This window comes from Patiria miniata, unplaced genomic scaffold (genome assembly GCF_015706575.1).
Source record: "Patiria miniata isolate m_02_andy unplaced genomic scaffold, ASM1570657v1 HiC_scaffold_1, whole genome shotgun sequence".
Taxonomy (NCBI): Eukaryota; Metazoa; Echinodermata; class Asteroidea; order Valvatida; family Asterinidae; genus Patiria; species Patiria miniata.
In genome coordinates this window covers 21695121-21839299 of record NW_024037047.1, presented here as the reverse complement: position 1 = coordinate 21839299, position 144179 = coordinate 21695121, and the positions used below count along the sequence as shown (strand labels likewise).

The 144179-nt window shown below is 40.8% G+C and overlaps 6 protein-coding genes, 1 long non-coding RNA gene and 1 other non-coding gene across 9 annotated transcripts; 5 read left to right on the top strand and 3 right to left on the bottom strand.

Moving 5' to 3' along the window:
- Positions 1-26112: 26112 nt before the first annotated feature.
- Positions 26113-62879, bottom strand: LOC119725511. The gene is made up of 8 exons (XM_038196928.1): positions 62805-62879; positions 52185-52342; positions 50117-50479; positions 48367-48729; positions 45433-45768; positions 43115-43474; positions 36184-36372; positions 26113-29365 (listed from the first exon to the last, which is right to left on the bottom strand). Exons 1-8 carry the CDS (start codon positions 62810-62812, stop codon positions 27717-27719), a joined length of 3426 nt encoding a protein of 1141 aa, XP_038052856.1. The 5' UTR covers positions 62813-62879; the 3' UTR covers positions 26113-27716.
- Positions 62880-65424: 2545 nt separating this feature from the next.
- Positions 65425-68900, top strand: LOC119725504. Its single transcript, XM_038196916.1, has 2 exons — positions 65425-65829; positions 66999-68900. Exons 1-2 carry the CDS (start codon positions 65616-65618, stop codon positions 68243-68245), a joined length of 1461 nt encoding a protein of 486 aa, XP_038052844.1. The 5' UTR covers positions 65425-65615; the 3' UTR covers positions 68246-68900.
- A 1313-nt stretch (positions 68901-70213) lies between these two features.
- Positions 70214-72711, bottom strand: LOC119725490. Of its 2 annotated transcripts, XM_038196904.1 has the most exons (3): positions 72337-72711; positions 71901-72056; positions 70214-71505 (listed from the first exon to the last, which is right to left on the bottom strand). In XM_038196904.1, exons 1-3 carry the CDS (start codon positions 72646-72648, stop codon positions 71359-71361), a joined length of 615 nt encoding a protein of 204 aa, XP_038052832.1. In that variant the 5' UTR covers positions 72649-72711; the 3' UTR covers positions 70214-71358. The 2 variants fall into 2 exon arrangements, with proteins under 2 accessions (XP_038052832.1, XP_038052825.1); XM_038196897.1 differs by having other exon boundaries at positions 70214-72056.
- A 26081-nt stretch (positions 72712-98792) lies between these two features.
- Positions 98793-101391, top strand: LOC119725483. Its single transcript, XR_005270709.1, has 3 exons — positions 98793-99521; positions 100223-100380; positions 100677-101391. It is a non-coding gene; the product is annotated as an uncharacterized LOC119725483 (long non-coding RNA).
- Positions 101392-102466: 1075 nt separating this feature from the next.
- LOC119731750 lies at positions 102467-118743 on the top strand. Its single transcript, XM_038204993.1, has 16 exons — positions 102467-102500; positions 102583-102888; positions 104893-105228; positions 105606-105956; positions 106136-106486; positions 106578-106925; positions 107737-107918; positions 113459-113726; positions 113978-114088; positions 114538-114704; positions 114959-115072; positions 115728-115798; positions 116494-116534; positions 116846-116942; positions 117362-117467; positions 118054-118743. Exons 1-16 carry the CDS (start codon positions 102467-102469, stop codon positions 118123-118125), a joined length of 2955 nt encoding a protein of 984 aa, XP_038060921.1. The 3' UTR covers positions 118126-118743.
- A 14257-nt stretch (positions 118744-133000) lies between these two features.
- On the bottom strand, positions 133001-134806 carry LOC119731740 (ribosome-binding protein 1-like). Its single transcript, XM_038204984.1, has one exon. It carries the CDS (start codon positions 134804-134806, stop codon positions 133001-133003), a length of 1806 nt encoding a protein of 601 aa, XP_038060912.1.
- Positions 134807-135267: 461 nt separating this feature from the next.
- Trnal-uaa lies at positions 135268-135339 on the top strand. Its single transcript has one exon. It is a non-coding gene; the product is annotated as a tRNA-Leu (tRNA).
- Positions 135340-137733: 2394 nt separating this feature from the next.
- On the top strand, positions 137734-139959 carry LOC119731734. Its single transcript, XM_038204974.1, has one exon. It carries the CDS (start codon positions 137734-137736, stop codon positions 139957-139959), a length of 2226 nt encoding a protein of 741 aa, XP_038060902.1.
- Positions 139960-144179: the final 4220 nt, after the last annotated feature.

The window sequence follows — 144179 nt, the reverse complement described above, 5'->3', positions numbered from 1 at the left end:
TAATGATGAAACTAAAACTAACATAAAAAATGTACATACAGTACAAAAGGAAAACCTTCATGCCATTCGGGTAATAGTCATATAAATACATATAACTTTCTATACAAGTTCAGGTACAGAGTCCACGCATGAACAAAATATGGTTTATTAAACCGTGTCAACGTCTCAATTGTATCGCAGAAACGCTAAAGGACCAACTTTGCAAGTCATTGTAAACACGTAAATGTTCACTAGATCCCAAGTATTGACCCAAGAATAATAGATAACTAAATATAAACGGACATACAAATTCTAAGATAACGCTTTGGGCTTGCAGGAGGGGGTTTTTGACAAAAAAACCTGGGTGGTGGTGTAAATCTCCGTGTGGGTCCACCGCAACATTTTTTGGTCTCCCGGCTCTAAGGGATAAACACGACACCGTTCATAAGTTTATCAACTAAATAAACTCACTTGTATAATAGAATTCGACTGTTACGAAAGCCCGTTAGTGCCATCGAATGTATAAATTGCTCTTTTGCAAGTATATGTTTGGTGAATCTTGTTTTTCGGATGTATATGTTTGTGGAATCTTGTTTTTCGGATGTATATGTTTAGCAAATCTTGTTTTTTGGATGTATATGTTTAGCAAGTCTTGTTTTTTGGATGTATATGTTTGGCGAATCTTGTTTTTTGCAAGTATATGTTTCCCGAGTCTTGTTTTTTTGCAAGTATATGTTTCCCGAGTCTTGTTTTTTTGCAAGTATAAATTTGGCAAATCTTGTTTTTTGCAAGTATGTTTCGCGAGTCTTGTTTTTGTGAAGTCTATTTTTAGTAACAGTCTTGTTTTTTGCAAGTATATGTTTCCTGAGTCTTGTTTTTTGCAAGTATGTTTCGCGAGTCTTGTTTTTGTGAAGTCTATTTTTAGTAACAGTCTTGTTTTTTGCAAGTATGTTTCCCAAGTCTTGTTTTTGTGAAGTCTATTTTTAGTAACAGTCTTGTTTTTTGCAAGTATATGTTTCCCGAGTCTTGTTTTTTGCAAGTATATGTTTCCAGAGTCTTGTTTTTTGCAAGTATATGTTTCCCGAGTCTTGTTTTTTGCAAGTATAAATTTGGCAAATCTTGTTTTTTGCAAGTATGTTTCGCGAGTTTTGTTTTTGTGAAGTCTATTTTTAGTAACAGTCTTGTTTTTTGCAAGTATATGTTTCCCGAGTCTTGTTTTTTGCAAGTATATATTTCCCGAGTCTTGTTTTTTGCAAGTATATGTTTCCCGAGTCTTGTTTTTTGCAAGTATATATTTCCCGAGTCTTGTTTTTTGCAAGTATATGTTTCCCGAGTCTTGTTTTTTGCAAGTATATGTTTCCCGAGTCTTGTTTTTTGCAAGTATATGTTTCCCGAGTCTTGTTTTTTGCAAGTATAAATTTGGCAAATCTTGTTTTTTGCAAGTATGTTTCGCGAGTTTTGTTTTTGTGAAGTCTATTTTTAGTAACAATCTTGTTTTTTGCAAGTATATGTTTCCCGAGTCTTGTTTTTTGCAAGTATATGTTTCCCGAGTCTTGTTTTTTGCAAGTATATGTTTCCCGAGTCTTGTTTTTTGCAAGTATATGTTTCCCGAGTCTTGTTTTTTGCAAGTATAAATTTGGCAAATCTTGTTTTTTGCAAGTATGTTTCGCGAGTTTTGTTTTTGTGAAGTCTATTTTTAGTAACAGTCTTGTTTTTTGCAAGTATATGTTTCGCGAGTCTTGTTTTTTGCAAGTATATGTTTCCCGAGTCTTGTTTTTTGCAAGTACATGTTTGGCGAGTCTTGTTTTTAGGAAGTATATATGTAGGGACCCGATCTGCTCCTCCCCACACAAAATTGTTGCACCCCTATTTTTATTTTTGGAATAGTCCTACTAGCTAGTACTCATGGCGACCGTTTTAACCGATTTTCGGCTAACTTTTTGTTAAAAAACGAGTTTGACAATATTGATAGTTTCTCTATCAATATTGATACCACTCTGAACGCATCGCAAGTGCATTCATCTATAGGGGTCCACTGTACTAATTCAAGCCCCATTGAAAACAGTGTAAAATCAACAAAGTTCAGGGCCAAGTAACATGCAAGCCAACATCACTGGGGTTTCTGAAACAAAAATTAAATTATTGTCTTGTCTTTCATCTTTTCATTTCTTTTCAATTTTACGTATATTAGCCAATTACATTTTTAAATATTCACACCCAAATAAAATCACCTCCCGAAAAGTGATAGTTCCCGAGCCTGCATGTAGCCATTTTACAAGTGGCACCCTTCCACTTTCACAGGCAAATAGGACCCATTTTTTCATCCGTGATTTTATCAAGCCTGCCCTCAGATGGAAGCCCTAAAACCAGGGAGTTGATCCTTGGGTATATTTAAACAATTCCACCGTTTTTAAAGCCAAACGGTCTCCGTTTTCAAAAGAAATTGTCGGGGGGGGGGGGCACTTTTTATGCTAATCAGCTGGCGTAGAAATTCTCGCTTGAATTAGTTCAGTGCACCCTATAGGCCCTAGCCATGCAGTTGCCCGGATGTTTGCAACTCTCCTTCAATAAAGGTGGCGACGTCTACAATATCGGTGTGACTTTTTCGCCGAAAAAGACCTAAAACTCGCAGTTTCCGGTTAAGATGCCGTTTGCTGATGATAATATTGTTGTTTGCGAGAAGTGATGCAATTATTTCGTCGCAATTAAGGCCTAAATTGAAGTAATAACGAATTAATTGGTGGCATGGCTATACTTTCATCACAAACAACAGCGCCCTCATGATGCACACCGCAGCTATAACAAACTTAAAACAAGTCAGGTGTGTTTACAAACACAAATGCCCCGCCGTGATTATTCCAATGACATAACAGCACTCTTTTAACATCAACTTACATGTACCTTGGTCACATGGAACGTTCATTGACAGCATTAGTGTCTTCTGTAGGTTTTATATGAATTAATCCCTAATCCCTATGATCTCAGAATAAATACAAGATTTTTGAAGTTCATATGTTAAGGATTTCTCAAGTTATCGCGCTGACAAGATTTGTCCGGACACACACACACACCTTCTCAAATTTGTATCCTTGTGGAGACATTCCTTTGTTCTCGTGTAGTAAAGTTTTCAATTTCACCCCCCCCCCCCCCCACACACACACCCCGGTTTACGTTACATACCTTGTGTGGACATTCCTTTGTTTTCGTGTAGTTAAGAAAACTCGGTACAAAAAATAACTTTACTTAAACTGTGAAAACTCTTTTAACCCAATTTTTTTCTATGATTCCCTATAGTGTTTCTCTTCATTCGGCTACTGATAAACCTAACCCAAAAATGCCTCTAAACCTGTTTTCCAGAAAGGGCAAAACCTTATGTGGACACGGCTTAGTCCACATAACGTTAACACAACCTGCATTATGTGGACATCTCTTGTTCACAAGTCCACATAGGGAATGTAAGACAAACTCACACACACCCACCCCCCCCCCCGACTCACCCACCCACACACACACACACACCCACACACGGAAGGACAAGGCGGAAACAGTATGCCCCTTCGGCTTCGCCGCGGGGCATACAAAACCAAGATTTGCCAAACATGTACTTGCAAAAAACAAGATTCGCCAAACATATACTTCCAAAAAACAAGACTCGGGAAACATATACTTGCAAAAAACAAGACTTGGGAAACATATACTTGCAAAAAACAAGACTCGGGAAACATATACTTGCAAAAAACAAGACTCAGGAAACATATACTTCAAAAAAACAAGACTGTTACTAAAAATAGACTTCACAAAAACAAGACTTGGGAAACATACTTGCAAAAAACAAGACTCAGGAAACATATACTTCAAAAAAACAAGACTGTTACTAAAAATAGACTTCACAAAAACAAGACTCGCGAAACATACTTGCAAAAAACAAGACTTGGGAAACGTATACTTGCAAAAAACAAGACTCGGGAAACATATACTTGCAAAAAACAAGACTCGGGAAACATATACTTGCAAAAAACAAGACTCGGGAAATATATACTTGCAAAAAACAAGACTTGGGAAACATATACTTGCAAAAAACAAGACTCGGGAAACATATACTTGCAAAAAACAAGACTCGGGAAACATATACTTGCAAAAAACAAGATTCGCCAAACATATACATCCAAAAAACAAGACTTGCTAAACATATACATCCAAAAAACAAGATTTGCTAAACATATACATCCGAAAAACAAGATTCCACAAACATATACATCCGAAAAACAAGATCCACCAAACATATACTTGCAAAAGAGCAATTTATACATTCGATGGCACTAACGGGCTTTAATAGACTGTACAACAAAAGCGCACAGTGGAAAATCCCACTCAAGATAAAAATCACAGTGCATTGCACCATCAGCAAAAATCCCCACACTCTTTGTCCTTAAAAATAGCCAAAGTGCAAGTCTGTGGGAGGTCAACCTCGTCCCCAGGGTGTCGAGCAGTACGCGCCCACCACTACCTGCTCTCTCACCCTGGTATTGGATCATTTGCATGTGCAAGATTTTTGCACACGTATGCAAATGAGGAACAGTCTGGTGCCTTGATATGCGTTACACATTAGCGTTTGTTTTTGAATGCGGTGTCTGGGGTAAAAACAGAGTCAATTCGTATAGCAGCGCGAGCACGGCGTGAGTTACGAAAACACGATTTTTGAAATCAAACTGTCGAGACAACATGCAGTATCATATTTCATATTAATATGACCAAATTGGAAAGGAAATTAGTATTTTCGAAAAGGCGTGGACGAATGATCGCGAAAACACGTACTGCACGTTGTGAATAATAGCACCAAGTACACGATACAAATCCGTTACTAGCCAATTGCGGTATCCAATCAGGATACAGGAATAATAATAATAATAATAATAAGACAGTCTTATATAGCGCAAAACATAACCGAGGGAAATCTCAATGCGCTTAACAAAGCAAACATAGGTAAGCAAAAATTACAGTGAATGAGAGTAGGCCAATTGAAACAGATGGGATTTGAGGTTAGATTTGAAGTTGTCTATGGTTGGAGCTGTTCGAAGTGGGGATGGAAGGGCATTCCACAACTTGGGAGAGACGTGTGAGAATGCCTTTGAGCCGTATGATTTGGTCCTTGGTATAGTTGTTGTGAGGAATCCCTGGGAAGATGAACGGAGAGATCTGGGAGGATGGTGTGGTTGTAGCAGCTCAGTAATGTAGCTTGGAGCAGTTCCGTTTAGGGCCTTGAAAGTAAGCAGAAGGGTTTTGTAGCGAATGCGCTGCCGGATGGGCAGCCAGTGGAGGGATTTGAGGGTTGGAGTGATGTGGTTGCATTTCTTGGAAAGGGATACCAGACGGGCAGCTGAGTTTTGGATGCGTTGGAGTTTGTCAATTTCTTTGTCTGGGAGGCCAGTAAGTAGGCAGTTGCAGTTGTCCAGGAGAGATGTAACTAAGGCGTGGACCAGGATTTCGGTGGAGCGTTTATCGAGAGATCTGCGAATTTTGCCAATTCGCTTCAAAGCAAAGGATGCCTTTCGACATACAGCGTTGACCTGTGGACGCATAGTAAGGTGGCAGTCGAAAATAACACCTAGATCGCGGACTGATTCGGAGGGTGTAGCTTGGAAGTCGCCAGCAGTCAGATGGGGGATTTTTATGGTTCCTCTGGCATGAGATGAAGACAGATGGAGGACTTCCATTTTACCATCATTTAAGACTAGGTAGTTAGTCGACATCCATGCTCTGATGTCACAGAGGCACTTCTCAATCTGTTGTGTTGCAAGATTTCTGTCTGAGGGTTTTACAGATATGTAGAGTTGTGTGTCGTCGGCATACATTGCATGGGAGAGACCGTGCAACTCGATGATGTCTTGAATTGGGGTTGTGTAACACACAAATAACAGGGGCCCGAGTGCGGATCCCTGTGGTACTCCCCATTTCAGGCTCACAGGATCGGAGCGCTCCTCTCCAATGATCACTGATTGTTGTCTTCCTGAAGGAAGAACGTTTCCTATCCAGGGTTTACTATTGGAAACGCGGTTGGAAATAAAGTAAGCACTGGGGACGAGGTTGGTGGGAGGTGGCTTACCCGGAGGAGGGACCGGGGTGGAAGGGGGTTTGGGATGCGGCCGGGGGGGGGGGGCTCTTTGCACTTGAGACTCGGTAGTGTGCACTGTAGTCTGTGGTTTCTGTAGTCTTCCACGTGTCATCTCTCCTTCACCATCTTAGATTTAAGAACGAGGCCTTCAAACCGCTGCCGTGAAATACAACACTTACTTCAACAGTAATAGAATAACTGCTCAACCACTGAATGCATAGTGGGGGCTTATTCCTTAGACACTGGGGAACAGCGAAAGTGTAGGGACTCGAAACCGGCACTTTTATCAAAATGTACTCATATCAATTAAAATGTACTAATAAATGAGAAAACTAATACATCCCAATGATGAAATTGCGGCAGAACAAATAGTCAATGGAAAAATGGACACAGTAGGAATCGAACCAGAAATCTTTTAATCCATAGCTCATCTTGTTAAAGGGAATGTACATCATTTGCTTTTGCTGTAATTTTCAGAAATGGATGGAATTGGGGGGGGGTAGAAATATAAAGCAAATATAGTTACACTGACCTTTTTGAGGTTTTGGGTTCGAAAATGCTATAAAAACCAAGAAAAACAATCATTTTCCTGTAGTCTGGTTCCCAGACTCCATTTAAGAAGAAACAGAGTAGTTTACATAAATTGGGGAATTGTAAGGTCAGGGAACCAGTCTATAGCTGGCTTGTACCCGTTCATAGGTGTGTAATCGATTGCAAACAAGTGCGATGGTCAACTGGGGCCAGTATTTGGAAAAAAGCCAGTTTTTTCCAACGCTGGTCGGCCGATCAGCGTTGGAAATTGATACAAAATTACCACTTTTGAAAATGACGGTATACCAGGTGCCATCATTGACGGGCTTTTAAAAAGAACTTTTGCAAATGGGAAAGAAACTTTGGAAACATCCAATCAGTTTGAATATGCTTCATGAATTTCTGAATAAACCAGCACATTTTTAACAGTATTTAATTTCTATTATTTTGCGGTGTTGTGGTGGTTGTGGTGGTGGGGGGGGGGGGGGGGGGGGTGCCCTGTGGGGAGGGGGTGTTGGCTAGGCAGAAGATATATCTGAATGGCGCAATAAGACCAACAGCAGGCGCAAACATTTTGATTAGGGTTTCAAAATGTCTACGCGTCCGAGTCGTTAATTTGCATGAAAAGTGCCCCCACATTTTTTTGTAAAAAACGAGACCGTCTAGTTTAAAAATCGATGGAATCGTGCGAATATAGCCGAGGATCATCTCCCTGGCTTTTGGGCTATTATCTAAGAGCAGATTTGATAAAATTAGGGTCCAAAAATGGGACCTATTTGCACGAGAAAATGTAGGCATGCCACTGGTAACTTTGGCAGTTTGCAGGCTCAGCATTACCGGCAGGCTTCAAGCATTACAGACACACTCTCGCAAAATGTGGTCCGGCAGCTTTCTATACAAAAACCTCTTTGGCTTGAGGTTTTGTACGTAAACCTTATCAGTCAGCCGATCACGCTCAATTGACTTCGGCGAAACCGCAGTCCCATTAAAGAAATAAGTTAACAATGTTAACCGGACCATTTTTTCCAAGAGTGTGTCTCTAATGATGATTTTACAGGATGCTTTACACTGTCATTCACTAACAGTCCAGCAAGGTATTTCAAAATGATTTGGTAGTTTTATTTTTTGATGTTTGCAAATGTTGTATTTTCCCTTTAACCCGACGCAACGGTAGGAGCTCGACTATTGTTTTAAACATAACTTACTGACTTAAACGAAGAAACATAATTTTCCGTTTTAACTATTAAAAACAGCAAATAAACGATAACTAAGTTGACATGGATTGATTTTTTTCCACAGAATTTAGTTCATAATCTTTCATCCAATGTATGAGTACACCGAGTTGCACTAGTCGGCATGTAGTTTACATTTTTGGAAGTGAGAGGTCTAATTTTGGCACGATAGTTTTTTTCAGAATAAAGCATTTTTTGTCCATTACCATGAAGATACAAATAGAAAACACTGACCAATCACAAATGCATTTTGTACATATGAAGCACTTCGCTAGGAAATTTATTTCGAAATAAAAGAAGCAGAATCTACATAGTAATTAAACTATTTAACTAAAATCAAAAGCGTACTAAGCAATCAGGAAAAATATTCTGTCGTATACTCATAAAGTAGGGAATTAATCTTTATTCGTTTTTTGATACATTATTGAGGTAGAGATATGAATCTTTCTACATGCACCAAAATTCAGGTTCTGATTCCGTTTAGCTGCACAAACAGGTACAAAGTCAAAAAGAAGTCTTTGTATTCAAATCGACAAGGTTAAGAAATTATCAATTAACTAAACCGACCAAGATAATCTAATTTATTGAGGAACCGTCAACAAAAGGCTAGATAGCTCAGTTGGTAAGAGCACCGGAACGGTTATCAGGAGATCCCAGGGTCAAACCCGCTCCATTCAATTTCTTTGTTCAACTTTTCAATTTTTATATTTAGTTATACATCATGCACGACTGTATCAGAGACACAATACATAGTGGGGCTGTGTAGCGAAAAAGTCTCTTGTATATTTTTCTTTCTATTTTATTCTTGTGTAAAGTTTGTTTTTGTCCATGTGTTGGCTTCTGAAAATGCCCCATATTTGCGTACTCCAAATTCATGTCGTTGTTTTGTTTTTGTGTTGAATTAGTTCTTGATTATCTTTGATTTAAATACTTGTTCTGTAATTGTTTACTTTCCCTTGATTTTTACCAATATGGAAATTAATGTCAAATTGAATTGATTGAATTGAATGTGTGCATTTCCCCCAACATCAAGTTCCACCCTCAAAATGGGCAAGATCCAAGGTGGGTCCACCTCGTACAATGATTTTCAGCCCATTTAAAATGGAAATGCCAATTTTCAGGGATTTAACAACCAAACTGCACGATTCTATTCACAATTGCTTCACACTGCATATATTAGCTACATATTAAAGCTACGCCCATAATAATGGGTCGAAAATAACAGGTATGCAAATGATAACATCTTTTCTGAAGTTTTACTCTGCAACCCCGTTTTAAGAAATAAATACAAATGTAAAAAAAAAAAAAAAAAAGCCGCCTCCAAACTTGGCAAATTCAAGGCGGCTCCATCCAAAAAAATATGCCAATTACAACCCTGCCTGGTTGGGGGTACCTAAGCAGCTTCACTGGGAAAATATCCTTATTAAAATACAAAATATAACCAAATGCATTGGCCCACCAGCAGAATTTTTACAATTAATCATATACAAATGCTCTCTACATTTTAAATTGCATTCAATTTCAATACAAACTACAGAGTGACATTAATCTGAAAGTATAGGCCGAAATGTAAATGATATCCAGTGCCATTTTATAGATCATGTTTAGACTCAGGCAAATGGGTTCTAAATTGATTTGTTTTTTTGTTGTCTGAAACACAGCGATTTTTAAGAGGTATTTCTTTTTGGTAGATGAGAAGCACATTCTGACAGCTATAAAATTAAAACTCCGTCCTATCAATCAATCAACAAAACAAACATTGGAACGTTCCACTTTTGAAATAGATAAAACAAAATCTGTTTTGCTGGTACTTGAAATAAATGTCAGCTGAGCAAAGACATCTGCTTCCAACCACAGATGGAGAATATATTTGAATGTAGGAATGCATTGTTTGACTTTACTTCCAAGTACTCCTTTCAGTTCACAATATTAATTCAACGTTGAAAACCTGTTCATGATGAAATACATGTATAGCACTTATGACGATCATCGTTTGTATCATTTAATTCATGCATACAAGAAGAATTCTCAGTTATCAGAGCCAATCCCATTAAAAAAAATATGCACAAAATATGGAAATAACAATTAAATTGGGCAATTTTAAACAGCTGAGTGGTGTCTGTTTTTCTATTCATGGCCATTGCTGTGCAAATACAACTCGAAAAGACTGACCAATCGAAATTGCTTATCAGAGTATAGCAGCATGCATTGAGTACATGCGCATAAAGCACTGTGGCAGAGAAGTTATATTTTTGAAAGACACAATATCTATGTAACAATGAAACTGAAACTAAAATCAGAAGTGTAAAAAAAATCAAACAACCAAGTTTGATTGCTAACTTAACGAAACTAATAAATCTATACGAAGTGATAAAACTAAAGTCAAAACAAAAACTCTACAAGCATTGCAAAAAGAGAAATCCTGATGTCCTTGTTTTTGTAGACGACACGTATACTCTGACAGTGAGAAAATTAAATCTCAGTCATTTCGACAAAAAAGGTGCAAACATTTCAATTGTTTTAAATTGATAAAAATGGACTTGTTTTTTTTTTAAAAATCCACACTGAAACTCTTACAAGCAAGACCCACAAATCTGAGCTGATTATGCATTCCCAGGACAATGGTTGTGTTCTTTTAAATTGTCTCATTGTTATCCAGCCCTGACCAGTTGGCGCAAGTCAGATTTCACCCGATCCCTTTAATTGTCTCCTGTGCAGTCATGCATGAAAACTAATCCAGTGAAAATGTCACCAAAAGCAGTAGAAAGAGTTACTCTAAAAGTAAATATGAAAATATCTTATCTGTTGCTATAGAATTTAACTACGGCAAATTTTGACTCACACTGTATAAATAAAAGTACGGAGTCCAAATAGAAGCCATTGCAATTCAAAAACCAGTCAATAATATCAATTTAAAGCCCACAAAAAAACAACGAAGGAAAGCAGGCAATTGATCATTACTCTTTAAGTATTTACACACAAATATTCGTTACAGCATATGACCTCTTGTGTTTAATCAACAATTTTCCACAAATTTTGCATAGACATGTTTTACCGAGTAAAATGCCATCTTAAAGTAAATACAATTAAAACGATCCAAGTAACGTTTACACCCGAGCCCGCAAAATACTATTCCATTGGTCCAGAATGGTTATTCAATGGAATTTGTTTCATGCATTATAATGTTCATAACATTGATATGGATTTAAACCCATTAAATAAATAATTAAGCAGCTTTACTTAGTTATCCCATTGCACACATTTGGGACAAAGTAAGATTTAAGGAAGTCAATGTCCTTAGTGGTAGTCAGTGGGTCGGTCAATCAGCCAACCGGGTGCAAGGAAGTAGGCTGATGAGTTTTCTGTAAATCTTTCTCAAAACGCCTTTCGACTTCCCAGATGGCTCTGAAACATAAACACACATAAAACAACACTGATTTAACATAAAATACGAAATCTGCCTGCCATTCAACGGAATCGATGTGTGTTTCAAGCCTCCCATTCGTCACTGACCTTTTAAAAGCTGTTTTGTTCGAAAAGAGTATGTCGTATCGAAAAATATCACAATTTCTAAATAGCAGCCAATGAACAAATCCAACTTTCAAATGAGACAAGGCATGTTGATAACAGAGAGCAATTTCCCCCCATTTGATTCCGAATGGTTTTTTAATGGAGGTTTTTCATGCTTAATGGTCTGCACAATTAACCGGATTTAGCCCATTTTGTTTGCGTAAAGCCCGATTCATACTCTGCGCGAAAGCGAACGCGAATTTGTGACGCCACGGTGAGTGTTCGCGCTGCAAAACTGTAAAAGTTGTAGGCCTACACATTTCAACTCGGGCGAATTTCGCAGCGAATGTTTCATGAAGTCAAATTCGCTTCGCATTCGCATTCGCATGAAGTATGAACCGGGCTTTATATCGTTGTTGTGCGCAGGATCTGTTCAGCAGTTCGATAGCTCAGTTGGATAGAATTGTGATTTTTGTGCCGCGAGGGATCCTTGCAATATGGGTTCAAGTCCCCAAATTTACCCAGTTTTTTTTCCTTTTTCTAATCTGAGGCTTGGGAGGATTTTTGAAGGAAAATATAGTCCGAATTTTACGCTCGAATACATTATTTTTTTTTTTTTACTAATTTAGTTCAAGTAAAATTGAAGTAAAGTCCAAAAGATCATAGCGTACAACCCATGCGGTTGTCACATGGGGGCAAAAAAAATCGCTGCCTGTACGCTCAGTACCAAGTCGGTGTGAACGTTTTTGCCGGCACAGCCCGTGATTCAGCCTGCGGTCCAGTCCGCTGTGATTCTGGAGCACACAGTCAATTATCATTTCACGTCACCCGTGCGGAACGGAGCTCTGCTGATTTGTTGGACCTCATGCGCATGGGAATAAACAAATTATTTCGGGGCTTTTCTTAAGAAAAAAAAGAGAGAAAACTCCTGGAGAAATAAAAAGCAAATGTAACGAACGTTTGTAGTCCTGTACATTTGCAATGGACCGCTTTCGCTTTTTGCCGCTGGGCCCATGGAGAATTAATTAACGAGCATAAAGTACAAAATGTGCACTTATTTTGGATGAATTGATTTCTGACTTAAATCACCCTCGGAAAAGGCCTTTGTAAATTGCTACTACAGCATCCTAATTTATGGAAACTGAAAAATCGCCTGACGTGAAAGAGAAATATCTTGCCAAAAAACTTACCTCTCACGCGTGGAAAGTGGAACTCGTTGTATGCAAAGATTAGCTTATTTTTTTTTATCAAATAATTTTATGGCGGTCATTAGATGGACAATAAACCGTTTTCACGAACAGCCACATACTATATATATAATGTTGATTTTGAAGTAAAGTGTTTTCGAGATAATCACAAAAGAAGTTTCTCATATTTTAAAACTGCAAGAAATACCACTTTGCAACAACTTTGTGCAGCAAGGAAACCATCACACGATTCTACGTGAGCTGAAGTTTTACATAAACCCGGTAATAAGACTTAATAAAGCAGTTAATTAGTAGAAATTAATTAGTAAAGATATGTGGCTCTTCGTGAAAACGCAAATTCACGTTTCCGACATATTGGCCCTTTCTGTTCAACGTGTATTTCCATAGGCGCGCGTGAATACGCGCGCGCGCCTGAAAATGTAACAAAGATATGTGGCTCTTCGTGAAAACGCAAATCTCATTTGACCTACTTTTACGTATTTCCGTGCAATGGGTTTTGTACGCGTTCAAAGGGCCAAAATGTATGTGGCTCTTCGTGAAAACGCAAAATGCAGTTATCGAGATTTCTGCCCCTTGCAACATTAATGTAACTTAGAAATTAATGATGTTTTGCTTACAGAAACATGTCAAAATGGTTAAGTACATTGTTTTAATGCGAAATATTGAAAAAAATCAAAATCGAAAAAAATTGTAATTTTGGACATATGTGGCTCTTCGTGAATAGGATATTAAAGTGTTTTTACAAAAAATAATGACCGCTGATAAGGACTGCATTCAAGTCAGGCTGAAAAAAATCTAGAGCCTTTGAAAACCTGTCCTCTCAAGTACGCGATGTGAAAACAAACGTGAACGCACTTAAATGGATCTAGGAACGAACACGCCGGGTGTGAAAGGTCGTGAGTAAAATCCGTTTTTACACATCTCCAAGTGATTTCTCATGATTTACTTCTTAAAGTATTCAAGATAAATTAAAAATGCATGTTTCTTAGGTTGTTACATTTAGAAAAAAAATGTCAAAAAGTAAAGTATAAAAAGGGCAACCCAGTGTAAAATGCCCCTAGGCGGACCGAACGATGTGGATGCGGAAGCTAGCCGTGTGAATTTCTTTTTTTAGACTCTATTAATTCAATCATGAAAAGTGAGGTCAGCCACTGTGTCAATGTTCATTCATAAATACCTCAGACAGTTTAGCCATTCCTATTGGTCGAGAGCCCGTCACGTGGCCGGTATTAAACGGATGATAAAGACATGGCTAGCTGGTCTTAAACACTTTTCCAGTGTCACAATAAAATGTGGACTCCTAAAAATCCAGTGCCTCTTATCGTTTCATTGGTTGAACGTTCACAATCCTCACGTAGGCATGCGCAACACTACCAGGGAGTTAGAATTTTATAGTTCTAAATTCAAAACGCAACGCGCCAGGTGCGTTCTGCGCGACATCGCGTAGAACATGATACGCGCGCGTCAATCTCCATAAAAGGGTTGTTTTCATCTTACTCGCCAGCTGAACACTCCATTATTTTGCAGGAGGGGTGTTTCAAAAAGCATAAAGTGAATTTGTTGAACAAAATCGGGATGTTTTGAACGAATTATATGATTTTTTTTTACCGAAAAGGTATTTATGAATGGGAATAAATATGTACTCCGTCGGTATTTATCACTCTGTTTAATACCACTTAGAGTCTGGGTGCTGATAATTACCCTCGCCTCCGGCTCGGGTAATTATCAGCACCCAGACTCTAAGTGGTATTAAACAGAGTGATAAAAACCTCCGGAGCACACATTTATTCCCTTAATAATAATTGAGCTCTGTAGCGACGTCGCAAGCGTCCGTCGGCGACTAGTTGTTGAATCTTGATAGTCTGAATTATTTTCCGCTGTATGCTTAATTTTTTGTAAACATATGATTTCACTTGAATGATAGGAATACAACTGTAATGTTTTTTATTCGACTGGCACCATCTGTTGATGAGGCGCTATTCAAAATCGACTATTATGGACACAAAGGGCCATCATATGGTGCTTTTCAGGGCGATACATGTGCGAAATTATGAAAAAGGCACCAAAAACGACAGATGCCACAAAAGGGGCACCACTTGTTCAGAAAAAGGGCACTCTTTTTTAGGGGGGGGGGGAGTTAAACCCGTTGAAAAAAAGGGCATTTAAATGAAGAAAAAAAATGCAGTCTTTACAAACTATTGGTGGGGGGGGGGGGTAAATACCCCCCCCCCCCCCCCCCTCCGCTGGCTACGCCTATGCGTCTTGATGGGATATAAGCTAGAAAAACCTATTCCGAGCCAGGTAACATATTTAGTTGTTCACGTGATATGTTTTACGCATGCGCATTATGGTCATTGACTAAACTTGGTTGCATCCAAAAATGATTGCAGTCTGCTCGCTATGCGAGCCCGCGCGTATGGCTCTCACCACTTTTCCTTTGTAAATGTTCGTCCACTTACCGCTATCATACCGGACGGTGTCGACACGATGCTTGCAGTTGTTGCGCCAGAGACTGTAGTTTGACCATGAAGAAGTAATAAGTTCGCCAAGGAGTTTATCAAGCAAGTCATCGCCTCCCGTCCAATTAATTGACGAAACGTTGTCTTTTCTGTTGTTGACCCTCACGCCAAGAAATTTAATGATCGGTTTCAAGATCGAGTCAATACGTCTGGATGGTTTATCCTTCGCCGAAGACCCGTGACAGGAGATGTGTTTCGTCGAGAAAAGACTTCCGTTTCCATCGGTGGAAAAGTGAAGAATCAGCGGTGTGTTTCCCAGATGACCGAAGCAGATGGCCCAGTGACTGTAGAACAACCTACCGTATTGCACCCTGTCGCCCATGTACAATTTAGACGCCAACTTCATGATATCTTTCTTGTGACACCACTTACCAATGTTGTACTTGTTTTCTTTGGCCTTGTCCTCCCAATCTCTCTCTGAATAACGATATAAAGTTTACGGAAGAAATCCAAATCAATTATCGTAAAGCAGGTAATATTATAGCACCCAAATTTTGCCATGATTGATGATTGATGAGTCGTTGGAATGTTTACGTTTCACATGAATTTTTATTCATACTTTTTTTTTACCAAGAATTCAGGTTTGTCAGTATGCGGCCGTTCTTTCACGAAAGAGTTGATAAAAAGCTGTAGGCCTAATGATCTGTAGCCAAAAAGGGTTGAGAAATATTTCATTACTGATTCTTACCCTGCTGTCGCCAATAATTTTCTCAAGCATGTCAGTGGAAAGCATGCTGTTTTCTCGACTATTGTCAGGAGTGATGTAAGCAAATTGCCAATCGTGTTTGGATCGACCGACGATACGAATAATTTGTACGTGGAGCTTGTTAATTAGCTCTATGTCCCACAGCTTTACGTTCCTGCTCAATTAATCGATATTGTTCACGCTTTAACATTGTTTTTGTAGGCCTATGTTCCGTTTTCTTTTTTATTGCCCATAAAAAGACAATGGCTTCCAGGCTGTATGTGCATTTGCAGGGCATATGCAGAAAACTGCCTCTATTTTCATGAAATTTATACATTTTCGTCAGGAACTAATACAGGTTGTTCCAAAATTAATGATTGGTAAGTGTGGCAAGTTTCAAAATCATACGATTAATAATTATGCTTGGGAGAACACTGGATTCATAATACGCGTGGGGGAACAATAAAACCTTTCAATGCAATTTTCTGGAATATGATTTTTGCGTCGTTACGCTCATATGCCCTTCTGCTAGGCACCCGACGAGATAAACCCTGTAATTACTAATTTATCCGTTAACTAATAAAAGAGAACGTATGATCCAGCCTCTACATATACTTTATACTTACTCATCAGAAGCTTTAAAACCCCTTTTGTCAGGTTTTCCACTGCCGATTTAATATTCTGTGTATTTTTTTCGTCAGGGTTAAGTTCCTGGATTTCTTTCACGAGAGAGTCGAATAGAGTCGTAAATGATTTGTTGCTGACCAAGCGGGCAATGATATGAAGCTTGATATTGCTGATTGCATCAGTATCGTGATCGTCTCCTCTGAGGATGTTTGGGCAACTGACTCTTTTATTATTAATTTGAACTTTGTGGCCAACAATTGCTTCCTCGAGGGGATCTGAACAGTCAAGCACCAAGCTGTTTTGATCAGTCTTGAAGCGAGCGATTTTCCAGGCCGGTTTAGGTATTCCTTCCTCCGTGGGTCCACTGACGACGAGTGCCCATTCTTTACTTGGCGGCTCATTCTGCTCTTCCACTATCTGTACAATGTTCCACAACTCCACGTCACTAATCAAACACTCGATATCCTCCTCGCTGTACCAAAATTCTGCAGGCCTTTTAGAAACTTTGTTTTTTTCATTGTCCTTAAATATAAAGCCTCTCAGTGTCTTGAGCGTCTTGAGCAGACCCATGTCCTGAACGTTTTTTTAAGTCATTCCTAACTTGTCCGATAACAAAAAGAACGAATAATCTACACACATCAAGCTGACGTTGTGCAGTAATGTCGTCGGACGTCGCCAGGCACGCGAGGGATATGATGTGACTGTTATACACTTTACCCGGACGATCCTAATACAACTTCGCAAAAAATCTGCAGTGCACAAAACCATCGGCGCAAATGGTTGTTTGCACAAATAAATGAACCAATCAGAGTACAGTGTGTCAGCAAAGTACCGCCCCTCTGGAAACAGCCTGCGTAATCACGTGCGCATAGTCTGAGTATCACATGTTATCCACGGAGCCATGCACGTCTCCTGTACGTATCAGGTAGCAGACCAGTAAATAAACTTCCATAGACCCCAATGGTAATAGCCTTGACCAAGGCGTTGCGGGCTTATCGATTCGCCGATAAAAAAAAATCGCCGATAACAAAATCCCTAATCAACTTGGCAAGGCATAATTGCGTGCACATATCGATGCCCGAACGCTGCTAGTGAGAAAGTAACTTGTACCATACAGCAAGGCTATGCTTGTACATGTACATGTACGTACGCACGTACATCACACACGTACTCGTACAACAGCCATGCACACGCAGTACATGTACATGTACAAGTACAATGTACATGTACATGCATGAGCTAGTCCGCGTAACCCAACGATCGACAGGCCACGCGGCGCGTATATCCCCCTCACGTACGTACGTACACCCACACGCAGAACATAGTAGGTCTACATTTACTGCCTTATTACACCATGCGTACAGTCCGTACTCACGTGTGTGTGCTTGCTGGTTGTGTTAGTACCGAACCGTTCGTACGGACAAGGGTCGGTGGTACACGCACGGACAAGGGTCGGTGGTACACGCACGTAACCGCGTTGATTGTGGGTGCTAGGGCCCGATTATCTCCCTTCGACAAAAAGCCGAGAGACCGCATTGAACAAGGCTACAATGGTAAATGCTCCCACTTCAAAAATTCGGGAAAAATACTTACAACTCTCCAAGGTGTTCGAGACGCACATCAAATTAAAGCTTATTTCATCATCTTTCATTTTCTTTTCAATTTTCGGGGGGTCAACTGATGACTTTTAGGGGAAATTTCCATCTGAAGATGATCACCCCTAAAAATAGTCCTGAAGCCCATCGCCATTTTGAAAAACGATGCCTACACTCCATTGCAAAATAGAGCGCTTTTAGGGTCCAAATTACATCAAAATTACACAGAACTGCAAGCTCCCAGTCCTGTGCACGGCTTCCACCCATATTTTTTACAAACCCTCAAGTTCATGGCCCAAAGCATGCCCAAACACCGAAGATTTTGAGGGCATGCAAATCGTGATTTGGCCGGCGCAGGCAATTTCGGACCGATTTACTGGTCTGCACCCATCACGCTAGTCCAGATTCTGGACTTTTTGTTTTGGTCGCAGGCCCATTAGGGCGCCCTCACCAACAAACACTCGCCTAGTGAACTGCCGTGCGATCAATCGAGTGCGCGCCACCATCATGCACCCGGCCCGAGCCACTGTGCGCACAACCTCGTCCCCAGTGCTTACTCTATTTCCAACCGCGTTTCCAATAGTAAACCCTGGATAGGAAACTTTCTTACTGTATCCTGATTGGATACCGCAATTGGCTAGTAATGAATTTTTATCGTGTACTTGGTGCTATATTATTCACAACGTGCAGTACGTGTTTTCGCGATCATTCATCCACGCCTTCTCGAAAATACTAATTTCCTTTCCAGTTTGTTCATATTAAAATGAAATGTGATACTGCATGTTGTCTCGATAAGATCGTAACAGTGCTCGAGAGGTTTTAATCACTCTGTTTAAGACCGCTTAGAGTCTTGGTGCAGATAATTACCCAAGCCGGAGGCGAGGGTTAGGGTTAAAAGTAATATCAAGCTTTGGTAACAATCATTTTTGGATTCAGCACCCCCAAGTCAGGTAAAATAGCTGGGTTATAATTACCAACTTTTACTAAAAAATGCCTCTCCTTGCCCTAAATGAGCCTTTTTTTTTTTTAAATACATGTATCGCCCATAATACAAATCAAACGCATTGCACCGTCAGCAAAAAGAAAAAAGCGACAAAATGTCTTCTATAGTAGCATGTACGTCATTATTACACTGACAAATTACCTGGGTTAATTTCACCCAAGCAATGGTGAAAACTACCACTATCCAAACTTGGGTTGTCCTTAATTACCCAATTATTTGAGTTAGAATTTCTGTTAAATTCAACCAAAACTTGTGGTCATACAAGAACAAATTAAATTTAGTCAATTTTGGGTAGTTGTAGTTTTCACCCTTGCTTGAGCTGAGTAAAATTAACCCAGACAATTTTTCAGTGTAGTCTGTGGGTTCAACTTCTCATTTTCCAAAACGCAGAAAGGCACCAAGTTCAACTTTAAGCAATTGTATTAAAACAGGACTTGGTTCACACGTTTATCACTTAAACAAATTTGTTTTGATATATTTATTTATAGAACGCCACTGTACCACGAAACACACAGTGGAAATTCCCACTCAAGATACACATCATACCGCATTGCACCATCAGCAAAAATCCCCACACTCTTATAAAAATAGACAATACGCGTCATTACTGCAAGTCTGTGGGTTTGGATACAGTGGCGCAACTGGAGGAGGGAGGGGGGGGGTTCAGCTTTAGACCGATCCACCCCTCCCTCGCAGAGATAATATTGTTTCCAATCAGTTTAGTGTTACAAAAATAAGGCATGCTCCCCCCTCGGAATGTCCTTCTTTTCTAAAATCTATTATTATAAGTTGTATAATAGCCACCTTGTGGCAATAGACCATGCTTTTACACACAGACCAAGTATTTACACACACAGTTGTGCTTCTGTTTAATCAACAAATGTCCACAATTTCAAAATACCAGCCGATTAAAATTGAAAGCTTCCGAGAGTAAAACAAACAAGACAAGGCGAGCCAAATAAAGCTGATGCCAGAGCGTACACAATTATATTCACTTGATTCAGAATGACACGTAATGCGACCAAAGGTTTATAAACCAGACGTCCCTGTGGTAACAATAATTATTGTAAAACACCCCCTTGAAATCTTAAATAATAGTCCAATAATATTTATATAGTTATACATAGTTTGGGGCGAAAACGAAATGAACAGGATCAATAATAAAACGGCGAACGGCCTACAAACCGCACGCCGGCAAAAACGACGTCACCGTGCACAGAGACCACTTCGGGGCCGTCAATTGTAGGCACCGACCGGGCTTGCGCTATGCGGTATAAGACACACTGCGCTTTCTCCGTCAGCGGGAAAAAAAGCGCTCACACTATTGAGTATCTACCGCTGACTTTTTTTTGGGGGGGGGGGGGGGGGGGGGGGGGAGGGGGGTATTTCTACTAGGCTCTCTCCTTCTGCTAACTTAAGACTGATTTTAACTTGTATTGTGAACGACTTATAAGTTATATGTCGTATCATGGAGGAATAAGAACAGTACGACGAATATATCGACAGGGTACGACATAATGTTGACAGAGTATGACTAATATACCGACATGGTACGACATAATATGTCGACAGGGTATGACATATCAAACATATGACATAATGTCGACAGGTGCCGGTATGACATATATGTCGTGCGTAGGATCTTATATGTCGAGTCGACAGGGTACGATATGTCGCATACGACTTTGTCGTACTTATTTAATATCTCGTGTGTACAACATATGAATTTTTACTCGTACGTTCGACTTGTGTGTTGAATATGTCATACATACGACATATCTTGTGAGTACGACTTGTATCTCGTATATGTACGACATATGTATTGTAACTCGTATGTATGACTTGTATGTCATACGACATATTGGTACGATTTATATGTTATACCTACGACTTACGTGTCGTACGTATGTCATAAGTGACATACAATTCGTACGTACGCGTTAAAATACATGTGTCGTATGTATGAAATATATGTTGCACATGGTACGAATTCAGGGAGCGATTTTATTCACCAAGTCCCTATGACAGTTTCGTATATTTCCATCCCAAAGTCAATAGCTCGTTTCTTGCAGTTAATTCATACGGTTGCGACATGAATAGATACGAGTTAACCTGCATTCGATAAAATGTGTACGATTTGACCTGGGTCCGAGCTGACCTGTTCCCTACATTCGAATCGATTATTCGCTGTCAGAATGTCACGGGCAGGTACGGGTAGAGCGGCGTGATAATGTACGCTGTTGCACCGACAATAAACGTCGGCGGTACGTCTAATTGACCTGTCCAATTCGCAATACGTTGGAAATAATATCATCATTTTGATAAAGTGTTCATTCACATAGCGGCATATTTCATTTGTTTTGGGAATAGGCCTAATAATGGAGAAATGGTTTAAAATGGATTTGACATACCTGGACATTTGTTTTTGAGTGAACATACGTGTGTTTACGGTTGCGGGCTTCATGAATATGTATGTCGCGGGTCAAAGTTTACGGGCTTTGATTGGATATCGTGTAATATATGCGCATTAGAAATTCTCGGCCGAGTTTGGCCGAAAATATAAAGAAACACATAAGGAATTCGCCACGGTTGCGTCAAGGCTATCCTCCGCCTCGACTTACTGTACGGCTGTTTTCGGAAGTGTGTGTGGGGTGTGCGTACATGCACACAAGGGTCGTTGAAGCTAACGGTATAGTAATTTAGTGTTGCGGCGCGCGCTGTGTGCGGTAGCGGGAACAAGCTCGTATGGGAACAAGCTGATAGCCTTGGTCAAGGCTATATCGACGGAGGCATCTCCTGTCTAACGTCTGATATGTCAAAGCATGCAGATTTATACAAGCCGCGCGCCAGCCAATCGGAGTCGACTTTACTAAATCGTGACGTCAATTTCATTCCCAAATCAGGACTAACGCTGTGATTGGTCAATTCGAATGCAGTGTTTTGTAATACAACAACAGCCGGGAGCGCATTCGCGTAACAAGATACCGAGCCGCGCGACGGGACTGCTTTTTGTTGTCCATGTCTATATGACGCGCAACGGGTGAATGACCGAAGACCCGATAGGCCTATGAAAAGTACCCGCTGATTGGTTAAAATCTAGGAAGTTAAGAGGCGGAGTCTTGCCTAATTAATCAGCAAATCTGTTCGCGCATAATAGACATATGTAAGTCCGTGCATAACAAAAATATAATTTTTAGCGAAGAATCATACCAAAAAGCTTTACACGGTAAAGCCTTGGATAATAAAATTGCGGGTAGACAATATGGGGCATAATCATCACTAATCATCAGAACCGGGGCGGATCCAGTAAATTCCTGGCAGGAATTTTTGCAGGGTGGGGTTTTCATCGGAATTTTAACAGTAAAAACATTTTAGTTGTCACGATCGGGGGGGGGGGGGTTTGCATTTGTTTTCATGAATCAAAAGTGACTAAACTTGAACTAGAAAGACAACGGTCAATTTTGGGTTGGAACTTAAAAATAGCGCAGTCGTTACTTTGTCAAGTAAGATTCCAAATATTTCAGGGGGCTCTATATAATCTTGCATTATTGAACCATAATAGCGCGCTGACTTGCTACTTGTCTTGAATCGGTGTAGTGTACAATTGGGACTTTATAAAATACGGACGCGATGGTTGTATCATGCATGCCTCAGTACAGGAAATAAGAACAGGGATAAGTCACGTGAGAGTCAGAACCATTACAGTTCATCAAGGCACCAGATTTCATAGGAGTCCAAATTCCATGTGAGATAGGCATCAGTCTATAACGCACGTGCGATTGGACATGTACATGGAGACGAGCGAAGAGCGGCGACATGCAACGGATACACCTCATATCACTCGCACATGACACCAACACTTGATATTAACTTTCTTTTTCAAAACAAGATTACTTTAATCCGACAGAACTATAAGGGAATTCGACATGAAATATTGCAGTTGATACAGAAACTACACCTTGTAAAAAAAGTTCTCTTAACAATTTTGTCATACCATTGAAAAACATTTTATAATGAATTTGAAAGTATTGACATTTTTTTAATGAATAGCTTCAAGTCCACTCTATCTCTGAGAGGCACGCAATGTGAGAGACATACAATGTATACGCTATTCAAGAAGGATTATTTATGAAATAGCAGTTTTTAACAAGTGGAAATTCCGCGTAAAAATTTACAGTGGTATTTTTGTTCAATAGTTCAAAAATACGCACAGCTTATTTGAGGCTGTATTCACAGGTTCATATGGCATTATACAAAAAAACACAGTTCTACAGTCAGTTTAGCTGATTATTCTTTTGAAAAGTTTAGGAATGTCAGAACGCCCAATTAGAAATACACATTTCAATTATCTTTGGTCAATGCAAAAGTACACACTATACTACATCTCCACATCATATGTCCACTAGGCAAGTGAAGTTAAGTACAACATAATTCTATTTAAAAATGCGCAAGTATGAACACATCTGACAATTTCAGGCAATAAAATCTGACAATATTTAATCTTATAATTCAATTTGATACTCTTCTGATAATTACAAAAATAAAATTGTCATTAACTATTTATTGACAAATGTATTACTCTTTTCGTGATAACAAAACTTCAGGACAAAAAAAACCCAGGGGTTGCATTTTTAAGCCTATTCATGTATTATCCTATCTCTTTAAGGCACTGACAGTTTTTCCTGATATATTTACAATACATGCACAACCCAATTTACTCAATTTTGAATCTATACAATACGTACATGTCTGACGTCTCATCTGAGGGCATGTCTTTGTTCCTCAATGATACGCATGAGTAGGCGCATTGTACTTTCACTATTCACCGATTGTCAATGGCAAAGCCTGTCCTCAGTGCGGGCGCAATGTGCAAAGGTCTACAGCAAAACATGTACATTACTTGAATATAAATGCAATGTATTAAATCAAGCAACATCCAATGGCCCAACCTACAAAGAGATACACAAAGTCAGTCAATGCTTGCAGAGAAATGACAACCGCATCTATCATGTCTATGCACGGACAGCTCCTACTTGCTAAAATTACAGACCTATAATGCATTACATTGTAATTATCAGGAATACAAGCCTCATAACTGAATATTTGCTTAATAATTTCCATAAAGATCTTACATGTAGTAGATTGTCGTAAAAAATCCAGACCCTTCATTACAGTTGAATGAATAGTGAATACAAGTCTAAAAAACTATAGAAATGAATGCATGCTTAATAATATCCATAAACATCTTGCAATTAAGTCAACTTATGCACAAATCAATTTTATGTTTTAATTCATGAAAATACACTTAACTACTTAAGTGCACTTTTCTTAATTCTCTGGAAGAAAGGCACGCAACGTGACATTTAGAACTTGAAGGTCACCCAGTGATAACATTATATGCGTTGTACGGAAATTGTTATTTTTGAAAGAACATTAATGGAAAGGAAAACAGCTGCTAATAAACCTATTTTTTAAGTAGAAAGTCCAGCGTAAACCAGAGAAGTGTCTATTTTGTTCACTTGTTCAAAAATATACATAACGTATGAGGTTTTTTCAAAATTTATACAAACAGGTCGTGGCCTCATTATACAACAAATTACTTTTCTATAAAGCCAGTTAAGCTTCATTGTTTTCAAAGGTTTGGAAACGTTATAATGTCCAATTAGATTTACAGAAAGTTTTATCTTTGGTCAATGTGAACATGAACGTCCATGGGCGTCGCAAGGGGGGGGGGGCAAGGGGCGCTCCCCCCTTCCCCTGGAAAACGAGAAAAAAAAGGGAAAATGAGGTGCAAAGCCATATTGCTGTTAATTTGAGGGGGGGGGGGGGTAGGGCAAATGCTCCCCTGCTCACGCTCGGAAAAATGATAAACTGAGAATATAATGAAAAAGTAAAAAAAAGTTGGGAAAAATTTTGCTTTGCCCCCCCCCCCGGAAAAAATCCTGGCGTCGCCCATGTGAACGTCATGTTTTACATAAATCTCCACATCATTTGTTCATACTTTGATCACTAATCAAGTACTTCACAGGAAGTCAGGAACAATAAGCCTTTTCGGAGTTCCAACTGCGCGCATTCTTAACCTGTGACAACGCACATTGTTTGTCTCAAATGCCCTGTGACAGTACCCACAATGCACAAACAGCCTTTTTGTAAAGTCAGTGGCGCGATGATGTCAAAGGCCATTTGAGACAAACAATGCGCGTTGTCACGGGTTACGAATGCGCAGTTTGAACTCCGATAAGGCTTATTTTGTTTACATGTATTCAAAAATGCGATACTAAGGACACACTGGAACTATACATTACATTGTATGTACAAAATATTCATTTCAGGCAATACATTTTGACAATAATTTAATCTCATCAATATTTCTTTTTATAATTAAATATATATATCATTTTGATGAAATATATATTACAAAATATAATTCTCTTTGATGTATAAATTACTTCATCAATTTAGGAAAAAACAAGTATTGCATGGTTTTTTTTTAGCCTTTCATCTTCTCTTTAAGGCACAGATTATATTTTCTGATACGTACCTGTATACCATGTACAATCCAATTTACTTTTTGAAATCCAGTAATTTGTACATGTCTGACGTCTCATCTGAGGGCATGTCTTTGTTCCTCAGTGATACGCATGAGTAGGCGCATTGTACTTTCATAGACACCGATTTTAAATGGCAAAGCCTGTCCTCAGTGAGGGCGCAATGTGCAAAGGTCTACAGGAAAACATGTACATGACTTGAATATAAATGCAATGTATTAAATCAAGCAACATCCAATGGCCCAACCTACAAAGAGATACACAAAGTCAGTCAATGCTTGCAGAGAAATGACAATCGCATCTATCATGTCTATGCACGGACAGCTCCTACTTGCTAAAATAACAGACCTATAATGCATTACATTGTTAATTATCAGGAATACAAACCTCATAACTGAATACTTGCTTAATAATTTCCATAAACATCTTACATGTAGTAGATTGTCGTAACAAATCCAGACCCTACACTACAGTTTGAATGAATAGCGAATACAAGTCTAAAAAAACTATAGAAATGAATGCATGCTTAATAATATCCATAAACATCTTGCAATTAAGTCAACTTATGCACAAATCAATTTTATGTTTTAATTCATGAAAATACACTAAACTACATCAAGTGCACTTTTCTTAATTCTCTGGAAGAGAGGCACGCAACGTGACATTTGAAGGTCACCCAGTGATAACATTATATACGTTGTACGGAAATTGTTATTTTTGAAAGAACATTAAAGAAGGAAAACAGCTGCTAATAAACTTATTTTTAAGTAGAAAGTCCAGCGTAAACCAGAGAAGTTTCTATTTTGTTCACTTGTTCAAAAATATACATTACTTATGAGGTTTTTTTCAAAATTTATACAAACAGGTCGTGTCCTCATTATACAACAAATTACTTTTCTATAAAGCCAGTTAAGCTTCATTGTTTTCAAAGGTTTGGAAACGTTATAATGTCCAATTAGATATACAAATCAATTTTATGTTTTAATTCATGAAAATACACTGAACTACATCAAGTGCACTTTTCTTAATTCTCTGAAAGAGAGGCACGCAACGTGACATTTAGAACTTGAAGGTCACCCAGTGATAACATTATATGCGTTGTACGGAAATTGTTATTTTTGAAATAACATTAAAGGACAGAAAACAGCTGCTGAAAAAAACTATTTTTAAGTAAAAAGTCCGCGTAAAAAAGAGGAGTTTCTATTTTTTCACTTGTTCAAAATTATGCATAGCTTATGAGGTTGTATTCAAAATTCATCAGCCTCCCTCGCTTTGCATAAGTACTCCTTGGCCCTCAACCTTTTCCACTGTTACAAGGAGACAAGGCTTTGCATCTGCCCCCAAGACATTACTATCCTCATGTCTATCAGCCTGTGGGTTCTTTTACCAATTCGCAAGACATGGTGGGGCAAGACATGGTGGGAAACGACATGGCATGGCACGATGGTATCCATGGGAACAAGATTGGGAAATACACAGGTTTGTGCACATTGAGATGAGCAAGAGTCGTGCGTACGGTACATGTACGTCACACCATACGCAACATACATTGTAGGCCTATATGCGAGAACCAGAACGTGCAAGCAATGTGTCCTGCGAATGGAGCTCTCACGAATGGAAACACAACACCTGTTGATGCACAGAGTCCGTAATCACATTGAAATAAGAATGATTGAAGACAATATGGTTCACAACTACGGTAGTGTATAATCAGGAGACACCATTAGTATCCAAGTTGCAAATAATGAGGAATTACCAAAAGGCAAATAAAACACACCTTCTCTCCTTGACACACGACCTACGTGTAATCAAATTAACAATACCAGGAATACAAATAGGACCTTCACCAACGTACAGGCAGTTGTTTGTGGCTCTCGGCTTTTGCTACATATGTACATGTAGGTATTACATTCTGTACCTCTCGGTGTTTACAGTTTGACATAAATACTGCTTCAAGAAGTGGTTGGCCAGGTGACAGAGGATTAATGGCTACCGGTACCTGAAGCGTCCAAAGCAAACATGACCGATAACACTGTCACACTATGAAACCCAAGTAATTAGCTACGGTACAACTCCTGTATTTCCATTTCTACAACATGAGAGTTTTTGCTCGATGTGGTAGATGTGGTAGCCCCTTCTGACAACCGATGCTCACCAAGTTGTGCCCTCAAACATGTTTGTTGTCCACAACAAGCTCTTTAAGTTTTGGCTTTCCACCTCGGATTTCTTCAACAATGCTGTCTATTATGCCTGGTTCTTGTCCAGATTCATCCAAGGCAGATGTATGAAAACACTGAAGATTGTCCGTGTATTTAATGGTGTCTGTAAGGAACTTGCCGAAAGACTGACTAAGACGGCCATGCAATAGATACAGCGTTTGCAATCTCCTCAGCACGGTGGCATCCTTTTCCATCTCATCCGTCACCTTTTTAAACCCCTCAGAAGTCACTTTATAAAGAGACAGCCTTAGGTCGATCAGCTCTTTGCAACCAGAAAGCCATGTCATTATCTTCTTGAATGCGCTGTCATCAGTTTGGGTATTAAGCCGAAGGTCCAACTGCTGCAAGTGTTTGAGCCTGTCAAGGTTAGAGATAAGGACAGACAGTTGTTGGGAACCAAGAATTGGTCCCAAGAGAACAATCTTTTCAAGATTTTTCTGTTTAGGAAGGTGGAAGGCAAACTCGTCTGCAACATCTGACGAGTGGCACTCATCGCCAGACTGTGTGTCTATGAGGTCCTGTAAACCCAATGACTGCAAGGCATGGAGCACATTTCTGTCTTTTGGACTCTCTTGTGACTCTTTCTGCTGGTGCACAATGGCAGCTTCTTCTGTAGCCCCCTCCTCAATCCCTCTGTTGTGAAGGGGCTCAGGATGTACAAAGTACTCTACATTATATTGTGTGAACTCAGCACAGCTCAGTTTCTCATCAATACAAAACAACTTCACTGACCTCAGATTTTGTTTGTATGCGTTATTTGATGTGTGTTCTAGTAAGTCTGTCAACAGTCTGAGGCTGTGACTAGATATCCCCAAAAAACACAGCTGTCCTTCATGAAAGAGCAAATGTATTTTTTTGTCTAACTGCTTATTCCATTTGCGATTAAAAACCACTTTGAGACACAACTCGGCCAACCTCTGCGCCTGAATCTGAGCCTTCTGACCACCTCTATTATCTGTAATTGTCTGTTTGATGATAGCTGTCAAACGACTCAGGATATGACATATAAATGAAACCCCATCATTGTCGTCATTTGAAAAATAGTTGGTAGCAAAGACCAACACATTAGCCAGCTTTTCCCAGTTGTCCACATTGATTTTCTGCATATACTGGTATCCTTCAGCATTTAGAGCCAATTGCATACCAGCACAAAACTCCTGAAATATTTTGTTGGTAAAGGTTACCTTATCTGTACATGTAGAATTGTCATCACAGAGAAGGCCCATTTCAATTCCACGGGTCAAATTTCCCTTATCACAAGACACCTCTACGAGTTTTTCACAACCGTTAATCATTCCAAATAGACCTGCTTTGCCTAAGTCAGCCCCAAACTTTTTTTCCAATTTTGTAAGCGCCTTGATATGCTTAAACAAGTTAGTACTGATCTGGTTACTAGAGATACCTATAAAGTTATCTTTCTCAAGCAACTTCATGACAATATTCTCGAAGCCTGGAAGAGCACCAATGTCTTGAGGCAAGGTATGTCCTTCCTCAACATCCACAGGTTCAATGAGGGGCTCTTCGTTTAAATCTTGGATTTCATCATGTCTTGCTTCATTTCTTGCTCCCTCCTCTAAACCAGTTGAAAAAGTTGATTCTGCTGGGAACAAATTAAATGTACATGTATAAGCAAACAAAAAGGCAAATGGGCAATAAGATGTATCTGTCGACTAATGATGTACAGATTGATAAGACACAGAAAAAAAAAGGGAAAAAAATTTTTTTTTCCAAAGGTTAATGTGGTTTTAAGAATTCTGAGGATCTCTCCTTTCTCAGAAGTTAAAAGTTCATGTCATTTCTGCGGCAACCTTTGACCTTATTCCTGGAAATGACATATACCGGTACATCGAGAATTTACCAACTGATTTATTTTGCAAACATGCAAATGTTTTCAAAAGTTTTTTTCCCCTGACCATAAAGCTCAGGGACTATAAAAAAGTTACTGGTTGGCCTTGGCAGCAAAATAATGTTAAAAACACATTCTCCTCTTGAGTCCGGATTGCCTCATCCACACTTGGCTATAATCACTGACATAATTACTCTTTGTTGATTTCTGTCTTTTCATAAAACAAATTTAGCTACTGCTAACAAGAGAAAATTGGAGTGAATGATGCATTTCATTCATACATGTAGGCCTACATGTACATGTAACTATCATTATTTTAATGCCGAACAGAACATAGGGCTTTTCTGCATTGTTTTTTTTAATGACTTTACGTTTTGTTTTGTCCATATAAAGCCAGTTAAATTATATACCGTAGTTACACGACTAATTTCCCCACATAAAGTAAATGTACTTTAAAATATACACCTTTAACATGACGTTACATGTCCCGTGATGACGTCATCGTAAAAACACTTGTCAATGCACATATTTTCATAGAAGTGTTGATGTGCACCAAGTTTGACCTCAATCCCATGAAGGGAAGTGTAATATTGTGTAAGCGGAATAAAATTGTAAATATAAAAAAAAATCATTAAAAAAATCAACTAATGACGTCTTGGTGACGTCATTTCAGATTTTGCATACATCTCCTACCCATCCACCGAGTTTCATGACGATGGGACCTTCTTTTATATGTGTTTTGAAAAATCGGATTTTTGATGACGTCATCATGACGTTACACCTTTCTTCAAAATTTTGTGCATATACATGTATGTATACGTATTACCTAAAAAAACAAATACAAATAGAATTTTGAATTTTTGCATGTTGTGTTCGTAAGATATGGCTTAAAGGTCCAAAAAGGAAGTGTACAATTTTACAGGATGAATAAAATTTTAATATTAAAAAATCATTAGAAAATCAACCGATGACATCATGGTGACGTCATTTCGGATTTTGCATACTTGCGACATTGTCTACCTATCCACCAAGTTTCATGACGATTGGATCTTCTCTTATGATTTTTGAAAAATTGCATTTTGATGACGTCAGGATTACCTATCAAACCAAATACAAAAAGAAGTTTGAATTTTGCATGTTGCGTTCGTGAGATACTTGAAGATCAACAAATTCCAAAATTCATATAGAATCGTATGATGACTTCACCATGACGTCACCTCAATTTTTACCCATTACACATATCCCGGTCTTCCTTATACATGTAGTAAGTTTCAACCCAAACAGACTTAAAGTTCTGTAGATATAGGACTTTAAAAAATGCATGTTTGTGACGACGTCACATGACCCACGATAATGTAATCATGACCTCACTCTTCGGGACAAAACTTCACCGTAAGTTCTTTACCTGAAATAAGTTTCATCGGAACAGGACTTTGTTTTAGGTCAAAAGTGCCTCATTCAAAAAACGTGTACAAAGTTTATGGGATTTGGGTTGGACCCAAAAGATGAAAAAGAAGAATAGTGCTATGTCTGTTCAATGAACAGAACATAGGGCTTTTCCGCATTCATGTAGTGTTTTTGATGAGTTTGTGTTGTTATGTCCAGGTGCATCATCATCATCATCAAGTCGACTCAAGTCATCATCAAGTCGACTGCAACAAAAGCAAGCCACACATCATGGTCTCCCATGGCCGTCCCGATCTCGACCACGGAGGTAAGCCCAGTATCACGACGCAGCTGGTCCACGTATATACGTAGGTTAGCGTCTGCCCACCTCAAGAGTCTACTCCATGAGTGGGTTCCCATGAGTTGGCTTACAGCTATCTCTGGATGTCGAACGTAGTGACCAGCCAATCGCAGACGCCTAAGTCTGATAGTTGTAAAGATCTTTGTCTCTCCAACTCACGTCTAGAGCCATCCTCAGCATGCGAGTGTAGCAGCAATCGAGATGAGCCTCTTGCTTTGTAGTAAGGGTCTATGCCTCAGAGTCGTAGAGTAGGATGGACTCTACGGATGCACAGAATAGAGCTTGTTTAAATTTATCCGGCACCATAGACCTCCAGATCTTCTTGAGGTTTTGGCATGCCTTCCAAGCCTGTGCTTTCCTTACTCGGATGTCCTTGTCTGTTGAGCTGATGTGAGAGCCCAGGTAGATGAAGTTTTCTCTTACAGCTAGGGTAGTGCCGTCCTTGGTGTCGATTTTCACATCCCCAGTGTTGATGTTTAACACGACGTGACTTCCGTCTTCTTGGCATTAATCTGCAGGCCAATCTTTTTGCACACTCTTTCCACACTGTGAAGCAGTGCTTGTGCCTTTTGCACCGAATCCGAAACCAGAGCGATGTCATCTGCAAAGTCAAAGTCGGTCTCTACAACAGCACTCACCCGTCTGCTTTGCCTTGGTGAGAGAGTGAAACCCAGCAGCTCCTCCCTCCCCACGAGTATCACCCTGCAGCACACCAGCCATGATCTCGAAGATGTCTGACTTGCCATCTGGGGTCATCAGCACCCTGGCAGAAGTGTTAGCATACACAGCGCTGATAGCCTGAACTATGCGCACTGGGATTCCGTAGGCTTGCAGAACTTCCATGAGTTTCTCTTGGTGGATCGAGTCGAACGCCTTCCTGAAGTCCATAAAGGTCATCACAGCTGGGAAATGCTTCCTGTTAACCCCTTTGATGATCCTTCTCAGAGCCAGTATCTGTGAGACTGTGGACCTCTTCTCTCTTCTCTTTGGTTTTTGTGCAGCAGAGGATCGAGAACTGGGCTGATTCTATCCCATCTTCCCCGCAACTTTTCCCAGGTTTTAGTGAGCTTTTGGCAGAATGGTACTCTATCTTTGACGGTAAATGGTCCATCGTTGATCGGCAAGTCTTGGAACACAAATTGTATTTCTTTATCCTCTTTCTCCACTAGTTGACTCGATTTTCCACAGTTTCTCCAGCGATCTGGTTTGGTTGTGAAGAGGAACCTTTCCCAGTAAGTTCTTTGACAAGGACTTAACCTTTGGAGCTTTGGTTGTCAGCAAGGCTGTTTCTGATGTTCTTGGCTAGATATTCAGCCATCACCTCATCAAAGACCTTGTTGAGCTGCTCTTTCTCTCCAACATATCCGCCTTCTTCTTGTTTTCCCTCAGCAACAAAGTTGACATATGCTGCCTCCATTTTTTGCCTGGCCTGAAGGACTCTAGGGGTCATTTGAGAAGTACTTGCATTTGACCTTCTTCCGTTTGGGTACAAGAGTTAGTACTACTTGAGCAGCCCCTTCATGAGCCTTGATGAAACGCTCGTACCTATTAGTTGCATCCTCATCCACTTCCAAAGATTCGCATCTGTTTCTCTCTCCCACTGCGTATTTCTCTTCCAACACTTGGTCGCACTCCAAAGCCTCCCACACATACATGTACTTGACCTTTCTCCTCACCTGCTTCTTGGGTACTTGCAGATGAGTTTCACCATGGCTGAGACTACACGGTGATCTGACCCCACGCTAGCGAAGGAGTTGAAAGCCTGGGCATCTCTGATGCTGTTCCGCCACCTCTTCAGTACGAGAATGAAGTCGATCTGCTGCTTGTGTTTCTCCTGGTTGTTGTCCAGTGGTGATAGCCATGTCCAGAGTTTCTTCTCGGGCTTTCGGAAGGGGGTGTTTGCAGCTACCAGTGCATGCTCTTCCATTAGGTCGACAACACGCTCTCCGTTTGCATTGGTTCCAGGTGGAATGAGTGGGGCACATTGTCTGCTCCCAACCGTCCGTTGAAGTCCGGAGAACAGCTAAAAAGTTGTGTGCAGGGACTGACTGGATCGCATTGCTGAGTGTCTCATAGAAGCTACTCGTCACCTCTCTGTCGCTTCGCTGGTGGGCGAGTAAGCAGATATGATAGTAGTGGCTGGATTGCTCTAGAATGTTGCTATGATAACTCTTTCGGAGAAAGATTTAACTCCAGTGAGCGCCTTCTTTGCTTTTCGACTCATCACTATTCCTACTTCGCCACAAGCTGCTTGCGCCCTTTTGTGCCATGCTGATGATGTCACCAGGTACTGGTCGCCGATCTTGTGATGTTCCACTGTCTTGGTTGGGTCTTTGTGTATGATTCGATGCTCCTGAATGCCCATTATCGAAATATTCTGAATTTTCATGTTGTATGCAAATTCTTGATGATTTTTTACTTCCCTGATTGTCAGGGTATTCATTGTAGACAAAATTACATCTTTCTTACATCTCAAAAGGGTTCGTTTCGAACCGCCACACACGTCAGCCTCTCCCCTCCCAGATGGGTTTAAGGGAGTGGCGTCATAATGCCCGTTAGGACGTGTACCGGGTCCCGCAGCTGTGCCCATGCTCACTCCCGGAGCTGGCAGCTGTATAGGATTTGTGTTGTTTAGTTGTGCCATCCTTGTTGTCTTTCATTAGCTGGTTAAGACGGGGGTTCGCCAAGCCTCTCCTCCTCTCTACTGGCCGTTAGGGTTTAGTCTTTTTCATTGTTGTCTTGCTTCTTGTCATCAACATATTGTTTTGCCTCCTGTTAAAATTGAGGATATTCCTATTACAGGGGTTGAATCAACTAAATTCCTGGGTGTCATCATCGACCAAAAACTTTCCTGGGTTGAGCATATCTCCTCTATTACAAAAGTAGTTTCACGCAATACCGGTGTTCTGTCTAAACTTCCTTTTTTTCTCCTAAATGCCTGGTTCTGCCTTATAACTCACTTATTTTCCCTTACAATTAACTAGTGTAATATTGTCTGGACGCACACATCCAATAACAAGCTGCACTCTTTATACATGTACATCACTCAAAAAAAGAGCTATTCGTATCTGTACTTCCTCACACAATCGGGAGCACTCTGCACCTATTTGTAAGGCTACATACCCTCACTCTTAATGACTTAAAAATAAATTTCACACCGAGATCTTTATGTATAAATTCACTCACAATCTTCTCCCCAATAGTTTCTCTTCTTTCTTCTCATCAGTCCAAAGCACACACAATTATTCAACTACATGCACATCTCGCCACTATTTATACGTCCCATTTACCCGCACCCTCTATTTTAGTTCTACTCTCCGTTTTTGTGGAACACCATTGAAAACGAAATCAGAACAATGATGTCCGTGGGCTGTTTCAAATCCTCGTATCAAAAGGCGCTCCTAGCACAATATGTAACATAGCTTTCCCTCCTCAGCCACTCTCCATAGCCACATCTCTTCTTTTCACACAATTCATTGTCACTTTTATTTGACTTAACCTCATCGCAACTATGCAATTTATCTCGGTTTTTAGTGTCCCGTCTCATGTTTTATTTTGTTTTGTCTTGTCTTTAGTTTCCCCTTGACTGTTTTCGTGTTTATTCCTATTATCTGTGTACAGTATACTGTCCTGTATTGTCCGTATATGTTTTGGCTGTTCTCTACTAGCTTCGGTTTATATATGAACAGCTCCATACTCTTCTCCTACTAAATTTAATATATTCAGTCATTGCACATGCACTACATTGTTGTATCATTATTTTTTTTTATTTAATACACACAATTAACTTCTTTTTATTTGAAAACTTAGTTTGACTTATTTGAGGAAAGTATGGAAATAAATGTTGCTTTTGAATTTGAATTTGATTTGCACCAAGTTTGAAGTCAAACGTATGAACGGAAGTGTACATTTTTGAAAGCAGAATAAACATTTTTAAAAATCTTACGATGACATCATCATGATGTCACTTCGGGATTTGCATACTTGTAACGGTACCTACCTACCCACCAAGTTTCAAGACAATCCGACTTACCCTTATACCTGTATGTGTTTTGAAAAATCACATTTTTGATGATGTTATCGTGACGTCACAAATTTTAAATTTTTTTTGTTGCATATACCTATTACCTAACAAACCTAATGCAAAAAGAATTTTGAATTTAGCATCTTGGGTTCGAAAGATATGGTGATAATCTACAAAACTTCAAAAATCTATATATAATCACACGATGACGTCATGATGACGTCATCTCAATTTTATAGATAACACATCCTGGCCTACCTACATACTGAGTTTCGACCAAATCGGACTTACAATCTTGCAGTTATAGGACTTAAAAATATGCACATTTGTGATGACGTCAAGTGACCCATGGTGACATTATGATGACATCACTCTTCCAGACACAACTTTGCTATAGGGACTATGCCTATATGCTGACTTTGAATGATGTATGACAAAGATTAGTGCCAAAAGTGGATGTCACAAAAATCATGTACAAAGTCTATGGGATTTAGGGTAGAACAAAAAGAAGAAAGGAAAAAAATCAGAACAAAGAGAAAGGCATTTTTGCAACTATGCGGAAAAGCCAAACAAAATCAGAACAGAGAGAAAAGGCCTTTTTCGCAAATTTGCAAAAAAGCCATAAAATAACATCAAACCTAAAAGAAAGTTTTTTTTCCAAATTTGCGAAAAAGCCACCACATTTATCTAGCCCTTCTGCTGGGTGATTCACAAGGTACATGTAGTTTGCAATGCACTTGACCAACAAGGCAGTGTTTGTGTTTGATTTTTTTTGTTAAACATCAAATGACAACATACCTTCAAGTATTGGGACATGCGTGTATTTTGTGTCCAAGTTGGAGCTCTTTTTGAAGGGCCGTTTTCCTTTGCACCACCGATGAACCAAAATTATTACTGCTACTACCAGTACCAGTACCAGTACAAATAATCCAATTAGAATAAAGATGTAGACAAGTGTTCCAGAGGGGTCTGGATTGAGTTCCTTATCTGTATACATAAAAAAACAAAAAAAACAAAAAACACTCTGAATCTTCTAATATATTTATGTTTCATCTATGTATTGAGGAAGATCAAGAGGGCATGACATTTCAACCTTGGCAAGATCTCAGATCCTGCCAGGGTCAAAACGTCAAGTCACACAATTTATATTATTCCTGTCAATTTAGTCAGTTACATTGTTTACAGAAGTTTCATTAAAATTTCATAAGCTATCTGTTAGTTAACCCTCCCCGGAGCCAAAACAACTGAATTGGGAGGCTTGCAAGTGGTGGGGAAACCCTTCTTCATTAACCCCAACCATGCATCCACTATCCTTCAAAATCCAACTGCATGTTTTGTTGGAATCTGTTGGAGTAAGTAATACATGAGTAAATTGATTATGCTTCACATTGGGTTAGGCATACCACCATAATCAGAGTCCAACAGTTTGGGTGAAGAGTTGACCATACCGGTACATGGTGGTAGATTTTGCAAGAGTGAGGAAGGTTCCTAGTACATCACTCAAGGGGGTAAGATTTCTTCTTCGTATAAGGCACAGCCGCAATGAACCTTGATGTCATTTTACAGTCAGTTTACAGTATAACAAAAAAAAAACTACAAGTGAGACTTGCGCAATCCCCCTGGCATGCTGGCAGTTTTATAAAGTCAGTGTCCCTATACCAAAATGGAAGATTTCTATTGTTTTAGCAAAAGTGAATTTGACCTTTGACCGTCGGCCCCCAAATCAATAGGTTTGATAAGACCACCGAGAGCAACTCACAAACCTAATTTGAAGTTCTTAAGTACCGGTAAGTATATCTCAAGCAATCGAGCTGACAAAATTTCTATTGTTTTATCAATAGTGACCTTGACCTGTCGGCCCAAAAAGCAACAGGCTTCTTAAGATTACCAAGAACAACCCACAAACCAAATTTAAAGTTCATAAGTAACGTATTTCTCAAGTTACCGCGTTGACATAAAAGATTTCTATTGTTTTAGCAATAATGACCCTGAACTTTGACCTCATTGCCCCAAAACAATTGGCTTCTTAGGACTACCAAGAACAATCCACAAACCAAATTTCAAGTTCCTGAAGTATTTCTAAAGTTACCACGTTGGCAAGATTTCTAATTGTTTTAGCAATATAGTGACCTTGACCATTGACCTATCGGCCCCAAAAGCAATGGCCTTCGTAAGACCAAGAAAAACCTAAAACCAAATTTAAAGTTCCTTATAGTAAAGAATAAATTTCTCAAGTTATTGCAGTGACAAGATTCTTTTGTTTTAGGAATATTGCCCTAAAATAAATAAACTTCTTCAGACTATCAAGAACAATCAACAAACCAAATTTCAAGTTGCTAAGTAAAGTATTCCTCAAGTTATTGTCCTGACAAGAGCTAACCTATCCAAAACATTACACACAAATGCACATACACACATACTGGAATTTGTATCCTTGTGGAGACATTCCTTTGTTCTCATGTAGTAAAGTTTTCGAGTTTGAAAGTGAAGTTTCAAAATGATCTTATTTTAACCAGAATTAATTTCCTTGGCTAAAATTTGGACTTAAATGGAATGTACAACATTTGCTGTTTGCTGCAATTTTCAGAAATAATAGATTTGGAGTAGTTGTACGTTATGGCAAATATTGTTAAAATGACTTGTTTCACGTTTTGGGCTTGTACATGTAGGTGTTGGAAAAACCAAGAAAACCAATCATGTGCTTGTAGTCTGGTTCCCCGACCCCACTTAAGATGAAACGGAGCAATTTATAGACTTTAGGGAATTGTAAGGTCAGAGAATTAGTCTAGCAGGCTTGTACGGTACCCCTTCAAATATGTGCAATCAGTTGCAAAGAAAACAATGAATAACTAATTATGAAAAAATTAGAAGGTTTTGAAAAAAGCCAGTTTTTTTCCAATGCTGGTCGGCCGACCAGCATTGGAAAATACCATTTTTCTTGAGAATTATAGCGCACCAGGAGCCACGATTTTACAAAATGCTTTAGACTGTCATTCCCTAACAATCCAGTAAGGTATTTCATGATAATTTGATCATTTTGTTTTGTGATGTTTGTAAATGTTGTATCTTCCCTTTAATATCCCTTTTCTAAAACTCTTCCATTTGCGACAGATCAACCCACCTTGGAAATTCCTAGTTTTTAAGTAAAATCCATACATGTATATCTATTTTGTGAAAACCTTGTGGAGACGTATTCATCTATAGAAATTGCCCTGTGGAGACGTGTACAATCTCTTATTCCCTATTATACACACGTCTCCAGAGGGCACAGTGTATCAGATCACACACACACCTTTGTTTATGGTGTAAATAAAGGATTTTCTTTTGTTCCTCTTCCCTTTGTTTATACTTTCAACTTTTCCGCAACAGCTTTCATTGGTTTTGTACATGTTTGCAATCGAGGAGTCCTCGATTCAGTTTCTGACCTTGATTCACTGATGATGTTGCATGTGTGTCCTTGATTTACGCCATAAAGAAACGCAAACATACACACAGACATTTATGTACACACAGAAGGAATACGCTATCACAATATTCCCCTCTGGCCAATGCTGGCTTACAACCAGGAAGATAAAAATGATAGCAGGCTCAATGCGAGCTTTTATGTTGACAGTCATAAGTACCGGTAACATGGAAGTGTCCTGCACTGACAGGGATGTACATGTACTTTGTACTAATTTTTTCGGCATCAGGAGCAAATATGTACCACACTCACAGACCTTGTATTGTCTAATGAGTGGTGTAACAGACAGAATTTGACACTTGTAGCAAGTTGATTAGGTTGCCTTATTAGCGTAATTATGCATACATCACTGTCTTATTGGTTGCCTGAGGGCGCTGTATATTGGGTGTGGTCAGTTCTTTGGACATGACCATTTGCCCCTATGCTTTATACTGTACATGTACACAACCATGCTGACATATGCCTTGACATAACTGTACTGTTCTTTGCCAATTATATGCGACATGCTTTGGAACCTCAGCAAAAGTAAGTTTACCGACATGCATGTGGGTTACTCCATGAAGTTCGGGCAAAAAGTGTGACATTGGGTCAAAGTTCCCAAATGTTGATCTGAATATTGTTTTTGATAGCTCAACTACTATATTTTTAGGAAATAGTATGCTTTTTCCCCAAAACATAAAACTGAATTTGTGGTTGATCTTTATATTCATGATGGGAAATTCAAAATACCTATGCTACATGGACACCAAATCTAAACAATTGCTCTGAACATTTTTTAATGGGTTAGGTTATTTGTCAGTTTTCTTGTTGTTTAAGATTAACTTTTAGGGTATAATCAAAGGAAAAAACAAATGGTTCAGCAGATGCTCAAAAAAAGTTGATACAACTCATTGTAAATTGAGGCTTTTTGTGTAATTTTGACAAAATTGTGCTTGTTTGGAAAAAGTAACCAAATCAGCTAGAAGAGATCTAAAATAGCATTTATGAGTAAAAGTTTGACTTAAATGACACAGTCAGTGAACCACCTTTCTAAAATGATGTTCAAAATGTATGCCTTTGCTCGTTGTGCTGAGCAATATGGCTGACAATGTGTCAATTTTAGCTATGCTACATGGACACCGTGTCCTGTAGCATAGGTAGAAAACAGCACAATTTATCCAGTAATTAACTGAAAATTAAGCAAAAAATGGCTAAATCATGTTTTATGGCAGTGGACATGCAAACCGAATACAGAAGCTGAATTTTGGATACATAATTTGGATGTATGTATGAATTATAGAGTGTGGAACAATACCTATGCTACATGGACACCGTGTCCTATTTATCAATTTTCACTTTAGAGGAGAAAACCCTTATGTAAAATAGAGTTCATCTGTATCTGATTGTTATTAATTTATTGTAATTAACCACTCTCTTGGTTCTAACATTAAAAAATAATGTGTCTACAATCATAGCTTCACAACTAAAGGAATACTCTCTTACCTATGCTACATTTTCTACCTATGCTACATCTGGACACCACGCTATATTTTGGAACATAAATCTTCATTGCTGAAGAACAATTTTGCAAAGCATGTTTTATTTTGTATATCCATCCAATTACTATTTACCAAAGGTTAAGATGTGTCAGTATGTGTGGAGGTATTTCAGCTTGAGGGGTTTCTTTAGTTTGAAAATACCGATGCTACATGGACACCATTTCAAAAAATGATACTTTTTCTTCTTGCATCTTATAAACAGCAGCAAGTTTGGAGAATTCAACTTTTTAAAAACTCAACTTGGAGTGAGTTGCACATATTAAAATCAAAATCTTTCAGATACAGTGTACTGTATGGAGATAGCAAGCCTTAGTACCTATGCTACAGGACACAAAAAGTGTGGACACCAAATGTAGCATAGGTAACAGAATTTTCACATGCATGTAATATCAACACGAGCAGCTTTTGTACAATTTTATGCATAGATATGGGTGAATATGACTTTAATCTAATAGTAAATTGCTTAAAAGGATTGATCAGTTGGCATTTTTGCAACAAAACAACAACAATAAAAACACATGTTTCTGTTAATTTAAATGTCACACTTTTTACTGACATTTTTAGTGGGTTTTGCACACATTTTGCCCAATAAAAAATATTTGAGGGCAGATACAGTCCTAGTTTGATTTTCTTTTTAAAAGTAACATCATATCCTTTGAGGAAAATGTTACTTTGAAGGATTTGAAAGAATAAATTTTTTACAAATTGATAACAAAGAGAGTAATTTCAGCATTATCAGCTATTATTCCAACTTCATGGAGTAACCCATACATACAATAAACTCCGGCTAAACCGGCACCATCAGGACCTGAGAATTTGTGACGATTTACGCGAATGCCGATATCTGCTGTAAGTTGTCATTTTGCCGATGTTTACATGAATGGTCTTGTGCACACATGATTCATTGCACTAAATGGCTTCAATTTACCCTGGATTATCTCCTTAATGCTTGAGTTGAATCCAGCAAATTAATCCTCAAATTGTATCATCACGTTTGGGGTATTGATAGTGGAGACCACGATACATATGTATGCACACAGTAATGAATTAAATGCGTGCGTGGTCCAGTATATACCACACACGCATTGACTGCAGCAATAGTCATTCATTTAGACGACCCCAAAAATGGACAGAGCGCATGCGTACAGCCTAGAGGGGGTATAGACCGCTTGCAGACGCGTTCGATAATCGACGCGCGAAGGCGCGCGACGCCATGTTGTGGGACAAGCGCATATCTACCCATGCACATTTTGTCACACAACATGGCGTCGCGCACCTTCGCGCGTCAATTATCGAACGCGTCTGCAAGCGGTCTATTGATATGCTCACGATGCATGTGATGTATGCAGTAGGACACCCTTTTTCGACACTGACGCATGCAGCACTCACAGGCCGTGTGAAACCACTTTTCACTCGACACTTTGCCAACCGCTGTATAGGAAGCCAATGCCAATGCGTGATTTGTTGAATGCCGGCTCACACAAAGGATTTTGTAATGCTTTTTATGGAAAGGGGACCGAGAGTAACACGACGAATTGAGCGAAATGGCAACTTATGAAAGCCCACTTAGAAATAAAAAATTCAATGGAAATGCATTACGGACAATCGGGACCAAGGGCAGATCCAGAACACAATTTTTTGGGGGGCCAAAATTTTTTTGGACCCCCCAAAAAGTGGGTCCAAACAATTACGGCGTGGGGTTCAGGGCCCCGAAATTTTTTGGATTTGAGGCAATTTCTGACCACTTTAACCAATTGATGTTTTTTGAGGAAAAGATAGTGGTGTACTCATTGCCTGCCTTTATTGCGATGTCACATAAAAAAAAAAAAAAAATTGGTCTCATTTTTTTTGGGGGGGGGGGGGGGGGGGGGCCCCCCCCCCCCCCCCCCCCCCCCCCCCCCCCCCCAGGATCAGCCCTTGATCGTGACTTTAGTCAGACGGCCGACTTGAGCGATTTGACGAGTTGTACGATGTCGGTTTAGCTGGAGTTTACTGTATATTAAAAATGCTTAGTTTTTTAATGATTGTGTTAAAGATTTATTATCACATTTTTAAAGGCAATTTGTGAGCATTATTTGAATTATTTGATCAGTCAATTCGAATCTCATGAGTCATTCCTTGCTTGTCTTTTGGCTCTTTTGACATTGTGCATGTTGTAAGATGAAAAGTTATTTATACTCACCACTGATAGATTTGTATTACACAAAAATCAAACTTAGTATTTTCTTTTCATTATTCTTACAGTTCAACCTTGCTACTTGCAACTTGCTTGCTTGCTTGCTTGCTTTTTGCTTGCCAGCAATATGCTGGCTGCATTTTTGTACCTGAGACACCAATGTGATGAATTGTGAATTGAATTAAATATCAAGACAATTTAAGCATGAGTTTCAAACTGAGCTTATAGTGATTTAGTATTTTTGTAACCTATGGATGTACATGTACATTGTAACAAGTGGTCAACCTCAAAACATTCATGAATAAAAAGAAAAGAATGATGAACATTATTTTAATGGATAAGTGAGGATTTCCCTCTCCCTATTATTTGTGTGATGAATGATGATTAATGGGATATTTTATATGCATTTGGCATGTTTTGGTTTTGTACATTTTAGGAATGTACGCAAATATATGACAGGATACATTCAAAGGATACAATCTTTAGGATGTTGACAATGAAGTTGGAAAGGGTGACCTATGGGGAAGTGCTTTAGTAATTGTCACATTTTACCATGTAAGATCTGAACGTCAGTGGAACAACTATGGAGTGTGCCGTTTGACTGGAACACGTGGCACCAGAATCTCTGTGTATCTTGTACGTCATTCAAGGAGTTGATTGTAAGTGATGCGTTGCTACCAATGCTGTAATTGGTGCCATGTTGGATCGGCAGAGTAGTACCATCAGAGAAACGCGCACCAATGATCTGTGTGTCTGTAGTATTGCCTTCTCCCATGGACCAATACACTGCAGGTGGTGCATCGTTCGTCTGTGATGCGCACCCACACGGTAGCATATGTCTACGTCCCCGCTCAATACTAGTAGGGGTAGATGCCTCACTGATTACCCCACTTCCAGGTGGGAAGGTGTGTCCTGTAATGATGAAACAAACCTTGTTTTGTCATTCCAGATCCAAGAGGTTTTAATCAACAATTTGTATCCCGGAATTTTAACAGTCTTACCAGTAAATAAATTTCCTGAATCCTCCAGTATCCTCCAATGAATAAAAAATGCACAATGGATATTCTGCCCCAAACATTGTGTGATTTTCATTTCTTCTCTGCATCACCTACGATATTGGTGTAACTACAATGTACATGTATGTACTGAGATTTATTGAACAGTATTTAGGGACACACAAATTCAATTTAAAGTGGTTTCTAACACTCGTTTCGGCTCACCCAAAATAGATGATACAAAAGCTCAGTGGATACAAGTGTTGTAGTCCAGTACTTTTTTTCTGAGTACCGAGTATTGCCGAGCACTTATGTTGCCGAGTACGAGTACCAGTACTTGTACTTCTGAGTACGAGTACTGGCATACAACAAGCGATATATTTCGTGATTTTCATCACGAACAAGTTACAACTTGGGCACAAAAGTGCCACAAATTCTTCACAGGCTGACAATTGTTGTCAAGCGAACGTGGACGGTACAACGTGCAATGTGGCAGATTTGTGGTAATGTACATGTACATGTACATGTACTATGCATAGTCTGCTCCCCTGACATGACAATCCTAGGCCTGTGTTTAGTCGGTGGGCATGACACCAGAACCAGACTAGGGGTCATTTTCTAAACCCTGGCTTCAGCTCCGCCTCTTTCTCCATTCATGCAGGTTGGCAATGGGGCTGGACCCGGGGAGGGAGTGGAAACAGGGGTTCAGAAAACAGCTTTGCTCCAATCACCCAAGTTAATTGAAGACCATTTTGAGGAACACCTCAGCGTTTCACGTATATCATGTACATGATTGGCCATTGTGCCCACATACCGCAAATGGTTCATTGTGCGTAATTATTCCAGGCCCTGTCAGACTGATATATATACATGTACAGACCTACTCATGGCTAGCTGTTAATTGTGTTTGTCTGGACGTGCGCAGAGGAAAGTAAAAAAAACTTTGATTTCTCCGCAAGCTAATCAACCTTTTCAAACTGAAAGTATCGATAAAATAAGGCCATGGTGAGTCAAGCTACGCCATTTTTTTTGTTTTAGTATTGCTATTCCAATACGAGTACCTTCATGATCAAGTAAAATTTCGACATGTTGATTACGAGTACTTTGCTGTCCGACTATGAGCACCGTCATTTTGAGTACCAGTACTCCGACATTTGAGTACGAGTACTCTAAAAAAGCACTCGGGTACTACACGAGTACGAGTACTACAACACTGGTGGATACTACACATTTGTATTAAACAAAGAAAATGTATGCCCAGTTTTGAGGGTCTTGGAACTGACTTAACTTGGAAATTTACATGTATGCACCTGCTGTACATGTACATTGTATGGGTCATTCTGTGTCCCCCCCCCCCCCCCCCCCCCCCGGCTTCAAATTGCTTCATTTTCAGTGAATGGGAAGTTTGGGTGAAAAAGCTTAAGTTTTCCTGCAACGGAACAACAGTTTTTGCGATACCACCTGCCATTTAAAATGGCAAAAGTGGATGTGGCCGCCTTCTTCTAATGACCACATTTCCATAACCTGTGGGCTAAATAATCTGTTCATCTTGATTGCTTTGGAAAAGTGACATCATAAGAAATCCGAATTTACCATTCTTTTTCATGTCGGAGTTATTTGAAGCATGATGACCTTTTTACCATGTTTACTATAACTTTGACCATGTGGGTCACCTGACATTGCGACAAACTTGGACGAAAATTAAAAAAAAAAAACCCACAGAAATGTTGAATGTACATGTTTTTGGGGGAGCGAGTACACACACACCCGACACAACCGGCTTGCCTAAAAAGTTTCTGTGTGAAGAAAATAATCATTGGTTTCTAAAACATTGAACGGTCAAAAAGAACTTGTACATCTAATGCAATCACATACCAATCACATGTGTGTCAATAGCTCCTCTCAAGGGCGCCTTTCGAAGACCGTATAGAATGCAGCACGTGTACCGTCCACCATGGGTGTGATTGACAGATTTGATGCGTAGACCAAAGTCTATGGCAAGATCGTAATCAGGATCAGCCTCGACGGTGTCAGTAGACAAATTGTAACTGAGGACGACCCGTTGACTAGACTCATCATGCTCATGAATCCATTGGACGCCACACATCACGTCACCAGGCGTCCAGCTTCTACAAGGCAGAACTTGCGGAAATCCTTCTGGAAGATAGAACTCTGTTGGCGATGCCTTCAGGACTATGTTGGGATTTCCATCTGAATGCCCCCCCCCCCAGAAAAAAAAGAGAAATAGAATATTTATTAGACACATACGCTGTTCATGTATGACCTGGTCACTGTTATTACTTCAGTGTTCCATTCAATAAATAGGACAAGCTATGAGACAGCATAACATGAAACAGTTCCAAATTCAGAAAAATTTAAACCTGCATGAATAGTTAAAAAGGAGGGTTCACCATCAACCCTAATCCCCTACCCTGACAAGGGTTGAAGTACATTGTATAAAGGACTGGTAAAAACCAGCCACATTTACTTATAACTTGAAGTCCCTTGAAAGTTAAAAGACCAAGATTGTTCAAAAGCAGCAACACAAGTACAACATTATTGAAGTCAACACAATAGGCTATTATATTATCTTTTTGGAGTGCCTCACAGAAAAATAAAATAGTTTTACGTACATGTATACACAAGCCAAACCATTCTCCAGTGCTAGACAATACGACGAAAATATCGCCGCGATACGATTTTTATCAAAAAATAATTGGAATCGCATACGTTGTGATAAAAATCGGAATATTGTGATATCGGCAATATCAGTTTTAAATCGCCGATTTTTTTCTCAACCCGCATTTTTCGAAAAGATATCGGTGATAATTTTTTTTTTTGCTGCAAAACGTACCGGTACGTAAATCAAAACCAAATCTGCAGGATAACAAACACTAAAAACAACTCTAGCCGCCCGTCGGCGAATTTTCGTTCCCAAACTACATCCGCATACATGGTTGTTTAGGGCCCTCTACGATACTTGCATGAAACATGTACGTACGCAGGTATATAATTCTTTTTCCCACGATTTGGCGAGAAGTGCAGTAGCTCAGTCGATACAAATTTGGATTTTTCACTTGCGTGTACTATTTTCGGTTTCGTACCCGACATTTTTTTCCTTTCTAATCTGAGGCTTCAGAACAACGTACATTGTAAGTGCACGATCCGGGACTGTATTGGTTTTTGACGGGGAAGGACAAAATGATAATAGAGACACATTTTTCAAAGATGGTTCTGAAAGTTTTATAATTTTTTTAATGGATTGAACAAAAACCTCAAAGTTTCTGGAGCTGTATGCCGCTTCCAGTGGCTGTAAAAATTCTTATAAGATGATAGGAAAGCTGATTCACATAGACAAATCCAAATGTTACGTCAATAAAATAGCGGCATGCAGGCAACGTGGACAAGAATGCCGGCGCAGCAGTGTTTTTTTTTAAAATTATTTTAAAACTGTGCTCGAAAACTATTAAAATCACTCTTAATATGTTTAATTCTCTTGTTCAATATGTCTGATTAATTTCTGTGTCTTTGAACGGTGTAAAAACCAACAGCTTTCGGAAATTTTTCAAAACCTGGACGCTGAACATGTTTTTTTACCTGGCCTAAGTTGGACAAGATTGCAAACACGTGATGTGATCAGACGTGGGTAAGCTCACTCATAAGCTTTTTCACGAAGGAAGGAAGCCTATTTATTTAAGCCTGCTTAGCGACGGGTGTAGCATGAATTTAGGACTTATATAATTGGTATAGTATTGCGCTTGCGTGATAATTTGGTGAGGAATTGGTCAAGTGAGGGGGTTTAACCAATAATTTTCATATGAGTCCGATTTTCATACGACACCGGCCACAGCCACGTACAGGCGCAGCACAGTGCGGTGTGGCTGGCTGGGCTAGGTGGGCGGGATACACCATCGCCACGTGGCCGGTGGGCGGGGATCGCTACGAGATCGCAGGCAAGCCCGTTCCAGATCCAGGGCGTGCAAAGTGCCGCTGGGACGTACAGTAAGGGTGAATTCAGCAGCAGGTCATGGGAACGCATGGAAAAGAATTATGCAACCAATAAACTTTACTATATGTATTCGAAACGAACCAAGCTGCATTTCAAGCGGAGATAGCTTTTTATTTTGTCCCCTCAAAAATTTATCTCAGAAACAGGGCGCCGCCATCTTTGATTGAAGGGAGTCTCCAGTGCGTTGATTATTTTTCATGCAATATCCTCCCAAATTCGGGACGTGCAAAAAGTCGGCTAACGTGAACGGACTAGACGTCGGGAGCTGGCCATGCAGGCGCTGAATGACGGACATTTTGCACATGTCGGGTTCGCGGTGACTGACAGTGCGGATGACTGCCGGGCAAATTGAAAACGTAATCAGAATAATTTGTGCTATACATGGAAAAAAAAATCTGTTTGGTTTCACCAAGTTCCTGGTTGGCCACACTCCTTACCTTTCTGTCGGTGCGTTTATATTTGGAGTATTGTGAAGATCGCTATTTAAATATAAATTGTTTAATTTGTTGACGATTTATTGCCATATCGCCGATATTGCGGGGGAAAAAAATTGGCTACAAAAAAACTTTTTCAGACATTTTACATCTGTTTGTCACACACTATTTAGAAATGGAAATTATTTGTGTGATGACTGGTGACTTATTTAAGATACATGTATGTATGTATGGTTTTGGAAATACAACATGCAAACAACAGACATAACTATGTGATTAATTGAAGGATACATTCTTCAGGATGTTGACAATGAAGTCCGAAAGGGTGACCTCGGAGGGACGTGCTTTAAAAGTTGTCTTATTCACCTTGTAAGATGAAAACGCCAGTGGAACAACTATGGGGAGCACCATCTGTCATAAACACGTGACACCAGAATCTCTGTGTATCTGGTACGTCATTCAGGGAGTTGATTGTAAGTGAAGCGTCGCTACCAATGCTGTAATCGGCGCCATGTTGGATCTGCAGGGTAGTACCATTAGAGAAACGAGCACCTATGATCTGCGTATCTGTAGGGATGTCTTCTCCTGTCGACCAATACACTACTGAGGCTGGTGCATCTGGTGTCTGTGATGCGCACTCACACTGTAGAGTGTGTCTCCGCCCCTGCTCCAGACTAGAAGGGGGCGATCCTTCACTGACTGCCTCACTTCCATGTGGAAAAGTGTATCCTGCGAGTATGAAAAAAATCCAGTTTTAGAATTCAGGTTAATGTGGCTTTTAACAATCTTTAACCTTAACAACTCCCTCAGAATTTCTTTCAGTAAATTTCCAAAGTCTTCCAAAATAGTGATGCTGCTGAACCGCCGGAGTAAACTAAAAATCACCATAAATGCAGCACTTCCGAACTGAACTGAACTGAACCAAAATAAGGAACTGACTCAAATTGTTCAATTCCAATGTTCTGAAACATGATTTTTTTTAACTCTGGATATGTTAACAGCACAATCAAAATACATGTAATACAAAACTGTATCTCCAAATCAAGTTAATTACTTCTAATTTAAATAAAATAGTATTTTAGGCTGAAAGTACCGACTTAAATGAAAAGAAATTCATGAAGGCCTACATGTGTATATGTACGTGTAAAGTGTATACTTTTGTACTGAATACAAAGTACATGTACATGTACAATGTAGGCCTATAACGTCAACATAATCATCCATGGACTGAGAGGCCACGGTGGATCATGGACTGAGCAATCATGTTTCAGAACATCGGAAATGATCTAAAACTGAAGCTTTCCACTTGTAACTTCCAAATTTGTGAAATTACAATTGGAAAGCTTCAGTTTTAGATCATTTCAAAAAAAAATTGCTTGACATATATTTTGTACAACTGAACCGGTACATGCACATGTACATTGTACAATTTACATGTATCAATTATTATTATATTGGGCAAATTAATTTAATTATTATTAAATCCAGTGCAAAATAAAGAAAAACATAAGCTTTTGCCGACGATTGAACCAAGGCGCTAGATTGGTTCCAACTAATTTGCATAAAAATAGTGGCCTGCATTAATGCACTGCATGTGTAGACATTATGACTGCATGCATAGCGCTAATGAAGATATCGTTTACAAATAAGAGGGGCATGCAAGTTCTAATCACATGCACACATATTTTAAGATTATCAGTACCTACATGTACATACACATGCATCTGTGCCAAACACATTTTTGTGTGAACTCTTTGACAGTTTTTATTTTGGTGCATACTAAGAATCTTTCAACAGAAAAAATAATATTCAGGTTTCTAACATTATTTTCGTGTAAATCAAAATCGCTAAAAATGGTTTCAGACAGGCAAACCTAATGTGCGGTACATGTAATGTCATTTAATGAACATGTACATGTCCATGTACACAATTGTATCTGGAGTCATTCAATTTCCAAATAAACTACATAATTTGTAAGATTGATGAGATGTGTACAATGTACATACATTGTACATTCTACAATGTACAAAAATGCAACTCATGCCCATTTTCCAAATGATGCCAACTGATGTGATTAACTCTTGTACATGTAAGATGATCTTGACAGCAGTCTTACCAATGACTTCAATGTCGATAATTGTCTTTTTCCAATCTGTGTACCTCGTGCCGAACCATTTGACTTCACAACGGTATTTGCCACCATCACTCTCTTCAACACCTTTAATGTGGAGGCCGAAATCAGACGTAGAAGTGAGGGAATATCTGTCGCTGTCTGTATATTCCCCTTCATTGTAGGTTATCAGCCATTGTGTTTCTATGTCTCCGCTGTCGGGACTTTTGTTCAATTTGTACCAGATGACCATCGGAGATGTGTCATTTTCCCGATAAGAGTAAGCCAGACATGGGATTCGGTGTGTTAGTCCAAGCTGCACATAGGCACTGTTGTTGAACAGGCCGAAAGCATCCAGAGTATCGTTGGCTGTAGCAAAACATAACAAAACAACTGTTGTATGAATGTACATGTACATATATTCAAATATTTGTTGATGTATGCAGGGTTCTAGCCAGGGTGAAATTATAGCGTAGGGGTAATTTTGGTTCAACAACTAATGCGAGCGCGGAGCGCGGAGCCCTTACGGCGTGGGGTTTGGGGCCCGCTTAAGGGCCCTGAAAAATTTTGGACTCTAGATGCTCTGTGGTGCGATCTGAGGCGATTCCCTGCCACTTTCCCCTGATTTTTTTTAGCAGAAGTGTTTAAAATTATAAGAAATTTTGTTTTATTTGTTTCAATGATTGATATTCTTGCTCCTGGTAAAGTTTCTTCTGTTTTCAAATTTTAGATTATGTTTACAATGTATAAATTGTTCCAAGATCGATGCTTTCTGATGTTTAACCATTTTTAGTAGTTCCTCAATGTTTTATAAAAAATTGGGATTTACTTTGTCAATATTAAGTGCGAGAACAAATCGCATGAACATTTCATATTTCAAGAAGCCTTGTGTTGTGTAGAGCTGCGGTAGTACATGTAGCAGTAGTTCCGATTTTAAATTTGTAAATAAAACCATCCGATCAGCAGGGAGAGAAATTGTAAAACCATGGAGGTCTAAGACAGAAAAAGTCGTCGGCGATTGCAATTTCAATATGCTACAACACAATGTGAAGGAGAAATCTCATTTTTGTTATGTTAAAAAATATAATTGTAGATAATTAATGACGATGAGAAATAATCACCGGGAATTGCTTCCTATCCCGGCCGCCGCCGGCCCCGGCGTGCAGGCGCGGGCCAGCCCACACCGGCTACGCCGGCGAACTACGCGACCAAATTTTCCCTCAGCATCTGAGAAAGCAACACATTCGTGGAGCGCTAAAAAACTTGCTTTGTTGCAATACTTGCTGATTGGTTTTGTCCTAAGAACAAACAGATCCGTTTTTACTACCAAACTTATTGAACTGTTATTATCAGCAACGAGTAGTGTAGTCAAAATCCAAATTTTCGACAGCGACATTCTTCGAGAAGAATTCCTCACGTGCGGCCATCTTTGTGGACGGATCCATTGATATCGTAGGGGTGCTTAACCTTTCTTTGGACATCGTTCTCAAATAAATCCTTTACGAAAATTATGTTGCGATGTTGAAGAACTTATTTTCAAACAGTAACATGTTTCAGACTTGATAAAAATATTATTTATAATTTTAAAACAGTTGAAATGCTTGTAAATATTTACCTTAGGAAAGCACACCCGATACCGCAAAATGGTGTGGTCCACAGAGCGCTCTGTACGTGTATGTTGGTGACACGTACGTCCGTACGGAGCGCTGTATCTACGCAGCACAAAACAGCACGTGCTTATTGCTATCATAGCGAATGCGTGTGGCGCAGCATCACAGTAGGGGTATCGTACGGGGTACGTGCGGTGGGATCGTTGTTTATTTTTCGCTGTGTCGTACGGCCAGTGCGCAATGCTCAAAGTCGCTGCGCAAGCTTGTATACGAACAAACGGCAGATATGTTTTTTTTCGCAACCAAAATTTATTGCGTAGCGGTAGCGTAGCGGCGCGATTTAAGCGTAGCGCTTATTTCCGAAAGCGTAGCGGGTGCTAGCGCTATTTGATGCCTGGCTAGAACACTGCATGTAAGACATTTGTAAGATAAGAACAATTGTCCAGTATACATGTAGTTATTACCAAAGGCATGTGGGCATGCTGTTGCAGGAATGTTACGTGTACTTGATGTCAGATTTGTGGTGATCAATCCCACCACCAAACATGCCAAAATGACCCAGAGAAGTAACGGGTGTTGTGATGGGCTCCATGTCATCATGAATGTACCGGTACTTGTCAACCTGTTGAACAACAATAAAAAAAAAAAGGCTTTTTTTTATGGAAGCCATAACATTTTTCAAAAACAGCTATGTGTTCATTTGTACATGTTTACATGTACATGTTGTTAATGTTCACCTTGTACGCCAGTCGTCTACAGATAGTTTCATGTCTTTCAAACTCAAACGGCGCCATCAATTCTTTAGTTTACTCACAGTTTCACTTGTTTCACGCGTTCACTGACCCCGATCGGCGTGATCAATAATTCCTCAAGTCAACAGTAATCACAGTTCCACACGAGATTCATCAGATTGATGGACACTAACATTTAATCAACACAACAGATCTTCAAGTAGAACTACAAATCTTATCTCCATTATCGTGGGATTCTTTCAAGTCTTAGCGATAGCGTAAACGTTAGGTAAAAGACGGTTTCAGACGTGCATCTTGTACTACTCCAATTTTCAGCGAGCACATGTACAAAATCGCCCCATAATCCCTTGAGAAAGTACGCTTCGTATGCAAATCACTTCTTTGGGTCAAAGGTGCAGAGCATTGAAGGTCGCATGCAAATAAGTAGACTTTATGCAAATCGCTCAGTGTAAACAAAGAAAGGTCAAAACTAGCATATAAGACTTCTAAAAAAACTTGGAAACTACACATAGGAAATAAGGTTTTAAATTCCCACAAGCAGTGATTTAAGTGATTCAGTACTAGCTCAGTACATGTAGGTACGTGTACATGTACGGTACATGTATTGTATTTGAGAGCTAAAGGGTTCAAAACTCAATGAGAAGTTACATGTACAAAACTAAAACTAAAACTGCATGTACATGTACATGTTGTACCGATACATGTACAAAACATGTACATGTATCGGTACAACATGTACATGCAGTTTTAGTTTTCCAAAATATTTATTATCATACTTTTTGGTTTTAATTCAAGTCTTACTTTTACTTTAGGTGAAGTAACTTTAATTTTTCTTTCTGGTTCGTGCTCACAATGTTCAACTTCTTTAAAAATAGCAGAGTTGTAATGAGTCACTGATTTTTGTGCTGTCTGATCACAGCCACAATGTTATTGAATGATCGTAGCCTTGGTCAATGCTCTTGTCATTATTCGTCCCGTACGCGGTCAAAAAGACACTTTGAAAGACAAGTTGGACAAGAGAACTGACATGACCACATCGCGTCAAGGGCGGATCCAGAACACAATTTTTTTTGGGGGGGGGGGCCCAACAAAATTTTGGTCCTCCAAAAAAGTGGGTCCAAAAATTACGGCGTGGGGTTCGGGGCCCGCTTAAGGGCCCCGAAATTTTTTTGGATTCTAGATGCTCTGTGGTGCGATCTGAGGCAATTTCTGACCACTTTAACCAATGTTTTTTTGAGGAAAAGATGGTGGTGTACTCATTGCCTGCCTTTTTTGCGATGGTTTCGTTTGGGGGGGGGGGGGGGGGGGGGGGGCCATGGCCCCCTTTGGCCCCCCCCCCTGGATCCGCCCTTGCATCGCGTCGTTCAAACATGAACATAGTCGGAAATTTAACGTGTTCACGATCGCGAGGGAGCTCTCGGAATTGAACGGGAATTTTCACTTTTCACCTGGATCGTACAATGTAAGTAACCTTCAGTACAACCATCTTAATAATCGATGTCTACAATGTACTTGTATGTACAGGTATGTACCTTGGGTGGCGTATCTAGTAATTTGTAGGCCGTTTTGAGGGTGAAATCTGATGTTTTTGTTGGGCAATGTTGGGTTTTTGGGTCAGGACAAAATTGTTTTAAGAAGTAGCTAGGACCCTACTATCGCCAGACCATGTCCGAATGTTAAAAAAAGGCGCTAAGTTGGGTCCAAGTTACTCGGATTACTCCCCCCCCCCCCCCGGATTTCACCTCCCCAAGATCTCAGCCATCGAGATATGAAAAATTTTAAAATTCAGTACATGCATAGAGCAACACTTCCTCAACGTACCCTAGAAATTTCATGACTCTTGGTCAAAAGGTTTTGGAATTATGGCTAATTAATTATTCATAGGTACAAATGGCAATCCTGCTCTGTGTACACGACGTATACGGAAAAATTCAGTTGGCGCCGGAAATTTGTTTGCTACGCCGCAACCCCTGGTCCGATTTTTATGTTTTTGGTACCAGAAGATGCGCAAAGCTCGAGGCTAAAAAGTCCCAACAGCTCAGGTCGTGAAATTTTTTTTTAGAGGCTATCGTGGAGAATGTTGAGGGGGGGATTCCGCCCCCCGGCCCTTTTAGGGTTATAACAAACTGACTGGATATTTTCAGTCTTAAGACTTTAGTCACACTAGAGGCAGAATGAGCCCGAATGCTGTCGGAATGAAAATTCTTTGTTTATTCCTGGATGTTCGCAGTGCATTATGAAACTTCTGACTGCATTTGAGTGCATTCCAAATAATCGGGCCCATTCTTGTGGCAGGCCCGAATGTTTTGTTCATGCTCAAAACTTTCGAGGTGCATCAAAGTGGCGAAATATCGAACCACATTCGAAGTGTATTCTAACTGCACTCTGACTTCATTCTAAATATTCTTACCGCATTCAAACAGCAATCGGAACATTTTGATCGCATTCGAGGGAGAATCGAAAAGCCAAGCCACTATACAACTGCTATAAATCCTGCCAGAATGTCCCGAATGCGCCTCGAATGAGCCGGAATGCACCTCGAATGCATATCGAATGCATCTCGAATGCTGCCAGAATCTATTCCTATATTAAAAGAATTCAGCTCAGCTGAATGCACTTCAAATGCCGTCAGAATCTTTTGATTGCTGCTCAAATGCAGCTCGAATGCAGTCGGAATGTCCCGATTGGCTCTCGAATGAGTCCGAACGTAATTCAGAACAATGCCGAATTGCATAAAAACGCGGCCAGCTGCCGCTGGAACGTCAGTCTGCATTGAGAAGTCGCCTGGTCAACATCACATCATGCCACTAAGGCTGAGACTGATGAAAATGCTAGATTCGGCAGCATTTTATATCCTATCGGGGACCTTTTGAAGTGCATTCTAAATATTCGAGCTGCATTCTGTTTGAATTCTTGGACATTCCAACCATATTCAGTGGCCATTCTGGGAGCGTTCTGACTGCATTCGAGGTGAATTCATGAAAGGCATGCAACTCCCAAGTCCCAACACTTCGAGTGGTATTTGGGCTGCAATCGAAGTGCATTCTAAATATTCTGACTGCATTCTAACGGCATTCTAAATGTTCTACATTCGACAATGTTCGAGCTGCATTTGAGAGTTAATACACCCGGAATGCGCAAGAATCATTCAAAGCGCATTCTAAGTAGGCCTATTCGAACGGCATTCTTACAAAGCTTGGTCAATTTGATATTCCCTCCCAAATGTGGCACAAATTTTGAAAATTCTTCATTCAAGCTGGTTCTGCTTGATTCATGCTGATTCCGAATAAGTGTGACGGGGGTCTTAGCAAGACATTTCTCAAAGGCAAATCCTTTGAGCATAATCCTTTGAACATTTACAAGGCCTACATGGAAATAAGAATTTTCAAATTATTAAATTTAATACAGCTACACTAATCCCTAGATTAACGCTGACAAAAGAAATTGGGTAGCTGGCCAAGGCGGCACCAGACAAAGAGGTTGTGATGAAAGGGCTGGAGTTCCAATGACATAAAAGACGTTGGTGCATGGCAGTGCCACAATGGTGTCTTGATTACTCTTTTATGATACGTGACATTACATGTACTACATGTACACTTTACGTACGTATAGCTAGGCTATTTTCATAGCTTTTTTTGCATCATTTGATTTGAGCTCCGGATATATTATATTTCTTTTCTTTTTTTCGTTGAGAGCTTCGGTTTTAATTGAAAGACACCGAACGTTCTTACTGTATATATGAAATTCAGTTGAAAGACTGCTTTATTTATGTCATTATTCTTAATTTATATTAATATGTATTTTTAAGAAAGTTCCACTTCATTATTCAAGTTAAACACCAATTATTGAACATGTTGAAAGAGAAAGAATACACATGATCAAGTTCATTTTCATCATTCAACTTTATAGTCCTCCGATCAAAAGGTATCAAGCAAATCGAACGAACAAGTCATGATAGGCACTGCTGTACACCAATCATAGGCCTACACGTACATTGTACATACCGTCATGATATGTTGATAAAGTTATAGGCCTCGTAATTGGGGCCGCGCCCATTGAGAGTCAAGTGATGGCCACATATAGGAATCTTTCCGGCCATTTAGTTAATCTGGTTTTTATCACCTCCCGCCCCGATTTCCATGCAGCCCTGATTTATTTGTTTTGGCACAATTGCAGATTACCCGCCACTCGATCTACCAAAAGTATAGTTCCGATCCCGCCCAGCACAACGCAGCACACGGAATATGTGTCCACGCATTATCCCTGTTATAAATACCACCACCACGTGCCAGACAAAGTCTGGCAATGGCCGATCCCGCTTCACACAACACGGAACATGTGTGCATGCGTTATTACTGTTAATACCGCAAGCCAGACTACATGTAAGTCTGGCACCACTTCCTTCAGCGTACAATAACATGCGGTTGTAGACCAGTCTGGCTGCAATGGCGTCTCGCCATTGTACAAAATTCTCTCATTTCGCTTCTGTACCCCGACCTTTAAAAAGTCTTTGCGGCAAGGTGCGGCAAGCTTTTAATAATTTCTTTTCATACATGTACCACTGTTTCAATAAAAGTCTGCACTTTCTGGGTATGAGTGTACCAGTCGGTACCATTTTATTTATAGTTATGATAAAGACAGTTCGATTTTTCAAGTAGATTCTAATTTTACACGGTGTTTTAAATGAAAGTACCGGCTCACGTGGTAATGTTTGGGCATTTCCTGTCCTTTCCTGGGCACTTTTACCATTAACATTTCGTTAACATTTCCTGTCATTTTGGAATGCGTGTAATTATTGGTACTAGCAGAGTAGATGAGTCATGCTTGGCCCTGCCAAGTGTTTACAACCAACTAATGAGTGGATTCAGGGACACAATGGCTAAAGTCCAAGACGATGTCTATTGTGCATTTCTGCGGTTGTTTGTAATGTTGTACCGCCTGGCACTGAGCCCGTTTGGATGCCACTGCGAGCAAGTCCGTGCCAATGCGGGCAGATGCGTGCCGATGCAGGACAGTGGGTTCAAACTCTCCTTTGTTCGAGCTTGCCTGCATGCGCACGCAAATCGGAATTAATCCATGGGGCCTTAAAAATACATGTATGACTGTCCAAGAAAAAAGGGTGGAGAAGCCACATTGACTGTACAAAAAACATATAAAACAGTGTGTAGGCCCCCTAATATCTTAGTGAGTGACAACATTTGCACATGTATGTTTATTGGTTTGGTAAAAAAAAAAAAAAAAAAAATCAATAAAAAAATCCTATTGTTTTATAATCCTGGCCTTTGTCTTGTGGGGTCCCAACTTATTCATTTTCTATAAGCTATACTAGCAAGCTACCTTCATTGTATCAAGGTATACATGGACATACAATTATCCAGATATTGCTGTGGAACCAAAGGCACACGCACGCACACACATGTTTTACTATACGCCTGAGGACAACCTATTGTGTGTCCCTTTGTCCCTCTAATATAACACTTTCCCATTGGCATGGACTAAGCACATAACCGTACGATAGAGGACCGGTTTTAACAGTAGGCACCGTCCTCCGAGGATCAAAGGTCCCTTTGTGCTCCTTTTGTTGTCTGTCTTGGAGCGTAATACAATACAAGAGCCCACACACACACGGACGGACGGACAAGGCAGAAACAGTATGCCCCTTCGGCTTCGCTGGCGGGGCATAAAAATGAGACTGTAAAATAAATGCCATGTCATTCCTCAAAAATTTGCATAAAGTCCCACCCAGTGTATGTAAACCAAACCAAAAACCACGTCAACAAAACAGTTACACATGATGAGTACTAAAAATGTTATGTATAAACTGCTTCCATATCACACCGTCCCCTCAGAACTGATTAAAAACCGGATTAATTTAAAATATGTTGCTTGAGGTTGAGTTTAAAAACTGACGGTGTGTTGTTGTGAAAAGCAGTCGTAGAAAGCAAGACAACGCACCAGACGAAAATTGAACCCACTAGCGGCACTTGAAGCGGTGTGGTACCCACATACATCGCGCAATTTTTTTCCAATAAATCATCACGCGATGCATTCATTTGCATAATTAACTAAACAAGATGGACGACAGCCGTTGCAACTGGACGTGGACAAGCTGCCGAAATCGTCAAAACTTTTCAAATTTTAGTGTTGTTCTTTTGGTTTTGTTTTTATGGAAGAAGGATAGTGCCACTCAATGAGTGTGAATATATTTTTTTGGTGCGTGTGAAAATATTTTTTGTACAGCGGCCACCACTTATTATGTGGCGGCCGCCATATAAGTCATCACAATGGGTGGGGCCCCACTTAAAAAAAGTGTGAAAATATCTTTTTTATACAGCGACCGCCACTTATAATGATGACTTATGTGGCTGCCGCCACTTATTATCTGGCGGCCACCACATAAGTCATCATAATAAGTGGTGGCCGCCACATAAAAAAGTGTGAATATATTTTTTTGAACGTGTGAACATTTTTTTTGTACAGCGGCCGCCACTTATTATGATGACTTATGTGGCGGCCGCCACTTATAATCTGGCGGCTGCCACATATTAAGTGGCGGCTGCTGTACCAAAAAATATTTTCACACGCACCAAAAAAATATATTCACACTCATTGAGCATGTTGAGTGGCACTATCCGTCTTCCATACTGTTTCAAGTCGATCATTACCTTTGTGGAATGACTGCTGAATGGTGTAAGGTATATGAGGTATGTCCATGGAATCTGGGGTTGGATTAGCTTTATAATAGAGGTGAAAATGGACCATTTTGTGGAGGCCCTTTTTAGATAGAGTCTCTCACACCATGGAGCAATAAAACACATTGCTCCATGCCCCATAAATGTGGCCAATTTACTGGACTACCTCCGTCAACATAGGCCACACGGATGTACAAAAACTTGGCGAACTTTATCAATTTTTGATTTTCACATTTTAGGCTTATTTTGTAGTTCTTTTTTTTTTTATTTAGAAGCATACTCACCCTCTTTAGGCCCTATAGGCTAACCAGAATGTGCTGCCTTTTTCATATGTCAAATTTTTGTGAAATTTCATTTAGAAATTTTGATACGCAAACGTGTGCAAATGAATCTGGAAATTTCACGAAAAATAGACATCTGAAAACGGCAGTACTTTCTGCTTAGCCTATAAAGAGGGTGAGTATGCTTCTGAAGCAAAAAAACCCTACAAAATAAGCCTAAATGTGAAAATCAAAGTTCGACACGTTTTTGTACTGGACGTGTGGCCTATGTTTACGGAGGTAGTCCAGTAAATTGGCCACATTTGAGGCTAACTCTCTCCATGGTCTCACACTAGGTTATGTATGTGAATGAATATGAGTATGTCACTTGTCAGCTGGAGTTTATACTCAAGCTACATGTACATGTATGTACAATTGTACATCAAAGTGGCATCATAAAAGTACATACATGACATAGGGCCTACGTTAATCATCAGGATCATGACGTAGGTAGATTGATCTTCACCTGGCCATCCAAGTTTGTCAATGTCTAGCCCCATCAATATGGCCAATTTACTGGACTACCTCTGTAAACATAGGCCACACATCCACATGTACAAAAACAAGACAAACTTTGTCAAATTTTGATTTTCACATTTAGGCCTAATTTGTAGGTTTTTTTGCTTTAGAAGCATACTCACCCTCTGTATAGGCTATTATTATTAATCAGAAAGTGCTGCCTTTTTCAGATGTCTAATTTTCGTGAAGTTTTATGTCGAAATTTTTAAACGAAAACGTGGGAAAACGAATCTTTCACGCTTGCACGGCACTAGACCCGTGAACGTGGCTATATACATAGCCACGCTTCAGTCTATAGTAAAAACACTCTATTGTGATCCGCGGTTACTAAAATGGAGTGACCGTTCTAGCCGAATTTTGGCTACATTTGACAGAATATTTGCATACAAAAATGAGTTGTACAGAAAATCAGCAGAATATTTTTTCGGCAGTACTATGAAGATGAAGGAAAATAAAAAAGATTGGAAAGAAATATGGCACATTTGGTTTGAAAAACCTTCTTTTTTTGAAAAATCCTTAAAACAAACCCTTGCACAATGGAACAGCAATATATACTGGGTGATTTGGCAGACTTTCGAAGTGGATTTAGCAGAATTTTACATGGTATAACGGTCATCCTGCCATGTAAGACGGTTAGTCGGGTACCCACTGGTGATACTTCTTCCGTTTTGCGCATGCGGAACTCGGGGTACCAGAGTGTCATGCCTGTCTTTGATTTCCTGATCATTTTGAAAACATTCGTTGTGACAAAGTTGTGCCGTACTTTACATCAAATTTCTTGGCAATGACAGATCCAACACTCGCGGAAATTCACAGGAGGCCCAACAAGTAAGTGATTCACATATTGGCGAAATTATACATGGTTATATGTAGCGGATCAAAAGATAGAATGCTGTCGCTAGCATTTACCCGATGGAAGCACGTGGCGTTGTATACAACGCCACGTTCACGGGTCTAGCACGGCACCGGCGTGAAGTCAAACTGGATGATGATGCCTAGCGGCGATATCCAGTCAACTTTCTAAGATTGTGAGATCTTGAAATTTCACTGAAAATAGACATCTAAAAAAGGCAGCACTTTCTGATTAGCCTTTAAAGAGGGTGAGTAGGCCTATGCTTCTAAAGAATAAAAAACCTACAAATTACTACAAATTAGGCCTAAATGTAAAAATCAAAATTTTACAAAGTTCGCCTTGTTTTTGTACATGTGGACTTGTGGCCTATGTTTACGGAGGAAGTCCAGTAAATTGGCCACATTTCATGTTTGACATGAAGCTGTGGCGACCACCCCGCGTGAACTCTGACCTTTGTCAGCATTTCGACATACTTTGACCTGCCAGCAATGGTCAGCACTTTTGCGCGCCTGTCGCGCGCTGGTAGGCCTACCTGTACATAATACGCGTTTCAGTGTTCACTAGCTCTACTGAGTGGAGCGTTGAATTACGGGTACCCCTCCATACAAACGCTCCACCGATTTGCCATACTTTGGTAGCACTTACACGGTCGTCATGACGGTATGCATTTTGTGCATGCCCTCGCGAGGACAAGGCCCAAAAAAACTGATAAAGAAAATACAAATGAGAAAGACAGTAACCCTGGATAGATCCACACATTCATGACATTCCATATGACCCCTCAAATTGTTTCAAACAACCGGTAATTTTGAAAAAAGAACAAAATAGTCTGAACTTACCGCTCACAATTAAATGTGTCTGCCGAGTTGCACAGTCTATTTCACTGACATGACTGATGCATAATTCATTGCGCGCGTGTGTGACGTCACTATTGAAGAAAAACAAGTTGCGCTTACTCAATAGCTGTTTCATGTAGTCATATGTGCCCCGCGCCGTCTGACTGTGGGTTTTTGGTGCGGGGCACATATCAGTACATGAAACAGTCATTGATTAAGCGCGACTTGTTTTTCTTCAATAGTGACGTCACACACGCGCGCAATGAATTATGCATCAGTCATGTCAGTGAAATAGACTGTGCAACTCGGCAGACACATTTAATTGTGAGCGGTAAGTTCAGACTATTTTGTTCTTTTTTCAAAATTACCGGTTGTTTGAAACAATTTGAGGGGTCTTATGGAATGTCATGAATGTGTGGATCTATCCAGGGTTACTGTCTTCCTCATTTGTATTTTCTTTATCAGTTTTTTTGGGCCTTGTCCTCGCGAGGGCATGCACAAAATGCATACCGTCATGACGACCGTGTAAGTGCTACCAAAGTATGGCAAATCGGTGGAGCGTTTGTATGGAGGGGTACCCGTAATTCAACGCTCCACTCAGTTAATCGTTAAATGTCCCGAAAGACACAACATTTTTTAATCGTCCTTTTTATACATCACGGTAGAAAATCCTTGATGACTGGTGAACTGGATAAAAATCGCCACTTGAAGGAGTTTTGACACTGTAAAAAGAGAAATTTCCCAATCCCATGCCGCGATAATAGGGATGCCGCGATAATAGGGAGTCCGACTATACTAGTTATTTAATTCTCGTCGTCTTTGTCCGTCCGTCGGTAACCTTGTGAACATTTGTAAATATATATTCGCGGGACTAGGATCGGTTTCGTCTCGTGGTAGTCAAGGAAACTTCTCCGGCCAGACGCCGTGCGGGAGAACAGATGGACAGGACACGCACATCGGAACAGACTTGGGGTGAGTGACACTTGACTTGAACGATTTCGCATTCCCCAAAAAGCCTTGAACTTGAAGGTCTCTTATTTGGCAACCCAACCAAAGAAGTGACGTTTGGATATTCTTTCCTATTCACGTTTCATTTCTCTTAGTCTTCTTACCTATGCATTCTTCAGCTAGCTGTTTATTCGGAACATGACAGTGTTCCCTTCATCATCGTGCAAAAATTGCATGTCATGAAAACTCATTACGCCACAACTACCTAGCTATCGCATCGGTCCCAACTATAGTTGGGCCTGTCCCAACTGTAGTTGCACAGTTGGGCTGGCCCAACTATAGTTGGGACGGTCCCAACTGTAAGTCCACTGTTGGGCCACTCCGATCTTTTAATTTTGCGTTGTCCCAACTATAGTTTACATTGATGTACAACTATAGAACGTTTCCTACAGCTCTGATACACGTCTGACTTTACTGGGGACCACTGAAATTAGCTATTGATGGGGCGAATCTATAGTTGGGCCACCGCAATCTTTTTATTTTGCGGTCCCAACTATAGTGTACATTGTTGTACGATTATAAAACATTCCCTACAGCTCTGTTCGTGTCCGACTTTACTTGGGACCTTTGACATTAGCTATGGGTGGGGCCCATCTTTAGTTGGTCGGCCATGCATGCCATGGCAATCTTTGAATTTTGCAAAATGTTGCTGGACAATAAAACCCAGCAGCTGGACAACTCATCCAACTAGGCAGTACCACGTGACCGGCCAGCCTTGCGGCATGCATGCACGACGATGATACACGGTGCCAGCGCCGCGAAACAGCCCAACAAGATCTATCAAGCATGAAGCAGCCGGCGTAACTCCAGTCCTAACGATAGTTAGGCCGACCCAACTGCCGCACTATAGTTGGGACAGTCCCAACTATAGTTGGGACCGATGCGATAGTTGGGGCGCAACATGACCACCTAGTCTGGTTCCCAGACCTGACAATTATTCCCGACGCTCACGTCTAAAATAAACATGACGACATTAATGGCCCTTTTTCAAAGCGCGGCTTCGTTTCCGATTCGCTTTATCACTTGTAGCTTTTAATGTTCTGATCAAATCTTTAAATAAATCACTTGCTTCGTAATATCATACAGTTATGATAATACAGTTTGATGTTTTTGTAAGATAACATTGAGTAATGTTGATCAGGAATCTTCAAAAGTACGGAACCAAATAGCACTGTTAGCAGGCGGAGCCGAATGAAGACCGAGTTTTGGAAAATCTCGGTAACGGTCGTCGAATTCAAAATTGTACATGACGCAGCGAAAGGTTCGCCCGTACGATCCGAGTATATTTGATGCACAAAATCGTCGTTGAATTTCAAGTTTTCTAAATGAAAACAATGAATATAAATAATCAACTCATTAAAAATAAAATTAATAAGCAATTAGCAGTTAATTAAACCTTAGCCCGACTGCGTCTGGCCGTACAGTACTATCGCAAGCTCTGTAGTACGGCCAGACGCCCGATGCTTCCACAGAGACTGAATTTTTTGGGCCGCCGATGTAGCGATTTTGCTACATCTTTCGATCGCGATTATCTTTTCATCCAGGACACAAATTTCCAAAGTTAAGGTTCGTAGTCGTAGAGCAACTCATACCTTTTCGAAAAAAACGTTCTTTGGTCTCAATATTTTCATCCATCTGGCCACAAGACGAATTTCAGTCATCAGATTCCACAAATATCGTCCCCCATGCGATCCCCCATGCGATTTCAAAATGGCGGCCGCGCTGTAATGTATGCATAGTATGCGAGCGCGCTTGGGCAAGATAATGAATATGCATTATTTAGTTCATGACCTCGTGTTTGTATGGCCAGCCGCGCTGAGTGTCCGACAAACGTCATAAACTGTGATGCATATTCATTATCTTGCCCAAGCGCGCTCGCATAATGCATACATTACAGCGCGGCCGCCATTTTGAAATCGCATGGGGGATCACATGGGGGACGATATTTGTGGAATCTGATGACTGAAATTCGTCTTGTGGCCAGATGGATGAAAATATTGAGACCAAAGAACGTTTTTTCAAAAAGGTATGAGTTGCTCTACGACTAAAAACCTTAACTTTGGAAATTTGTGTCCTGGATGAAAAGATAATCGCGATCGAAAGATGTAGCAAAATCGCTACATCGGCGGCCCAAAAAATTCAGTCTCTGTGGAAGCATCGGGCGTCTGGCCGTACTACAGAGCTTGCGATAGTACTGTACGGCCAGACGCAGTCGGGCTAATTAAACCTATATTATATACTCGAAAATACTCGGGCGCTATCCGATTGTCGACGAAACGACTTCGGCAAACTTCGGAAATTTTCGGAAAATGGAGGAATACCTCCCGTTTTAGTCACGTGACGTAAATCTATACTACAATCGCGAAAATGATTGGAGGGCGCTGCCATTTTCCCGACCGGTCTCCCGTTCCGCCCGCGCCCGTTGGCCGCGGGGGCTGCGGAACGGGGCCCGGCTATTTCCACACTATTTCCCATAATTCCCTTCCCCATTGGGCCGCGCCGGCCATCTTGCGTATGGGCCGGTGTCACATGAAAATTCGACTCCTATGAAAAATCCGACCCCTATTTCCCTATTATTGGTTGATCCCTCGCACGTGACAGGTCACTCTCCCGAGATGATCCTAAAAATAGCGCAGTATCGTACTCACGCGTGCGCAGTACTACCAATGAGTCCACATTTCATGGAGTCGGATATTCACGCTACACCTGTCGTGCCGGCGCGAGGGTGACGTCATTGTTTTGTTGGTCGGCCATGTTGGATTACAACATAACAACAACAAAACGCACACAAGTACCCGTACCCGTACCCACGTACATGTACGTACGTGACGGTAGCGTAGCGCAGCATACACACTTTTGTCAGTTGGTTGCTGTTTCGACATTTTCTATGTTTCCAAGCAGTGTAAGACATAGAAATGGTGAATTTTTGCGCAATTATTGGCTGCAGCAACAGGGGGGATCGGGACAAAAAATCTTTTTTTCGGCTGCCCGCCGTTTTGACCCGAGAAGGAGCTGCCACTCTTGAACTCTCCCAGAGCAGACGCGCTAAATGGCTGTCGCAAATCGCCCGAGACATTAAAGAGAGCAACTTGCCGTATGTACGGGTCTGCTCGGACCATTTTACAAGCGGTGAGTTATTTAAGTGAAAGGAATTCCGTATACGGACTCCTCTTATTTTTCCTAAATATGACTTGAAATTAAGTACCCAAAGTTGTAAATCTGATGAAGAAACGCAAATTTAGGAGGGAAAACTGAATCAAGATTTTTTGTCAGAAAACACCTTGACTTTTTTTCTGTCATGGCCCATACAGTTTGTGCAGAAGGTCTGAGGAGGAGTCTGTATATGGAATTCTTTCCTAAAAATGATTATTTTAATAATATTATTAATATTACACTACAGTTACAGGAGTGAGAAAATTTAAAGTTTTTCTTTGAAATTTATGAAAAATCTTTTATTCTGTGGTACTCCATGGACTTAATGTTCCCCTGGCCCTCTCCACCTCCTTGCACTATCCCGACCCTTATTTGGGGTTTTCGTTACGTTTTTCATGCCCCAGGATGGGGATTTTGACACAAATTTAAAGTTTAAGTGTACCTGTGACTGTGAGCAAACCGCGCTCAGATTTTTGCCAGATTTTCTTAGGAAACATTGGCATGTCCCGTAAGTGTAGGTTTTGTGCATGGAAGTGGCTGGGTATGGAATTCTTTCCAATATTTTTCCTCGCTAATTTTTTTTTTTTCATCAAGCCTGCACTTTAACAAGATTGTAAATCCATAGTTGGATGATGATGCCTAGCAGCGATGTCCAGTCAACATTCTGAGATTCTGAGATAGTGCTTGGATAATGGATATTATATGGAAATCAACGCTCATTTTCTCTGCCAATTTCTTGTACATTAGCCCTTTTTGTAACCGCATACGTAACCCCTAACTGCTCACATTGCTTTTCTGTCGTGACCTTTGACAATACCCACAATGCCTGACAACGGTGATCAACATCAAGATGGCATCCTACAGGGAGCAGTGCAGGACACATGCAGAGTGCGCGATATCAGACCTGCTTGACGCAAGCGCCTAGATGAGATGCACACAAAAAGCCTTTGTGTGAACGTAGTAGCACATGCATTGTCAAAGGTCACGAAAGAAAAACAAGGCGCATTGTTACGTATGTGCAGTTGGGAGTAAAAAACAAAGGATTATGGAACCAACCCTTTTTTTGTGATCAATAGGGGTCCACCCACTATAATGTTATTTGAATGAACAATTTGTTAACTTATTTTGTATTTTATTCCCTGTAGGAAAGCCCTCTGCATTGTATGATAATACCAATCCAGACTGGGCACCAACTGTCAAGCTTGGTCACAGCAACATAGATGGTGCGACTGCCACTCGAGACTTGGAGAGGTACCAAAGACGCTGCTACAGGCAGGGACAGAAGTCCAAATTGGATGCCGCCGAGGCTCTTCTCCAGCTTCATTCAGTTCCCAAGACCCCCAAACGACAACAGTCCACTTCCGAAGAGGCCTGCCAAACTGACTTGGATAGCAACTCCATGAATTCCACACAAACGGAATTACAGCGATTGTTAGAGGAAAACCGAAAATTGAAAGAGCAGCTGGCTGAGAGTAACAATAATTTTGATCGGCAGTTCTTCCAAGATAATGATGAAAATGTGAAGCATTTCACAGGATTGTCAAGCTTTGCCATTTTGGATGTTCTGTTTACGTACCTAGAAACATTCATTGTGTGCAGCTGTTTGAACAAGTTAACAAAATTTCAGCAGCTAGTGTTGTGCCTCATAAAACTCCGACTGAATCCTACATGTACATATGTGGACCTTGGGCAGAGGTTTAATGTGCATAAGTCTACAGCATCTAAAACATTTTTGAACATTATTAACATCATGTATATCAGACTGAAGCCACTCATATTTTGGCCTGATCGGGAACAGCTGTGGGAAACTATGCCCATGAGTTTCAGGACACACTTTGGCAAACAGATAACTGTTATTATCGATTGCTTCGAAATATTTTTAGAAAGGCCGTCCAATCTTGCAGCACGAACGTCAACATGGTCTTCGTACAAACACAACAACACTGTTAAATACTTAATCGGCATCACCCCTCAAGGAGTCATATCTTATTTATCACAAGGCTGGGGTGGAAGAGCAAGCGACAAATACGTGGTTGAACATTCATCTTTCCTCCACAAGTTGTGTCCAGGGGATGTTGTGATGGCAGACAGGGGATTTGATGTTTCAGACAGCGTTGGAATGATGGGTGCTAAGCTTGTACTCCCTGCATTTAGAAGAGATGGGCCACGACTATCTGGAGAGCAAGTTGAAAACACACGCAGAGTAGCAAACTCCAGAATTCATGTGGAGCGAGTTATAGGACATCTGCGCCAGAAATATACCATCCTCCACAGCACAATTCCCATGGATTTTGTCATTTCCAGAGATGATAATGTTACACTTCTGGACAAAATCACCGTTGTATCTTGTTCTATGACCAACATGTGCCCATCAGTTGTTCCTTTTGACTGAATGGATTTTTGCTTTTCCAGACACAAGTGTCATTGAAGCAATTTTTCAATATTTATTGCCTATTTTTCTTCCATGTCATAACAATTTTAGAACAAGTCTCCCTCTGCTTGAGTCTCAAGTTAAGTCCAGTCGAACTGCCTTCTGAGTGCCAAGTCAAGTCAAACTCATGTACATGTTCATGTACCTTCAAATCCCTAGTCAAATCAAATCAACACAGGCATGTTGGTGAAGTCGGGTCAAGTCAAGTTGTCACTGCAGTAACTTCGTTCAAGCTAAGTTTAAATTGTTATCTTAAAAAAAAATCCGTTTTGGCAGATTCGAGTCAGAGTTAAGTCGAGTAATTTCTGACAGTGATTCGAATCCAAGTCAAGTCATTTGAAAAAGTGAAGCGAATCCAAGTCAAGTCATTTGAGGTTGGATACTTGAGTCGATTGGAGTCCCGAGTCTCGAGTCCAAGTCATTACAACACTCGGTCATAATAGCATTGATGCTATTTGTTGTGGTTTTTCCCAAAATAATCTGTCACAAACCATTTGAGAGAAAGTAACGTTGGATCATATGATTTATAGCAACCCTTACTCCAATAACTCCATCCATTTGAATGTCTACTTCTTCATATTAGTGAATGGATATGATTCACATTGGGGGGGGGGGGGGTTGAATTTCAAGAAATATGGTCCAACAATAAAAAATAAAATGAGCACATAAAAATAGATTAGAAATGAATGAAAGTCGACTTTCATGGAAAAACAAAACACTCGTGGTGGTGACGAAATATCTATTGTATTGAATTTTGGCTAAAACCTCTGTCTTATTGAAGAGGACATTTAATGATTTATAATCGAACACGCCACTCTAGAAGCTGCTGGCCCCTGCCCATGATGAGTTATAAGCGTATTTTGTATAAATGCCTAATGCGGTGGTGGATGGCAGTGTAAATGTTGTGATTCTTTTTTATAACCGGTGTATATAGTTTTCATTGTTGTGGCCATTTCCAAACACATTTTATCTTATCCAGTGTATTATTTTAATTATGATCATGTATTTATATTTATTTATTCATTTATTTATATATGTACATTTTTATTTATTCATTCATTTATTTATTAATATATATTATATTATTCATATATTGGATTGTGATGGATGCCATTTTCATTGGATATATCTATTTATATATATTATATATATTATATTATAAAATGTGGGGATGCTGCGTTGCACTGTGAAGCATAGTAGATGTAAAAACAAAAGTAAAACAGTGCTCACCGGATAGTACAATCCAAGCTTTCAGTGCAAAGCACCTTCATCGGGGATACTATGGCTATGTGTGATGTGGCGCAGGTGGAACAAACGTGTTTGTTCCACCTGCGCCACATCACACATAGCCATAGTATCCCCGATGAAGGTGCTTTGCACTGAAAGCTTGGATTTTACTATCCGGTGAGCACTGTTTTACTTTTGTTTTTACATCTATATTATATTATATATATATATTATATTATTTATATTATATTTATTTATATATATATTTATTTAAACTAAATATATATATATTTATTGGGGGGGGGGGAAGAACCAGAGAAACACATCCTTTGGACATGTATACATAACAAGAATGTTATTTATTTTTGTATATTACAATTGTGGGTTCTGACATAAGGCACGCCCTTGAAGAGAAGTCAATTTTACAGTACAGTAGATAACGAATAACCTTGGGATCCATCAAAAGTTGTTGTTACTGTGGGTGATCATTATACATGTACTATAGACTATAGGAAGCAAAGAGATACACTGTAACTTACACATTGAGAGCCATGAGTCATGTTCACGGATGCAGAATGTTCATTAGAGCAACTTTCTACAGTATTTTCTGAAATGTGTTCACCTGCATTGTCGTATGAGTATGCACAGTGTAAACTCAATAATAAAAACACTTGCTTACTGTTACAGAAAGAAACACTTTGATCAGAGGTCCTTTGTTTTTATTACAGCCTGGTGTGTGTTACAAGGGAATTCTATACATGTACATGTACATTTGATTGCACCCATTTGAAATTAATACAACTAGGAAAAGTAAGGTACATGCAGGAGCCCTTTTTAAATGTATTCTTTTAAGGATAAGGGTACAGTCTTTCCACAGTGATGGAGCCCATTGGACAATTAAGATCATGTTTTTGCACAAAAGCCTTTATCTTTTCTCAAAGTGAAAAAAAAAACTAGTTTTTTCAGGGAATGGCTTTAGCCCAAAAGTTATGCATTTTTTGCCTTGGGGTGGAAAAAAGAAAGTGATTAAACTCTCTGCAACTTTCCTTAAAAAGCACAACCAATTATTGTTATAATAAAAATTTCATTCTTCCTTTTTCCGTGGTATTTTACGACACTCTGGGCAGATCCATTTCCCTTTTGGCAGTCTCTTTATCTGGAGGCAACTTTGGTGGAACCAGGTGATTTTGCAGCCTTCATTAGCGCATGAGATCATCTTGTCCACAGGTTGCGATTTTCCACAGTAGCAGTGTGTAGCTGGTGGCTTATCGTGAACAGATGGGATACGGGTGTAAAATTTGCCCATTAATTCTGGTAGCACTGCTTTGTAGAAAAACTCGCGACTTTTTTCTAGAATTTCATCCCACATATTTGCATCAGGCTCAACTCGCTCGATATGGACATCTGTATTTGTCCACAACACAAAGTCAGCATAGTCAACAGAGCAAGTATGTATTTGTGTTTGAACCTGATACATGTATGCATGTTTCCTATCAAGAGAAACCTCGTTATCATTTGCTACAAGGCATGTATTTTGTAGGGATGCATATTCATTGACTTGAGTGTCACGAGCACAAAATGGACACTTGATTTCTAGGACACCTTCCCCACAGCAATCACAGGAAATACGCCCATCTGGGGAAGCCCCAATGTGGGGGCAACTTGTGTTAATTACCAAGCCAGAGTCCTTAACATCAAAATTATGGTGCACTTCTCCCATTCTTTCCACATAAGCCTGCCGTGCCTCTATATCATGGGAGCATCCCCACTTGGTTGCAGCTGTAGAAAACCTGCACGACTCTGGATAGCACACAGATTGAATGAGTGATTGAGAAGGTTGGTCTGGATTAGTCCTGCAAACATTCTTCATCTTTGATGCAGTGGTGCGGCCTGATCGAAAACGAAACCATTTCTTGCTGGATGATTGTGCTCTTGTTGCCTTTTCTACATTGTCTGCCTCCTCTTGGGTAATTGTCAGCTGAAATTCGTTGCATCTGTTAAGCAGGTCAGGAAATGAGAGAGTTGAGTACTGAGGGTTATACAGATCGGTTAGAATTGGTGGAAGAATGTTGTCAGTATGTGATGGTTTGAATTGGTGGCAGTGTTCAGGTACAACGCTGAGGAGTGCCGGCTTAGTTCCTGTTGCATTCATCTGCGAGAAGAGGGCTGTGAGTTCAGCATCAGTAGGCCCAGGAACTATCTTCCGCACCTTGCTTCGTGGAGGTGGCATCAAACCATCATTAACTAACATATCAAGCTTCCTCTTTTTGGTTTTGGCTGATGTGAAGTCTATTTGAGCTACAGGTAAGTATTGGGCATCCTTTACAGCAGATGGAATCTTCCAGTAAGCTGGTTCCTGTGTTACTGTTTTGCTATCTCTGATACGCACCTTTGTGTCAATGTAAAACATCAAAGCACTGACATGAGTACAAGCCTCTCCGAGACCAGCAATGCAGTTGCAGTGGGTTGTGATGATCTTCCCACACTTTTCTGCAATTAACCATGGCTTGAGTGCCGCCTCCCGCAGTCTCTGTGAATGCATCACCTGCAAGTGTTAAGAAAAAAGTTACAAAACATTTTCAGTAAACCAAACAGAAAGAATATCACACGAAGTAACATGCCCAAGACCAATGTACAAAATATGGAATGTAAAGCTCTGATATTTTTTTTCCTTAAAAAGTTGTATATTTCATAACAAGGACAATTAAAGACTTGCACTGTATTAAAGTAGCATCTTCTTATGGTGTGCACTGATGGGGAGTGAATTACAGAAAGTTTACATTAAGGGCACATAATTTTTTTTCCACCAAGTCTTAGTTTATTACCTTTGCTGTAACAACGTGCTTGCCGTTGATGACGGTAGAAACGACATTACGAACCCATCCACTTACGAATTGGTTGTACGCATCCAGGCCTTTATAGCATTTCAAGTCCTCCAAAGTGTATGGACTAGGAGTATACACTAGAAAATTAACAATGTCAGGATACGATATTTGAGGAAGAGAATGTGGATCCTCTTTCCATGACCGCAAACTAATTGTGTATGGATCAATGTCATCAATACACTGCAAAATCTTGTTATATCGGACTTTTGCAGGGCCATCCAGGGCTTGGTAGTATGTTGATCTTGCTGCCATGATAACAGGTTTACATACAGTCAACTGCGAAATAAAAACAGAACACAAAAAAAGCAAAATTAATGGCGCTCAATCTGCAGAGTTATAACACATACACACACACAAATTACTGGTGATCGCCAGCTCTCATCAAGCTCATACAGGGCAATACTTGACATTATAAATCAACCTTTGCAGTGTTTGCCCTTGATTTAATTGACAATTACATTTTTTCCTTAAATAAAAACAATAACTTAGGCCAAAGGCTAAGTGCAGTTCAGATGGGATAAAAATTAGCAATGAAAAATGTGATGATTTCACTATGAGTAGGAAAAACCTAAATATTCAGCCTGTCTCATGTTTTGTACAAAAGAAATGTCATTATGGTCAAATACCGAACTAACGCTAGGGCTAGGCTAGTCTCGATTTAGATCCTCTGTATAATGCGTTGTTTACATTTGGACGTGTATTGCAGTAAACAATGCATTAAACAGAGGATCAAAATCGAGAATAGGGCTAGGCCTGAGTCAAACAATACATGAACAAAACATATTTACAAAGTTCCAATCAGCCAATGAAATTTTATTTTGGCGTTATTTTCTGATTTTTTTTTCGAAGTGCACAATGACAATGAACTCTTTTAAAATGCGCCCCAAAACATGAAAATGATTTTACAATTTATACAAACTGGAGGTTACAATGATTTATCTGAATTTATCAATTTTAAAGAAATTATTAAATGTTAATGTGGGATTTTCAGAGATTTGTTCAAGTGCGTCAAGTCTGCACGTTTACTCGTTACTTACGGAACACCCAGCTGAATTTGTGCCCAATTTCCGGACGCCACCGTTTTTTTATTTCGGACTTGATTTCATGACACTGAAATCTTATGATTAGTAGGCCTACCTGGAATTACATCCCTGCTACAGTTGTCGATTTAGTGGTAGCAGCAAGCACTTCAGCACTGGAGATCAATGAATCATGACACTAACTTGTCTTGCAAGTCGAGTCGTACTCGGGATCGTCTGTAATTTACGTGTTATAAACTTCGCGCCGTCAACGTCCCTGTAATCAAATATGGAGGGCGCTGTGCGTTGCTGCGGTAACATGACGTGGGGCGAGACGGCTCTATAGAGGAGCATGCGCTGCAGCGCATGCAACGGTATTCCATGCAACATGCAAAGCTATGCTTGCCCCACATTTTCTCAGCACTACTATAGCTTCGTTTGATGGTCGTTTGATGCATTGATTATGCTACAATTTTCTCTTTCAATGGTAAGTCCGATTTGTGCTATGACACATTATAGATTATAGTTAGTAGTAATTCTTTTGAACACCTCTGGCGAAGGATTATAAGTATTCTTTCGAACACCACTGCTGGCAATGACAATTGTTGTTTGTGAAAAGTGTGACCCAATCGCGTAGGCCTCGGACTAGCCCCATAAATGTGGCCTATTTACTGGACTGCCTCCGTAAACATAGGCCACACATCCACATGTACAAAAATCGTGTCGACGGAGCCAAATTTTGATTTTCACATTTAGGCTTAGTTTGTAGGTTTTTTTTGCTTTAGAAGCATACTCGCCCTCTTTATAGGCTAATCAGAAAGTGCTGCCTTTTTCAGATGTATATTTTTCGTGAAATTTCCAGATTCATTTTTACACGTTTGCGTATCAAAATTTCAACATGAAATTTCACAAAAATTAGACATCTGAAAAAGGCAGCACTTTCTGATTAGCCTGTAAAGAGGGTGAGTATGCTTCTAAAGCAAAAAAATCCTACAAACTAAGCCTAAATGTGAAAATCAAAATTTGGCTCCGTCGACACGATTTTTGTACATGTGGATGTGTGGCCTATGTTTACGGAGGCAGTCCAGTAAATAGGCCACATTTATGGGGCTAGCCTCGGACATGGCGATCGTGTAGTAGTAGTAGGGCCCGGTTCCTAGTATAAGGGAACACAATCCACTTTAAAAAAGCCCGACCAAAATAGTTGGAGACATTCTCAATAAACAGGTATGTCATAGATAGAGGGCCGGGTTTTGATTTTTTTAGAGAAATTTTTTGGGGGGGGGGGGGGAATTACGATGACAGCTAAGCGAAAACACGCAACCCGAAAATAAAGATGGCGATTAATTACTGCGCGATGTGCTGTGAGCACGCACGGCGCGCAGAATCGTAAGGCACAAACCGCGCAGGAACAATTTATTTGTAGCTATTGTTAGCCGATGTATTTTTTTTTACAAGTTTTCTTTGTTACTCCTTTACACAGGACTCCCGATGACACCCACATCGCATGACCAGCTCCAACCATGCTCCAAGCATGCTCCAGTGCATGCTTCAACCAGTTCCCAAAGCAAGAATCTCGACTCAAGACGAAGACGTGACACACCTATTCTTTCCAGTTCATCTGCAAGATTCCTGCTTTTTCTCTTTACCCATTTTTCTTCTAGCAATAATTTTATTATTTAGAAGTCATGAAAATGAAATAGTGCAAAAATAATCACTCTTTTTTGCTGTTTTATGTCCATCCTTTTTAAAGTTATATCCTTGGCTTAGTTGTACCCAAGAATAATTATGGAATGATTACCCGTCTTGCTTGAAAGTCTTTAATGGAATGTTTTTGCCTATGCTAAACAAGCCTGGACCGACGTCCCTTGCGAAAATCGCTCCGAAAATTTACTACAATTATATCCCCTGAGTTTTGTCGAAGTACTACCCTGTAATGAATGCAAATACATTATTACTAAAACATTCGTGTGTGCATTGTACCTGATTTCATTTTCACAGTTTTGTAATAAATACATTTAACATGTGGTGCTTGACATAATTATGAAGTGCTCCAATATGTCCTTTCTTATAGTTTTACTCTCTTCTGCAAATAAACGTGTTACAATACTTTGCTCTACAACCCCATCACCATAATAAAAACACCAACTGTTATAATGACATTAACTACTACTTAATACATAAGAAACACCCCCTGCACCATAACGAATAGAAATTGTTGCCCACTTCCCCGGAAATATAAGTGACCATTCACAGGTGTAACATAAGTAGGCATGGGCGTCGCAAGGGGGGGGGGGGGGGGGGGGGGGCAAGGGGGGCCCTACACCATAACGAATATAAATTGTTGCCCACTTCCCCGGAAATATAAGTGACCATTCACAGGTGTAACATAAGTAGGCATGGGCGTCGCAAGGGGGGGGGGGGCAAGGGGGCACTTGCCCCCACCCCCCCCCCCCAGGAATAGCCCAAAAAAAAGAAAAAGAAGGGAAAAAAATGTGTTTAATTTTAAATTTAATGAGTTGGGGGGGGGGGCTAAATGTCCCTGCCCCCCTCTAAAACTGATAAATGGAGAATGTGTTGAGAAAAACAGGCATTTTTTTGGCAAAAATATGTTTTGCCCCCTCTAGAACACAAATCCTGGCGACGCCCATGTAAATAGGCCACACAATATCCAACCCCCACCCCCACTGGCTTCCCCCTCTTCTCCTCTGTAGTGAGAACGATGAATACGACGTTGTCAAGGCCAAGATCAAACCGCGTTTCATCTAAATTACCTAATTGTACAGTTGGTGTATACGTCCTTTATGGTTTGGCACCTTGAAAAATCAATGTTCAATTTGACTGGACAATATTCCAGCACAACATTAGTTATGAACTTTATATACATGTAATGAGACATCGCATGAGACAATCGGTCGGCAATAAATACTTAATTTCATTCAACTGTTGACAGCAAGACCTTCCTAATCGGTGCGCAATTTAAAACAACATTTAAACGGTATGAATCCCAGCACAAACATAAACCTCCACAATATCAGCGATTTCAATATCACCATCTCCCCTCTATAACAAAAACCATTTCTCCCCGTCCCTGGAAATATTTCTCCCCATCCCCGGAAATATTTGTGACATGGTTGACGGGTTGTACGGAAATTGGGCGTTCCGACTAGCACCCTTCACCCTAGCTAGCCCCTTCCCCTATATTGACAATATGTCCTGGACCCTCGCACAATCTCCGCAGGAAATGTTATGTGCGCGCACGTTGCTAAACGCAAATACAACTTAGGTGAGACTGATGGCGAGTCCAAATAGGCTCGCCTGCAGCAGAGCGTCTGATTCTTTATTTGACTTAACAGTTGTTTGGAGTTATTGGAGTTTAGATTATCGAGATTTCACTGTATACAGTAATTATTACGAAACAGTCAACTCCACCCATCTAGCGGGTGCCGCGCGAAGCGCGGCATCCCGCTAGTTGTAATACATTGTATTACCGGAGGCTACCGGACCTAAGATTCATCAGGAATAGTCGGAATCTTTTGGTCTGGGAACCAGACTATTGTATTACCGGAGGCTACCGGACCTCAACCTCGTCCCCAGGGTGTCGAGCAGTACGCGCCCACCACTACCTGCTCTCTCACCCTGGTATTGGATCATTTGCATGTGCAAGATTTTTGCACACGTATGCAAATGAGGAACAGTCTGGTGCCTGGATATGCATTGCACATTAGCGTTTGTTTTTGTATGCGGTGGTCTGGGGTAAAAAGAGAGTCAATTCGTAGAAGCGCGAGCACGGCGTGAGTTACGAAAACACGATTTTTGAAATCAAACTGTTACGATCTTATCGAGACAACACATGCAGTATCATATTTCATATTAATATGAGCAACTTGGAAAGAAAATTAGTATATTCGAGAAGGCGTGGACGAATGATTGCGAAAACACGTACTGCACGTTGTGAATATATAGCACCAAGTACACAATAAAAATCCATTACTAGCCAATTGCGGTATCCAATCAGGATACAGGAAGAAAGTTTCCTATCCAGGGTTTACTATTGGAAACGCGGTTGGAAATAAACTAAGCACTGGGGACGAGGTTGACCGGACCTAAGATTCATCAGGAATAGTTACATGACTTAAACAATTGAAAAGAACGGCAGTGCGTGTTGTTATGTTCTAAGCTATATACTTCACATTAGGCCTCGGAAAATATTACTTTTTTGCAACTTTTTTGAGAACCACTCGTCCAAACCACTTCAAACTTGGCACTGCACATTCGTTGTCCCGATCAATATACCTGCCGTTTTTCAACTTCATACGGTGCCCGGTTCTGGAGATAATCGACGTACAGACAGACAGACAGACAGACAGACAGCCCAACCGACAGACAGACAGACAGAGATTTCTGGAATTATAGTAAGGATGCAAAATTGGCCACATTTGGCATGGTGCCAATGGGCCTTTGTCTGATCTAGCAAAACTTAAGACTGCATGGCCATTCTGTGATCAGGGTCGATGAAACTATGCTTTAAGACAATCAGGGGATTTGTTCCCAAAATATCCATATCCAGCTCTCAGTCTAAACTCGCAATTTGCATCTTTCCTCCAGCACGTGACCCTCAATGCAAGGCCGCGCGTATGCACGCGCTGCCGATCTAGTCTTTTTTCCAACCTCGTGCCCCGTGGGTACGATCTTGCAGCGCCATGTTGTTTCCCATCATGCCTTGCGCGATCGTAACCCCTGGAATTGTGTAATTTAAATGTACCAAAATACGGTACATTATAATTAGGGCTGCAGTTTATCCGTTTTACGTGCCGACGCCATCTTTAAAATGTTAAAAGTTGTGATTTTGAAGAATCAATCCTTTCAAACACAACGTTTGGACGTTGTGTTCATTAGCAAAGATTTGTATTAAATGTACGTACCCCTTTCTCGCTTTAAAACAACAGATACAGGGGTTTTTTTTAGCGAAAAACGCGGCTGACATAATTCATATCGTACAGGCTTCGCGACTTTTGAATCATAATTTTGTTTTTGTACGTGACGTTACGTGCAAAGCTAAGCACGCGAACGCGAGCGCATTATGGGCGCGCCCGGCGTGCAATCTTCGAAATGCCCGCGCAGTACGCTGTGAATAGCCATTCAGTGTCATTTACGTCATCATCACAGCCAGGGGTCAGTGTATTGGAACGAGCACGCGCCCCTGGAGTCGAGGCTGCGTCGGTGCGCGTTCCTTCGTTCCGAGGCTTAGGCCGTGTCCGAAACGGGCTTCCAGAGCTACGGCTACGTCTATTGTCAGCGCGTCCCCGCGTATTTTCAATGGGCGCGGACCTAGACCTAGCACTAGACAGCTGATCATTTTTGGTCAGGGCGCGAGCAAGAATTCAGAGTCTAACTACAGAGGGCGCTAGAGCGCTACTGCGCTAGTTAGTTGCACACATTCGGCGCGCGAACGGCAGTGCGTGTTCAGACATCGTTAGGAACGGACGTGCCGAGTGCTGAGCTCAGGTATTGGAGGCTACAGTGTGCGCTACCTCGATTCGAGCGTGGGCCACTGTTAGGAATACTTGAGTGGGACTGCTGTGGGATGCCGATAAGGAAACTAGGGATTAGTTTCTGGTCCGTGTACTAGGGGAAGGGAGTTAACTTACCTTTGGAAACCCTAGGGGAGGCACTCGTAGCCTCGAGAGGCTACAACGGGAGAATCCAAACTAGGAGGCGCGTCAATCGCTGGGAGGCGGCACGGCTAGCGCTAGGCGGATCAGAGGCACTCATTCAATTATTTATTTACTTGTAATTACAGCAATCAGTTAATTATTGAGGGTACATTTTAATCGATGATAACTGGGAGGCTCAAGCAGCGGTAGTTGAGCGATAATTAAAGAAGGTAACATCATCATTATTTCCTTGTCCCATTTACTCTTGTCCTGTGTCCAGTCTGTCCCCGAGGAGGTTTACTGAGGGTCCAGTCATTAGCCCTGTGCATTAGGCGGTACATTTCCGCCCAACGGGCCTACTCCACCGGTCTTGGGTCTCTTGAAGGAGGTACCACACCTGCTGGGTGACCACCGGGGGGAACAAATCATCCGGGGTAATTTGGTAATTCCGCTACAAATGGTGTCAGAAGTGGGATAAATGCACTCGACTTCACATTGGACCAAAATTCACCATAAATCAGTACATTCGGGGACAACAAACATAGCCTCAATTATGGACAAGGAGGACACCAAGGAGGCGTCAGGAGCCTCAAGTCATGATGTTGGTGACTATGAGGACAAAGTACATTACCTGCGGGTGGAGATGCAGGGAAAAGAGGACGAATTACAGCGATCACTCCAGAGGAATGAAGAGCTTGAGCTGAAGCTTAAGGTGCTTGAACAGGAGGTGGAGATCGCGAGGCTACAAGAGAAAATAGCCAAAATGAACACAGGAGGACCGCCAGGGAAGCTACCCTCCGGTGATGGACAACAACACACAAAAGGTGAACTCAAGGCAAGTTCGGAGTGTCTGGAGCCTCTGGACTTGTCCCTAGGAATTCCGGAAATGAGTACATTGGGAGGCACTTGGACGCCTCCTACAGGAATACTGAAAACGAATAGGACGTGGACGCCTCAGGCACAATCTACTGTATTAGCGGAGGGTACCAAACGTTTGACAATGGAGCCTCCTGCGCAACCGAAGGGAACTGCCCAGGAGACAGCTCCAAAAGAAATTAAAGAGGAAACCAAAAGGGAGACCAAGGAGCCTCCTGTGCAATCAAAGGAGACTACTGAGGATACAGCTCAAAAAGGAAAACAAACAGTGGAGGACACATTCACAAGAGGGCTTGCACGGCCTCGGATTGTACCAGACCGATACAGAGGGAAGGAGGCATGGAAGGATTACGTAGAGCACTTTGAAGCTTGCAAAATTGCAAACGCATGGACGGATGAGGAGGCATCGGTATTTCTTGCGGCAAGCCTCCAGGGTCCAGCACTTAAGGTGCTTCTTAATCGCAAGGAGGATGGTAAAAGGAAGACATATAAGGAGTTGCTTGGCCTACTTAACGCCAGGTTTGGGCCTGGGCAGAAGGCGGAGAACTTCTTAATGGAGTTGAGAAGTAGACGACAAGGTCCAAAGGAGACCATACAGGAACTGGGCCAGGCCATCAGTGAATTGACGGCAATGGCGTACCCCGAGTTTTCCGAAACTGGTAAAGACCGCCTCGCGCGAGGCCACTTTTCCGACGCGATTGCTAGCCAGTCAATTCGCGAAGGCATCTTCAGAGCCAGCCCTACAACTTTGGAGGAAGCAATTAGGGCAGCCTTGGCTACAGAGGACCATCATCGCAGCCCGAGGCTACATCAACAAAGAGGAAGCCTGACACGAGGATTTACCATCCACGGCCAAAGCGTCAGGCAACGCTGGACGACACAATGTTTCAGCTGCAAAAGGCGAGGGCACTTTGCACGGGGGTGCCCAACAAAAAGGAACAAAACACAGCAGGGTAAAGAGTCACAGCCCGTCCTGGGACCCAAGGAGGGGCTGCCGTGGATGTGCCACAGGGTCAACAAGTAACCACAAAACAGGACTAGGTCCGCCCATAGTAGCTACAGAGAGGAGGGTTTCCTCGCCTCTAGTGTCAGCCAAAGATGGATTATTTGTTGTAGGAGAAGTTCGATCACTAAATTTCGGATGCTGGTTGACACTGGAACAACAGACACAATCATTTCTGCTGAGATTTACTACAAGATACCACCTGAGAGGAGACCAAAGCTGGAGGACCAGGGTGTGAGGGTGCTCCAAGCAGATGGGAAACCTCTGGAGATTCTAGGTGTAGCGCAGGTTGAAGTACGAGTTGGGAGGACAACTTATCTCGTTCGAGTAGTGTTCGCCAAAGTAGGGGTTCAAGGAATACTTGGGATGGACTTTTTGCTCCCGACGGGAGGGAAGTTGGATTTCAAGAGGCGTGAGTTGGTACTCAATGGAAAGCCTCTGAAATGTACCAGCCGATTTGGAGACTCGTTCTGCGCTAGGATTGTTGTCTCGCAGACCACTACTATACCACCCGGACACGAGACTATAGTTCCCGGAAGAATGTCCACGCCATTGGAGGCTTACAGTGCTGGCATTGTAGAGCCAGTAAGGGGCGGTGGAGAGTTAGAGAAGAAGGGACTAATACTAGGAAGGACTCTGGTTAACACTGAAGAGGACACAGTCGCCTTGAGGGTACTTAACCCAGGACGGCAGCATGGACGGCAGAAGTGTGTCCTCCGATGTGGGTTGACGGCGGGTCATTTAACACCTGTAGACGATGAGGATATCGAGGAGTCACACCAAACTTATGGAGGCGCTCAGAAAGAAGTTCAAGTTCCGGCCCACCTCCAGGATTTGTTTATTCGGGCGATTAAGGAGATGGAGCCGAGTCATCACGCCGCCATTGCTCAGCTACTTATCGATCAGCTGACGTATTTTCTACAGGTGACGATGATATCGGGAGGACAGGATTGGTAAAACACAGTATCGATACAGGCAACGCCCACGCTATTAGGGAGAGGCCGAAGCGTCAGCCGGCCTGCCATCAAAAAGAAATTGACAAACAAGTAAGCGATTCGCTTGCAAGGGGCATCATTCAGCCATCAGATAGCCCCTGGGCATCGAATGTGGTTTTAGTGCGAAAGAAAGACGGTACCCAACGCTTTTGCGTGGACTATGGGAGGCTAAATGCTGAGACCGTGAAAGATGCCTATCCAGTACCCAGGATCGATGACACGTTGGACGCACTTGCCGGGGCCAGATGGTTCTCCACGCTTGATTTGGCCGCTGTGTACTGGCAGGTGGAGCTAGATGAGGGCGCAAAACGCAAGTCTGCCTTCGTTGTGCGCGGGGGATTGTACAGCTGGGGGGTTATGCCCTTTGGTCTGTGCAATGTCCCCGCCACATTTGAGAGGCTAATGGAGAGGGTAGTATCAGGCCTACAGTGGGAAACATTACTAGTATATCTGGACGATGTAATTGTCTACGGTAAAACTGTACAGGAGGGGATTAGTCGGTTGCGGGAGCTTCTGCAAAGATTCCGTGCGGCGAGGCTCAATTAAACTGAAGCCTAAGAAATGCCATCTCTTCAGGCGGGAAGTCAAATATCTGGGACATGTCGTTTCCTCCAGTGGGATATCAACGGACCCTGAGAAGGTGGAGGCAGTCAAATCATGGAAGACCCCGACGGATGTCAGAGGTGTGAGGAGCTTTTTGGGGTTAGCCTCATACTATAGGAGGTTCATCAAAGGATTCGCGGATATAGCCCGTCCATTGCACAAGCTTACGGAGAAGGCGCGACCATTCGTCTGGTGGGATGACTGCCAAAATGCTTTTGAGACATTAAAGCAACACCTACAGGAGGCACCCATTCTGGCGTACCCTGAGCCAGAGGGGCAATTTGTATTGGACACCGATGCGAGCGGCATCGGAATAGGAGCTGTACTTTCGCAAGTACAGGAAGGACAAGAGCGCGTTATCGCGTACGGCAGCCGGACGCTCAATAGAGCTGAGGAGGAACTATTGCGTCACTAGGAGAGAGCTGCTGGCGATCATTGTGTACCTGAAACACTATAAACAGTACCTATATGGGCGGCGGATATTGATTCGGACGGATCATGCGGCGCTCCGCTGGCTAGGTACCTTTAAGAATCCTGAGGGCCGAGTAGCTCGCTGGTTGGAGGTCTTGGGGGAGTATAACTATGAGATTGTTCACAGACCTGGAAAGAGACACGGCAATGCCGACGCTCTCTCCCACCAGCCGTGCAAACAATGCGGACGTTCGGATGAGGAACCTCAGAACCCCGTATTGGACGAAAAGGATACGACCGAGGGAGTGAGAACCGAGGGTTCAATAACTGACAGTGGACTGGAGAAATGCCTCCCGCACAAGGAGGTTGAGGCATCTGAGTATATGACAACACGAAAAACCGAATTGGAGCCTCAAATTAGCATGGGAGAATTGCGTGAGGGCCAATTGAGGGATCCAACGATCAGTTGGGTAATAGAGGCAAAAGAGGAGTCTGGTTGTCGCCCGGAATGGAGCGAGGTTTCCTTAAGAGCAGGAACAGCTAAGGTCTACTGGTCACAATGGGACCAACTAGAGATGCGTCACTCGGTATTGAGTAGGCGTTGGGAATCCAATGATGGTCAGAAAATTAAATGGCAAGTGATCCTACCCTCCGGATTTTGTGAGGAGATGCTAGAGGAATTACATGGAGGAAAAAGCGGAGGCCATTTCGGTGTAAGCCGTACACTAGCTAGGCTGAAGACCCGGTTTTACTGGTGTGGTATGGCAGCAGACGTGAGAGCCTGTTGTCGTAAGTGTGACATTTGTGCCAAACGGAAGTCGCCTCCCAAAAAGAGGAGGGCGCCTCTACGGCAATATCAGGTTGGGCTCCCATCGAAAAGAGTGGCCCTTGATCTTGTTGGACCGCTACCAGTGTCAACAGAGGGTAACAAGTGGGTGCTCGTCGTTGGAGATTATTTCTCCAATGGATGGAGGCCTATGCCTTCCCCGATGGCCAAGTTCCCACCGTGGCTAAAGCTTTTGTGACAAACTTTGTATGCCGGTAAGGGGTACCTCGGGAGTTGCACTCCGACCAGGAGCGTAACTTTGAGTCTGCTATCTTTTCGGAAATGTGCAAGATCCTTGGGATAAGAAAGACCCGGACAGTGGCGTATAACCCCAAATCCGATGGGTTAATCGAGAGATTTAACCGTACACTGATAACCACAGTGTCAATGATGCTTGATACGAGCCGTGGCCAGAGGGACTGGGACAAACAGTTGCCATTTGCTACATTCGCCTATAGGTCAGTTCCTCAGGAGTTCACGGGAGAGACCCCAAATATGCTTATGCTCGGACGGGAGGTTGCGTTGCCGATAGACTTGACGACGGAGACACCACCTCTGAGGGGAAATGAACCTAACACAGACTATAGAGAGGAATTGAGGCATCGCATGCAAGTGGCTCATGACCGAGCCAGGCAAGAACTCAGGTTGAGTGCGAGGCATCAAAAGCGCACGTATGATAGACGAGCAGAGGATGCAAGGCACAAGGAGGGAGCATTCGTCTGGCTGTTTGACCTCTCCAAGAAGAAAGGGGTATCGCCCAAGTTGGTGAGCCGGTGGAAAGGGCCTTTCCTAGTGATCAAGAAACTTTCGGATGTGACGTTTAGGATACAGAGAAAACCACGGGGGCGAATGCAGATAGTGCATTCAGACCGACTGAAGGAGTATCAGGGTAAGGCATTGGAGGCGTGGCAGGTGCCGCCACAATAGTACCCTCACATGGAAGGCGTTACCAGGACCAACCAGTTCAGTCTGAATCAGAGATTCCACCCGCCGGTGTTATAGAGCCTGAACCAGATGTGTCACCAGACTGTGAGATCGACCCCTCGCCAGATGAGAGGAGAGACGTGCTGGGTAAGGAACTGCTCCAGCAACTGCAACAAGATGAGGACACCGAAGCCTTGGAGCTCAATGAGAATGTTGGCCGGGGAACCCAGACATTCATGAGCCCGTGAGGAGGAATCCGCCAAGGCAGAGGCGACTGCCCTCTCGCTATAGATAAACCTCTGCGGGAACAATGTGTGTTGTCCGTGTGTCCTTAATATATAGTGATCAAATAATTAATTGATGTTTTGTTCTTTTCTTTCTTTTGGAACTCGGAGACAAAAATGGACGGACAAAAGCCACCGCAGGAGTTTAAGTGCAAACAGTGTGACCGCACTTACCAATCAATTTTTGATGCGCCATTATGTATGTACCTTGAACCTCACCAGATAATGTAATTTACTCATTTGCTTAGTTTGTTGTAACGCAAATGAGCAAGATTTGCTATGCGATGCGAGCGCGAGCAAGCGCGAGCAAGAAATCAGAGTCTAACTACAGAGGGCGCTAGAGCGCTACTGCGCTAGTTGCACACATTATCGCCCGGTCAGGTGATCGTCCTGGGCCAATGAAAATACAGTATAAAGACAGAGGTATGACAAGTACACTTCATTGCCGTATAACAATACGCGAGGACTGTTTGGCACGCGAACAAATTCACTGGGTGGACTGGCAATAAGCCAATTCGGTATTTCAATTTTGCCTCCTATAGAAAAAAGTGGGTCCATATCCAAAAATATGTTGATCTTCTATTTCACTGATGACCCGAAAAAAATCGAAAAGTTTCTTAATATTCCCCTCTGTTGGATTCAAAACGTATTTTGGAACTGCCCGCACTGCGTCTCAAACCAAACTGAAACCATACGTTAGGCTAGTACCAGGAAATGAGCCCAGGATAAAAAAAAAATGTGTAAACGTTTGGTTATCAACTGCATATCTCTTCAACTTACAATTCGATTCGGATCAGTTGTGGAACTTTCTCTGTCCAGGGCTCTCGATATGGACGTTCTATTCATTCTTGCGTTGTTTGCACTTCAGTTTCAGCCATCAAAAGGTAGGCCTGCAAGACTATCGTAACAGAGATATCAAGAGAAGAGAATTAGTGGATTAGTTACTGTAATTTAGGCAGAATGACTCGTACCGTATCACAAAAATTCCCATTAATATAAAGCGCCAACTGAATTCCAGTCATAGAGCTATAGCAATAGCTTTATGACCCCAGTAGACTTTATGCGTTGCATGCATACCTGGGAGGGTGTTCTTTGTTATTTTAATGTTGTTGCAATGAACGAAAATAATATAGGTTTTCCCGGCGAATCTCCGAATTCGTCTAATCAGTTTCATTATCTGCCATTCAATTTCGCGTGAGTTTTGCACATGTGGTCCAATTCGTCACCGTTTTCACGAAGAGACAAAAGTCTGCCCGTTAAGTGAAAATCATGTTTTGAGAAAATCGCATTTGAAGTTGGTCTCTTTTTGCATCGCACATTTTCCTATTACCCGGTACTCTTTTTAATTCACCAATGTTACCACACGAAAGACCAGATGTTGAATGACTAAAAACTATTAAATTATTTCCAAAAAGAATTAAAAAACATTGGTTAATTAGCAACGAAACACTTTTGTCTGTTCGTGAAAACGCTAAAATGTGTTTTGCCCTCCCTACAGTCACTTTTCTCTCTTCGTGAAAACATTACGCGCTGTACGCGCAGTGGCGTAGTGGGGTAAAATGCACTTTCGCTCTTCGTGAAAACGGTACGCGCTGTACGCGCAGTGGCGTAGTGGGGTAAAATGCACTTTCGCTCTTCGTGAAAACGGTATGCGCAGTACGCGCAGTGGCGTTGTGCAGTAAAATCATATAGCTCTAGGGCAAAATGCACTTTCGCTCTTCGTGAAAACGGTCAAGTCGATCAAAGGCTGTGTTTTCCCCTACATTCGCGCATTAACCGTGTACACAACTAAGGTAGATGAGCAAACACGCATTATTTTGCAACTCAAAGCAACTTGGTTTCCACGTAAAAAGTTGCTTTGAGTTGCAAAATAATGCGTGTTTGCTCATCGTAAAATATAATTATGGTCTTTTTGACAAATCATTAGTCTCTTATCCGGCCGTGAAGCAGATGCAGTAAGATTATATGACGTCATTTATTATGTGTTACTGCAGTAGCTATAGGGTACTTTCGGGTTACTGTGTAATGAACATTTTAGGTCATTGGGACTGGGTAATTTTTGTTTACATTAATTTTGTACAGTTTTTTTTCCATTTAAACTGTTCTCATTTATTTGTTTTGTTTCCACACATTTATGATCAAGTTACTTCAAGAGGACCCTTCAGCTTAGTGATAGACTTTTCATTTTGTCTGATACCATGAACACAAAATATTATCAAAATGAAGTTTTCATTGCATGCCATTTGCCATTTTCATTTTACTGTTTTTCCATTTTTTATTTTTATTTTTGGCTTTCGTGAAACAAAGGGAAATAAGTTCTGCATGTAGCACTTTCAAAATCTAGGATATGAAAGCCCAATTCATCAGCTTTCTTTTAGTGCAAGAATAATAATCAAGTCATTCATGTAATGTTCACGTTATGGAATTGTAAACACAACCACCGTTTTAAAGTTCAGTCCAGAAACCTTGATAAATAATGATATAGGCCTATTTGGCTTAAATTCAAGCCAGTTCTAAATTAAATGGTTGTGGTATCCACTAATGATATCAGTATGGCAGGAAAACCTCTCGTCATGAGCAGGCAATCGGCAAAGGAGAAGAGATGTACAAATGTATTAAATCCATGTCTTAAGTGTACTTCTCTCTTCCCGTATTAAAATATTACAAGATTGAGGAGACGTGAAATGTGGCACCAAGGTGCGGCAGAACTAGGGGGAAGGGGGAACTCCCCCCCCCCCGGCCAACAAAAGTGCCCCTCTCCGGGTTGTAAATGTGCCCATTCGAGATGAAAACAAAACTGGCCCTACGAAGTCATGAAAGCATAATCATGATTGCGCTTAAATATTGTCTCCTCTCATGTAATGAAAAATTGCCCCTCAAAAACACAATACCCCTCGCGTGAACCTTCTCCAGATTTGTGAAACTTCTCGATATGGAAAACTACCCCTCGAAAGCACAAATACCCCTCTCGCAATACTAAAATTGTGCCCCTCTCGAGATTTGAAATTGGCTATCAAAAACAAAAGTGCTCCTCTCCCAACAACTTATCGAGATGGAATACTGCCCCGCGAAAACATAACAAGTACCCTGCTCGCAACATTATTATACTGTGCCACTCTCATGATGGAAAACTGGCCTGTAAAAAAAAACCTGTAAAAGTGCTCCTCATGCAATAAAAAAAAAATGGTTACTAACCGGCCATCAAAAACAACATTGCCCCTCTCACGATAAAAAATCGGGTCCCTTTGCATAGGCTTAGCTAGTCAAATTTAAGGGCGGACCCAGAGAAGTTACTGCCGGGTGTGCTGGAGGCCGAATGTCTCTCTCAAGTGAAAAAAGTCAGGAAAAGGCTAGCATACTGTAAATTATTTGAGTTAGGAGATTAAAATGTAAAAAAAGTTTAACGCAAACATTTCAAAAAGTGTATTTCGCTGTTAGTAAATTTGTTGCTAGTAACTTTTTTTGAAATGTGAACGAAAACAGTTTCACAATTTCTCTTCTTTCACACTGACGGGAGGTGCCTTTTTTTTCTGAGGAAGTACCGCCTTTTATTGACCCCCCCCCCCTGTTTGAAAAGCATTCCGCAAATACAAGCTATTAGTATTAATAACAAACGATCAAAGCACTTGTGCAAGCTTCCCAAACGTCTTCCTGGCATTTGAAATCTTCACATAAGCATGCTGCTTTTTGACGAGTTTTATTTTCTGAGTATTTATCTTGATCGTTTTCTGTATACATTGTTACAAGAAGTTTAATGATGAACAGATACACTTTGAAATAATTGACATGTTTTCAATTGGAGTGCACTTATGAGACATAAAAAATGATCAAAATAACACGTTTTAGCGGTGTAGCAGTCAACTCATTACTCAAAACATCTCAAATTAAAGTCATATTTTTCATCGCACGCCTCCCCCAAATAAGGTGCACTAAAACAAAGGTAAATGACAATCCAGTACTGTCCTTGTCACAAAAACTTCCTTTTGTTCTATTTCTGTTTATGGTATCAGACAAAATGAATATTCCATCAGTAAGCTGAAGGGTCCTCTTGTAGTTACTTTGGTGGGAAAAAAAATTGAAAGAAAAACTGTACGAATGTAAACAAAAAAAGTTACTGTCAGTAACCCGAAAGCTCCCTTCAGCTCCTGCAGTAACACACAATAAATAATGAATATTATCTTGCCGACAGACCTGCATCTGTTATTTAAAAAATGCCGAGGAATACGAATGAGAACCCACGATTTGTAAAGAAAGAGACCATAATTGCAGAAACCAAAATCTTCCAAGTGGCAAAATAACGCGCGTTTGCTCATCTACCCATAGTTGTGTACACGGTTAATGCGCGAATATAGGGGAAAACACAGCCCTTGATCGACTTGACCGTTTTCACGAAGAGCGAAAGTGCATTTTACCCTAGAGCTGTATGATTTTACTGCACAACTCCACTGCGCGTACTGCGCGTACCGTTTTCACGAATAGCGAAAGTGCATTTTAACCCACTACGCCACTGCGCGTACAGCGCGTAATGTTTTCACGAAGAGAGAAAAGTGATTGCGGGGAGGGCAAAACACATTTTAGCGTTTGCAAGAAGAGAGAAAAGCGTGATTTCATTGATTTAAACTGATTTTGACAAAACACAAGTTTGCCAGGATGTTTGTTATTGTTCACTTATTCAATTAAGACCAAAAACAGAATTTCGAAAATATGAAGATTTCTGGCCACTTTTCTCTTTTCGTGAAAACGGTGACGAATTGCGGTTTCTTTTTCATTTGGGGTTCATTCAATTTCATTTTTAGGCAGCCAAGATTTTGCTGTGAATGTTCGTTTTCGTTTTCGGGCAGCCTATTTCGTTTTGGTGCATTCAAGATTTAACTTGTAGCAGTCTTAAATTAAGTCTTTGCAACCTTTTGACGGTTGACGCATTCAAATTAGCGAACATCTGTGCGCTTATAACGTATAACCATGCTTTTCGTATCTTATTCATTTATGGGCAATCGCTTTCATCGTTTGGTCATTTAAATTAGTAAGATTTTTTAATCAATTGTATTTTCCTATTTTTCTCCGAGGTTCATTCCCCCCCCCATGATCTTGATGACTGTAAAATTGACAATGTTACAAATCAACTGATATGAGGGCAAACAAGATGCAACGAAATAATGAATTGAAAGGGACTAAGATAAATTCTTTTTCACTGTTGATCTTTTTTTCTACTTGTTTAAACATTTGACCAAGGTTTTTTTTTACGTTGACGATTTCTTGACGTGTAAGACATCGGGACACGTATACTTGGCAATGGTTCTACCGTCGGGAACACTTCTCTTGCGTTATTTCTTAAATGTTTTTTTGCGTATGTCTGACCGAACACTTACCATATTCACAGGGCCCATGCAAAGATTTCAATGTAAACCTTGAAAATACATCTTTGTGTCACGTTTAACCTTTTTTGCAAGTTTTATTTTTTTTTTTGATGGGTGTTTTTGGTGCCTTTTCGTTTTTATGCCAATGCAAAGTTTCATATTCATTAGAAAACACGGCTATTTCAGCCAAAAAAGTTGCTAGAATTTTGGATATTTTTCTGTCATAACTTTCTTTAATTTGGTGATTATATATGATGTGTCAGTACATGGCAGTAAGCCAATTACCAACCCTTTCCCACAAATGTTTTCAATTTGCAAATTTTGGATGAATAATTTGAAAGAAAAACCCTAAACTGAACAGTGTCTTCCTGAAATGACATCACAGTAACAGCATTAGTCCGGAAAACATAGAACTTTTAAATATTTGAGGAAGTGGACATTTGCAATAAGATTAACCCAAAAAGTGTTGTCAAATGTGTAGTTTTCTTACATTTCACAGAGTTGCGCAAAAAGAATTCATGAGAAAAATTCCTTGCACATACCCTTTAATTAAGAAAGAAAGTCAATCTACGGTTTGAAGTCATCAAATACGATTTACGCTAAGGAATACGGACACGTATGAAGTCTTAAAAGATGTTTGACAAAATGTAAAACATGTTTGCCGATTAATGAAAACGAATGCCCGATCAACCCCTTACTAATGGTTCAGACAAAATTGAATGAACAACGCGATACTTTTAATATTTATTTATTTTTTATTTATTTATTTATTTATTCTCATCATGTAAAAACATGAAACTTGTCTCCTCGTTCTGCACACAAATATGATGTATAAAACACTAAAAAACTTCACATTAAAAACCAAAACAAAAACATATTACATAAATGTACAAATAGGCGTAACAATATAAGAACACTGACAAGAGTACACGTAAACAGAAATAGAACAACAAATTGAGCCTAATTAAATAAATAAATAAAATATCTGGATTGATAGAGCTATTATGTATAAAGACGAAAAATGGGAAGGACACAATGGCAAGCCGGGGGGGATTAGAAAGCCAGGGGGATATGAGCGGGGGAAAAGGAAACAGGGAAAGGGTTGAAACTTACATGTACGAGGGGTATAAGCACACACATTTACATCACGATTTAAAAAGCATAATATCTACTATAAGTCTGATTAAAAACACGAGATTGCCCTGGGTAAAAATAAGGGGAATATGAATGCATCTTTGATAGGGACGAGTGAAGCTAAAAGGCGATAGAATGCTCGGATAGTGAAATAGAAGGATTCTTTTTGATTGTCGAATGCCGATCTGCACGATCTTTCAATTTCAATCTTAATCGAATGAGCCAGGCGTTAAATTGAATGAAAACTTGGTGAAATTGGCCAGGAAAACCTATATTATAGGTTTTCCCGGACAATTTCGGAAAATGTGCGTTTGAATTTGTAAAACATAAATTCAATTTGGCGGTGATTTTGAGAACGACGTACATCCTGGTTTCATTTTCGCAATAACTAGCATTCGATTTCATTTTGCATCAATCAAATGAATGAATGTGCATAACGTTTCATTTAAGGGATTACAAATACGTGATTAGGTTTTCGGTTTGACAGATGCGTTGCCGATTATTACGAATGTGCAATCCAATTCGCAGAAATTCGATTGTCTATTGTGACACAGGCTAAATTGAACATTCTTTTTCATTTGTTACAATTTAAATTCGCATTTGATTCATTAATTAATGATTCATTAATTAATCAATGTATGCCTTATTGATCATTAATGTCTTTGTTCTTATATACACAAAGGCCTATGTGAAATGTAGGCAAATGAATTGTGAAAATGATATTAATATGACCAATATGAAATCAATCAAAATAATCTTGTAGCCATATTATTGAGACGGTAAAGGGACACATCACGTGTCATGTTACATGGGATCTGCATGGAGACTTTTTGAATATTCAAAAATTCAATCATTCAATCAACCATTCCTCAAATGTTACTTTAACACATAAATGAATTCCAATGCTTGACCAGGCATACGTTAAATAACACTGCGAGGGAAATCGGCTGCACATTTAGCGAAAAAGATTGATGATTAATTAAAAGGAAAACAGGATTGCGGATGAGCCTTCGATTTCGCGCTAAAATGAAATGTCAATACACTAAATGCAGTGCACATTCGGGAAATCGTACGCTGATTTTTTTACGACTGAATGCACTTTCACGGAAAAAGAATTAACATTTGTTAAATAGAAACAGAGATATGGAACGTTCATTCAATTTCGCACGAAAACGAATGCTTCTTTTACAAATTCGGGTACACATTTTCCGAAATTGTCCGGGAAAACCTATAATACTCACTCTTAACCGGGAAATGTAAAAAATATGACCCTCTCACTTCGCCTTTATATAGGCATGAAAGATCATTTGCCATTAATTTTATGCATTTTTGTTCGCTTACAATAATAACACCCCTCAAACTCAAAAGAACAATGATAAACAGCATACTTGCTTCAGCTCAGTAGATATTAAATTTTCAAAAAAAAAATTCGAAATTCATTTTAATTGACGTAATACTATATGGGATTCTGTTGACAACGCAACGGGCAGGCCCTAACCATCTTAAAAATGACAGCATACTAATCGCAGTGATTTCATGTTTGATACTGTGTTGATGTTCAATCAAGTAGGACATTTCTCAGAGTTGAACAAAGAGATTGACTGGAGCGAGCAGGGTTCGATCCTGCAACCTACCGAAAACTGTTCTGGGTTCTACCAACTGAACTATCCAGCCCTATGTTGGCGGTCTTCAAATTTGTCAATGTCTTTGTGCAAGGGTGCTCGTCAGAAACTATAAACAAAGATATTTGGTTAATAGGGCCATCACATATTTGTCCTTAAGAAAAACACAGGTAGAATAACAAGAAATGTTAAAAAAATTCAAAATGGCTGCCATTGCCCTAATATTTTTTTGTAAAAGGTTAAATCTGCGAGCCAAATATTGTTCTCATTACATATTCTGACCTGACTTTGTGCCAATGCAATGCTTGTATCATCAAAGACACAATACCATCACCTATCTGCCGCACTGATAATACAGCTGTGGCTCACTTAAAGAGTCACGATGCTGGCTATATTAGCGATGCTGCAACCTGGGAAGTAAACCCGAATGGCATGTTACTTCTGCTTTTTTTTGGTATTCCTTTTCATTTTTTGGAGGGTCATCCTGTCGTCCTCTTTATACCTGGTGCGCGTGGCTAGGCTATACCCGGACGCATGGCGCCCTATAGCCTTTCGCCAAAGCCATCGTGGCTTAGAACTGCGAAAATGCGAGCGACTGGAGCGAAGACTACTTCAGCGCGCCCGAGTGGTGAAGCCACGAAGCCTTTTCTAACTTGATTTTTGCTGAATATATTTTTTTAGGCAAATACGTAGAGTGCTGAAAGGTTAACCAATATCAACGCAGATTTTGCCTGGTTGCGTCCATTTGGGAAAGAAGGGTGAGTGATGGAAAACGTAAGGGGAAATAACCATACGTTAATCACAGTTCATACACTCAAAATTGAAATACTTTAATAAGTAAGTCTTAAAAGAAGATAATGAAAGAACAATTATGCCGTCACGATCCCCTGGAAAACTAGACTCACATTTTGTGTTAATATTATTGTGTTCCAGCATCTGAGGCGCACGCGCGCAAAGGGCGCGCTTAGGGCGTCCGGGTAGTAGCCAGATAGCGGATATGCATACAAAATTCACACAGTAGACTTTGCATATTGACCAATTCGCCCCCGGTCTCACGAAGATGGCCGCGTATAATACGAACGTTCTACGCGTAAATACGCAAGCGTTGTATCAACAGTTGACGCGCATTTTGGTCACGTACACATATTATGATGTTCTAAAAAGGACACAGTTCCGTATAGTCCAGCGGATATGTGAAAAAATTGTGCACTTTTGCATAAAAGCATGAAACTTAGCACAGTTGTTTATATTCATGCGAGAAAATATTTTAGATGTGGAGCCATCGCAAATTTACCCTTTTAGGGGCGTGGCATCCATTTTAAAAAAGGGGGCGGGACTTGTCGTACCCGCAGTAAAAATGTTTTTTCCCACTTGTTACGAAAGCAGGAAACTTCACAAAGACATAATTATATAGATTATTAGTGTGTTCCAGATTTGGAGCCACCACAAAAGTACCTTTTTAGGGGCGTGTGTGGTCTCCCGCTCCAGTCGCTTGGGTTCAAGTAAACATTCACCAAAGACTGGAGATGTCGTTTATACAGTAGAGGTTATACTAAATGACAATACAATCAAGCTGAATTTGATAAAAAGAGGTATTTTCGATGCAATTGAATTGTGTACAAAATATAATGCCAAGCAGTTGGTTCTCTTCGCCAGACCGAAAGGGATCTGACCATTCCACACGATCGCGCGCCCATTGTGTTGCCAACCAGGCTCTTAGCACGACGGCTGTTTGATGATTCCCTATGAGCGGTACGGTCCGCCAGAAGGCGAAGCCGAGTGAAAAAAGCATTATGCCTTTAGCTGCCTGGCGCACACGTGGTATCATGGTAAACCATAGAGCTATATTCAATTACTAGAGCGGTAACTCCGTGTAAAAAATAATGCCTGCTGGGCGCATCCATGTTTGTGCACAAACCTATGGAGACCTAGAAATTTTGTACGGCTTTTGTACGGCTATTTGCATATCTGCGTATGTATTCCATACCGGTTCGTTATCGAAGCCGATACGCCCAAAACCAAAACGCACGATCAGCAAATGAGCGTGCGCGTATTCGCTGCAGATGTTTCCTGCCGTCACATTTTTGAACCGTCAATGACGCGCTTAAGTTGTTTGCGTATGTTTTACTTGCGCGTTGCATGTAGAGTACACTTTCAAAATTCAATCTACCTAATTTCTTTATGTTCTAGAAACACGCACATGAATTCAAAATGTCTGCGTCCAGGGCGGCTTCAAAGCGTCCCCGCACGCAGAATAATGAGTTAGCGCTCTAGTAATTTAATATAGCTCTTTGTGGTAAACGCAAACCAAGGGGCATGATTATATTACTTGAATAAATAATTAGTGACTAGTTCCACGAGATGAATCGTAGCTTCGCCATGCGCACTGGTCTTCACCGTCACCACGAAGTGACACTATCTCGAAAAATTGATATTTTGCGATTTCGATTTTTTTCCTGATTTGTGATTAATTACACATAATCTATCACCTCAAGAAGTTACGAAACACATAGTTAATTAGTTTTGTCAAAACATTAATAAGGGAATAAATTTGTGCTCGAGAGGTTTTTATCACTCTGTTTAAGACCACTTAGAGTCTGGGTGCTGATAATTACCCGAGCCGGAGGCGAGGGTAATTATCAGCACCCAGACTCTTAGTGGTCTTAAACAGAGTGATAAATACCGACCGAGCACATATTTATTCCCATTCATAAATACCTTTTCGGTTAAAAAAATATCAAATAATTCGTTCAAAAAATCCCAATTTTGTTCAACAAGTTCACTTCATGCTTTTTTAAACATCCCTCTGGCAAAATAATGGAGTGTTCAGCTGGCGAGTAAGATGTAAACAACCCTTTTATGGCGATTGACGCGCGCGTGGCATGTTCTGCGCGATGTCGCGCAGAACGCACCTGGGGCGTTGCGTTTTAAATTTTGAACTGTAAAATTCTGACTCACTGGTAGTGTTGCGCATGCCTACGTGAGGATTGTGAACGTTCAACCAATGAAACGGTAAGAGGCACTGGATTTTTAAGAGTCCACATTTTATTGTGACACTGGAAAAGTGTTTAAGACCAGCAAGCCATGTCTTTATCATCCGTTTAAGACCGGCCACGTGACGGGCTCTCGACCAATAGGAATAGCTAAAATGTCTGAGGTATTTATGAATAAGGGAATAAATGTGTGCTCGAGAGGTTTTTATCACTCTGTTTAATACCGCTTAGAGTCTGGGTGCTGATAATTACCCGAGCCGAAGGCGAGGGTAATTATCAGCACCCAGACTCTAAGCGGTATTAAACAGAGTGATAAATACCGACCGAGCACATATTTATTCCCATTCATAAATACCTTATCCGTAAAAAAATCAAATAATTCGTTCAAAAAATCCCGATTTTGTTCAACAAGTTCACTTCATGCTTTTTGAAACATCCCTTTAGCAAAATAATGGAGTGTTCAGCTGGCGAGTAAGATGTAAACAACCCTTTTATGGAGATTGACGCGCGCGTGGCATGTTCTGCGCGATGTCACGCAGAACGCACCTGGGGCGTTGCGTTTTGAATTTAGAACTATAAAATTCTGACTCGCATGTAGTATTGCGCATGCCTACGTGAGGATTGTGAACGTTCAACCAATGAAACGGTAAGAGGCACTGGATTTTTAGGAGTCCACATTTTATTGTGACACTGGAAAAGTGTTTAAGACCAGCTAGCCATGTCTTTATCATCCGTTTAAGACCGGCCACGTGACGGGCTCTCGACCAATAGGAATAGCTAAAATGTCTGAGGTATTTATGAATTAACATTAATTAACATTTGCAACTTAATGGGTCAAAACCGGAAAATGCGTTTTCACGAAGTGTACTATACCATTCTTTCGCGTGTAAAGTGTCTGCACACTACGCGTCAAAAACAGGTTTTGCGTTTTCACGATGTGACACAAATGTCACGTGATATGCGCGACTCACTTCTGGCGTTTTCACGAAGTAGCGCTAACCCATTAGCTAATACACGTGGTTAGCGTCACTTCGTGAAAACTCGAACACAGCGTCATCTGAATTTTGAGTTTTCACGAAGTGACGATAAGGTTAATTAGTTTGATAACTCATTAATAGTAATTTATTTCAATGAAAATCATACATTAACGTGACATACAAGATCCCAGCTTTCAGACAATGTAAAACAATATGAATTTTGAGACTAAAACGTTGTTCAGATCACCGTTTCAAAACATCGCCAACTTAAATCGCTTGTATCTCGAAACACACATTTTCCACTTTTGCGGGGGTTAAGGTCACTTTGTGGTGTGCTAGCGGGGTGATGTGTTCCAATGGTTACGGTGTTCGATTCGTGTGCAGTGGTACATGGGTTCGAATCCTGAGGGGATGAGCAAGGCACTTTGCCATTATTGTTTAGCCCTTCGGAAGCAATGCAAAGCCGTAGGTCTCGTGTGTTGTGTAATGCACGTTAAAGACCCAGTAAAATTTCGCCAAGAGAAGGGGTTTGACCTGGTGTTTCTAGCAGTGGCTGCAAGCGTAATTTTTATTCCTAGGAGGGTTAGGGGCAATGTCATGAATAATTCATGTTTATCCATGAGAACGGACAATGACATCAACAGCATAGTTGTTAGTTACTCAACTAGTTACAATACATTAAAGCATTTTTAAAGAACGGTTGTCGTCGAGCTACCACACAGTAGCCTAGTGGATAGCGAGATGAGCTATGGATACAAAGATCCCTGGTTCGAATCCACGTCTTCGCTGCTCATTTTTCATCAGCTAGTTTTCTTCTCCAAATTTATCACTGAGATAATTTTAAATTAAGGGGAAAATAGAACGAGAACCTAAGTCTTGCAATGATTCAAAGGAAAAACTGAATTATTCATGACATTGCCCCTAACCCTCCTAGGAAAAAAATTACGCTGGCTGCAAAGTGCACCGCAGCACTTTGAATACCCTTTCTAAAGGTGCTGCATAATGGGTCTTATATTTTCATAAACTTCATTTACCTGTCTTTAAAAATATACAGCGCCTTAAGTACCTAATTGTCGGTAGATACGTGTGCTATGACTCCGATAGCATCCGGAGTCTCACGCGTCCGAGTAGCCACGCGAGCCTTGACTAAAGGCTATATTTACTTTGTATCAATGATAATTTTTTTAGCAACTCAAAATCTCAGTGGGGGGCAACTGGGGGGGGGGGGGGGGGGGGGGGCGACAAGGTTTCATGGGGGGGCCACGCCCCCCGTGGCTACGCCACTGATTGGGCCCATGCCCTCCCACCTTTTAAAAGGTGGCGATTTCGCCTCCCCCGCTCCACTTTTTCCCAACATTTTCTCAATAATTATCGGGTACGCTTCGTTCACACGAAACATTCTCACACAAAATATTTAAGTGCTAGTTACAATGGCATCAATGTTTTAGTCTACATATTTCTAGACATTAACGGTTTCGTGTAACATGGCAGGAAACAAAAAAAAAAGCGAAAAGGGCGGTCCCTAGCAGCATTATGGGGTCCTGCCCCTCCCCTCTTTTCGAATTTGCAACGACCGGGTGGCATCGGAGTTGCTTTCTAAATTAGGCCGTCAGCTGGACTGGAAAATTCGTTCGTTTCGCTCCAGCAATCGCGGGTCCAACAATTTTTAACAATTGTACCGAAATTCACTTCCAAAGAATGATAGGCCTACTACAAAAGTTCTCCACATTTCGTCCAGCAGTTTTTTGATAATTTGACTCGAAAAAGCGAACTATTTGTCCATTGTGGACGTTCAAAAACGTACCGCGCCTACGTTAAAAAAATCCGCTGCGTATGACGCATCGTACCACGTGACGTGAACTGTCCAATTAGACACCAGATATGAGGTCGCAGGTCATGACATTTAACAAACATGGCGGCGTCCATTGGCAAAAGTGCGTCAACGTAAACATCGACCGGTGCAAAAAAGAAGTGTTTGCACTCATAATCTGTCACGTTTGAGGGGGGAAATGCGAAGGATCTGATGTCCGGTGATAGTAAGTTCATTTCCTGTGCCAAAGAGTGGCTGAATTTCACAATGGCATCGCCGAATATACCCACGATGTGTGGGCAGTGGATCTGTTATGTCTGTATCGTACTGTACAGTACTACATCATGCACTACCGGCGCATGTAAACAAGGTAGTCCGGCCGGCCGATCTCACCCGTGGCGGTTTTTATAGATAGTAAACGTCTCGGTGCTGCAAGAAAACGCAAACCAGACACTTCAGCTGAGACCCAGATTTCTTCACCGAAAAAGCTCCGGGCAAAGTTCAAGTTTCTTTGAATTGCCTATCTACCATGTCTACATAACTGTGTCATGCTGCACACAAACTCAACCAGGATTTTGATTTCGATGAAAACCTCAATTCAAGGACAGTACAACAAGCAGAACTTCCGTTGGAGGTAGGCCTACATGTCATTATAATAAAGGCGATTGTGTATTTATGTGCCCCAAAAAAGAACCAACAAATCCATGTTTGGGTTTATTGTCTTGAATTAAGGGTAAGGTTAGGTTTTAATTTCTTTGAGGGAAACTGGGGTGACACAACGATAAAAACGCAAAGCTGGTGGTCACCACGATGCACCGTGAATGCACAGAACCGCATCTATTTGGATGGCGTCAACTGAAAATGCATAGGAAAATTTTATTTTCTTGCAAAAGATACCATTCAAAATGATAACAGATTCCTGGTTATAAAAAAACACCTTTTCTTTCTCTACGGCATTGGACTGTTGGGTACGTCACTTGTTTACCGAATGGTTCTTGGACTTTACTTTCCTTTTAGAAAAATTCTCTGAAGTCAATGAAGAAAAATGTCTTCAATGACAAATAGATCTTATTTGAAAAACCCAGTAAAAAAGGGTGTTTTTTTTAGTTCCATCATCCATGATTCAAACCGAGTACCTCTGGCACTGAAAATAAATGTCTAACGTTAAGATGCCAAAGTACAACGTGTACTGCACAAAATCCCATAAAATGTTGTGCAGTCTCTTTCTCCATTGTTGAAGGATACTTTTATGGAGGTGTGAGGGTAGTCTTTCCCTTTGTATAAAATAGCAAAATAGCTTTTTATAGAATTTACTATTTGATTCTATATATATAGGCCTAAAGGATGAACGTCAGGAAAAGGGAGATGTTCTGCGACTGACTGTTCAACCCCGATCAACAACTTAGTTTCATGAGAATGTCCCAGCTTGGTGAACTGTTGGAATCATGAAATGATTTAGAAGCCGAAGGAACTGGCCTTGGATCTTTATATCGGTAAGATGTTTTGATTGTTATTCAGAGTGCAAACAGAAATAAACTTTAATAGAATATTCAAAATGAAAACTTCTTGATATTGCTTTGGAAGCTGAAAAGGTTGGTTCTCAATAGCTACCAATGTTTACATATTTACAGTGGAAGGCAAAACGATCGGCACGTGATCTTTCTAGTAATTTAACTCTAGATTGAACAAGTTGTTTTCTTTCTTCTAAAGCACATCCACAGTAATCATTGTTTTTGATCATCAGATACTAAACCTGTCTATATTTTACAATTTTTTTTTTTTTTTACAGAACTGACAAGTTGACATATCGGCTTAGAAGAGAATATCCACAGATCTCTTTCCTTGATATATGGGACATCATCTACACCGCTACTTTATCTGCTGGATGTGTAGTTGAATCTCTGGGGACTTCAGAGGAGGATTCAAAACTGAAACTTTGGCTTAGAAAGCAAGACATACGCTCCATCCTGTTGTTAGGCCGTTACTGCACAAGATTTGATGAGAACTTTGATGTAGTGATAACATTTACTTGAAGTTGTATCAGCACGACTAGTTAGCATTTGACATTATAATGAAAATAATGAGTAACTCTAGATTTCAAAACTACATAATTGTATCCTTCTGTTCATTAGTGTTGGTTTTATTCATTTTAATTCTTTTCAATTATTAAAAATTAGTTCCAGTAAAAAAAGGCAAATTCTGTGAATTTTAACAGTGAGACTAGCCACATATGACAAGCCAAATCACTCTCTTTAATGTGTAAGCATACAAAATAGCATGAGTTATGGTTTTGTTTTCTTTTTATTGATATACATGCAAACATTTATACGTGCTAATCAATGTATCAATAAATAAAAAGCTGAAATTTTCTTTGACAAAAGACTGATCTTAAGGCTTTTCTCCAAACCAAGATGGCTGTTTTGATTAGATAGCAAATAAATGTACAATGGTTGATTTTTTAAATTATTAAACCAGACTCTGACTTCTATCTGATGGTCCTTTGATTTATAATTGTATTTAAAGCCTGTTTCATTCCAAAAAAGGTGGTCTTTCTTACAAGTAGAAGGTTCTTTAAGTGACGTACCTGGTTCACCACAGCAGATCCAGAGGGTTTGGGGGGCATAGCACCCATTATTTTTTTTTATATGCGTTAGTTTGCTTTGTTTAAAGGGACATGTCTTGTCTGCTTTCCTGTTTCTTCTGCTGGTTACATGTGCAGGTATTTATTTACTCTAAAGACGCCTCCATTTTGGGCACCCCCTCACTTTCATTAATCTTGAGCTGGTTCCACCACTGCATTATAAACCTTCAAAATAACTGCATTGTTGTATGCTGCCAAATAAGTTAGATTACAGTGAAATATTTTTTGGAAGAGGGACTGTGGTGATGTCTACCAGATGAGAAAACAAAAGGTCATGTTCTGTGTGACCCAATTGCCAATGTACATAAAAGATATTTTTTAACTCTAAAATCTCCTGGGTCAAATTGACCCAGAATCTGAATCCAAATTTGCTCAGTCCTTTTCTGGGTAAAAAAAATACACATTTCAGTCAAAATGACCGAGAAACATGTCTTTTTTTTACTCCAAAGGGGTCATTTATGACTCCAAAAGGGGTCAATTTTTGACCCGGAAAAGGACTGAGCAGACTGAGTCTGACCCAGGAGTTTCTAGGGTCAGGAGTTTCTAGGATATGACAAGCTATAGTGCTGTACGTGCATAGTTTTGAAATTGGAAGTGCCAACGCAAGGCCTCAAACCGGAAAATGTGGGTTTTTAGCATACACACATGTATATAACATTGGCAAACTTTGATGAGGTGTAAAAAAAAAACTGCAGCATATTTGCTGGAGAACTTTTGACATAGTGTTTGTGATGTACTGAACCCCACATATGTGCATTAAAAAAGTAGACCCAGTGTTGCTGGAACGAAACTCATTTTACAGCCGGTTTTTGAGTTTCAGCTGATGGCCTAAATTGGCCCCACTTTCAAAACTGTTCCGCCTTCGCTGGGAGCAGGGCAGTGTCATCGAAAAGGCTATATCCCATAGTTAAATCCGGCACATTGTGAACACCAGATGCATGAAAACACTGCCAGTGAATGTGTCCAGCTTTAGTAGGCTTGCCCTGTCCTTTTTTTCAATAACTAGACACGGACACGGTTAATGAGTACATGATTTTTTCCACATCAATTTCAGGTGAGGGGGATTCGCTGAGGATCCTCCCTGCAGAGAATTACCCGGCTTCCATTGGAGTTAATGTAACGTTTACGTGCTTGATAACAGGCCATCGAACTAATGTGGGACCGGTAACTCGTGTCGAGTGGCAAAAATCTAGTCTGATTTTGCAGCGGTGTTCGTTCCAGCCACCCGGCGACCAAGACGGATTTGAGGAGCACTGCAAACTGAGCATCGCCCCGGTGAAAAGGACCTCGGCTGGCCAGTACAAGTGCGTCGTGTACTACCTGACATCAACAACTAAAACCCTGCAGTTGGATATAGTCGGTAAAGCTTCAGAACGTGCTAGAAATTCACGTGGACATTTATATGAAGTCTCAGCATTTTGTTTTTGGTGCCGGTGGTGGTGGCTGACGAACAACTAGCTCCCACCTATCGGCAAAAACCATAAGCGTTAAAATTATATTTAAGTGTATTTTCTTGTGGTGTGCCTCCCCCCCTCCAGTTTGTTCTTTGCCTCCCTCCCCAATGCCCGAAGCTGGTGACGGGACAGGGTATGCACGTGCTAAAATTGTGGACGAATGTCTGAGAACATTACGTCTGTGTAACAGCTCAACCCTGAATCCCTTTGTTGGTTAGAAAATGTAAGCAAATGCCATTTCTTCGGACAATCATGCTAATGATGCATCATGTAGACATTGAAAAGTACTGTTTACGGTCATTGATAGGTCGTGCGGAATCCGAACCAGGTCAAAAGTGACCATGTATAAAGCCACATAGGTGTGTTTTTTTTTTTTTTGGGGGGGGGTCTTTTTCGTTTGACGCAACACAATTGTTAAACATTTTAAGTATGGTGCACATTTACAACAACTTACCTTAACATGATGATTCTGTTTCTAACGTGGGCACTTTATTTTCAAACCACTTTCAATGTTAAGCCTATATAAATATATAAAACAAATTAAAAACCATACCATTTCAGGCCGAACAACAATATTTAATACCAGCGCTATCTTCACTTGAACTTTAAAGTGCCTGTCGTTAATGAGGAGGTTACTTTTGCGGGTAAATAAGTAACGATCACGAAGTTCAATTTAAACGTTTATGAGCCTTAACCAATCGGATATATGCAGTACGTTTATGCTATTTTGCGTTGAAGTAAAGTCGCGGAAGCTTACCATCCAATACAGAAGAAAGACAAATTATAACCATTTTAATCTGCGACCGGGTCGTACACGTTCAAGAAAGAAAATGAAAGATGGTTATTTCTAAACCAACATTATCATACCTTGTTGTTTCGATTTGGCTCAACATTTGCCCATTTTAGATAACACCAAAAAGTTGCGCCATGCGTGCCTACCTGTAATTTTGGTTTGCTTCGCAAAATGTTTTCTTTGCAACGGTGACTGTTTATTCTTATTTGTCAAACTGAAACTTGCCAATGTTTGTTTTAAAGTCAGGAGTGTTTTTTTTTTTATACAATAAGCACTTGTTGGTTTCATTTTACACGATACACTCATATAACGAGATTGAAAGTTGACCTCACTCTGCCGGAGATAATGATCTGTCAGTTTACAGCGTTCAAGCCTGTATCACAAATTTAGTACAGAAATTTGTAACAAATATTACCTGGGTATTTTATTAGGAAAAGAATGGATAGAACGCGAAAACGACAAATTAATGTTTTGAGCCGTGAAATAAAAGGAAATTGACACTTGCAAAGCATTCTGGGTGTGGACGACAAGCGCTGAAATAATTAGTACAATAAAAGAAAAAAAGGAATGCTTTCAAGATAGGAGTAACCTTTGGGGAATCTCTATTGGTTTGTCCCTAAACTACATTTATTGCTTGTCATTCGTACCCAGAGCGCAAATTGAATTTCAGAAATGTTTATTGAGTGAAGTCATTGGTTTAAAACAAGAATTAAAGTCTACCTAAACTGTAACAGTCCCAATTTTCATATTACTCATTGAATCTTCAGGAAGTTTCAATTGCTTTGTTCTGGACGCTGTTAAACATCTGAATTTTTAATTTTTTTTTTTTTTTTTAAAGTGATTCAACGTTAGGTTGTACACATTCAAGAAATTTTGTTTTCTGTCATTTCATTCAAAAAAGGTTCGTGCAATTATTCCACCATATTAACTCACCCTTATTTACATAATTAAAAAAAAGAGGGCCTATAATTCTTTGTTACTTTGCCTTCGAGAAAGTTCCTGCCAAGGATCGAAACATTAAGCCCTCGTATTTTGTTGATTAGTATATTTCAGGTCTAAACCGTCAGTAAGCAGTTTGCACCGGCTTTATTCCTTTTCACCTTTAACTTTCCTTTAGAACCAAACACTACGGTAGAGGTTAAAGATCTCAACACAGGCAAACTCGTCGACAGTGATTCTGAACCAATTTGTGTCCGTCGGTCTGGTTCAGCTGTACGTGGCTTCAAGTGCACAGTTCGGGACGCCGAACCCAACGCCTGGAACATCGCGTGGTTCGTCGGAGGAGAGCGAGTTGTAACAGGTCTCGTTGAGACCGCAGTAGGTGGACTGGTGAAAGTGAGCAGCACCTTCAATCTTTCACAGTCGCAAACCGAGTTTCCGAACAACCTCACTTGTCAGGCTACGGGTCTCGAAAGACTTATCAGCATTACAGTTGAGTTAAAGTCTTGTCAAGGTAAGAAATCAAGTTCCCTGGTTTCTTTAAGAGTGTTCGTCATTGGGGGTAATAATTATTATACCGGCAAGCATCATCACAGTTCTCAGCTCCTCAGCAGACCTTGCTGCACTTCTTTGTAAATTTTAGTATTATCAAGTTCATGGGCGACCCTCCTTTGGGCCCCAAAGTCCTGGTGCCCGGGATATAACCAGCTGAGCGGACAATTTGGGTGTCGATGGCAGTGAACCAGTATAGGAAATATCGTCGTCCTCCTGGCTTATCTTCATGTCGCGTGCTGCCATAAAGTTCAGTGTTGGTGACATGGTCCTATCGGCTAATGTCCTGTGACGTTCTTAGCATGAATAACTCTCTTGTTTTATTTTTAAATTCCGTAGGCATTCATCCAAAACATGATCTTGACCTTTGGGATCTATCGGCTCGACGTCTTGTTGGACTGACATCCACGCCAATCTGCATCCAGCTTCATACGGAGCGAACTTTCCAATGCCAGCTCAGAGCAGCCAGACCAGGTGTTTGGCGTGTAGCCTGGCTCATCGATGGAGAAGAGTCTGGAGATGGCTTCACCAATTTAACAAGTAGCGCCGGAGATGGATTGGTCAACGTGAGCAGCAGGTTCATTATATCCAAGTGGCGAGACGATGGTACCATTACTAGTCTTACATGCCGAGCTACAAGTGAAGGGGAAAATTCACTGAACGTCACAGTGCACCTTGAGATCTGCTCTGGTAAGTAAATAATCTGTCTTTAATATTTCAAGTGCTGTTTTTATACTGCAAAATTCCCGTTAGGGAACAAGTTGGAGGTGTTTAGGCACAGGTTTCAAGTGGATGGGCGCCCTGTTAAGTACACTTCTTTCGTTTTCAACTGTTTTTAAAATGACTGTACTATTTACACTTTGCTCCAGACGTAGACAGAGTAGTAAATACGTCAATACACCTTGTGGATCTCTCGACTGGCGAACTGCTCGGCATCAAGTCTGGGCACATCTGCTTCAAGGCCGGCACGAAGCGAACCTTTGCATGTACAATCCTAGATGCCCGGCCAGATATTGTAGTGACTTGGATCATCGATGGAATCAAGAATGAAAGTGGGCGAGTAGATGTAACTCCAACAACAGATGGATTATTCAATATGAACACCAGTTTTACAGTCTTCAACTCCTTGGATGGAAGCCTCATCAACAGCCTTACTTGCATGGCTACGGGATTCAAAACAGAGTCTCTTTTCGTCACCCTCCAGCTCCAGACTTGCCCTGGTGAGACCACCATTCTGGTGTTTAATTTTTTTAAGTATAGCAAAATATATAAGTATCTGATTGCTTGTGAGACACCTTTTTCATTATTCAGAAATTGTCTCCAATACTTCAATGGAGCTCTTGGATCTCTCGACTGGAGAGTTCATCAGCGAGGCTTCGGAGGCCATCTGCCTGACATCGGAGACGGGAAGAGCGTTCGGATGCACCGTACTACAAGCCACACCCGACTCGTGGAGAATCGTTTGGGTCATTGACGGCGTGAGGGTGGAAACCGGATCCGTGGTTCAGACACCGAGCTCGGAAGAATTAGTGGACTTGTTCAGCAGGTTCACTATTCCCAACCCGTCTAGTGAAGACGTCGTAAAAAGTCTCACATGCCGAGCAACGAGTCTAGAGAAGGAAGAGCTTGCAATCACGGTTAAGCTCCGATCATGCGCCGGTAAAAATACTAAAACAATATTATTTTGAACTATTTTGTGGGGATTTCATGACCCGTTGCATCCATCAGAAGCAGTTTCTAAAATTGCCTTTGCTTCTCAATTTATTATCCAATATGATGTATTTTTGTCATTGTCGCCAATTACCTGCTGTGTGCAGCTAGGGGAACCCCTATCAACCGAGACGGGGTGCTTGCGTAGACATAACCTCCTAGAAATTAGTAATCTGGAAATTTCCTTGAGACGAAACTAAATGGTCGAAATAACACTATTTCTTCAACAAAAAAATATACTTATAAGCAGTATAAACAATCCCTAGTTATATTTCACTCTTGATTCTATTGACATGGGCGTCGCGGGGGGGGGGGGGGCAAGGGGGGCACTTGCCCCCCTGGAGAAGCAAAAAAAAAAAAAAGGAAGAAAAAAACCCGAAAAAAACAAAAAGAAAAAGAGGCGCGAAGACAAAGTGGTGTAAATTTAAAGAGTTGGGTGGGGGGGGGGGGGGCAAAATGTCCCTGCCCCCTCTAAAACTAAGAAATCGAGAATGTGTTGAGAAATACAAGCATTTTTTGGCAAAAAAATGTTTTGCCCCCCTCTAGAAAAAAATCCTGTCGACGCCCATGTCTATTGACCTGATACTTGTCAGGGTCAAAAGGCTTTTTCGGGTTAAAATCACTGGCAAAAGATCATCGGAAGTCATTTTAACCCGGAAAAGTGTTATTCAACCCCGGAATAGTATTCTACGTCAAATACATCCAGGATTTCGGGCCTTAACCCGGAACCTTTTACAGTGCGATTAATTTTCATTACAAGACATCAAGCCAGCAAGTAGCACGATCAACATGACGATGCTCTTTGCCATAGTCGGCGTCCTGAGCGGAATGTTAGTTTTGGCTGTCGCTGCTCTTGTCATTTCTTCAACAAGAGCCAAGAGGAGATACCAGGTACCAGTGAGTGCACAGAGTGTGCCAAATCTTCAAGGAAGCGTCGAGATGGTAAGAGATATGTCCAATGGGCTCCGTGCGCCAACAAAAGAGGCCGCCCTTTTACCTAGCAACGACAGCTGGTTGACGCGCACCGTTCCCTGTGTGTGACACACGTGCACCAGGAAATTATATTGTTGATGTACCCTTACGTGGCGCGGCCCCCAACGTGGCGCACTTTTGCATGTAGCGCCTACCTAGAGCAATAGTTTTAACTGAAATTTCACAGAAAGCGAAATTTCATCAAGTTCTAAAAACTCCTGAGTAGTTTAAGTAGACTGTCTGACACAATTTGACCTTGGGCATAGAAATAGGTAAAGGTCACATAAATATGTAAATATGGAAATATGTAGATATAAATATGAATGAATGAAGTTATGAAATTCCGGGCGCAGTTTGACCTAATGAATGGATGGGATGAATAGGGAATAGGTGTGGGTATAAGGAACCGGGTACAGTTTGACCAATTCTATGGGAAAGATTGCATAAGGTATGGAAAAAAAATTTTATGGTACATTTGGATCTTAGCCCTAATATGAGTTTCATACGTTAGTCCCTGTGAACGACCAGCTGGTCGGATCTTTAATCCCCCAACAATAGACGGGAGAGGGCGCGTGCCAAGTCAGCGCAATAGTATTGTTACGAAGTTAATCCGATCGATACAAAAAGTAATTGGATTTCCGAACGCTCGACAGCAGAAAGCAGCGATAGATGGCAAAAATGAATGTTGCGTTGATCAGACTGAAACGAGTACGATTGTCTATTTGAAGAATTATTTTAAAGTCATTTTTATTGGGTTTATGGGTATTGTGCACGTTGGTTTCCAAGGTATAAACAAACACTCACCGCAGCATACTTGCAGGGTACAACCTGTGTCATGTGTGTCGGCCATGGGGGTATATGATAAATCCACGATCCATAATCCATGCGTCTGTACGGAGGCCGTTGGTCGATCACCCCTCGATGATCGCACCGATCATGGAGCAAATAACTCCGTCTGTGCGCCTATATTCCTCTTGTTAATCGATACAGTACCAATGGCACTCTTCTACACTGCCACCAGAATCATCCAAGTAAAAATATATGTCTGTGCGCGGTGATCGTAGAAAAGGGAAGGTTTTGGCATCAGCCAGAGCAAATGTTAGTATACATGCACACTACTGTATACATTATGGCCGTCCGATCAGATAGCGCTCAAGTGTTCTTAATCCGTGACGGCTAAATTATCGATTAGGCTCTATAGTCTGCAGAGGCGCGTACAATAAGGAATGGATTCAGTGGTTTAAAGCCATAACAAAACGTGCGGGCATGTGGTTTTTAAAGGGAACTACGGCCTGGAAAGTGCCCGATTGAGTGTATAGGAATAACACAACCATCATTGTGCATTTTGTAATATTTCGTACTAGAACGACCCCAAAACCAAGCTATAGCCTATCCATAGTTAAAAATTCAGTCGTAACGTGGTGAAAATGGTGCCCCTTTAACGCTGTCTGTATAGGAATGCACCGAACCCTAGTTGTACCTCCGTGCCGGATTTGTTTACAAAATCGAGGATGACTGGGTTTTATCTACGACCATTTTACGGGGGTTATTTAGAGGGCGTGTCCAAGCGCTAATTTTATGACTGAGAGTAGGCTTTTCCGATTGATAAGACAACACAAACAAAGAAAAATACAACTGCAGAAATTAGTATATACGTTATGACATTATTGGTTTATTGACGTCATTTCTCATTAAAACACTCGTGTTTTTATTTGTCTGTCCCAATGTATTTCTTCGCAATTATATCGTCATTGTAATGTTGACTAGTCTTTAATCGTTACTGTCTTCCTCGCTTACGTCTTCTTCATCTTGATGGAACAATCCGTCAAATTTCATCTGGTGTTTAGGCATAATTCTGCCGAGAGCCTTTTGTACGCTAATGCCCTTATATATTTTTTCTTCGAGATTGTCCACAATATCTTGATGAGTATCGTTATCTTTCAGATGTAGGTAGCTTGACAGAAAATCCCTGTACTTGTCAAAAAAGATTTGCTTGACTGCCCAGAGGGTCTTCCTATCGGCCTTTTCCTTGGCCTGATCTTCACCCATACCCTCGTTGATGTACTTTTCATGTTTTTCACTCCACATGTCACGAGTCGCTTCTTTGGACTCCTCCAACCAGTCTTGGAAAGTAGCATTGTCTTCTAATTCAGAACTAGACTCATCTTCATCGTCATCTTCTACCTCCGAGTCCGTTTCCGAGCCCGATTCATCCACGTCAGGATGATCAGATTGAATAACCTCAATTTCAGAATCATCGTTAACCCCATTCATTTCAGATTCATCTTCAGCATGAGCGTTTTCGGTATGTCGCAAGAGATTATATCTCCGTCCAAACCTTTTATCACACTGGTTACAAGCATGGGGTTTGACTGCAGAAAAAGTATTCATGTTGAAGTTATAAAGGCTGATTCACGAATGACAAGAAACGGATGAATTGGTTTAATATATATTGTGCCGAGACCTGTCTGTTTGAGCTCATCCTGCTCTTTACCCTGCTCATCCTGCTCTTTACCCTACTCATCCTGCTCTTTACCTTACTCATCCTGCTCTTTACCCTGCTCATCCTGCTCTTTTCCCTACTCATCCTGCTCTTTACCCTGCTCATCCTGCTCTTTACCCTGCTCATCCTGCTCTTTACCCTGCTCATCCTGCTCTTTTCCCTGCTCATCCTGCTCTTTACCCTGCTCATCCTGCTCTTTACCCTGCTCATCCTGCTCTTTACCCTGCTCATCCTGCTCTTTACCCTGCTCATCCTGCTCTTTACCCTGCTCATCCTGCTCTTTACCCTGCTCATCCTGCTCTTTACCCTGCTCATCCTGCTCTTTACCCTGCTCATCTTTACCCTGCTTTACCCAGCAGGATGAGCAGGGTAAAGAGCAGGATGAGCAGGGTAAAGAGCAGGATGAGCAGGGAAAAGAGCAGGATGAGCAGGGTAAAGAGCAGGATGAGCAGGGTAAAGAGCAGGATGAGCAGGGTAAAGAGCAGGATGAGCAGGGTAAAGAGCAGGATGAGTAGGGAAAAGAGCAGGATGAGCAGGGTAAAGAGCAGGATGAGTAAGGTAAAGAGCAGGATGAGTAGGGTAAAGAGCAGGATGAGCAGGGTAAAGAGCAGGATGAGCTCAAACAGACAGGTCTCGGCACAATATATATTAAACCAATTCATCCGTTTCTTGTCATTCGTGAATCAGCCTTTATAACTTCAACATGAATACTTTTTCTGCAGTCAAACCCCATGCTTGTAACCAGTGTGATAAAAGGTTTGGACGGAGATATAATCTCTGGCGACATACCGAAAACGCTCATGCTGAAGATGAATCTGAAATGAATGGGGTTAACGATGATTCTGAAATTGAGGTTATTCAATCTGATCATCCTGACGTGGATGAATCGGGCTCGGAAACGGACTCGGAGGTAGAAGATGACGATGAAGATGAGTCTAGTTCTGAATTAGAAGACAATGCTACTTTCCAAGACTGGTTGGAGGAGTCCAAAGAAGCGACTCGTGACATGTGGAGTGAAAAACATGAAAAGTACATCAACGAGGGTATGGGTGAAGATCAGGCCAAGGAAAAGGCCGATAGGAAGACCCTCTGGGCAGTCAAGCAAATCTTTTTTGACAAGTACAGGGATTTTCTGTCAAGCTACCTACATCTGAAAGATAACGATACTCATCAAGATATTGTGGACAATCTCGAAGAAAAAATATATAAGGGCATTAGCGTACAAAAGGCTCTCGGCAGAATTATGCCTAAACACCAGATGAAATTTGACGGATTGTTCCATCAAGATGAAGAAGACGTAAGCGAGGAAGACAGTAACGATTAAAGACTAGTCAACATTACAATGACGATATAATTGCGAAGAAATACATTGGGACAGACAAATAAAAACACGAGTGTTTTAATGAGAAATGACGTCAATAAACCAATAATGTCATAACGTATATACTAATTTCTGCAGTTGTATTTTTCTTTGTTTGTGTTGTCTTATCAATCGGAAAAGCCTACTCTCAGTCATAAAATTAGCGCTTGGACACGCCCTCTAAATAACCCCCGTAAAATGGTCGTAGATAAAACCCAGTCATCCTCGATTTTGTAAACAAATCCGGCACGGAGGTACAACTAGGGTTCGGTGCATTCCTATACAGACAGCGTTAAAGGGGCACCATTTTCACCACGTTACGACTGAATTTTTAACTATGGATAGGCTATAGCTTGGTTTTGGGGTCGTTCTAGTACGAAATATTACAAAATGCACAATGATGGTTGTGTTATTCCTATACACTCAATCGGGCACTTTCCAGGCCGTAGTTCCCTTTAAAAACCACATGCCCGCACGTTTTGTTATGGCTTTAAACCACTGAATCCATTCCTTATTGTACGCGCCTCTGCAGACTATAGAGCCTAATCGATAATTAGCCGTCACGGATTAAGAACACTTGAGCGCTATCTGATCGGACGGCCATAATGTATACAGTAGTGTGCATGTATACTAACATTTGCTCTGGCTGATGCCAAAACCTTCCCTTTTCTACGATCACCGCGCACAGACATATATTTTTACTTGGATGATTCTGGTGGCAGTGTAGAAGAGTGCCATTGGTACTGTATCGATTAACAAGAGGAATATAGGCGCACGGACGGAGTTATTTGCTCCATGATCGGTGCGATCATCGAGGGGTGATCGACCAACGGCCTCCGTACAGACGCATGGATTATGGATCGTGGATTTATCATATACCCCCATGGCCGACACACATGACACAGGTTGTACCCTGCAAGTATGCTGCGGTGAGTGTTTGTTTATACCTTGGAAACCAACGTGCACAATACCCATAAACCCAATAAAAATGACTTTAAAATAATTCTTCAAATAGACAATCGTACTCGTTTCAGTCTGATCAACGCAACATTCATTTTTGCCATCTATCGCTGCTTTCTGCTGTCGAGCGTTCGGAAATCCAATTACTTTTTGTATCGATCGGATTAACTTCGTAACAATACTATTGCGCTGACTTGGCACGCGCCCTCTCCCGTCTATTGTTGGGGGATTAAAGATCCGACCAGCTGGTCGTTCACAGGGACTAACGTATGAAACTCATATTAGGGCTAAGATCCAAATGTACCATAAAATTTTTTTTCCATACCTTATGCAATCTTTCCCATAGAATTGGTCAAACTGTACCCGGTTCCTTATACCCACACCTATTCCCTATTCATCCCATCCATTCATTAGGTCAAACTGCGCCCGGAATTTCATAACTTCATTCATTCATATTTATATCTACATATTTCCATATTTACATATTTATGTGACCTTTACCTATTTCTATGCCCAAGGTCAAATTGTGTCAGACAGTCTACTTAAACTACTCTCCTGTTCATAAATTGCGAGTTTATTTACCCGTAACAAAGTTAGAAGAAAACAATTACTTTGGCGTGATTTTCTACTCATTATAGAATATGTAGTTAAAATTTATTCTTATTACTCCGATGGATGAAAATACAGGAGTCGGTGGCCCCCGATTCAGAATCGGATACCACGGCAGTTAAGGAAGAAGTCACCTACCAGAACACCATAGCACAATCCAATGTGACGCCTGAAGAGATTTCATCAGACACCGGCCTGCCATCATGGGCCGAGGGATGGGGGATTCCTTGGCGCGACCTCATCGTCGAGGAGCGAGTCCTCGGCAGTGGGAACTTTGGTGAGGTGCGATACGGAACTGTTAGGAAAGATGGAGACTTGAACAAGGCTGCCATCAAGATGCTCAAAGGTATACTCGAAATTAAGGAGAAAACATTTGACCAATGTTCTTAAATTTTAGAATGAGAATAGCCTTAAATTTCATGTGCCGTTGTATCCATTTTTATTGCACTAATGACTAACATATTTTGTCTGATGTTATATCAAAATAATTGACAAATACAACTCTTCAAACGTCAATGACACAAACTCTAACATATTCAATCAGTTCGTGCATATTTCATTGGCTTACGATCTCACTTTCCTCTCCGTCTTGTATAGGACATGTATCAGCATGCGACAGAGATGATTTCATGGATGAGCTATGGACGATGGCTCGTATCGGCAACCATCCTAACATCGTGCAACTGTTCGGTGCTTGTCAACATCAAGGCAAGTTACGGGACGTTTTCCAAGCCCCAGCGTCTCCTTTGCCGATCTACATGCACAAGCAACCTACGGAGTTGAACCTGGGTTTAAAAAAAATGGCCTTGGTCAGTTGGAACCCGAGTATTATACTTGACAGGGAGCACTTCACATGGTACAATCGAGGGCTTATTTTTGGAAGTAGCACACGCAGACTGATTCGTTTAACCGCCGCTGCTATCGTTTATCTATACCTCATCATCCTGGAACTGCCGTTTTCGTCGAAAAGAGGAATATGGGATTGGGTTTGCGGGGGGGGGGGGGGGGGGGGGAGTTGCAGAAGTTGCGGGGTGAGCCGGGGTGGGGGTCAGCTCCCTCAGCACGCATACATGACTGAAATAACTAAACACAGGACTTAATTAAGATTTGGGCCTACCTGGACGATGCTATCTTATTTTGTGTTTCTGCGTATTTAGGAGTGCTGTACGTTGCCTTGGAATACCTTCCTTATGGTGATCTGCGCAGCTACCTGCGGACGGCTCGCTCACAGTCAGACTCAGACGAGGACGCCTTGTCTTCCGATCAGCTGGTCAAGTTTGCTCTGGATGTTGCCAGGGGAATGGAGCACCTTGCTAAAGCAGGGGTATAGACCTGACTGATTTAGCCCAATTCGATGGTGTTGAATTCATACTTTGAGTAGAAACACCTCCCGTTCAACGACCATGAAACTTTTGTGTAAAAGAGATCCTGCAGACATAATGCGAATTTCTGTTGTATGTAAATAAATTCAAATCCCCTCAAAGAAGTCTTTAAGAAACCATAGTAGTTCACTTGAATTTGGGCCTATCAAGGATTTCGAAATTCAACTTTCCCAAACTTGAAATTTTTTTTCCCCAGGTTATTCACCGCGATTTGGCTGCAAGAAACATCCTGATCGGGAACGGATTGGTTGCCAAGGTTTCTGACTTCGGTCTGTCCCGTGGGGAGAATATCTACGTCCAGACATCAAGGGTCTGTATTTTGGGTGATTTATTGAAAGATTCTATCGTTTTACAAACACCTCCAGAGAGAAATGTGCATTATAAATATTATTTACGTCAGTTTGCGAGGAAGTGAAGCTTGCTTTTCTGTAGATACACTCTAAAAAGTCCCAGATCGGATGTGCTCCGGAAATTGTGTCATATTTGACCAGGTACTCTTTAAGGTTGAATATTAAATTACACTTCTCTTGATCCTTTTTCGCGTCATTTTGACCCAGGAAAGTGTCATTTAAGCCGGATGGGTAAAATTTGACTGAAATCAAGGTCAAATTTGACCCAGGATTGTTCAGAGTGTAACAAGAAACAACAAAATTGTAGACTGCATTTGGAGGTTTAAAAACACTTAGACTGTTTTTTTTTTGGGGGGGGGGCTGATTTTAGGGGGTAAAATACCCCCTAGATTACTTGAGGCAAGAGGTGGTGTAGTGATAATTACCAGTAGTAGTTAGAAGCAATTAGTGCACATGAATTGGTTTCAGGCGGAGCGAGGCTTGCTCAACACAAGAAAACAACGGGAGTAACGACTTGTAAAGAAAGCACGCAAGTCCAACAACCGCAGAACATGACAAGAAATTAATCGAGCATTTTCTGCAGATTGAATTTTTTCTATCATTTTATTTATGCAGCGACGAGTACCACTTCGCTGGTTATCCATCGAATCAGTGAGGCATCAGCTGTACACCACCCAGAGCGATGTGTACGTTTTTAACTGTAGGAACGTCTGTCTTTTATCCTATAAGATTCGTGAACCAATTCAGATCAAATCTGAAGTGTAGGCTTAGACGTACACTCTTAAAACGTCCCTGTTTACATCTGACATGGAATCCGGGTTCTGTTTCGTCTGTTACTTTCAAGGTCAAATATGACACTTTTTCTGGATCAGTGTGACAGTTTTGCTGAGGTTTCTGGGTTAAAATAACCCGGAAATGATCCAAAGACGTGGCATTTTGACCATAGAGCCTGGACCCTGGGTCGATCCGACAGCGAACATTATTTTTGGAATTTATGGCGCGGGGATGTTACATGTTTGAGAGTGTTTGCTTTTTCCCTGTACGTTTGGTTCCTAACCGGTTTCAAAGAATTTATATGGCCGTGTTCATCGACATTAGGACAATTTGAAGTTATCTTGAAACAACAGTTTAATCCGTATGGAAATTTGTGTTATATGGGAATAAATTCATTTCTTGCTGTACGTGTTCCTGCAGAAATGGCAAGCTAAATGTGAAGTCTTTGGGAGTTTGCACGCGACTTAACTGTCCACCGCTATCAACTGTACATTACCTAAGCATCTGCTGATGTAAGAGTCAAATGTTTTTGATTTTGGTTTCGACTTGACAAATGACTTGGAGTCCTTTTAACCTTGAAACTATTTTTTTAAATTAAAATCCATAGGTGGTCTTTTGGAATTCTCTTGTGGGAAATAGCCAATTTCGGTAAGCCTTTTTACTCAAAATACAATACCGATTCCATATAAATTTTGATTCAATATTTGTATCAGGACATCTCACTCTTTAAGCTATCCATGTATTGTAAAAAAATAATGAAGCAAGTTTGTCCGATTGTATATCATATCCTGTCTTTCGATTAGTTTTAAGCGGATGGTTGCACTTTTTAAAACGATGTTGTTTTTATATGATTTATTTTGCATGTAAATGTGGCCATCTCTCCTCCTTTTTTCCAAAACCATACATTCTGTAAGTAAAAGCTAACTTTTAATATTATTTGTTTCCTTTTCAAATTTAAGGCGGAACTCCATATCCAACCATTTCGAACGACTTGCTGGTAGAAACAATCAGAATAGGATATCGTATGCCTAAGCCGGACAATTGTGACGACCAAATGTAAGAACTCTCGTTTCTGTAGATAAATTATCTGCACGGTCCTCTAAATAACCCAGTGAAAACTGTTGAAACGAACGATGTATTGAACCACACACTGATTATTCTCGAGAACTGTAGGTGTGGACTAAAGAGGGCGCCCTACATGCTAGCACCAATACTAACGAAGGGTACAGACAAAGTCTTAGTGCACTTGCGCTATCCATTGAAACATGGATTATGCACAATAAGGAAGGCGGTAATTTGCCTCACAAAAACAATAAAGTACAGTCTGGTTCCCGGTCCTCTGTTCTAATATTTAAAAAAAAATCAGGCTTGCTGATCAGGCACGTACAACAGCAATTTGTAAAACAAAAACAGTGATGGAAATCCTCCCCCCCCCAAAAAAAACCAAGCTTGATTCTACCCTTGTTGTTTTATAGTTATGCCCTAATGCGCGATTGCTGGGACGAGGATCCGAACAACAGACCGACCTTCACTGACCTGGTGTATATCTTGAGTGACATGGCCGACAATCGGATCAAACATGTGAGTCGAGTATCTACAGATCTTAATCGTCAGACCGTCTTCGGTATAAGCTCTACTCAGGGTCACCATACTCAGTTCGGGCATGAGCCAATCGCAAATCAATCAAAAGTCATTTACATGTCAATCGAAAGTCACTCACGATCACAAGTCAGTCGCTAGAAAGTCGCAGGTCAAATGCGCAAATCGCAAGTCAATTACAATCAATCACAAGTTTACAAAGCAATCGCAAATCAATCGCAAGGCAATCACAATTCAATCGAAATTCAGTAACAATTCAGTTGCAAGTCAACTCGCGCATCTGGTCACAAGTAAAAAAAAATTGCCTCTCTCACAGTTCATTTGAAAAGAGAACTTGAGATTGAATTGTTGGTGATTTTCAACAATTTAAGTATTTGTGATGACTTGATAATGCCACTATGCAACGACTTCCAAGAAAAGCCTACTACACGTACATCGTGTATACATCTGCACCATGTAAATCCTTAAGGTCTGAACAAGTCTTGGTTTAGAATCCAATGACCGACTTAATAAATTGGTCTTATGTTTAAAAAAACATTTAATGCAGTGTATCATTTCCCCCCCACAGACGTACATGGCGGTAATCCGAAACGAGTATCAAAATATGAGTGCCATCCTGCCGGAACTTGATGACAACTGAGGGGCGTGGCCAATGTCCAGTCAAGGAGATTACGTTGTATAGGCATATTGCGTGGATGGCTGAATCCTGAACAGTCTTATAATAACTACTCGAATGGATGTATAAAGTCTTGGATAAAAATTGAATTTTTTTTTTTTATACAAGTACGGATTATATAACCAGAATGAATAACGATTTTATTTGAAGACCGCAACAAGATGCCCAACTTTTATCCGTTATTTTCTCCCCTGGAACTGCTCGTTGTGACGTAACGAAGATCGTCATTCTCATCATGGTTCTGCGTTGTATATATGGCTTCTTTTCTACGTAAGACTAGTCCAAGGACGGATCTAAGGTAGACGAATTGGGTAAGAAGCTAATCAACCCATCTGCTTGACCCATGTTAATTTAAAATATTCACAACCCCAAAAAATCCAAAATATTATAATTTTCTCAAACAAAGGCACCAGTCAGTATTAAAAATCTTAATGATTGTTCCACGACTTTGATCTTTCTATGCGATGACTTCAACGCCTCATTTAACCAAGCTAGAAAAAGAAACTTCCTTGGAGTTTGAGCCCACAACAAACTTGAACTGCCTTGATCCGGAAAATAAACCAGACGCCCCTTGCTGTGAAACGATTGTTGAATGCCTCTTCCCTGAGTCTGGAGTAATGATGTGCATCGGGTCGGGTTGACAAGGCCGACCCGAAACATTTGAGATATAAACCGAATCCGAATCCGAACCGATCTTAACTCCCTCAAACCGACCCGACCCGAGCTGACAAAAAATAAGGTAAAACCGACCCCAACCGACCCGACCCGAAAAAAATTAAGAAAAAGGCCCCCACCGCCATTGTCAAACCCAAGAATCCCTTGATAACCACCTTGCATCCCAATCACCCTCCCCTTCGTAATATCACTTATGACAACCACCAAATTCTCAATACTTCAAGTCCCTTTCCCAACGCCATCCCTGACATGACAGCCCAGTAATTGGCTTTTCATACAAGGCTTTTCTGGCACTGCCCGCAGCACTATATTTGGTAACATTACCTGCAACGCCTCTAATGTTATATGTCTCATCTTTTGCAGGGTTTGTCAACACAACTAGAGTGAACGCCCCTGTTGTCATGGTCACCGACCTCCTTAACCATTCCACCTCTAAACATCCAACAAGACAACGATTAGTCTTTCTATATGCCCCTCTTTTTATGTTTCGGGTAATTTCGGTGATAAACGCCAGTGGCGTTTATCACCTCCTTTGTTGCCCCCCATCAATGTAACTCCTTCCACGTAGTATTCCCGTTCTAATGGCTTCATGACTGAGGTGGACTGGCAAAAACTAACACAGACGTTACTAGTATATTTTTTTAAAAGCTTTTAAGTATTTAAAAACTAGGTAAAATTCAGTTAAAAACAGATAACTTAAGAAAAACTGATAAAAGACTCAGCGATTTAAAAACATTGTAAAGTCGTCACTCCCACAACGTTCTTTAGTGAAAACTCTTCTTGAATTATATAGCACTAAATATGATCAGCATTTTTAGTTCTGATAAACGATTGATTTGTACATGCAAATTATGCATTGGTATAAATTATAATGTGCTCTCCCCCCCCTTTTAAATATGCACACACGCTGAAAATGAAAATTCCAAGCTGAGACAAATTCGATGCGTTGTGTTTGGATCATTAATCATTAATCCTTAAGTGTCTGCCTTTTTTGCAGGAAACACAATTTACCTAAAGGCAATTACGGACATAGCAGTGAAACAAAAAAATTATAATAAAAGGCACGTAGCCCACGTATAGGATCTGCTGCATGCACAATGCCGTAGTTAATAATTGATCACTAAATAAACAAACCCTTGCAGATTATAGTCAGTATTCATAATAATGAGTCAACACTAGAAAACCCGACGGAGGAAATTTCCAACTCAAGCATTAAATCAAAGTCATTACATCATCAGCAAAAATACATACTCGCTGCCAAGTAACTATAGGCTGTATTTACGTATTGTAATACATATTGTAATACATACTCGCTGCCAAATAACTATAGGCTGTATTTACATATTGTCTTTGGAATATTTTACAATGTCTTACCGGGGACACAAGCCTTCTCTCATCGGACTCAGAATTTTAGGAAATGCCCTAAAATCTAATAACAATAACAATAATTTAAACAAAATACTAAAATATAAATGTTTAAAACCTGTTAAGTGTCCAACTTCAGCAAGTGATGCCTTGTGAACTCCATGTTTAGAATTGGACCCTATTTATGTTATTATTCTGAGCGTTGGCTGTAGATTGTAATCTGACATCCAGGTTTATAATTCGCACAAAAATTAAACAAGATTTCATAATTGGTATAGGTACTGACATTACATTAAACTATCATGTTGTACTGTATTTTTTATAGTTCTTTGAAATGGACTTCAGTAAATAGCAGTGTATAATTATAAAACAGTCCATGAATTTAATACTTTCCTAATGTTACCTTACTGATGAAATTGTCACTGAAAATATGCAAGAAATGGCAAAATTTTCTGCAAGTTTGACCATATTGACTGGAAAGTTAGGGACCGAGACCATTCAGCCCTGGTATGAAAAGGGCCCCCCGGTACCCCGTCCAGTCCAAAGCCAGTCCGGTCTCCAGCCCAGTCTCGTCCGGTACATGGTCCTGTCTGACCAGAAGTTTTGAAGTCAGTCAGGCGCATTAATTTATTGCCCTTCAGAAAACGTCCACAGCAGAACAATAGCAGACTTACCAGATTTAAGAAAAAATCCTTCCATAATGACTTGGTAATTTACGGTCTCATTGTGCGCAAAACTGCATGGCAGGGGTTTTGATCTGTGCCGAGGAAAGTGTTCTATTGTTTCGCGCTGAGAGATGAAAACTACAAGCGGGTTTCTTCTGGGATATATTACATGTGTTATTACTTGCAAACAAAAAAACCCAGGATAGAGGAGGTCCTGATTAGCAACAGGACTAGCTCCAGGGCCGGTAGCTTGGACGGTACGAGAGGACTTCTTGGGAGGGGACGAGCTAACCGGGGGGCCCTTTTCATACCGGGGCTGAATGGTCACGGGCCCTTATTACTCTTGTTTCAAATACATAAACGTGAACATGTATGTGCATGTGATAACAATACAGACTGCATAATGCAAACTGGTTTGAAAACTCAATTGGCTTAAGATTAAATTGACCCATTAATATTTTACGCACTGAGAGCAAGAATAAAATGCTTCTGGTGGATGGGCCTGGTTCATCTGCAGCTATACTACTAGTTGGCAGGCCTGTTTGCCCATTTGCAGTCTCAGTACTGGTTGACGGGCCAGACTGAGTGCCGAGGCCATAGCTTGATGGATCTTACGCTCCATCAGTTCGAGAATGAGAAATTCTTTGAAAACAATTCCTCAACTCCATCTTGCGTAAGCCTCCACTCATCCTCATCCAGTCACTCTAAATGATATCCGCTTGGGGTGTAGGCAACAAAAATCACACTAAGTAATGCACTGGTGTGCATGCCAACTGGGTTTGAACCTGCATGAAATATTCATTAATTAATAAACAGCTGTATACAAAAAGCCTTTGAACCTTATCAAAAATGCTGGCCATTGCATCAGCATGCATTAATCATTGTGTGCACAAACCAAATAACCTCTGTACAGGAGGGTTGGACTTTTTTTCTGCAAAAAACACAATCTATTTAAACGCAGCGGGCATACCGAATGAAAACTAATGAACAATTAATAGCAAAAAAGCCCCTTCAGTCTCAAAGTAAATTTACTGTAATTTATTTTTTTACATGTTTCAATTCGTAAACAATTATCATAGTCAGATACATTATGATTAAATAAATACGAATTCAGATAGCGACTATATTCATGCAAGCAAGTATGGTTTATCCTACCGTGTCAAATTTTCTTTTTTTAGTTTATTGGTTAACAACAACACAATGATCAACAGTACCAGCTGAAAGGGTTACTTTACATCAATCCAAATACACTTACATACACAATTTTGCCCATTAGGTCATAATTAAAACGTGATAAAAGTTTTAAAAAATGGTTATTTAAACATAAGTACAAATACTACAGATGGGCAACACGCGGCAGTATAAAATTAATAAAAAATAAGACAGTTATATAATAAAAATTTAAACAAAATAATAAATTATAATTAGATATGCAAAACACCATAGTCTGGGACAAACAAGGAGTAGGGAAAGGGAGACAGTTATTTTTTTTTTCAGGATTTATCTAGTTGTGGAACAGTTGATTAACTGTAACTCTCTGTGTTACATTTAATCGTGTTTAAACCAGACATGTAACGCAAGACTCTTGAATTGGCATCAGATTTGGAGGGTTGAAGCAACCTTGACGGTTTACTGTCAAAACGTTCAGTTCCAAAATGATGAACTTGAGTAAATGATTGTTCATTCATTCCAAGACATTCCGAGACAGAAGTTTGATCAGATCAAGAGCTTCAGTGTAAATGTACTTCTGTCCAAGTATAAATTATCTTCTTCTTTTTTTATACCGATTCTACTTTATGGGATTGGAGTGAGTAATGGCGATGTGCCAGACTTGTGAGCCACATTCTAATATGGGCCTTATGTAGCATTCGTTATCAGTTACCATATCTTGGATGGGAACACTTGATTTTCTCAGAATGCATGAAGTATACAAGCGTCGAAAAGCTTTGGCAACGATTTCAGAGACATGGATTTGTCTTTCTGTATTTTTCCGATCACTTTGAATAATAATTCCTTTAGACGTCAAAAATGTGACACTACATTTATTGAACACCATAGCAAATAAAAACCAATTTTGGCTGTAATCTGTCTCAAAAAGGAAATAGTTTTAACATCGCACTTAGCATGTTTTAAATGACTTAAAAAACAATTCGAAATGTAAGTAATTTTGAAGAACCGGTTATAAATTTGTGCTCACGACTTCACCTAAAGTTAAATCATATAAAATATTTCTTTCTATTGGAACATTCTTTGGCCGCACCATTGACTAGAAATGAAATGTGTTCATGACAGCAATTACATTGAAAAAGGGCACATTGAGAATTATAAAGAAATATTTACCGAATTTGAAAATGCAATGAAATTTAATACACATTTACAGATAGACACAATTTATTAGAAGCCTAAAAAATAATGCGGAAGGTCTCCAGTGACAATTTGAAGATCATGTTTATATTATGGGTGTGAACAAGGTATTAAACAAAAGGTGTGGCAGCGGCCCTTTTAAATTCAATACTTTTTTGTCTAGAAGAATACACTGATTTGAGTAGTACATGTTTTGTGGATGAGAAGCATATTCTGACAGTGTTGAAAAGTAATACTCATGTCATTAAAAAAAACCCGTCATTTATCATTGCAAAGGTTTCTCCATTGTGTAGTTGTGCTTCCACTGATGATAAACTAAGGACTTAAATTGATGTGTTGCTTTTCACCGTCAGTTTGATGGTAAAAAACAAAACAAAACAGGAAAACAGAAAAGTCCTGATGTGCTCCCATTCACGGAAAAAAACTCTTCTTGAATTATACAGCACTAAACACGATCGTTATTTTTAGTTCTGAATAAACGATTACGACAAGTATTATATTTGTCTGTTTTAATGCCCATCACTTTTATTTTGGAATATCCACACACACACACACACGCACAAAATTCTTTGTAAACACATTCAATCATCGACCCACTATTATTCCCTCTTTTGCTTATACTTTTAATTCTTTTTTTTTTTTTAGAAAGACCGCCCATATGTTTTGTATACACACATCAAAAGTGAACCTATGGGTCTTATTCACCAGTCGGCCATATTGTATTGAAAGTGAGGTAAAACCTTAATTTTTGGAACCTCCGAAGAGAAATGACAGCAAGTTAATTCCTAATTAATTCCAGTCTGCTTCAATGAATAATTTTAATATGTAGTTAAAAAATCATTGTGCCTGCATGAACGCCATTCCTTTGAACAGTTAACACTTAATGAAATACGTTCAGGGAACTCGACAAAAATGGCCAACTGTGAATAAGGCACACTGTTCACATTATACATGGACTTTGTACACCCACACCCAATGGAATTACCAATTAGCTGGGTCATAGTGGATGCTTTGTTTATTGACCATTAATCATTAAAAAACAGGGCTCTGTCAACCCGCATTATATTTCCATCGCCGCTCAAATAGGGGGCGCCCGATAGTCCCAATGCACAAAATTTCCATAAGAGGGGGTTCGTTAGTACGAAAATGAAATAAGGCTCGTTAATCCGCACATTTGATGCAATTAGTCCGAAGATTCATTAATCCGAAGGTTCATTAGTCGGAAGGTTCATTATTCCGAAGGTGCACTAGTCCGAAGGTTCGATAGTCCGAATTTAGAAAAAGGTTCATCAGTCCGAAGGCTCAATAGTGCGAAACGAAAACAATGTTCAATAGTCCGAAGGTTCATTATTCTGAATTGACAATAAGGTCCAATAGTCCGAATCGACAATGAGGTCCGATAGTCCGAATCAACAGTAAGGTCCGATAGTCCAAAGTGTCATACTGACGAACCGTATTGCCCCTTCGGACTATCAAACCTTCGGATTGTTGAACTTTTGGACTATCGAACCTTCGGACTAATGACCCTTCAGACTAAAGAACCTTCGGACTATCGGGCTGTAACCATTCAAATAGACCGCAAAATAAACTTTGATCCGCATAAAAATAGTGAATCCGTGTACATCAGCATGCATTAAATGTGCTATACATATTACAAGAAACATAGTATTCTTAAACAAACGGACATACCATTGAAACTAAAACGGACATTTAAAGCGAAAATGCCCTTCGGTTTCAAATAAGATTAACTTGTTTTGCACATGTTATACATTTGCGGACAATATTAAATCGTCAGATAAAGATAAAATACCAGATGTAAGCAAGTATGGTTTATCCCACCGTGTCCAGTTATATTTTTTTCATCACACAAACTAAAGACACGAATGAGTCACTGCGAAAATGCCATATGGTTAACAGTTTATCAGTAAACAAAAAAAAACCCTTGAGTGTTATGTAGTAATTGCAGGAAAACCTTAAAATAGTGGGTGTACACAGTCATTGACGAAGTCCATTTTAACATATACGAATTCATAGGTAGGTGGCGATAAAAAAAACGTTTGAAATTTGAACGAAGAAATTTGAACAAAGAAAACTTAAAACATAACTTAAACAAAATTTTCAGTTAAACCACCATATTGCTTTAGTGATAGCGATAACGATTTGTTTCGACGAATGCCCACATTTCCCCCTTGACAGACCAACCTACAGGCAGTACTAAGCTGATGCCTGTAATATTCTCCACTGCTCCATACAGTATGTCATCACTCTTACATGTCCATTCATTATTCGTAGCAAAAAAAAAGGTTAAATATATGAGAATACTTGATTTAGCTGCATTTTGTTGAAGGACTCGGACTGAGACACGGACTCGAACTCCGATATTTCTAGACTGGGACTTGGCCACGGACTCGCATTTTTCAGACACTGATTTTTCAGAACCCGATTGTTTTAGACTCGGATTTTTCACACTTGGTTTTCGGACTCGGATTTTTCAGACTCGGACTCAGACGCTGACCCGGATTTTTCAGACTCAAATTTTTCAGACTCGGTGTATTCAGAACTCGGATTTTTCAGACCCGGATTCAGATGTGGTATACTCGACTCCAACACTGTCCTTTACGTTCTTCTCTTTGAAAATGCGGCCTCCCAACTTCCTGGCAAGTGGCCCTGAAACACACAGACACAAACAACACTGAGATGAATATTATATATAGGCTAAATACCCTCCCATTCAACAGTGGAAATGGGGCTCATAACCATTTTCTTTTACTTATAAACAAGCAAATGCCTAATAAATAAACAGTTGACGAAACCAATTTATTCACAAAGAATACAGGCTTGAAATTTAAGTCCAGTGGACAGACAATATTTTTAACAAATGTGAACACCCTTGCACGTTTTAGATCTTTAACAGAGATGATCAGATTGGTATTCTCCCAAATTCTGTAATAGAAACAATCTGTCAAGTCAGAGGGCAATGGTTTTGTATTGTTGGGTTGGGCAGGAATTAACGTTTTGTGCAAACATGATGACAAAATTAACATAACAATTGATAGACATTGATAGAAAAAAAAACCAGGAAAATACGATCTTTCTGAATTAAAACAAAAACTACACAAACTAAACTCAAAAAACGGTTTTCATTTTGACAATGACATCGGTTCGGGGGCAATGAAGGTGATGTCAATTGTTGTGGTTTTGCACTTTGAAAGCCCCTGAACTTTGAAAAGCGCGTCGCATTTATGGTCGTCGCATTTTTAAGCTCTGGCAGGGTTTGAAACATTTCATGCAAGACATATTGTGCACTCGCACTTGTTTTTGAAAAAAGAAGACAAACAAAAACCAGAAAATTAATGCACAAATATACAAGACTGTAAGACAGACGCTTACTTAACATGACAACTCTCACCTCAATGATAACCAAGGTAAAGAAATTCTCTTCTCACATGTATGTTGTCGCGCAAGACATTTAAGTCTACTAATTTTTTGAAAACATTAAAAATAAAGATCAATATAAGTAACATGCTGGAGTTGAAAGAGCTGTTCATTTAACTAATGAAAAATATTTTTATGGCTCATGATTAAAGTGTCACAGACAATAGGCACAAATTGCAGCTCAAATATTTCCCATGTACCACCCAAAGCACCTTGCCTGTTATTCCTTTTACTGCCCCAAACTGCCCACACAATTGTTTTTATGAGTTCATATGGGAAAATGCAGTGTTATTCAATAGATTAAAATTTCGCTATGAATCACAAACATTTCAGGTTTTTGCCTCCAAAATCCACGATAGTTTCCACAACTGCACCAAAATGTTTATAGGATTCGCCTCTTTTACACATTAAGGCCACGCCAACAAAATTGGTGGAAAATAACAGGTGTAAAAATGCTTGAATATTGTTTGATCGATCTGGCGATAAACTGATCTGGCCATATGTAAACAAAGTTATGCTATACAAGTCTGAATTCTGTACCAGCTGTCTTGTCGCATGGGGTAATATGTAACTAATTGACAAAATATTAAAAACGATGTTAACATATTAACATAATTCAAAAACCCTTCGACCTATAGTCATGAAATTTCTTGGGTATGTTTATGATGAGTAGCACTATCGATGTAACAAGTTTCAAGTTTTTTCGTCACTCGATGGCCGAGATCTTGGGGGCGGAATCAGCCCCCCCCCGCCCGGCTGAGAGATGGTCAAAATAAGCCGGCCCTATTGGGGTTAAAAATATTAAATCAAATCCGGTTTCCAAATCGCCCAGATTCAAGATGGATCCACTTCTTCAAATGATTTTGCCTACCTACCCTATGCCTTACTTCGGTCCAATAGTGTCGATCAGTACACCCCTACTGTCCTGCTCTCTCCCTCTCGTATTAGCAGAAGCGTACGGAGAAGTGCGACAATCATTTTTTTATACACTTTCCAAGTTGGTATTTTTTAAAGGCGGTGAGTTATTATCTAGCGGCGGTGAGTTAAACTGCCCACCCATTGAATGCTTTTAATGTATGGTTTTTTTCTCCAACATTGGAAAAACAGCCAAGTTGTACGGACTCAGCACCGACTCTTTAATGAACCAAAATATGCTTATGAGCTAATAGACGAAACTAATTTTTCAGAATGGATAAGGCCTGTAAAACCAAGTCTAGTGGTAAAAGATATTTTCAAAAATGTAGAATGTCACATATTCTATAGATCTTTAAAGAGAAGATCAAACGTAAGTACTCTCCCCAAATGGCCAACTATCTCTTTCTTTTAAATACAATCAAAGACTAAGCAAATGAATATAAATTTGCATTGGTTTATTAAACCCAAGCAAGCAAAAGTGATTACATGCAGTAAAACAATTTTACAATTAAGCAATTACATGAAAAAAAATACATTGCGAATCGTTAAGAAATGTTCACCAAATTTAAAATGCATTGACATTTAATACTAAATACAAATAGACGGAACCCTGAAATCAGAAACCCCAAAAAATGTGGATAATTTTTGTATTCATCCAAAACATTAAAAGGATTAAATGCAGCTAAACAAATATTTACAATGAAGCCATACATGAAAAAGGTTACATTGAGAATCAAAAAGAAATGTTCACTGAATTTGAAAATGAATGAAAATGTAATACAAATTAAAGACAGACATAACTCTGAAAGTAAAAGCCAAAATGTGGATAACCTTCAGTGACAATTTAAAGATAATGATAATACCATATGGGTAATTTTTTTTACAAATATTTGAAACAAAATGTGTGGTAAATGCCCATTTATTTGAATGTTGTCTATAAGTACAAAGTGATTTGAGAGGTAATATTTTCTTGAACATGATAAGTATATTGCTACAAAGGGACGTGAGATTTGTTGATAATATTTGCTTTCTGGCAAATTTCGCATAGCGTTCAAATTCATCTTGATAGTGGCCGATTTGCTGCTAATTAGCTCCCTGTTGTCATTCCTCTGGTTCGGATTAGTTTTTCAGAAATTCAGACGTTCGATTCGGTTTTCAGGCCTGATGTTTTCGTGCTTAACCCATACTAAGTTGAAGCTATGTCAATTAGGTTTGGGTTATTTTTGGATAACGTTCTATTTTCGTTTTCACCACTGTGAATTCCTTTTAGTACTCTCTGCATACAAACTAATGGGAAACAAGGGCAAGATACGAGTTTTTTTTGTAATTTTTTTTCCACATGATCTTTGTCCCTTCACTTTGGCTTCTTAATGTTCAAAGTATCTGTCATGTGCATGTCTTTAATATGAAGAGGTAAAATATAAACTACGGATAAGAGAAAGTTATACATGATACATGAGAGTCGACATAAACAATAAACTTAAAATGTAACTTATAAACTAATAAACTTCGGGGATCATTTGCCCTCTTTTTTATCGTCTTATGGGTTACCTTTTGCATCTTTTTCTTCTAGTTTTAAATTGCGATCTGGATTTTCACATATCTTTAATTTTTATCAATTAGCTACATCTTTAACATGCTGCGTTTCAGTAACATCTGCTTTCTTTTTATGCAAAAAAGTGACTTATAAGGTTATTTTGTGCTGCTGATTTGTGGTCAAATCTTGTGGGAAACATTTTTTTATGTTTCAAATTGGACCAAAGATACTTTCTTGAATTCTGACGAAGAATTAAGAAACATGAACTCATTTCAAATTCGTGCGAAAATGGGTGAATCATCATCGATTTGGCTGCTGAATCTATGAAACCAAAGGGAAAAACCCACAATAGGAAATTAATTTCGAATAAAAAAACGAGTAATCCAAAGAAAATTAATAATTTAGCAAATGCGTAATTGACCTTTTATTTTCAAGAAGTTCTCTCAACGTATAGTTCAACGGTTAAAGTCTACTTTTAACTGAAAGTCTACTCTTAGCCAAATATACCGTCTATGATGAATTGTGTTATTTAATTCATACATAAAGAATATTTCTCTGAGATTGGTGCCCATCGTAGCTATCGTATCATGTTAATGTTGTATTAATTTGTTCATAGTCTTTAAACAGCTGAGTAGTGTCTTGTCTTTCTATTCTATTCCTTCCAAATACATCCGAGTATAGCAGCATGCATGTTGTATTCATAAAGCACTGTCCAAAGAACTTGTATTACTATAACTAAAAGAAACGAAATGTGCAGAATAAGGAAATAAAAATGAAAAATTAAACGTGCACAAATATTACAAACAGAAATGTCCTTCAGTCTCACATTATATTTGATTGTGCGTTTTAGGCTCGGGAATTCGTCCAAATAAAATCAAGATTCAAAATTACGCAAGTTCATGTACTGACTCTGTGCACATGCACATTATGGTTTAATCTACCTTTCAGGCCCTGTCCCTGAAACCAAAGGGGGGGAGGGGTCCTCAAATCCCGATCGCGGAGCATGGAGCGCGAAACCCTTTTGGTTGAGGTCCGCGGCACGATGAAGGGCCCCGAAAATGTTCAGATTCTAGATGTTCTGTGATGTAATCTGAGGCATTTCCTGAACACTTTTCCCTGATTTTTTGAGCAAAACTTTACCAGCCGAAGGGAGAAGTGTCATCAACAGTGGATTGTTGATGGCGATGTTAGTTTCTGCGCGGAACTGTCACCGACCCCCCCCCCCCCCTGAACAAACGTGCCTGCCGTGTCACCTTCTCATATTTTCATCACACGAAGGCACAAAGTTTACAATACAATTTTAGGTCATCAATAAAATAAACACACAATACAAACCCACTGCAGTTATAAATCATTAAACTGCACCATCAGCAAATATCACAGCAAATACAGGGTGAGTAAAAAAAAGCGGATCCCAATATTTCATATTTAGAAAAATATGTAGCACCAATAATAATAATGACTAGAAAGCCAATTTAATAGCTACTTTTAGATGAAAAAATTTACTGAAATTGCTCAATCCGTTCAAAGAATACCACCATTTAAACGCAATGACCCTAAAACCCGTCTCGTCCAAAAAAATCAATTTATTGTGTGTTTTGACTGTTTGGAACAACAAAGAAAATGACACAGTATACTTTGTCTTGTTTCAACAACTGTCACCAACTGAAGTACACAATATTTTGATTAACAACCCTGGTTAGGCTAACAATATGATTTATAAAATCCTCTTTTTTAAAAGACGGGCCTTCAAAATGACTTCGTTGCATATTGTTAACGTTTAAACTAAGATTTCATCGCTGGCGATGTTTGAAGTCAATTGTGACGACGATTGTTGAAATCGCATTTTTTTGACGAGACAGGTTTTAGGGTCATTGTGTTTAAATGGTGATATTTTTCAAACGGATTTACCAATTCTAGTAATTTTTCCATCCAAAGTTTGCTTATGAAATCGGCCTTCCAGTCATTATTATGTTTTGTGCTACATATTTTTTTAAATATGAAATATAATTTTCGGGGTTTTGGTTCCGCTTTTTTTTTTACTCACCCTGTATTAAGCAACACACTAAACTAAGATTACATCTAGAGTCATAGCAAAATCATCCGATTTGAGAAAAAAAATATCAGATAGACACCACTCTGAAAGTATAGAAGCCCAAATATGATTTATCTCCAAAGACAATTTAAAGATCATATTCGGCCAGGACACTGTGAAACGCTTTCCAATTTGAATGTCTAATACACAGTGATTTGAGAGGTTATTGTTTTGTACATGATTAAAGCAAGTTCTGACAGTCTTATAATTAAAAATTAGTAATTATTTAATTGAGTTTTTAAATATCTCTAATTTTCCGAATAAGCCATATTTTAAACATGCTTCATTTTAGTAACACCTTTTCTCTTTTTATGCGAACAAGTTATCAATATGGTCATTTTGTGGCTGATACTTTATAGCCGAATCCCTATATATATTTAATTCATACATACAAGAATATTTCAAATCGCGAGCGCGGAGCATGGTTCCAAAAGCCCTTTCGGTTGAGGTTCGGGGCCCGCTGAAGGGTCCCAACAATTTTGGGATTCTACATGCACTGTGGTGCAATCTGCGGCATTTCCTGACCGATTTCCCCTGATTTTTGAACAAAACTTTACCAGCCAAAGGGAGGGGGATCATCAACAGTTGAATGTTTTTAGCAATATTAATTTCTGAGCGAATTCGTCACCGAACTAACCCCCCCCCCCCCGCGAACGTGCCTGCCGTGTCATCTTGTAGGAGTTTTTTTTCATCACAGAAAGACACACAGTTGAAAATAATAGGAGTCTTGTTATAAAGTGTTTAGGTTATCAACTAAATAAATGCATTCACAAAGAAACTCAAAATCAAGCTTTAAATGTCAAACATTGTATAGCTCAATTCTTTGTTATGGTCTGATCTTCTGTTGTTTTTCAATGTATTTTGTTGTTAATTGTACTCTTGTAATAAGTCACAGGTCTTTGTACTGTAAAGGAAAGTTGTATAGCATCTTATTGCCATGTTAATCTGTTGTCAGCCGCTGGCGGTGCTGAGGGCCGCCGGCGGAGGGCCTCCGGCGGAGTGCCCTGACCTGTTTGTTTTGTGCTGGGCGCACACCGGAAATTGGGTTCTATTTCGGGATGCTTGTGGTCTGGCGGGTGCGTGAGGGGATTTGGCAAAGTGCCTGGGCGGCCTGTGGATTGTTATACATTGTTATACATTGCTTTTCCTGACCCCCTATGCTGACATTTCTGTGTACTCATCCCAAAACAGGTTAATCTAAATTTAATTTATGACTTGTTCTTCCTTGCACGTTAATTTTACTACTTACACTCCAAAAACAACTTAGTGAAAATATTAACTGGTTATTGAAAATTGACTCGGAATTTAGTTAAACATGCAGAGTTTAATACTATGACTAGAAAAAGTAGTTTGATTCTAATCCAATTTCAGTTATTTGCATTACTAATTTTCAAAGTCATTAATACTGACTGGAGATATCTAGTCCGATTGACTGATGTTCAGTTGCACCCAGCTGACCCACACAGGCTAGTCAACTCAACTGGTTTCTAAGTCAAATCTGACAATTTTTTTTTTAGAATGTATAATGCCTACATCTGGTGTTATTGTCATCATGAATAATGAGTGATGGTATTGGCTGCGGTAGGAGTCTCCTCACCCTGTAGTCCCCCCGCCCTGGGGCTCCCCTCCCTGTTGTACCATCCTCTGGAGTCCCCTCTCCCTGTGGCCCCCCTCCCTTTGGCCCCCTCCCTGTAGCTGCTCTCCCTGTGGCCCCTCTCCCTGTGGCTTCTCTCCCTGTGGCCCCTCTCCCAGTGCTCTCTCTCCCTGTGGCCCCTCTCGCAGTGAACCCTAGCTCTTCCTGTGGCCCCTCTCCCTGTGCCCCTCTCCCTGTGGCCCGTCTCCCTGTGACCCCTCTCCCTGTGGCCCCTCTCCCTGTGACCCCTCTCTCTGTGACCCCTCCCCCTGTTGCCCCTCTCCCTGCGACCCCTCTCCATGTGGCCCCTCTCCCTGTGACACCTCTCCCTGTAGCCCCTCTCCCTGTGGCCCCTCTCCCTGTGACCCCTCTCTCTGTAGCCCCTCTCCCTGTTGCCCCTCTCCCTGCGACCCCTTTTCCTGTTGTCCCTCTCCCTGTGACCCCTCCCCCTCTGGCCCAGAAGTGCTCGCCGGTACAATATCCTCCTTTTGAATGACTGGTGGTATTGGGCGCAGCTTGAGTCCCCTTTCCCTGTAGTCCACTTGCCCTGTGGTCCCTTTCCCTGTAGCCCCTGCCCCTGTGGCCCCTCTCTCTGGGACCCCTCCCTCTGTCGCCCCACTCCCTGTGTCCCCTCTCCCCGTTCCCGCTCCATATGTGGCCCCTCTCCCTTTGGCACTTCTCCCTGGAGTCCCCTCCCTCTGTGGCCCCTCTCCCCTTAGCCCCTCTCCCTGTGGCTCCTTTGCATGTTGCCTCTCTCCCTTTTGCCCTTTCCCCTGTGACACCTCCCCCTGCAGCCCGGAAGTGATAGCTGTTGCAATATCCTCCTTTGGAAGTTCATTGTAAAAAATGGCATTTGGCTGTGACCGGACTAACTCATTTACCTTCTTTTGCCTTGACGCATAGGGTTTCCACCTCCTCTTCCTTGTGGCACCTCCCCCTGTGGCCCCTTCCTGCGGCCCCTCTACCTGAGGCCCCTCCACCTGTTGCCTCTCCCTCTGTGGCCCCTCTCCCTGTGGCCCCTCTTCATGTGGCGACTCAACCTGTGGCCCCTTCCCCTGTTGACCCTTCCCCTTTTGCCCAGAAGTGCTCGCCGCTGTAATATCCTCCTTTGGAAGATCCATGTAAAACTTGGAATTTGGCTGCGCCTGGACCGACTTCTTTACCTTCTTTTGCTTCGACAGATACTTGCTCCACGACCTCTTTCCTGTTGCCCCTCCCTCTGTGGCCCCTTCACCTATTGCCCCTTCCTCTGTAGTCCGTCTCCCTGTGGCCCCTTCCCCTGTGGCCCCTCCTCCTATGGCACCTCCACATGTTGCCCCTCCCTCTGTGGCCACTCTCCCTCTGGCCTCTTCCCCTGTGGCCCCTTTCCCACCTATGGTCCCTCTCCCTGTGGCCCCTCTATCTGTGGCCCCTCCCCCTGTGGCCCCTCTCCCTGTGGTTCCTCCCTGTTGCCCCTCTACCTGTGGCCCCTCCCTCTGTGGCCCCTTTTCCTGTGGACCCTTCCCCCGTTGCCCAGAAGTGCTCGCCGCTGTAATATCCTCCTTTGGAAGATGCATGTAAAACTTGGAATTTGGCTGCGGCTGGACTGACTTCTTTACCTTCTTTTGCTTCGACAGATACTTGCTCCACGACCTCTTTCTTGTGGCCCCTCCCTCTGTGGCCTCTCCACCTGTTGCCCCTCCCTCTGTAGTCCCTCTCCCTGTGGCCCCTTCCCCTGTGGCCCCTCCCCCTATGGCACCTCCACATGTTGCCCCTCCCTCTGTGGCCACTCTCCCTCTGGCCTCTTCCCCTGTGGCCCCTCCCCCACCTATGGTCCCTCTATCTGTGGCCCCTCTATCTGTGGCCCCTCTCCCTGTGGTCCCCTCTTGTTGCCCCTCTACCTGTGGCCCCTCCCTCTGTGGCCCCTCTCCCTGTGGCCACTGCCCCTGTGGCCCCTCCGGCTGCGGCCCGACTAAGTCCATTTTCTTCTTTTGCTTCGACTGATAGGCTTGGCATATCCTCTTAAAGGGCCCTGAAATACAAACGCAAACAGAAAACTGTCTTATTCCGTCAAATGGAGACCATATTCCTGTTGAGCGATAATTTTGCTAATTAAATTAGGTTTTGCCCTTCACCGACGTTCAACCATTGTATACTCAGTGTGTTACCTCCCGAGTGAAAGTTGGAAAAAAATCACTCGGGTGGGACTCGAAACCACGACCTCCTGCTTTCTAGTGCAGATGTCTCCACTCGACCACCGAGCTAAAGGGATCGGTTGGCTTGTTCGAATCTGATCTACATAGCAGCGGGTACCGCATAACTATTATAAGATGGATTTTGTTTGTGCGCCAGGGTGATACAAATAAAAAAAAATCCATCTTATGAAATTTTTGGCCGTAAGCTCGGTGGTCGAGTAGTAAGACATCTGCACTTTTTTTGCGTTAGCTCGGTGGTCGAGTGGTAAGACATCTGCACTAAAAGCAGGATGTCGTGGGTTCGAGTCCCACCCGAGTGATTCCAACTTTCACTCGGGAGGTGACACACTGAGTATACAGTGATTGAATGTCGATGAAGGGCACAACCAAATTTGATTTGTATTTCCCTGGCGCAAAAAAAAATCCATCTTATAATAGATAATTATAAGATGGAATTTTTGCGTCGGGGTGATATAAATCAAAAAACGTCAGTGAAGGGCAAAACCTAATTTGATAATAGGTAATGTTGCTGTTGAGCCCTAATTTCCCGAACGAAAAAAAAAAATCCGTGTGAATTTGAAGCTCATCGGTACGGAGGCATGGCAAGTCTTGATGTAGTCTGGGGCCGGTGTCACGGTCTCACTTCTCCGGCGTGCCAGCTTCTCCAAAAGGGAAATTTCGCTTCAACACGCATGCACAAAATTGCGCAGTAGTGTACAGTTTCGTCACTGTATTTAATAGTGTGCTGAGTTCTTCGGGGCTGTACTTGTGTACGTAAGATCTTAAGATATTTGTATGCCCAGAATTTTCGTGGCGCACACTATAAAGACTTGAAAATGCACATTTATTTTAAGCCGTGGTTGCAAAAATAAGTACAAAATGGACCACGAACGAGCAAGGAACACGGACCAAGGAGTTCGTTCTTAATTATTCCTCCATGAACACACACATGCATGACGCTGGGAACATAAATCAGAATGCTTGCAAGACCATGGAATGACTTGACCCACAGGAAGTGTTACATAACACATTCTTGAGGATCCCTCACTGTGTTATTAATGGGCTTGGTAGACTTCAGAAAACAGCCCGAGGAAAAGTAAGCACAGCGGACACATGAGCATGAATTGTGCTCAAGTAACGTGCACTGTTACGTGCTCAATTATCCGCCGAATCAACCCGGAGAAGCTAGCACGCCGGAGAAGTGAGACCGTGACACCGGGAAAAGGTAAATGCGCTCAACTTTACAGTATAATGGTCACTCTTTAGGACCTCTCATTATACACTCGTAATTATGCAGTCACCTTATTTGCTTTGGAAAATGTTTTTAAAGTGAGCCTTGTAGAGTCTCATAGTGGTCTTAATAAATAAGTGCACCAAAATATTGGAAATATATATAATCACGCCGCAGATCTATTAATAATTTTTGCAAATTAGGTATCCCGCCCCCTCCCCCCCCCCCCCAAAAAAAATATTAAGGTGTCATTCTTTCGTTATATCTTTTAGGGCAGCCTCGTCCGCAGGATGTCGAGCAGAACGCGCCTATCACTTCCTGCTCTCTCACCCTGGTACTGGATCATTTGCATGTTCAAGATTTTTGAACACGTTTGCAAATGAGGAGTATAGTCTGCCTGTGCGTTACATTTGCGTTTTTATTATTATTCTGGTTTATTATTAGAAACAAAATATATTGTACACAACAGCATAAATGCTGACAATTACAATATTTACAAATTAAAGCTAAAAGTTTATTTCGTTACAGTTACAGTTAAATTAAAAAAGGAGAAACAAACAAACAGACATGATACAAGGCATAACATTCACACACCAAAGGTGAACATTTACATTCCAAACAACAGATGATTTTCAACCCCCCCCCCCAAAAAAAAAAAACAAGTTAAAAGTTTCACACAAGCCATTTAGATGCCCCCCGAAAAAATCTCAACATCAAGCGAGAAAACAAACCCAACAAACAACTAAACAACAAACAGACATGTATTTCATGTATAAACATTACACACATCACATTTTAAATTACATTAAATTCCTTTCAGTTACAATTAAATTAAAAAGAGAGAACCTAACAAACAGACATGATATATGTGACCCTTGGTATTATTAGAGTCAGTAATAAAGGGGAAGAGGACTCGGCTTCTCAGTTCTGACGTGGTGATTTATTCTCACACTGAAAGATGAAAATACGGGAAAGGGAAGCTCAGTTTAGGACAAGGTGTTCCCTCGGCTCCGGTTAGCCTTGGAATGGCGCTAACGCGGGCCGCGCCCCGTATTCCGAATCTCTATTGTGGTAACGGCGAAAGTGATTGGTCAATGAAAATGAATATTCAAGACGATGCTTTGAATCAACAAACATGGTAGCGCTTCCGGTTGCACCTACATGCTCATTTCCTGGCAAAATTGTCTCGGTTTTTGCCTTTTGATCACAGACATCAACTTCAAAAACCACACAGTCGGATCACACAGACGTAAGGATCCTCCTAGCTCCTGGATCGGAAATCCAAGTTACCAGATCGCCAAAAACCTGGAATTTTGAACAGATTCTGCTCATTACTCCGAGTACAAGTACTGTACAAGGACTACGTACGCCTATAGCATTCAGCAGTGTGTTTTTGGCTCGTCATTGTGCTTCAGAAATTGATTGACGCATGGCTGGATCGGCATTGTTGGCCATTGTGCTCATCCTATTGTCAGCAGTAGTCATGGTTGCCACTACAACAAACTCCTACAGCCATGATGAGTTGCTGTCGCTCAAACCTACAGGTAAAACCACTGTGCCCCTTCACGTTCACACCAGACTAAAAGAGCTTGGAATCGGTGTGCCAAGACCAACCAAAAGGGGCCGCAGATCATGGGCTAAACAACAGAAACCCATCCCTGTACTGAGCCACCAAGACATACCCTACGAGATTCACCCTGATTTTCAAGCGGGACAAAAAGGTGCAAATCCCACCAACCTCACCAACATTTCACCATGCTTACCACCCACAAAACAACTTGTTCCCACTACATTCGGTCTGTGGAATGCTCGATCGATGAAACCCAAGATCCCTATCTTATGTGATTTAATTATATCCAACCACATCGATATTATCGCCATAACTGAAACATGGCTGACTGGTGATCATCGGGATCATCGTGCTATTGCAGATCTTATGGCAACACTTCCTGACTACCAAATTCACCACATACCTCGGAAAAACAGAAATGGTGGTGGCGTCTGTGTGTATCTTCGAAGCAGCTTCAATGCCCATATGAACGAAGGTAGAACATTTGATTCATTTGAACATATTGATTTATCAATTAACGCTCGATCCCAGACCCCCCTTCGGCTCATCGTAATCTATAGACCTCAGAGACTAATCGATGGACGCATGACTTCCCCTATATTTTTTCGTGAATTCTCCACACTCCTGGAATCTGTTGTGTCTGAGCCAGGACACATCGTGGTTGCTGGTGACTTTAACTTCCACGTCGATGATCCATCTAATCGTGAAGCGGCAATCTTCTGTGATCTCATTGACTCTGCTAATCTCGAGCAGCATGTGACTGGCCCCACTCACCGCGAGGGCCACACACTGGACCTCATCTTGTCACGTTCAGCAGATGACACAGTTTCACGTGTTGTCACCACTAATTACCTGCCCTCCGATCATGCCGCTGTCAAATGTTTACTGAACGTCAGTCGGCCCGATCCGGTCAAAAGAGACATCAAACTTCGAGAAATTCGTAAGATTGACATAGATGCCTTCCGCAAGGATATCCTGGCTTCACCACTGTATACTGCCCCAGCCTCTGATTTGAACCAGTTGGTTCATCAGTACGAGAGTACTTTGAAAGATCTCCTAAATCAACACGCCCCCCTCATCTCTCGTAACATATCATGTCGCCCACACGCCCCGTGGTACAATGAACACATCCACAAAGCAAAACAAGAACTACGTAAACGTGAACGCAAGTGGAAATCCTCTAAACTGGCAGTTCACAAACAACTTCTGAATGAACAGATCTACCGGTACAATCGTATGATAACTCAAGCCAAAACCGAATATCACAGGACACAACTTGCCGACTGCGATTCTCAACAACTGTTTCGCAAAGTCGACAAATTATGCACCCCGAAATCTTCAAGAACCCTTCCGCCAGAGAATGAACCAGAGTCACTAGTGGATCGTTTCTCACAATTCTTTTCCAATAAGACCCAGACCATCATTGCCGAACTTGATAACGCTTCAACAGTTGAGACAACAGTACCAGTGGCCGACTCGTGCGAGACATCTTTCACTGGATTTGACATCCTTTCTGATAGTTCTGTCAGAAAGTTGATCACTGGGTCACCTTCAACAACATGCAGGCTTGATCCAATTCCAACATCGTTACTGAAGAAGTGTCTAAATGAACTCACTCCCATCATCACAACAATCATCAATCTCTCCCTTGAGAACGGCCATTTTCCTGATGCTTTCAAATCTGCCCACGTCACCCCCCTGCTCAAGAAACCCAACATGGATCCGGAACCACTAAAAAACTACAGACCTATCGCCAATTTGAAATTTCTCGCTAAGATAACTGAACGCGCAGCTTCGTCTCAGGTCCAAGATTATCTTCTCGAGAACAGTCTTCACAGCAACATGCAGTCTGCATACAAGCGTCGTCATAGTGTGGAGACGGCTCTTCTCCGAGTGAACAACGACTTGTTACTAGCTGCTGACAAGGGCCAAGAGGCGGTTCTTGTTCTACTGGACTACTCCGCAGCCTTTGACACCATCAACCACGAGATCATGCTTCATCGTCTTTGTCACAGGTATGGCATATCCGGCCATGCTATCAACTGGTTCGAATCTTACTTCAAACACCGTACTCAGTACATTTCAATTAATGATGACCTATCTGACGCTTATGTCCCTGAAGTCGGTGTCCCTCAATGATCTGTGCTGGGACCCTTGTGTTTCATAATGTACGCATCCCCCCTTGAGGACATAATTGAGGCCCACGGTGTCGGACAAATGATCTATGCTGACGACACTCAAGTTTACATCATTTTGAAAGAGCGGGATCGACCTACAGCCATTCCCCAGTTAGAACTCTGCCTTAACGACATCAAATCATGGTCCACAGCAAATAAACTGAAATTAAATGCAGACAAAACGGAGGTCCTTCATATAACATCCTGCCATAGAAGCCATACTCAACTCCCCCCTGTTCATATCGGCAACTCTTCCCTCCAGCCCGTTTCTAAGGTACGAAACCTGGGTGTTACAATGCAACCTAATCTACAAATGGACACGCACATCAATAGCATCTGTCGGTCTGCATCATTTGCCCTTCATAAAATCGGACAGATCCGCAAATTCCTCGACCCGCACACAACAGAAAAGCTTGCTCATGCATTTATTACTAGTCGCCTAGATTTTTGCAACAGTTTACTTCAAGGGCTACCAGACTCACAAATCGCCAAACTCCAACGCATCCAAAACTCAGCTGCAAGACTAGTCACCCTCTCGAAGCCCCATCAACCCATATCACCTATTCTCCGTAATCTGCACTGGCTCCCAGTCAAGAGGAGGATAATCTACAAAACCCTTCTCCTAACATACCAATGTCTCCATCGTCTCGCCCCTACTTACCTCCAGCAATTAATCCAGAAATATGAACCCCGTAGAAATCTTCGATCAAGCTCACAATCCCTGCTCGCCTGCTCCTCAACATCGACAAGGTCATACGGTCAGCGAGCGTTTTCATCTGCAGCCCCAACCCTCTGGAACAAACTACCCAATCACATCAAGGAAGCCCCAACCCTGGACGTTTTCAAAGCTAATCTTAAAACCCATCTGTTCACTGCAAATGAAATATAATGTTAGTATTTTTTTTTTTTTCCTCTGTTAATTGTTCAGCGCATTGGGACCCCGTGTAAAATGCGCTTTATAAGAATGGTTTATTATTATTATTATTATTAATCAGAATAAAGGTTTGCGGGTGAATCTAAAAAAAGAATAAGGGGGGATACTTTTTACGCCTGTGACATATACAAGGCATGCAATTCACACACACCAAAGTGCATAGTGTGAATCTTGGATACCTTGGCTACTCAAAATACAAAACAATCAATATCGATCTTAACTTGATTTTTCTAGTATTTGACTTCAGGCGTCGATTACTCAAAACACGGTTTTAGGGACATCCCTCATTTGCCCCAGTAGGTCACCTATATCTACTGCAATACGTTTCATTTCCCGATAAGATAATTTCGCTCACTTACCCAATATTGGTACTTCATGTAGTTGATCAGAGTGGTGCCTGTAGTACCGAAGGTCGTTGACCAAATGTTCGCAGTTGTTATGCAAAACATTGTACTTCGTTGAGCCTTGGAGAGTTTGTCTAGCAAGTCGATGAGCGATACCATCGAGGATTTCGTGCCTTTTCAATGGCTGCCATGAACCTTGAGCGTCTCGGCTGTTGTTGATCCTCACGTGATCGTCGCCGATTGGTATGTCGATTGAGTCAAAACTGTAGAATGGTTGGTATTCCGCCGAACACCCGGAGACTTTCCCCACCGAAAATGCACTCGAACTTCCTCTGGTGGTAAAGTGAAGAACCTGCAAGTTACCTCCCAGTTTTCCGATGCAGATGCCCCAGTGCCTGTATACCCGGCCCTCTCTTCTGAATTCAAGCCTGTCACCCACGCGCAATTTAACATCCAATTCATTGATTTGGGTCTTGTCAAACCAATCGCTGACTTTTCCGACGTTGTTTTCGGTCTGGCCCTCCAAACCGCGTCCGACTAAATCTGGTTAATGACATAAAATAAAAAAAACAAACATGTAATCTAAACAGACACTAGTGTTCGCCCTTCACCGAGGTAAGAATGGCAAAACCTTATATTGATTTATATCACCCCGACGTAAACGGACAGTAAACAGTCTGAGGATCAGGCGTTTCCCTAGCCTTGACCAAGGCAATCAGCTTGTTCCCATACGAGCTTGTTCCCGCTACCGCACGCTGGGCACGCCGCGACACACTAGTTAAGTCTGGTTCCCAGACCAAAAGATTCTGACTATTCCTGATAAATCTGAGGTATGGTTACAGTGGCCTCTAGTAATACATTGTATTACAATTTACGTCATGTGACAAAAACGGGAGGAATTCCTCCTTTTTCCGAAAATGTCCGAAGTGTGCCGAATTCATTTCGTCGACAATCGGATTAAGCCCGAGTATTTCCGAGTATAATATAGGTTTTATTAACTGCTAATTGCTTATCAAAAACTTAAAAAAACTAGTTAATTATTAATATCCATTGTTTTTTTGGTTTGGACATCTTGAAATTTAACGACGATATTGTACTCGGATCGTAGGGCGAACTTTTTCGTACTATTTTGAATTTGACGAGCGATACCGGCATTTTTCAAAACTCGGCTTGGTCTCAATTCGGCTCCGGCTGCTAACAGTACTATTTGGGTGTCTAACTTTGAAGATTTCAGTTCAAATTTTTTCTTACAGAAGTATAAAACTGTATATCATAACTGTATGATTATGAAGGAAGTGATTTATTTTCAAAAATTTGATCGGAACATTAAAAGCTGTTTAGCGAATTCGGAAACGGAGCCGAGTTTTGAAAAAGGGCCGTCAGTGTCATGTTTATTTTTAGCCACGGAGGCTGCCTGATCTACAATTTAGACGTATGGACGTCGGGGGAAATTGTCAGGTCAGGGAACCAGACTACACACTAGTTGTACTATACCGTTAGCCTCAACGACCCTTGCGCGTGCAACGCCCCAAACACACTGCCGCAAACAGCCGTACAGTAAGTCGAGGCGGAAGATAGCATTGACGCACGGATCCTGCACACAGGGATTAACGACTTGCCCAACCCCTGGTTAGACGCGTGATAACGGCCCGTACTGGTGGCAAATACCATGAATACTTTCCAACAAAGACCACTGCGCGTCAAAGTCTGTCAAGCCAGCGAATTATATTTTCGAATATTCATGAGTCAACGTTTTGGTCTTTATTATTGAATTGTGATAACTACATAACCATGGTAATGCCGAGCACATATCTTTAGCTTTAAGAAGAACAATGAAATGTCACTTTTGTTTCATTGGTTTGGCATCACATCTCTCTAAAACGTTTTAATGAAAGCCTAATTAAAAAGGAAATTTGGGTAAACAGTGTTCTCCTCGAAATTTGACGTGTATTTCCCGGGTAATACTTCATATATGACGACAAAAACTGAACAATACCACCTATTATATCCTGAAATATATTTTTTTAAAATAATTTTGGAACAATGATATCTTAAATAAGGAGAAGTTTTGCTTACAGTTTTATGAATATTTCCGTTTTAGATGTTATGCGAAAACCCAACACAATGGCACACCTGGGAACATTCGCGATTACAAGCTCGTTATCACGCGTCTAGACAAGTCCGCTCAGTGCATTTTGTACTAGAGCTCAGAACAATCGTTTATCCTGGTGTATAGGATCCGTGCTTGACGCAACCGTGTAGTTTCAATATAATTATTAGTACGCGCTATGGTAAATAGTCTTCCTTCATTGGATGATGGCTGACAAAAAAAATATTAAATTGCATAATGCGACCAAAGGTTTATAAACCAGACGGCCCTGTGGTAACAATAATTACTCTAAAACACCCGCTTGAAATTTTATACAATAGTAGAATAATATTTATATAGTTAAATACAATGAAATGACTAGAAATGTGTTTGTGGACAAACATAAGCTGTTTCGGATATTTGAAATACTCTGTGCACGTGATGACCAATTAGTGATGTCACTACAAATGTCATCTATAACAGCACATTATACAAACATATGAAGTTACAACCAAATCGAGCATATATAGATATAGGCCTTTAATAGAAAAGTGCCCCTTTGATGGACGTCACATGACATTTGATGATGCCATCACTTGAATTTTCATCTGTAACACATCCAGGTATGGGTACATATCAAGTAACAATCCAATCAGACCTATGGTTCTGTAGATATAGGCCTTAGAAAATGCCCTTTTATTGTGACGTCACATGAAATGTGATGACGTCATGATAACGTTACTTCAATTTGCATCTGTAACACATCATCGGGGACCATCTCCGGCTGCTGGTCTTAGTGTGTGCCAAGTCTAAAG

Coding starts and splice junctions, on each gene's coding strand:
- LOC119731740 (XM_038204984.1), bottom strand. CDS start 134,806: ATGGACTTAGTCGGGCCGCAGCCGGAGGGGCCACAGGGGCAGTGGCCA.
- LOC119731734 (XM_038204974.1), top strand. CDS start 137,734: ATGGTTGCCACTACAACAAACTCCTACAGCCATGATGAGTTGCTGTCG.
- LOC119725511 (XM_038196928.1), bottom strand. Junction 48,730..50,116: donor TATCGACATTGAAGTCATTG/GTAAGACTGCTG, acceptor TCATACTCGCAG/GATACACTTTTCCACATGGA. Junction 29,366..36,183: donor GCATGTCCCAATACTTGAAG/GTATGTTGTCAT, acceptor TGTTCCCAGCAG/AATCAACTTTTTCAACTGGT.
- LOC119725504 (XM_038196916.1), top strand. CDS start 65,616: ATGGTGAATTTTTGCGCAATTATTGGCTGCAGCAACAGGGGGGATCGG. Junction 65,830..66,998: donor CTCGGACCATTTTACAAGCG/GTGAGTTATTTA, acceptor TATTCCCTGTAG/GAAAGCCCTCTGCATTGTAT.
- LOC119731750 (XM_038204993.1), top strand. CDS start 102,467: ATGAAAACACTGCCAGTGAATGTGTCCAGCTTTA. Junction 113,727..113,977: donor TGCCATCAAGATGCTCAAAG/GTATACTCGAAA, acceptor CGTCTTGTATAG/GACATGTATCAGCATGCGAC. Junction 116,943..117,361: donor GACAATTGTGACGACCAAAT/GTAAGAACTCTC, acceptor GTTGTTTTATAG/TTATGCCCTAATGCGCGATT.
- LOC119725490 (XM_038196897.1), bottom strand. CDS start 72,648: ATGGCAGCAAGATCAACATACTACCAAGCCCTGGATGGCCCTGCAAAA. Junction 72,057..72,336: donor AGCACGTTGTTACAGCAAAG/GTAATAAACTAA, acceptor TAACACTTGCAG/GTGATGCATTCACAGAGACT.